Below are 124013 nucleotides of genomic sequence, written 5' to 3' on the forward strand. Positions count from 1 at the left end.
TGGTAAGCATTACTTCTGAGCTTGTCTGTACAGGTAGTTTTTGTAGAACAGAATGGCATGTGAGTCAGTGGACTGAGTGGGGAAGATTGACCCTCGATGTGCGCAGACACCATCGAATTGGCTGGAAGCCTACACAGAACTAAAAGGCAGAGAAAAGGCAATTTTCTCTCTCCTTCTCTCTCTAACTCCCTTCTTTCCTCCCTCTCTCTTGCTCTGTCTCTCTCCTCCCACTTCTCCCCTTCATCTCTCTCTTTATCTCCTCTCTCTCTTCTTCTTCCCCTAAACCTCAGAACTCCAGGAATTACACCAGCAGGCCCCGGGAGCTCAGGCAGTCAGCCTTGGACTGAGAGTTATGCCATCAGGTTCCCTCGTTCTAAGACTTTGGGATGTGGAATCAATCGTGCTACCAGGATTCTCGGAGCTCCAGCTTGAAGACAACCTATTGTGAGACTTCTCATTCTCCACAATCATGAGTCAATCCCTCCAGCAAACCTCCTTTTATGTCTGTATGCTGATATACTACTCACCTCTTGGTTCTGTCTCTCTGGAGAATCCTGACTAAAGCAGCAAGGCTGCAGGATATAAGATCAAAACTTAAAAATTAGTTGTATTTCTATACACTAGCAAAAACAATCTGGACATGAAACTAAAAAAAAAAAAAATCTATTTATAATGGCATCAAAAAAAAAATAGTCAGGAATGAATTAAACTAAAACCAAAGAAGTGTAAGACTTATGTGAAGAAAACTATAAAACACTGTTAGAAGGAAGTAAAGAAAACCTAAGTGGGAAAAATAGCCCATATTCATGGATTGGAAGACTTAATACAAGGTTGGACATTTAAATTAATGAAATCCTACAAAAAGTGCTACCTACCTTATTGCTGACTATCACTACAGTCACTCTGTATTGATGTCAGTGCCTAGTCCACCCTTCAAAGCAATTTTGGAACTCCTTTTCATTGAATGGCCATCAGAATAACAGTCAAAGTCTGGCAATTAAGTTTGCAAATTCATCCTAGAAAAAGTGCTATATACCTCACTGCTGAATATCACTACAGCCACCACAAGATCAATGGAGCACCTTGAAGGTGACCCTAGTGATACTCATCAAGGAAGAATGTGGCACTTTTTCAAGGATGAATTTGTGAACTTAACCATCTGACCTGGTATTACTAGGATAATAATATTACCCTAATTGATCTACATATTTAATAACATCCCTATCAAAATTCCAGCTGCCTTTTTTGCATAAATAGCCTTGCCAATCCTAAAATTCATAGAGAAACACAAGGGACCCAGAGTAGCCAAAACAATCTCAAAAATTAAAAGGAACTCACACTTCCCAATTTCCAAACTTACTATAAAACTATAATCTTCTGTGTGGTTCTGGCACAAGAATAGACAAAGAGATCACTGGAATAGAATTGAGAGTACTGAAATAAACCCATACAGCTATAGTTAACTGATTTTTGAAAACTGTGCCAATACAATTAGATGGGGAAAAGACAGTATTTCCAACAACTGGATATCCACATACAAAAGAATGAAACTGGACTCCTAACTTCGTTTCGTATATAAAAATTAACTCAAAATGGATCAGAGACCTAAGGTAAAAGCTAATACTATAAAATTCTTAAGAGATAACACAGGAGTAAATCTTCATAATTTTGAGTTTCTTAGATATGATGCCAAAAGCACAAAAGACAAGAAAAAATAGACAAACTGAACTAAATCAAAATTTAAAACTTGTGTGCTGGGCAGCGCCTATGGCTCAGTGAGTAGGGCGCCAGACCCATATACCAAGGGTGGCGGGTTCAAACTCGGCCCTGGCCAAACTGCAACCAAAAAATATAGCCGGGCGTTGTGGCGGGTGCCTATAGTCCCAGCTACTCAGGAGGCTGAGGCAAGAGAATCGCATAAGCCCAGGAGTTGGAGGTTGCTGTGAATGTGATGCCACAGCACTCTATCCAGGGCGATAAAGTGAGACTCTGTCTCTACAAAAAAAAAAAAAAAAAAACTTGTGTGCTACAAGTGATACCACTAAGTAAAATTAAAAGACAATCCTCAGAATTAGAGACAATATGGGCGCCTGTGCTCAGTGGTTAGGGCGCCAGCCACACGCTGCGGGGCTGGTGGGTTCGAACCCGGCCTGGGCCTGGTAAACAACACACAAAAAAATGGCCGGGTGTTGTAGTGGGCGCCTGTAGTCCCAGCTACTAGGGAAGCTGAGGCAAGAGGATTGCTTGAGCTCAAAGAGTTTGAGGTTGCTGTGAGCTCTACCAAGGGTGACAAAATTGAGACTCTGTCTCAATCAAAAAAAAAAAAAAAGAATGAGAGACAATATCTGCAAATCATATATCTGATGGGGTCGAGATTTCAGAATATAAACAATGCTTACAATTCAACAGAAAAAGGACAAATAACCCAATTTTTTTGAATGAGCTAAAGATTTAAATAAATAATACCATTTCATACTCACCAGATAGGCTATTATTTTTAAAAAGAAAAGTAAGTATTGGGGAGAACATGAAGATATTCAAACATTGCTGGTGAAAATGTTACATGATTTGGCTGCTTTACAAAAAAGTTTGGCAGCTCCTCAAAAAATTCAAACATTACCATTTGACCTGACAATTCCATTCCTAGCTAAGAAGGAAAAACCCAGTGTCCACCCAATAACTTGTACATGAATGTTCACAGCAGCATTATTCGTAACAGCCAAAAAGTGGAAACAGCCCAAATGTCCATCAACTGATGAACGGGCAAACAAAATGTGCTCCATCCACACAATGAAGTCTTAGCCCTAGAATGGAACAGTGTGTTGATGCATGCTGCAACATGGATGAATCTTGAAAACATGACCATATTTTGCCATGTATAATGTGCACTTTTTTGCTCAAATTTTTGAGGGAAAAATAAGGATGTACATTATACATGGGAGTGGGGGAGCCCAGTGGGCCTCCTGGGCTGCCACACTGTACCACCTGGGCCTGCTAGGTGCACAGGGTTCCAGTCCACAGTATCCAAGATCCAGTGGGAGTGGGTCAGAGTGGCCCCCTTGAGCACTGTGATGGTGGGGCAGGGTGGTGAGACAGGCTACAGCTGTGTGGGGTCAGGACTAAGGTTCAAGGCCTGGCTATGTGGAGGGGACTCACCTAGATGCCACGGGCTGAGCTCCCTCAGAAGCTCCCACTCTGCTGGCCACACACATGGCCAGCAGAAGCCCCCAAAGTAGTGGGGAGAGAAGAAAAGGGGCAGCCTGCACAGAGCAGGTGGCTGTAGGAGGGTGGTGTGATCTGCACGTTTACCAGGGAGCCTTGCCCTCCCCAGATGTGTCTCTCCCAGCCAAGAGTGGGCCGCTTTCTCCAAGCTTTCTCTTTCCTGAAAGCTTGGGCCCAAAACCTGGGTGCACAGTATATACAGGTGCGCATTTTATACAGCTGAAAAAAGTCAGACACAAATACCACACACTGTACGATTCCATTTTTTTTGAGACAGTCTCACTCAGTGGCCCTTGGTAGAGTGCTGGGGCATCACAGCTCACAGCAATCTCAAACTCTTGGGCTCAGGCGGCGCCTGTGGCTCAGTGAGTAGGGCGCCGGCCCCATATGCCCAGGGTGGCGGGTTCAAACCCAGCCCCAGCCAAACTGCAACAAAAAAAATAGCTGGGCGTTGTGGCGGGCGCCTGTAGTCCCAGCTACTCGGGAGGCTGAGGCAAGAGAATCGCGTAAGCCCAAGAGTAAGAGGTTGCTGTGAGCTGTGTGACGCCACGGCACTCTACCAAGGGTGGTACAGTGAGACTCTGTCTCTACAAAAAAAAAAAAAAAAACTCTTGGGCTCAGACGAGTCTATTGCCTCAGCCTCCCCAGTGGCTGGGACTATAGGCACCTGCCACAACGCCCAGTTATTTTCACTCTGGCTCAGACTGTTCTCGAACCTGTGAGCTAAGGCAATCCACTGACCTCAGCCTCCCAGAGTGCTAGGATTACAGGCATGAGCCACTGTGCCTGGCCTATGAGGACTTGTTTAATCCCCACTTTGGGGGGATTAAACAGAATAGAATGTGAGCTGCTGAAGTGAGAAAGGGCAATGCAATAAGGATGTGGAACATTAATAAATAGAAAAAAGGTATCTTTCCCAGCTACCCCTTAGGAGACTTTTGTGGAGACCAGAAAACCACCATTTAGTTGACGAAAATCCTCATTTTTAAGTCATATGTTATTCTTTTTCTTTTCTTTTCTTTTTTTTTTTTTGAGACAGAGACTCAAGCTGTTGCCCTGGGTAGAGTGCTGTGGCATCACAGCTCACAGCAACCTCTAACTCCTGAGCTCAAGCAATTCTCCTGCCTCCACCTCCCAAGTAGCTGGGACTACAGGCGCCCGCCACAACGCCCGGTTATTTTTTGGTTGCAGCCGTCGTTGTTTGGCGGGCCCGGGCTGAGTTCAAACCTGGCAGCTCAGGTGTATGTGGCTGGAGCCTTAGCTGCTTGAGCCACAGGTGCCAATCCTAAGTCATATGTTATTCTAATTCCTCAAATCTGATTTCACACATGCCAGCCGTTGAATAATTTGATGTAGTTTTGACCCCCTATGCAAGTATGCCCTTCTCAAGATACTTCATTCTTATATACATGTATAAAAACCAAAATCTAGAAGGTATCTACTTCAGGGAATGATAGCACAAAACACAACAAAGTTCCGGTACACATCCATCATCAGGTATATAAAATATAAAAAGACTGCCCCAGACAAATGTCTGGAGATTTATTTATTACATAAATTGGGATGCACCTAATTATTTCTTACATGCTATAGTATTCCTACTGTTGCCTTGTAATGCAGCACAAAAAAGATGCATAAATACAAAATGTATTTAAGAAAAAGACACACAGGCTCAGGGCCTGTAGCACAGTGGTTATGGCGCCAGCCACATACACCAAGAGTGGTGGGTTCGAACACGGCCTGGGCCAGCTAAACAATTACAACTGCAACAAAAACTAGCTGGGTGTTGAGGCTGGTGCCTGTAGCTACTTGGGAGGCTGAGGCAAGAGGATAGCTTGAGCCCAAAAGTCTGAGGTTGGTGTGAGCTATGACTCCATGGCACTCTACCCAGGGCAACAGAGTGAGACTCTGTCTCAAAAACTAAATTAATTAATTAATTAAATAAAATAAATATATGTATCACTATGACCACAAAATAAGTTCTTTACTTTTATCAGAGTTCAGGATTTGTAACTACAAATATTACTAGCCACTAAGGAAGTAAAGTCTCTGGCCCTTTGTATTGAAGAGAAAAAAAGTGTGGAATTCCATTAGAGTTATAAGATTGAGCTTGCAAAATGCAGTTTAAAAGTGTGGCGAGGTTGGGCGGCACCTGTGGCTCAGTGAGTAGGGCGCTGGCCCCATATACAGAGGGTGGGTTCAAACCAGGCCCCAGCCAAACTGTAACAAAAAAATAGCCAGGCGTTGTGGCGGGCGCCTGTAGTCCCAGCTACTCCAGAGGCTGAGGCAAGATCATCACCTAAGCCCAAGAGCTGGAGGTTGCTGTGAGCTGTGACACTACAGCACTCTACCCGGGGTGACAAAGTGAGACTCTGTCTCTTAAAAAAAAAGAAGAAAGAGGGCGGCGCCTGTGGCTCAAAGGAGTAGGGCACCGGCCCCACATGCTGGAGGTGGTGGGTTCAAACCCAGCCCCGACCAAAAACTGAAAAAAAAAAAGAAGAAGAAAGAAAAGAAAAGCGTGGCCGGGGCTGGGCACGGTGGCTCACCCCTGTAATCCTAGCAGGCCAAGGCCTAATACTAGAAGGCCAAGGCAGATGGATTGCCTGAACTCAGGAGTTCAAGACCGGCCTGAGCAAGAGCAACACCCTGTCCCTGCTAAAAATAGAAAAATGATTCAGGTGTTATGGCAGGAGCCTGTAGTCCCAGCTACTTGAGAGGCTGGGAATCATCTTGAAACAAGATGATCTCTTGAAACCAAGAGTTTAAGGTTGTTGTGAGCTATGACACCACAGCACCCTACTCAGGGTGACAGAGTGAGACTCTGTCTCAAATAATAAAAATAGCCGGGCATTGTGGTAGGGGCCTGTAGTCCCAGCTACTTGGGAGGATGAGGCAAGAGAATCACCTAAGCCCACGAGTTTGAGGTTGCTGTGAGCTATGATGCCATGGTACTCTACCAAGGGCAATAAAGTGAGACTTTGTCTCTAAAAAAAAGTAAACCAAATAAATAAAATAAAAGTGTGGTGGGACACAGTAGCTCGTGTCTATACTCCTTGCACTTTGAGAGGCCATGGTGGGAGGATTGCCTGATGCAAGGAGTTTGAGAATAGTCTGGGCAATAGCAAGACTCCATCTCTACAAAAAAAAAAAAAAAAAGACAGAGCCTCAAGCTCTTGCCTTGGGTAGAGTGCTGTGGGTCACGGCTCATGGCAACCTCCAACTCTTCGGCTTAAATGATTCTCCTGCCTCAGCCTCCCAAGTAGCTGGGATTGCAGGTGCCCGCCACAATGCCTGGCTATTTTTTGGTTGTAGTTGTCGTTGTTTGGCGGGCCCGGGTTGGATTCAAACCTGCCAGCTCCGGTGTACATGGCTGGCACCTTAGTCACTTGAGCTACAGGCACCGAGCCACTACAAAAATTTTTTAAAACTTAACTGGGCATGGCAGTGTGGACCTGCATACTGGCCCTAGCTACTCAGAAGGCTGAGTCAGGAGGATGACTTGAGCTCAGGAATTCGAGGTTGCAGCAAAGGATCTATAATCACTCCACTGCCCTCCAGCCTGGATAACAGAGGATCCTGTCTCAAAACCCAAACAAAACAAACCCTAGCAATGTGTAAGTTGAACAAATCGATTCTATATTATGTAGCAAAAAACATCTGCCATTACTTAGGCAAAACAAACACTGTAATAATACAAACTACAAATGGTCTCCACTCTGTCAAAAGTAAAATTATAAAATTATTTCAAAACAATAGAAATCACTGAAGTCTGGGGTAGAAGATCCTACCTAATAAAAAATTAAGGGAAATTTCAGATTCAGTTGTAATACAATGCCACATAAATAAGTACACCAGAGCGTTAATTTGGATTCAAATGACATAGGCTCACTTACTCCTGGCAGGTGAAGACCAAGCAACATTCCCTCTGGTTTTTACTAAGTGCCATTCATATTTAGGCAAGAGAATCACTTAAGCCCAAGAGTTGGAGGTTGCTGTGAGCTGTGACACAATGGCACTCTACCAAGGGCAACATAGTGAGACTCTGTCTCAAATTAAAAAAAAGAAAGAAAGAAAGCATAATGCTTTATGCTTTGATTTTACTTGATATAGTGTTGTCGATTTATTTATTTATTTATTTATTTATTTATTTATTTATTTTTTGAGGCAGAGTCTTAAGCTGTCGCCTTGGATAGAGTGCCGTGTTATCACAGCTCACCGCAACCTCAAACTCTTGGGCTTAAGCAATTCTCTTGCCTCAGCCTCCCAAGTAGCTGGGAGGCTACAATGCCCGGCTATGTTGTTTTTTTTTTTTGGTTGTAATTGTCATTGTTGTTCAAACCGGCCAGCTCCGGTGTATGTCTGGCACCCTAGTAGCTAGGACCAGTATGCTTGAGCTACAGGCACCAAGCCTATTTATTTTATTTATTAATTAATTAATTAATTATTTTTTTTGTAGAGACAGAGTCTCACTTTATGGCCCTCGGTAGAGTGCCGTGGCATCACACAGCTCACAGCAACCTCCAACTCCTAGGCTGAAGCGATTCTCTTGCCTCAGCCTCCCGAGTAGCTGAGACTACAGGCGAATTAATTTATTTTTTGAGACAGAGTCTCACTCAGTAGAGTGTCGGGGCGTCATAGCTCACAGCAACCTTAAACTCTTGGGCTGAAGCGATTCTCTTGCCTCAGCCTCCAAAGTAGCTGGGACTATCAGTGCCTACCACAACGTCCAGCTATTTTTAGAGATGAAGTCTCGCTCTGGCTCAGGCTGGTCTCGAATCTGTGAGCTCAGGCAATTCACCTGCCTCGGCCTCCCAGAGTGCTAAGATTACAGGTGTGACACACCATGCCCGGCCTTACATTTTAAAATATAAATCAAAGAATTCCCATAAAACCTATTTAAAAAATTAACTTATTTAAATTACAGCATAAATAACAGGTTATCAAGTTCAATTCTCTAAGCAAATAATAATAAACTGATCATTGAGCTTCCATTAGTGGTCAAAAGCATCCAAAAATCTAAAAGTCTGGGCACAAGTTAATCACAGAATGAGACAATATAATCTTGTTTGCAGATAACATTGTACCAGTCTATGAAAGGCTCCACAGGCTCAGCGTCTGTAGCTAAGTGGTTAGGGTGCTGGCCACATAAACCAGGGCTGGGGGGTTCGAATCCGGCCCAGGCCTACTAAACAACAATGACAACTACAACAACAACAAAATAGCTGGGCACTGGAGCGGGCGCCTGTAGCCCCAGCTACTTGAGAGGTTGAGGCAAGAGACTCGCTTAAGCCCAAGAGTTTGAGGTTGCTGTGAGCTGTGACACAAAAGCACTCTACTGAGGGCAATGTAGTGACACTCTGTCTCAAAGGGAAAAAAAAGAAAAGAAAAGAAAGAATGCTGAGCAGAAGTGTACGCAACCTTCCCTGACCAAAATGGATCTTTTCCAGAATATTCCATTAAAGTTTCAACTCATGTCACTTTCTATTCAATTATGACATTACTTAGCCTGGTTCTTCAAAATAATGCAAGGATAACTGTGAAATACCTGTACTTATTTGCATAATATATGAATAGGTACACAACTGTTTTGTAATTTTTAAAATTCTATTGAAAATCTGAATTCCCTAAATGCACTGGTCCCAAGCCCTCCTTCCTGACAACTAAGGCTTCTAAAAGCAACATATGCTTTTTATTTTTATTATCTTTATTTCACTCTGTCACCCTAGGTAGAGTGCCATGGCATCACAGCTCACAGCAACCTCAAATTCTTGGGCTGAAGCAATCCTCTTCCCTCAGCCTCTCAAGTAGCTGGGCTTACAGACACCCGCCACAATGCCCAGCTAGTTTTTCTATTTTTAGGAGAGATGAGGTCTTGCTCTTGCTCAGGCTGGTCTCGAACTCCTGAGTTCAAGTGATCCTCCCTCCTCAACCTCCCAGAGTGCTAGGATTATAGGTGTGAGCTGGCAACATTTACTTTTCAATTTAACCTTTAAGACAAAAAAAAAAAAAGGACTCTAAAGACCTGAAAAAAATTAATTTCAAAAGAAATCCTCCATACCTTCTGACAATGCAAAATTTCAAAAAACAGAGTATATCCACAGAGTACTGAACCAAAAGTCTATAAATCAGGTTTCTGGGGTCTAACTTAACTCTAGATTGACCACAGACAGCTAAATCACACTTATGGGAGCAGAGTTATCTGGTTGCTAACATTTGGATGGGACAAAGGGCATAGGATTGGGGGTAAGGTAGACCAGAAGGTCTCCAGGACCCATTTGGTTCCAACTTCATATGATTGTATAAAATACTTAGACTATGTCTGATGAAATTGCCCTCCATAATGAAATGTACATTTATGTAGGGTCAGAGGGCTCTGGAAATATTCTGTGAAGCTATGCTTAAAATTGGAATTGGAATTCCAATTTTAAAATTGGAATTATAAGTTAATAGTAAAACATAGCTAGGAATTTTCGGTGTTTTATTTTTTATTTCTACACAAAACAGGCAAAATAAGCTGCTTCCAAAAAATACCAAACCAACCATCTCCACCTCTTCTGGATCATACGACCTCTGGACAAAAGTTTAAAAATAGGAAATAGTATTGTTACTTACTGATGGCCATTGTGAAAGTATGTGTTTTAATGCATGTAAGAAAGTAAGAACTGGGTGGCACCTGTGGCTCAAAGGACTAGGGCGCCGGCCCCATATTCCGAAGGTGGTGGGTTCAAACCCGGCCCTGGCCAAAAACTGCAAAAAAAAAAAAAAAAAGAAAGTAAGAACTTATAAATGTGTGCTTACAAGTAACAACTAAACCTAAGAGCAGGCTCAGCGCCAATAGCTCAGCAGCTAGGGTGACGGCCACATACACCAGGGCTGGTGGATTCAAACCTGGCCCGGGCCAGCTAAAACAACAACGACCACTGCAACAACAACAACAAAAAAAATAGCCGCGCATAGTGGCAGGTGCCTGTAGTGCCAGCTACTTGGGAGGCTGAGGCAAGAGAATTGCTTAAGCCCAAGAGTTGGAGGTTGCTGTGAGCTGTGATGCCACAGCACTCTACTGAGGGCGACATACTGAGACTCTGTCTTCAAAAAAATAAAAAACACCTAAGAGCAAATGCAACTGTTTCAACTAGCAACCTAACAGCCACAATGAAGTCATAAAAGAAAAAAACAAAGTCTTGCATGGTTGCAGTATGTTCACTTTCAAATATATTCCCTAATTTTGGTTTTCTAATGCTGACATATCGGGCGGCGCCTGTGGCTCAGTCGGTAAGGCGCCAGCCCCATATGCTGAGGGTGGCGGGTTCAAACCCGGCCCCGGCCAAACTACAAGCAAAATATAGCCGGGCGTTGTGGCGGGCGCCTGTAGTCCCAGCTACTCGGGAGGCTGAGGCAAGAGAATCGCGTAAGCCCAAGAGTTAGAGGTTGCTGTGAGCTGTGTGACACCATGGCACTCTACCCAAGGGCGGTACAGTGAGACTCTGTCTCTACAAAAAAAAAAAAAAAAATGCTGACATATCCCATTTTAGAGAGTACAAAACAAGTGACCTACGAGATTAAGTCACGTAAAAAAAAATAAAAATTAAAAAATTAAAAAAAAAGACTGAGTCACGTAACACATTAAGTCTGGTGTGGTCAGATCAGAATAGAGATTCAGGTTTCCTCTTTCTTCTTTGTGTATTTTAATTCAGGGTAACATCTGACTTAATGGTACTAACATAAATCCCAATGATAACATTTTCACCATGAAAACTGAGTTCTGAGAAATGTTTCAAAGTACAGCTAAGACAGAAACGCTACTTAGTGATTTGGTTTTTACAGAAGCAACGCTCAGGGAAAGTACAAGAAAATGCTCTGTTCCTAAAAAACTATACTATCCACAAAGACAAAACTCTAATATATTTTTTCACTTGTGAACGCACTACTCTATCATGTCTCATCATCTCCTTAATAAAGAGATAGCTGAACTGCCATTAGCATTTATCTAACATGCTTCTTTATGAAAACTGGTCCTATGAAAAATACAGCATCACCAACAACGGACGCACAAAGTCTGTGTGCTCGCGCATGTGGCGATATACACGTACAGGGATATGCCTCTCCTTGCCTCCTCACACACAAGTTTCTTCCCCCCATGCCAGTCAATAGTTTGTGCCCAAGTCTGTAAAAGCCACTGTGGGGATATAAAGGATGTGCATAAAATAGGGTCTCAGCTTTCAAGATAGTTATAATTTACTTGGGAAGAGAAGACATGTTCACATGAAGAATTCACCACCAATGGAGAGATAACCACCAATAAAATTGATGGCTATCATATTTTTATTGAGAACATGGAGGTGCTACCATCTGCACATTATTTGCATGAATCACAAAGCTTTAAACCAAATAGGTAAGAAAAAATAAATCATGCCATTTATTTCAGCTATATTAAAATACAATAAATATACAATAAATAATAGAATGTATTCTGAGTATGCAAAGAAGGAGCATCCCAATAGTAGTATGGAAGATAGGGCAAGATCTTTATCACAAAATATCACATAAACTCAGGAAAGGTAATCAGGGAAGACCAAAGGGCTTTGCTATTATATCTTGGGCCTGACAATGACAAGGAAGTGTGATTTCTCAAGCTTTTCCTCAACACCCAGAGGTGTGCGAAGAATAAATTTCTGGGCTGGGTTTCCGGAAATCCAGATTTTTTTTTTTTTTTTTGGTAGAGACAGAGTCTTACTGTACTGCCCTCGGTAGAGTGCCGTGGCATCACACGGCTCACAGCAACCTCTACTCTTGGGCTTAGAGCGATTCTCTTGCCTCAGCCTCCCGAGCAGCTGGGACTACAGGCACCCGCCACAATGCCCAGCTATTTTTTTTGTTGTTGTTGTTGCAGTTTGGCCGGGGCTGGGTTTGAACCCGCCACGCTTGGCATATGGGGCCGGCGCCCTACTCACTGAGCCACAGGCGCCACCCCGGAAATCCAGATTTTAAGCCCCAACTCCTTCATAATCAATCCTCTCTTACTTTGGTTTTCTACCTATAATAGTCAAGGTTTGAACTAGAGATGATGGCTAATATTCCTTTAATGAAACTTATGGTAAGTAACCCTTTTCTTTGATAAATATATCCAGGTCCCATGTCTTACCCACCACTTTCCAACCTGTGTCTCTTTTATCCCTGATAAATTACAGTGTACAACACTAAATTATTCATGAATCCACAACTTTAATTTTTTATGTTTATACACTGACATTTTTATGGCAACCTGAATGAAAAAGTAAAATTCTAATTCCTGTTGCTAAAATTTAGTACTAAACAATCATCACTTTTATATTACCTAGTCTAAAAATCTCACCAGATTAATATGGCATATTATTCAGTATTCTTACAAAAAGTATTTTGGTGTAGCTTTGATTTACAATGGTGAAGATCAGATCAAATAATTATCTATTCATTGCTTTTACCTCGCTTAAAATTGACTTAGCTACACAGCAACTAAGAGTATAGTAATACCTAATTTCTTCTTTTAATGATAGTCCAGTCACAACACATAAGTGTAACTTTGGCACTTAAAAAGCTACATAAATACACTTCTCTATAAAAGTCATGGAAAAAGAAAAAAGGCTACTTAAATAGCCTTTCATCTGGTAAGTCTTACTGAAGCCACAGCATTTCGGGGGGAAGTTAAGAGAAGAAGATAAATATAGGTTGAAATATTGAGTTTTACCAAACTATTTCTTTTCTCTTTTTTTTTTTTGAGACAGAGTCTCACTATATTACCCACAGTAGAGTGCTGTAGAATCACAGCTCACAGCAAAGTCAAACTCTTGAGCTCAAGCGATTCTCTTACCTCAGCCTCCCAAGTAGGTGGGACTACAGGCGCCAGCCACAATGCCCAGATATTTTTTCTTTTTTTGTTATTGTTGTCATTGTTGTTTAGCAGGCCCAGGCTGGGCTTGAACCTGCCAGCCTTGGTGCATGTGGCTGGTGCCCTAACCATTGAGCTACAGGTGCTGAGCTATATCAAACTATTTCTATTATCATTTTTATGTTGGAAATATTCTTGTTTGGACATTTGAATGTGAAGACAATTATCACCAAGTAACAGCAATGAATTCAAATATTATTCAATTAAATTCTAAACAATATAAGCTCTCTTTAATTCTTAAATACTTTTCTGAGTATCTCAGTAAAGAGAGTTAAAAAATCCAAAATGGAAAAGGTGGCCAGGCATGGTAGTTCACACTTGTGATCCCACCACTTTGGGCGGCCAACACAAGAGAATCACTTGAGACCAGGAGTTCAAGACCAGCCTAGGCAACATAGCGAGCCCTCATCTCTACAAAATGAATAAAAAGAAAAAAGAAAAGGAAAAACACATTCAAGCGTCCATGAAGCTATGTGATAAGGTGAATCACAGGCATAAAAATTAAGCAGAGAATTGTGAAGTATGCTGGGAAAGTTTTTCAAATACTATTCTTGCTTTGTATCTAGCTCTATTACACAATTTAAGTTTTGGCCAATTTTTTAAAGTATTTGTTAAACAGTTCCTGCATGTGACATATGTTTCCAGGATACTTGTGACATTGATATGAGAAATTATAAAACATTTAGAAATGAAAATGTTACTTTCAAACAAAAAACAACACTGTAAGTTCCAAGCTTCTTCTGAATTCCTAAAATGGGAAAACATTTGGAAAATAGTACCTTTCTGTTTTAAAATGATCAAATAATGTACTTAAACATGATGTGTAATTGTGCAAGGTAAGGAGGAAACAAATCTAAATAAAATAAAGTCCTAGAAACCAGGCCCAGTGGATGGCACACGCCTGTAGTCCCTACTCAGGAGGCTGAGGCAGGAGGACCACTTGAGCCCAGCTTGGGTGATACAGCGAAACCTCATCTTAGTAAAAAAAAAATAAGGTCCTAAAGTTTATTCTAGGCGTCTTTATTCTCCCTTTGCAGTCTCAATTCTATTTACTCCATAAGAAGTAAATTGTTTTCTCCTTTCAGCTGGGAAGGATGATTTTTACCCACCAAGCTGATGACAATGCCGCTGCAGTGGTCACCCAGCAAGAAACATACGCAGATGAAGCAGCATCAACTCTCTATGGGGTGTGTGCAAGAACTGGTTTGCAATGCACTAATTGAGGAACTCAGCAGAGAGGCTCTTACTACATCTAGCGGATCTAAACTTGAGCTCATGATAACACTGCACAAAGCTATGGTAGATAAAAGTGATCGGTAATGCCAGTAAAACGATGCCACTAACAACACAAACTCCTCCAAGGATTCTTCCAGGCACTGTGATAGGATACATGTCTCCATAGCCAACTGTAGTCATAGAGATAATCACCCACCAGCAGGCAGCAGGGATGCTGGCGAAGTCCTTGTTGGATGTTTCCAGGTCCAACCCATGTTCAAGAAGCTGAGAAAGTGCACTAAAGATTGCCATGGCAACACAAATGAAGACAAGTAACATAACCATCTCTCGGTAACAACGTTTAAGAGTCAAACCAAGTGTCTGAAGACCAATGAAGTGACGGGCAAGCTTAATCACCCAAAAAATCCTCATCATTCTAAGCACCCTCAAGGTGACTCCAGCCCTCTGGAGTTGAGAGTTCTCGCCTGTAAATACTGTCATCAACACGGAGATGTAATACGGTGTGATTGCCAGTAAATCAATGATGTTCAGGGGTCTCTTGACAAACTCACACTTGTTTTTGGAGACGATGAACCTCACGATGCACTCTGCAGTGAACCAACCTATGCAGATAGCTTCAATTATCCTGGCAAGAGAACAAAAGAACAATTGATCATTTTATTTTTAAGCATTTTAATAGCTCTTGGATTTCTTCAGATAGTACTACACTGACATACTAATCAGTTACTTTTCCAGAAAACATCAAGAACAGACAGTATTACTCACATCGCAAGCACACCAGGACGTAACAGAACAACACATCAGTTCATACAAAAATTAACTTCAAAGAGTTCTTATTTATAATTGCATGTGATACCCTTTAAATGACATTTTCTTTTACTCGTCACTAATACTTTTAAAAAATGTCTCTCTTATTTGATGGTTTGAAGTTAGTTCATACTCAGCTAGCCACAATATAAAGTTTCACTTAACTCTTGGAGGACAGTGATTCTCAACTGCTATGTAAGGTATGAGGTGGGCCAGAAAGGTTTTGTTCCTACATACAGTGAACATACTCAAATTTTCTGATGATTTACTTCTGGGTAACAGAGTAAGTGCAAGACCATTTCCTAAAATGAGCCTCTTTTGTCTTTTCCAACAGACCTGTGTGGGGGACACTGACGACGAGCCAGCATTTTGGGCCCTGCACGAGTGTCCTCACCAGGAGGGCGCCTGGTCATAACCATCCTCGCCAGGAGCTTCCCAGGGGAAAACAACTCCCACACTGCAGCAAAACCACCACTGGGATTTTCCCAGAGACAACTCCTTTGTTTTCTGTGATTCTTTTTACACAGCATGTATTTTTTAAATATAAGACCACATTTTAAAATGTAGAATGTAAATGTCTTAACACAATAACTAAGAAAATGCCAGGAAGGCTATGTTAACCAGTGTGATGAAAATGTGTCAAATGGTCTATAAAACCAGTGCCTGGTGCCCCATGATCGTATTAATGTACACAGCTATGATTTAATAAAAAAAAAGACCACATTTTACCTAGAGTAGTATTTATGAATTTTTTCCACATCACAGCACACATGGAAAATAATATTTACACAGTATACTGGAGTCAAGGGGTAGGATTCTTGAAGGAGCCATCATCCTGGGGGTTCTAGCACCCCTGGGCCCTTGCCCCAAATAATCCAGAGTTGAAGATATCAAATTTCAATGCACCAGTTAGGAAACGCAGACCTGGAGTGTGAAGCAATTCAAAGGTAACTGTAGATTAGTTTAAAATGTTTAATTCCAAATTAAAAGTTTTAATCATTATACCATCATTCATTGTTCTCCACATAATTGTTTCTCACCAGAGACCTAAACCCAAATATCAGAAATACAATGCAGAGAGAAGAAATCAGAGTGGGTGGGATGGGAGCAGGTGGGACAGCATTTTGCGAAGCCTGACTGCAAGCGCAGCCCACAGAAGGCAGGTTGTACTGGATAGCACGCAGGGAAGTAAGCAAATACAATTAACCGTGTTCCCTACTAGAATGCTGTGTAGGGCTTAAAGGTTAACTTTGTTTATTTTATTTATTAACCTGTCTTTATTCTTTAAATAGGCATTGAATAATGCACTACTGAATTCACATGGTTTAAACCTAAAAAGTTAAATATATATATGTGTGTGTATATGTGTGTGTATGCAGCCACCCCATTTCCCTCCTTAGAGGCAACAAATATTTATTATCAGTTTCTTTTTATATTTTTTGAGACAGTCTCTCACTATGTCACCCTGGGTAGAGTGCCATGGTGTCACAGCTCACAGCAACCTCAAACTTTTGGGCTCAAGAGATTCTCTTGCCTCAGCCACGCTTGTAGCTGGGACCACAGGCGCCCACCACAATGCCCGGATATTTTTTGTTTGTTTAGCAGGCTCTGGCTGGGTTCGAACCCACCAGCCTCCCTGCTTGTGGCTGGTGCCCCAACTGCTGAGCTACGGGCACCGAGCCTATTATCAGTTTCTTAGGCATCCTCCCAGAGTTATTTAATGCACATACAAACAAAAAATGTTTACATGTATGTGTATAAGTACACATCTGTGTATGTATATACACAGGTGTATGTATATATAATATATCTCCTTTTACACAAACAGAAATATATTATTTTAATTTTACTGCCTCCTGTTTGGTTATTATATCCTGGAGATTGTTCCAGATCAGTAAACAGAGAGCTTCCTCACTTCTTAAACATGGTGATACACGTATTCCATCAATGTTTGTACTCGATGAACATTTAAGGGTGTCCAATCTTTTTTTCTCTGCTGCGCATTAATTAGCAAAAAAAAAAAGTCTGTGTATTCTTTTCATGATACCCTACACCACAGATAAGCAAAAAAAGTCCTCACAAAATCAGCATGTAGCACATGGGCCACAGGTAGAATACCCTAAAGGTAGTTTTCCATCTTTATCAAAAAGAATGATGCAATCGGTATTGTTATTTCTACATCATTTCACATGTGTGCAAACATATCTAAAAGATAAATCCCAGACACGAATTCCTGGGTCAAGAAGACATGTGCATTAATACATGAAGGTTGTCCAGAAAGTATCCAGCTATTATTAATCTATTGTCCCTGTTACATGGCTGGATACTTGCTGAACTGCCTACATGTGGGGAGAAGATATTTTTTACCATATGTATTTTTTTTTTTTTTTTTGTAGAGACAGAGTCTCACTTTATGGCCCTCGGTAGAGTGCCATGGCATCACACAGCTCACAGCAACCTCCAACTCCTGGGCTTAAGCGATTCTCTTGCCTCAGCCTCCCAAGTAGCTGGGACTACAGGCACCCGCCAAAACGCCCGGCTACTTTTTTGGTTGCAGTTTGGCCGGGGCCGGGTTTGAACCCGCCACCCTCGGTATATGGGGCCGGCGCCCTACTCACTGAGCCACAGGCGCCGCCCCATATGTATTTTTAATATCTGTAATTCTGATAGATCTTGCCAAACTACCCCCACCGGGGCTGTACTAAATTATCCTCCCGCCAGCAATATATGGCAGTGTTTATTCCTCACAGCCTCACTCATGCAAAGTGCTATTGAACTTGAAGATCTTTGCTGTTCTGATAGATGAAAAGCCCTATCTTATTGTGAAAGATGTTGACTACCTCTTCAGACATGTTTAAGGGCCTGCTCTGCAAACTGTGTTCTTTGTTCACAAGGCCTTTAATTTGCTCTAATACATTATGAATCCTTCAGGCTCTGCAGAGTGTCAGATTTGGGAAACTGTTCCCAGAGCCTTTGCCTATAAATGTGTTTGCAATAAGGTTCAATAAACTATAGCCTATGGTCTAAATCCTTCCCACAGCTCCATTTATTTATTTATTTTTTTGGTATGGTATGCAACCTAAGGATAGTTTTTGTGGGGTTTTTTGTTTGTTTTTTTCATCATTTCACACTGGTTTGAAATACTGTCCTTTGTCATAGGTAAAATCACCAAACATACTTGAATGAAGTTTTATTTGTTTTTGAGGTTTTGAGCTGGGGCTGAGTTTGAATCCACCACATCCGGCATATGGGGCCGGCGCCTTGAATGAAGTGTTGGATTTTCCACATTTCCAAAGTAGAAAGTTCAGCGCTACACTCAGGTATCATCTGATTAATCCATTTTGTCTTGTACTTCCCATGCTGCTCCCTATTCTAATTACAGCTGTGTACGATTGGCCCTTGAACAGGCCCTTGAAGTGTCTAGGTCCACTTACCTGAGGATTTCTTCAACCAAATGCAAATGCTAAGTATAGTATTGGTGAGATGAAAAAACTCCACATACAGAGGCTGACTTATTGTACGGCCCAGTGCAGGACTTCAGTTTGCAGGACCCATGTATGCATGGAACTTGGTATACATGGAGGTCCTGGGACCCATCCCCAAGTATACAGAAGGATGACTATATTTTGCATATATTACTTGACTATTTTCCTCTTCAAGATTTTCCTGGTTATTCTTAAGCATTTGCTTTTCTATATTAATTTTTTTCACATTTTTTTAATGGTTGGGGGAAAAATAAACAAAAAAGAAGAATTACATTTCATGACACGTGAAAATTATATTAAATTAGAATTTCAGTGGTCGTAAGTGAAGTTGTATTATCATGTCCAATCTAGGTCAGGGTGGAAAGTGTCTTTGCTCTACTCCGCATAATCACTCAGGGACTTAGACTGATAGAGAACCCGCCACCTTGCAGCCAGCCATTAAGAACACATGACTCTGGTTCAGTGCCTGTGGCTCAAGCGGCTCAGGCGCCAGCCACATAACACCTGAGCTGGTGGGTTCGAATCCAGCCCAGGCCCACCAAACAACAATGACGGTTGCAACCAAAAAATAGCCGGGTATTGCGGCAGGTGCCTATAGTTCCAGCTACTTGGGAGGTGGAAGCAGGGGTATGGCTTGAGCCCAGGAGTTGGAGGTTGCTGTGAGCTGTGATACCACAGCACTCTACCCAGGGCGACTCTGTCTCAAAAAAAAAAAAAAAAAAAGAAAAGAAAAGAAAACATGACTTCCAGGTTGCCATGGCAGGGAAAAAAATTTGCACTCACTATTCTATACTTCTACCTAGAATGTTTTGCACCCTGACCTAGATTGGACATTATATGTGAGCAACAAATAAATCCTGATTGTGTTAAGCCACTGCAAGTTCTAAGTTCTTTGCCTCTTTGCCATTCTAAATAACAGACTGATAAATAAAGTAGCAAGTAACATGTGCCCTGAAAGGAACACACTATAGTAATAATAATATTTTTCTTAGATTGGTTTGTGGATAAAACGTATCAGTTCTCCAGCTAACGAACTGTCTCCTCTCCAGCCAGATGTGAGCAAGGGCACTGGACTTGATGTCAAAGGCCCTGTGATCTTTCCACTCCCCAGGACGAGCCTTACCCATCAAGTGGCAGAGTTGCGTGGATCTTCCAAGGACACTTCCAGCTCTAAAATCCCAAGATTTGATTAATTTCAGAAGAGTAGAAAAATTAACTGTGCCAAAAATACCAGAACATTTTCTGTCTAATTATTTCCATCAGCAGCCAAAGTTGTTCAGATTAAAAAGGAAGAAATCCAAATGGTGTGGAATAATCTCTCAGTAAGGGAATTTCAAAGAAGTAAGCTCATCCGTAATGAGGTCCTCAGGGCTCTTCCTGCCCACTCCCCAAGGCAGTCAGAGGCAGTTTATTCAGAATTCCACATGAAAGAGATGAATCAGTGAGAAACCCCAGGCATCACTTTCACCTACAAGTATGCCAAGGCAGTCTCCAACAACAAACACCACCACGCCTGCCAAAATCCCCCATGTTTCCAACTGGCACTCTTGTCAATGCCACCACAGGCAACTGCTGGAAAACTGAGTACTGTTTACTGAGCACTATACAAACAATGGGACTCACAAAGGTTACTTCTATAAAACACAAACAGGAAAAAGAACTGAAGAGGATATTGACAGAGAGGGACACGATATTCCTTTGAAGTCTATTCTGATTTTTCTTTTCTTTTTTTTTTTTTTTTTTGAGACAGTCTCACTGCATCGCCCCAGACTAGAGTGCTGTGGTGTCACAGCTCCCAGCAACCTCAAATTCCTGGGCTCAGTTGTTCTTGTCTCAGCCTCCTGAGTAGCTGAGACCACAGGTGCCCGCCACAATGCCTGGCTAGTTTTTCTATTTTTAGTAGAGATGAGGTCTCAGTCTAGCTCAGGCTGGTCTCAAACTCCTGAGCTCAAGCAATCCACCTGTCTCAGTCTCCCAGAATGCTAGGAGGCATGAGCCACCACGTCCGGCCTCTGATTTCTTTTAAGTCCATGGATGCAGAACTAGTAAAAATGTTTACTACTTCTTAAGGCCTTTCAGTTGGGCCATATGCTAAGTTCTTTGCACTCATTACCTCCTTTAATTCTTTTCAAGAACTCTGTGAAGTATGTATTTCCCCTAACATTTCCATTTACAGATGATAACACTGAGACTAAAAAGTTAAACATCGACTCGGCACCTGTGGCTCAAGTGGCTAGGGCACCAGCCACATATACCTGAGCTGGCGGGTTCGAATCCAGCCCCAGCCTGCCAAACAACAATGACGGCTGCAACCAAAACAAAATAGCCGGGCATTGTGGCAGGTGCCCGTAATCCCAGCTACTTGGGAGGTGGAGGCAGGAGAATCGCTTGAGCCCAGGAGTTGGAGGTTGCCATGAGCTGTGATGCCACAGCACTCTACCCAGGGCGACAGCTTGAGGCTCTGTCTCAAAAAAAAAAAGTTAAACATCTTTCCAAGGTCACACATCAAGAAATTGCAACGGCCCAGGTAACAAAATCCAGATTTATAGGATTTTAAAGCTAGAAGGAACATTTTAAAATGCTAAGGATTTTTTTTTTTTATTGTTGGGGATTCATTGAGGGTACAATAAGCCAGGTTACACTGATTGCAATTGTTAGGTAAAGTCCCTCTTGCAAAATGCTAAGGATTTTTATGACAATGTCCATTGTTAACATTAAATGGTCTCCACGTTTACGTTAGAAAATCATTAGTCGGAGGCACCTGTGGCTCAGTGAGTAGGGCGCCGGCCCCATATACTGAGGGTGGCGGGTTCAAACCCAGCCCCGGCCAAACTGCATCCAAAAAATAGCCGGGTGTTGTGGCGGGCGCCTGTAGTCCCAGCTGCTTGGGAGGCTGAGGCAGGAGAATCGCGTAAGCCCAAGAGTTAGAGGTTGCTGTGAGCCGTGTGACGCCACGGCACTCTACCCGAGGGTGGTACAGTGAGACTCTGTCTCTACAAAAAAAAAAAAAAAGAAAGAAAAGAAAATCATTAGTCGATTGAAACTAACTTTTTTCAGAAACAGAATAGAAAATATCAGAGTGCATCAAAGTATAGTTTTACAAAACTTTTGTCTCAGTTATATATAATTGTATCCTGGGTTATGGTATAAAAAGTATTTGTTTTGTAGGTACTGAAGGATCACAACAATTGTTTGCAATCATCAGTCATTGCTAACTACTGGCTGATCCCTTATGATAGAAGGCACTTCTGGGCTTGGCACATGTGGCTCAAGCAGCTAGGGCGCCAGCCACATACACCTGAGCTGGGGGATTCGAATCCAGACAGGGCCCGCCAAACAACAATGACGGCTGCAACCAAAAAATAGCCCGGTGTTGTGTGGCAGGTGCCTGTAGTTCAGCTACTTGGGAGGCGGAGGCAGGAGAATTGCTTGAGCTCAGGAGTTGGAGGTTGCTATGAGCTGTGATGTTACAGCACTCTACCCAGGGCGACAGCTTGAGGCTCTGTCTCAAAAAAAAAAAGCACTTCTGGGAATTACTCAGAGGTTTAGAAATAGGCTACCAGGCTACAAAGGGCAGAAAATGCTTTTAGTGTTAACTAGTATCTTGTCCCATGCTCTGTCACCCCACTCTACCCATCTCCCCCAAAACTAGGACAGGACACAAGACGTCACTAACTAAGCTGTGGGAGGTAAATATCAGTACCTTTTGAGCACCCTCTTCTCATGTGTTCTACCACCATTTTATTATAATAACTTTCAAAGATGGAACAGGTTCATGCATATTTGAATACATTTGCTTGGCCGGAACAGTGGCTCACACTTGTAATCCTAGCACTCTGGGAAGCCGAGGTAGGTGGATTGCTTGAGCTCAGGAGTTCAAGACCAGCTTGAGCAAGAGCCAGACCCCTTCTCTACTAAAAATAGAAAACTAGCTGGGCATTGTGTTAAGCCCCTGTGGTCCCAGCTACTCCGGAGGCTAATGCAAGAGGATCACTTGAGCCCAGGAATTTGAGGTTGCTCTGAGCTACTATGCCATGGCACTCTACCCAGGGCAACAGAGTGACACTCCGTCTCTAGATAGATAGATTTGCTTATCACCTATTTATTCCTTTATCCATCCACTATTCTCTCTTTTTTAATGCATTTTAAAATAAGTTACACATCAGTGCCCTTCTGTCTAAAACTTCAGTGCGTATATCATAAACAATAATTTAATATGTTTAGTTTTTCTTTTAATGTAAACCTTATATACAATGAAATGTCCAAATCTGACATGTACATTTACATGTATAACCCAAATTGCTATCAAGGTAGAGAGGATTCGTGTTTGTATATTTCACCCTTATTTCCTAAGCCCATCAGATATTTAGCAATTGCTCTGTAGATAGCTGTCCCATACAATACGAGTGATTTTGACAGGATGCAAAGGCCTGGGATAGAAACTCCATAGCCACAGAAAGCCTCTGAAGACTGCCATCAAAAACAGTTCTGTGGGCTGGGCTCCATGGCTCATGCCTGCAATCCCAGCACTTTGAGAGGCTGAGAAGGGAGGACTCTTGACCAGGAGCTCCAGGCAAGACTGGGCATCATAGCAAGACCCTATTCTTCTATAAAAACAGAAAAATTAGCCAGGCCTGGTAGTGCGCATGATGCAGTCCTAGTACTTGGGAGGCTGAGGCAGGGGGATCGCTTGAGCTCAGGAGTTTGAGACTGCAGTAATATATGATTATGTTACTGGACTCTAGCCTCAGCAAAAGCAGGACCCTGTCTAAAAAGAAAAAGAGAAGAAAAGGAAAGGGAGAGAGAAGGGGAGTGAGGAGGGGAGGAAAGGAAGATAGAAGAGAGACAAGAACTCCTACCACTCAACAACAACAACAAAAACCAGATAACACAACTAAAAAGTGGGCAATAGCAGGGGAAGATGCCAGTGTTCAGGTGGAGGTCTTGAGGAAGCCAGAGTTTCCTGGTTGACTTCAGGCGGCTCTGCCTTGGGGGCCATGGAGCCCTGAGATGCTGCAGGGTATAGGAGTGCGTGTGCTCCCCGCGGAAGCCCAAGTCTCCTCCCCTACACAGGGTATACAGATCCCTGCACTGGAGCCTACTCCTTACACTAGGAGATGCTGCCAGGGTATAGGAATGCATGTGCTCCCCGCGGAAGCCCAAGTCTCCTCCCCTACACAGGGTATACAGATCCCTGCACTGGAGCCTACCCCTTACACTAGGAAGATGCATTTCATGCCCCGGTTTGCATGACCAATCCTTCCCTGTCACCTCAGCTGGAAGCCCCAAAATTCCACTGCTTGCCCCCGATTCACAAGCATCTCCTGTATAAAAACCAGGCCTGCTACATCTTCCACCAGCACTGAGCCTTGTGGCTTACAACAGCCAAGTTAATAGAAGGCTTTCCTGAGAAAATGCTTAGCCTTGATGATCCAAGGACCACACAGGGAACCAAGATGAGCCTGTTCTGGACCTGATCTCTCATGCCCGTCTCAAGCATAGCACTGAGGACATCACCAAGAGAGCACCAACTACCAGCTTCTGTGGACAGTATGATGCCGCTGTGTAAATCCCAGAGATCCTTCTCTGGCCAGGTGGATCTGTGTCAACAACTACACATTATCCATCACCTGGAATCAAGAGTCTGTTCTTCAGATCCATGGTTCTAGTGGAGCCTGATTCATGCCAAGGATCCTTTCTCCCGCTTTGCATCCAGAGAGGAGGCAGGGTAGTTAGACCCTATTCTTCAGGAATGCAGCATTTGTTTTTTTGTTTGTTTTTTTTGAGACAGAGTCTCACTCAGTCGCCCTGGGTAGAGTGCTGTAACGTCACCGCTCACAGCAACCTCAAATTCTTGGACTCAAGTGATCCTCTTGCCTCAGCCTCCTGAGTAGCTGGGACTACAGACGCCCACCACAACGCCTGGCTATTTTTAGACAGGAGGTTGCATTCTGGCTCAGGCAGGTTTCTAACTCCTGAGCTCAGGCAATCCACCTGCCTCGGCCTCCCAGAGCGCTAGGATTACAGGAGTAAGCCAACAAGCCCAGTCAGGAATGCAGCGTTTATGATGGGAGGGATGGGAAACAGGACTCTGGGAGGGTCATCCTTCCCCCTATCCCCACACCCCGTACTTCCTGGAGGGAACTCTTATACTACCAACCACTTTCAGCCAGATCAGCTGCAGTCCAGGATGATCATGGGGGGGGTTTTGACTCAGGCCTGGCTCCTCTATGGGAATGAACCCAAGGTCTTGGAGCACCCCGTGGTTGTGCAGGGTGTGGGCACAGACGGATATGTATTCTAGTTCCCAGTGTTACAACTGAACACCATAGATCTGGCTGGCCTCTGGTGAAGGTGTCAAGAATTTTGTCTGAGGCGGTGCCCATAGCTCAGTGGGGAGGGTGTCAACCACATACACCCAAGTTGGCAGGTTCGAACGCAGCCTGGGCCTGCTAAACAACAATGACAACTACCAACAAAAAAACAGCCAGGCGTTGTGGCGGGTGCCTGTAGTCCCAACTACTTGGGAGGCTGAGACAAGAGGAGCTCTTGAGCCCCAGAGTTTGAGGTTGCTGTGAGCGAAAATGCCAGGAAGGCTATGTTAACCAGTGTGATGAAAATATGTCAAATGGTCTATAAAACCAGTGTATGGTGCCCCATAATTGCATTAATGTACACAGCTATGATTTAATAATAAAAAAAAGAAAAAAAATGAACCTTGACAACATTATGCTAAGTGAAATAAGCCAATCACAAAAGGACAAATACTGTCATTCTACTTAAATGAGGTATGTTCATTTTTGTTTTTTTTTTTTTTTTTTTGAGACAGAATCTCACTGCTATCCTTGGTACAGTGCTGTGAAGTCACAGCTCATAGAAACCTCAAACTCTTGGGCTCAGCCTCCCAAGTGGCTAGGACTATAGGCACCCAACACATGCCCAGCTATTTTTAGAGACGAGGTCTCTCTCTGGCTCAGCTGCTCTCAAACTCGTGAGCTCAAGCAATCCACCCACCTCGGCCTCCCAGAATGCTAGGATTACAGGCATGAGCCACCACACCCAGCTCCTTAAATGACGTATCTTAAGTCATCAAATTCCCGAAACAGAAAGTAGAATGGTGGCTGAAGGGGGAGAATTACCAGGGGCTGAAGAGTGGAGAATTTTTTTTTTTTTTTTTTTGTGGAGACAGAGTCTCACTTTATGGCCCTCAGTAGAGTGCCGTGGCCTCACACAGCTCACAGCAACCTCCAACTCCTGGGCTTAAGCAATTCTCTTGCCTCAGCCTCCTGAGTAGCTGGGACTACAGGCGCCCGCCACAACGCCCAGCTATTTTTTGGTTGCAGTTCAGCCGGGGCCGGGTTTGAACCCGCCACCCTCGGAATATGGGGCCAGCGCCTTACGGACTAAGCCACAGGCGCCGCCCGAGAATTTTTTTTTTAATGAGTATAGAGCTTCAAGTGCAAGATGAAAAAAAGATCTGTTTCATAACAATGCAAATATACAGTATCCACACTGAGTACAGTGAGCTGGACACTGTAATACTATTACCATATAATAGTAATACTATTGAACTATATACTTAAAAGTGATCAAGATGGTAAATTTCATATTATGTGTATTTTGCCACAATTTAAAAAAGCAAACAAATGTATGGACAGTGCTGAGAGAGGTTGCACATTCACAAAGAGGTTGCAGCTTTAATCTAGAACGTTGGACTGCTCAGCCACACTAACCACTGGATCACTGAAAAAAAAAAAATGGTGTTCATCTTTGCCAGTAACTAATTTTTGTCTTGTATTTTGCTTTACCTCAAAATAATTTAAAATTATTGTTCCTGTCATTAACACCAAGCAGAACCTGATTAAAATTCAGTATTACAGAGACAGTTAAGAAATATAAGTTACTGGGCGGCGCCTGTGGCTCAGCGGGTAGGGCGCCGGTCCCATATGCCGGAGGTGGCGGGTTCAAACCCAGCCCCGGCCAAAAATAAAAAAAAAAACACACACACATACAAAAAAAAAAAAAAGAAATATAAGTTACTAAAGGGCAGAATAAATAAAATACTATAATACCAAAAACAAAGAAAGAAAGAAAATGAACATAAAAACAGCTGAAAGCTGAATATTTTTACTTAGTAGCTGACTTGAAAATGCTAAATGAGTTACACAAACATAGGACAGCCCAGAAAACCATCTGAAAGTTATTATACACATATGTTATTATATACTTATATACATTTTTAATTGCAATATATTTAAAAGCAAGTACTATATCACAATGGGTAAGAATCCACCATAAGGAAACATTACATTAATCCAAACCCCAACAACTATTGCAATCATTTTTTACTCAACAAAGGATATATCCTTCATTTAAACATCAAACACACTCAATATTAACTTGAAACTTGTAGATTAACAACAACGTGGTCACATGAGAGAAAAGCTCAATTAAATTCTAGAAGGCTTGCGGGGTGGGGGGGTGGGAGTGGAGAAGGTATTTGTGGTCAGGTTCCTACCCAGAGGGAAAAGCGTGCAGGTGTACGGCAGACACAACTACAACTGGATCTTTACCTTACAAGTGCAAACAATGTAACCTAATTGTATGTACCCTGGTATCAATCTGAAATTAAAAAAAAAAAAAAAAATGTAAAATAAAAAAATAAACTTCAGGGTGGCACCTGTGGCTCAAGGAGTAGGGTGCCGGCCCCATATACTGGGGGGGTGGGTTCAAGCCTTGCCCCGGCCAAAGCTGCAAAAAAAATAAAATAAACATCAAACAAAGAGAACAAGGAAGACAGCAGAATCTCAAGGCAGGCAATTCATATCCACTCATAACTTCCTGCAGCATTCTGTCTTACCGAATTTTCCTCATTGATTAAATGGTGATAATAATACAATGTATTGGGCGGGCACAGTGGCACACCCCAGTAATCCTAGCACTCTGGGAGGCTGAGGAGAGTGGATTGACTGAGCTCACACATTCGAGACCAGCCTGAACAAGTGCGAGACCCCCATCTCTAAAAAATAGTCAGGTGTTGTGGTAGTCCCAGCTACTTGGGAGGCTGAGGCAAAAGAGTCGCTTGAGCCCAAGAATTTGAGGTTGCTGTGAGCTGTGACGCCACAGCACCCTTCCAAGGGCAACAAAGAAAGACTGTCTCTGGGGAAAAAAAGAAAAAATACAACCTATTTCTCAGGTTGTCTTAAGAATTAAATGAAACGATATCTATATAGAACTTAGAATACTGTGTGGCATGTGGTAAGTGCTCAATACATTGTGCCTGTTGTTATTATTATTACTACAAACCATCTCTGGGCTCAAAGTCTTCCCCTTCCACTCAAAAGGTCAGTTCAAGGCCTTCCTGAGTACAAAGAGAAGGCAGGAATGAATGCTCCCATCCTTTCATTCTTACTTCTCTCAAAAAAATCTTAGATTCTTAAGACACTGCTGGCTGCAGCATAAATTTTGAAACACAGTCTCACTATGTCGCCCTCAGTAGAGTGCAGTGGCATCGCAGCTCACAGCAACCTCAAACTCTTGGCTTAAGCACAGAGTCCCACCTATGCTGGGACTACAGGTGCCCAACACAACGCCCGGCTGTTTTATTGTTGCAGTTGTCATTGTTGTTTAGCAGGCCTGGGCCAGGTTAGAACCCACCTGCCTTGATGTTTGTGGCCCTCTACGGGTGCCGAACCAGCATAAATTGTTAAAACCACTTTTTGAAAGCAATTGCCAGGCTCTATCAAGCTTACTACCACACAGGAGATGAAGCCATCACCCACTCTGGGAATGCATCCTGTTGGGCACCTTCACATTCACACAGGAACATGTACCACAAAATCCACTGTTTGCATTATCCAAGAATAAAAACAAGAATGCCTATGCATAGGAGATTGATTATATAAAAGTATTTCCCAATACATTTATGTAATCAATCCAAAGTTATTAATTGGATTGAATCATATGAAATTGCCAAACATTCAAATATCAGCAATTTTATATGATTCAACTTTATGCAGCTATGAACAGGAATGAGATATATTACTTGCTTTGATATGGAACCGTCTTCAGGATGTATGGTTAAGTGAGGTACAGAACAGGGCACACAGTGCACCTTGACTCTGTATGTGTGTGTGTGCGTGTGCATACATGCGTGCACCCTAGAAGGCTACTCAAGCAACTGTTCACACTGGTTGTCTTTAGGTAGGGACCCCTGGAGCCTGGTGCAGCATGGAAACTCACTTTTCCCTTTACTCCCCTTTGTACTGTTTAATGCTTTGCCATGGCACATATTATTTTTCCCATTTGAAAACATTTTTAAAGAAAAACTGAAAAGCACATCCAACTAGAAGAGCTATCACCAAGATTGAGTTGTCAGCAGCTTGAATCAGCCCTAGACAATCCCAGGAGTGCCACAAAAGGAAAAGTCACACCCCTCCTACCCCACACTTTATATTTAAACATGCCAGCATTTCCAATCCCATTTCTAAGAAGCACATAGAGTGATAACATGGGTATAATAAAATCTCCAGCAAACTGCACATCAACATCCACCAAGTTACCTAGAGTCTCCTACAAGTCCTTATAAGAGTTTTGTCGACAATAAAAGAGGAAAAGGGAGGATTTTTTTACAAGGATTTTTTTTTTTTTTGGTAGAGACAGAGTCTCACTGTACCACCCTCGGGTAGAGTGCCGTGGCGTCACACAGCTCACAGCAACCTCCAACTCTTGGGCCTACGCAATTCTCCTGCCTCAGCCTCCCGAGCAGCTGGGACTACAGGCGCCCGCCACAACACCCTGCTATTTTTTGGATGCAGTTTGGCCGGGGCTGGGTTTGAACCCGCCACCCTCGGCATATGGGGCCGGCACCTTACCAACTGAGCCACAGGCGCCGCCCAAGGGAGGATTTTTTAAAATCAGTTTATTTTTCTTATACACTTTAATTATCTCACAGGAAAAAAAACTACTCCATTCATATCTTTCCATCTTCCAACCTAGATCAATGATAATAAATACACATATTGAACCCTTATTCAAGTGCCAAGCATCTTTCTATGAATGTATATATATTAATTCATTTTATTCTCACAACTGTCCAGGTTTTTTGTTGTTTTTTTTTTTTTGAGATAGAGTCTCTCTATGTTGCCCTTGGTAGAGTGCTGTAGTGTCATAGCTCACAGCAACCTCAGACTCTCGGGCTTAAGCAATTCTCTTGCCTCAGCCTCCCAAGTAGCTGGGACTACAGGCGCCTGCCACAACGCCCGACTATTTTTTTGTTGCAGTTGTTTAGCTGCAGGGCCAGGGCAGGTGGGGCCAGGTTCAAACCCTGCACTCTTGTTGTTTGTGGCTGGTGCCATAACCACTGCGGTACGGGCACCGAGCCATGTCCACAAGGTTTTATTATCCTCACCTATAAATGAGGAAACGGAGGTAAAGAGAAGTAACTAGGTGTCTGGCTCCAGCTCTCACAGCCACTGCAGTACATTGAGCTCCACAGAGACAGCGCCAGGGCAGGTGAGAGCCAGACGGGCACTGGGCGACTCTGTGCCTCGCTGAGAAAAAATAACTACATATGGGCAAAGGAGATCCTAAGAAGCCGAGAGGCAAAATGTCATTATATGCATTCTTTATGCAAACTTGTCGGGAGGAGCACAAGAAGCAGCACCCAGATGCTTCAGTCAACTTCTCAGAATTTTCTAAGTGCTCAGAGAGGTGGAAGACCATGTCTGCTAAAGAGAAAGGAAAATCTGAAGATAAGGCAAAGGCAGACAAGGCCCGTTATGAAAGAGAAATGAAAACCTATATCCCTCCTAAAGGGGAAACCAAAAAAGAAGTTCAAGGATCCCAATGCACCCAAGAGGCCTCCTTCAGCCTTTTTCTTGTTCTGTTCTGAGTATCACCCAAAAATCAAAGGAGAACATCCTGGCCTATCCATTGGTGATGTTGCAAAGAAGCTGGGGGAGATGTGGATTGACACTGCTGCGGAGGACAAGCAGCCTGGTGAAAAGAAGGCTGCAAAGCTGAAGGAAAAATACGAAAAGGATATTGCTGCAGACCGAGCTCAAGGAAAGCCTGATGCAGTGAAAAAGGGAGTCATCAAGGCTGAAAAAAGAAAAAGAAGGAGGGCGGCGCCTGTGGCTCAGTCGGTAAGGCGCCGGCCCCATATACCGAGGGTGGCAGGTTCAAACCCGGCCTCGGCTGAACTGCAACCAAAAAATAGCCGGGCGTTGTGGCGGGCGCCTGTAGTCCCAGCTGCTCGGGAGGCTGAGGCAAGAGAATCGCTTAAGCCCAGGAGTTGGAGGTTGCTGTGAGCTGCGTGAGGCCACGGCACTCTACTGAGGGCCATAAAGTGAGACTCTGTCTCTACAAACAAAAAAAAAAAAAAAGAAAAAGAAGGAAGAGGAGGAAGATGAGGAGGACAAAGAGGATGAAGAGGTGGAAGATGAGGAGGACGAAGAGGATGAAGAGGTGGAAGATGAAGATGAAGAAGAAGTTGGTTCTAGCGCAGTTTTTTTCTTGTCTATAAAGCATTTAACCCCCCTGTACACAACTCACTCCTTTTAAAGAAAAAAATTGAAATGTAAGGCTGTGTAAGATTTGTTTTTAAAAAAAAAAAAGAAGTAACTAGCTCATGGCACACAGCTAATAAATAGCAGATTAATAAATGCACACATTAAGTCACACATTGAATCCCAGCTGGGATTTATGTATTTTCTTATAGCTATAATCAGTTATGTACTTGTTATTTTATATATCTCACCTGATATTATTTAGCTTCCTCATGCCCGTTTGGGGGGCCATTTCTTTAAGATATGTGGCAGAATAAGGTTAATGATAAACAGAAATGTCAGTCTTCCAACGGGTGGCGTCGGGCTTGGCTGGAGGGCTCCAGGCTCCTCCCACGGTTTGTAAGGGCTGCTGTTATTAGTATTCCACTAGGTCCCATCTTCCTATCATCACCCCCTCTGCACTGCCTTTGCCTTCTTCGCTTCCCCCTTACAAGAACACCCTGCTCTGTCCCTTGCTGGAGGAAGCTGAGGCTCTACCTCCTCAACTGCACAGCTTTCTCCGTTGTTCCTCTGTCCTCTGTTTTGGCAACATAATCATCAGACTCACACTCTCTCTTTGTTGGTAAACAGGGACTATTGACCCTCTGCAAAAAGCAACCAAGTTCGTGAGTGCGCATCCCAAGACTACAACACCTGCCCTGCTAACACAGGGCCTACCATCACATACAAATCTCCATCAGACACAGTGGCTCATGCCTGTAATCCCAGAATTTGGAGAGGACTAGGCCAGAAGATCATTTGAGACCAGGAGTTTGAGACTAACCAGGCAACATAGCGAGACCCAATTCTTTACAAAGAAATTTAAAAATTAGCTAGAGGCAGGAGGAATGCATAAGGTCAGGTATTAGAGGCTGCAGTGAGTTATGATCACACCACTGCATACTAGCCGGAGTGATAGAGTGAGACTTTGTCTCAAGAAAAAAAAAAGGAAAAAGAAATCTCCTTCAAAGATCAGAGTGTGTTTCTCTGAAATCTCATAGGCAATTACTACAAATAATTCTTGTCTTCTCTGACTCCTTTGGCATAATTTATTCCATTTTCAACCCAAATATATGACTTAAGGACGTTCTGGTGGAAGCCTGAGGTAGTATCTTGCTAGGAACTCTGTCCTGCCAGTGTGACTTAGTAGAGATAGACTTAAACCTCACAAAGAAATGGTTTTGATACTGTCAATATAATAGGCTTTTGTTTTTTAAAATTTTGAGACAGAGACTTGAGACCATTCAACATAGAAAAGAAGACAGAAGCTCAGCGCCTATAGCTCAAGTGGCTAAGGCACCGCTACATACATCAGAGCCTGCCAAACAACAATGACAACTACAACAACAACAAAAAAAAACAACCAGGCATTGTGGCGGGTGCCTGTAGTCTCAGCTACTTGGGAGGCACAGGCAAGAGAATCACTTAAGCCCAGGAGTTGGAGGTTGCTGTGAGCAATGATGCCTTGACACCCTACCCAAGGTGACAGCTTAAGGCTCTATCTTACAAAAAAAAAAAAAAAAAAAGATAGAATGATGCTCAGGAGGCTGAGGCAAGAGAATCACCTAAGCCCAGGAGTTGGAGGTTGCTGTGAGCTGTGTGATGCCACAGCACTCTACAGAGGGCGACAAAGTGAGACTCTGTCACTACAAAAAAAAAAAAGACAGAATGCTATGATTCCCCCACCCAGTCCCATCAACCATCAGCCCGCAGCCAATTCTGCCCCCTCCGCACCCTATCCACTTCCTTCCTCATGTATTACTTTGAAATAAATTCCAGAGTGTGGGCATTTATCACAGAAAAGGAGGCAGGAAATGTCCATGGCTTTGTCTGAGTCTCTTGAGATAGGTTAATTGCAGCCAGGATAATGTCTTAGAGTAAGGATGGGATGACAATATAACAACTTGGAGCACATTAATTTATTCAGCATGCAATAAAACCCCTAAAGGAGTGCCCACTGTAAGCCTGGCTCTACAGAGCCATGGAGAAGTGTATAAGAAAAATTAAAGATAGAACTTAACTACAGGTATGGGCAAAATGCCGGGCTATGTGCTGGGACAGAGACTTGCCCTCTTTCTTAACTATAGTTATGTAAGATATTATCATTATAGAAACTAGATGAGGTACACAAGAACTCTCTATATTATTTTTCATATATTTTAATTTAATTTAATTAATTAATTAATTAATTTTTTGAGATAGAATCTCACTTTGTCACCCTTGGTAGAGTGCCATGGTCATAACTCACAGCAACCTCAACCTCTTGGGCTCAGGCGATTCTTTTGCCTCAGCCTCCCGAGTAGCTGGGACTACAGGCGTCCACCACAACACCCAGCTTAGAGATGGGGGTCTTCCTTTTGCTTAGGCTGGTCTCGAACTCCTGAGCTCAAGCAATCCACCCACCTCAGCCTCCCAGAGTGCTAGGATTACAGGCGTGAGCCACCACACCTGGCACTCATATTTTTTTTTAAAGAGACAAGGTCTCGCTATGTTGCTCAGATTGGAGGGCAGAGGTTATTCCCAGGCCCAATCCCACTACTGACGAGCACTGGGGAACTCAGTGCAGACACCCCATCAGCATAGTGCACTATATCCCAGAACTAGGCTTTAGCTTCCCAAGTACCTGGGATTATAGGGGAATCCCACCACACCAGGCTCTGTACTGTTTTCATAACTTCTTATAAGTATAAGATTATTTCAAAATAAGAAGGTTAAAATCAAAAAGATAAAACTTATACTAAAAGAGTTTACAACCTGGCTCAGTGCCCATACCTCAGTGAGTAGGGCGCCGGCCACATACACCCAGGCTGGCAGGTTCGAGCCCAGCCCAGGCCTGCTAAACAACGATGACAAGCAACCAAAAAATAGCCAGGTGTTGTGGCGGGCTCCTGTAGTCCCAGTTACTTGGGAGGCTGAGGCAAGAGAATCACTTAAGCCCAAGAGTTTGAGGTTGTTGTAAGCTGTGATGCAACGGCACTCTACTGAGGGTGACATAGTGAGACTTTGTCTCAAAAAAAAAAAGTTTACTACCTAGTGAAAGACAAGATATACCCTCCTCAACAACTATCCTATCTCTATAAATTCAAAAATAAAATGTAGAAGTGATAAATGCTGTAATTAACACATATTAAGTTCAGAAGGAAATAAATTTTCTTTCATCTGGAGGTTTACAAAAGGCTTCTTTGAGAAAGTGCCAATTTAATTTACTATTGAAAGACCAGCACAAGCAAAATCAGTTAAAAACAAACAAACAAAAAGAAACTATGAATAAGCTGGGTATGGAGGCACATGCCTATAGTCCCAGCTACTCAGGAAGCTGAAGCGAAGAATCACAGAAGTTTGAGTCCGCCCTGGGCAATATAGCAAAACTCCATCTCTACATATGTATAAAATAAAAGAATCTACAAATAGCTGAATTTTTTTCACAAATGAAATATATTCAAGTATTAACTACATGATTTTTTAAATAACTTTTAAGTAAGGCCGAGCACTGTGGCTCCCGCTATAATCCTAACACTCTGGGAACCCGAGGCAGGTGGATTGCCTGAGCTCAGGAGTTCAAGACCAGCCTGAGCAAGAGCGAGACCCCATCTCTACTAAGAATAGAAAAAGTATTGGCCAGGCACAGTGGCTCATGCCTGTAATCCTAGCACTCTGGGAGGCCAAGGCAGGTGGATTCCCTGAGCTCACAGTTTCAAAACCAGCCTGCAAGAGCAAGATCCTGCCTCTAAAAATAGCGGGGCATGTGGTGGGTACCTGTAGTCCCAGCTACTCAGGAGTTGAGGCAAGAGAATCGCTTAAGCCCAAGAGTTTGAGGTTGCTGTGAGCTATGCCCCCATGGCACTCTACCGAGGGCAACACAGTGAGACTCCATCTCAACAACAACAACAACAAATAGAAAAATTAGCCAGGTGTTGGGCAGCGCCTGTGGCTCAAAGGGGTAGGGCGCTGGTCCCATATGCCGGAGGTGGCGGGTTCAAACCCAGCCCCGGCCAAAAACCACAAAAATAAATAAATAAATAAATAAATAAATAAATAAAATAGAATTTGCATGTCCTTTAAAAAAAAAAGAAAAATTAGCCAGGTGTTATATCAGGCACCTGTAATCCCAACTACTCAGGAGTCTGAGGCAGGAGAAACTCTTAAGCCCAAGAGACTGAGTTTGCTGCGAGCTATGATGCCACAGCATTCTACCCAGAGCAACAGAGTGAGACACTCTCTCAAAAAAAAAAAAAAAAATAGGGCGGCGCCTGTGGCTCAAGGAGTAGGGCGCCAGTCCCATATGCCAGAGGTGGCAGGTTCAAACCTAGCCCCGGCCAAAAACAAAACAAAACAAAAAGGGCGGCGCCTGTGGCTCAGTGAGTAGGGCGCCGGCCCCATATACCGAGGGTGGTGGGTTCGGACCCAGCCCTGGCCAAACTGCAACAGAAAAATAGCCGGGCGTTGTGGCAAGCACCTGTAGTCCCAGCTGCTCGGGAGGCTGAGGCAAGGGAATCGCATAAGCCCAAGAGTTAGAGGTTGCTGTGAGCCGTGTGACACCACGGCACTCTACCCGAGGGCGGTACAGTGAGACTCTGTCTCTACAAAAAAAAAAAAAAAACGCCTCCCTCCCCAATTAAAAGCCAGATAGGTTTGGTGGCTCAAGCCTTAAAAAAAAAAAAAAAATAGTAACTTTAAAATATGTATTATTATGACCCTTCAGGTTCCAGAAATTGGTCATAACTATTGTACTGTCCTTATTCTATAGATGAGGAAACAAGTTCCAGGTTAAATCCCTGGCACATCTGGGGAGCTGGTTCTATAGCATGGACATTGCTTTTCAGAGAGACAATAAAAGCAGGTCTAGTTAGGGGACTACTAAAATATGCAAAAACCAAAATAAAAGCCAGAAACCAAGCAGTGATAATGGAAAATCGAGAGGAGGGATGTCAGAAAAAGCACAGGAGCGGAAAAGCACCGTGGTGCTCAAGGAACAGTGAACCCTGCTAAGATGCAAAGACAGGTGTGTAGCAGAAAGAAGAGACTGTAGAAATTACAGTGGGTTGCCTACACTGAAGCTTGATGGCAAAGGTTTTGAAAGTCAAGTTACAGCTTTAAAGGCAAAGGGATCTGATTGACGATTTAGCGAGAGGAGTCATTCATTCAGTGAGCATTTCTTGAGCAGTTGCTATGTGCCAGAGCTGGGGAGAAGCCAGGCGTGCTGTGGCATACGCATGGGACAGCTGGAGAGTGCAGCTATGACCCAAGCATGAGAAATGGAAGGCCCAACTGGCAGCAGTTTATGGGAATAAAATGAAACATAATGAAATGACGCCAGAAGCCTTCGATAAGCCACTGTGACTGGGGGGCTGTGTGGAGCACACAGTCACAGCTACAAGGATGTAAGCAGATGCCCAGCACGACACTCTCAGACATTCATCCACTGTCCCAGACCTCCAGTAGGCAGAGGCTCTGTGGCTTTGCCTAACCAGAAAAGCTAGTGAAGAAAACAAAAACCACCCAGAAATACCTTATGACAAGAGACGGCCACTTTGACTATTCCCTTGATTTTCTTTCTTTTTTTTTTTTTTTGTAGAGACAGAGTCTCACTGTACCGCCCTCGGGTAGAGTGCCGTGGCGTCACACGGCTCACAGCAACCTCTAACTCTTGGGCTTACGCGATTCTCTTGCCTCAGCCTCCCGAGCAGCTGGGACTACAGGCGCCCGCCACAATGCCTGGCTATTTTTTGGTTGCAGTTTGGCGGGGGCTGGGTCTGAACCCGCCACCCTCGGCATATGGGGCCGGCGCCCTACTCACTGAGCCACAGGCGCCGCCCTCCCTTGATTTTCTTAACAGATGATAAGACAGAAATCATCTTTTAGGAGCTAAATTACATAAAGGATTTCACCCATGCTTCAGTGACCATGTTCATTGCCCTCTAATAGAGGGCTCTGGTTGTCTTGTCCTTGGCTCTGAACTGGCTCTGTGGACAAACCATCTGTGTTTTGGTATGTACCTCACCTGAGGCTCTCCACAGTCAGAGACATCGTCTATCTTTGACTGACCTGGAAATCACAGTGCACTGCTCTTCAACAGAGCTTGTGATGCAAAAGAAGCGATAAGGGGCTGGAGCCGGAACAGGTCAAGAAGATCTGTGTACAAAACTTCCTTTCAGGTGAGTTTATACGCACCATCAAGCAATGAGCCTCTCATCAACTGGGGTTAGGAAACCAAGGCTCAATTCTAAGGAATGTGTTTCCAAAAGACTACCTTGTTATAGGTGGGAACATACAAGTGGTTCTGATTCTCACTACTAACGAACTTCCCAGAGGTGAGAGAGACAGAAACCCGTATGGTGAACCAGCATCTGCCCTCCCAGGCCTCATGTTCTCCACTCCAGGGGGGTCCCTTTGGTCTTCGGGTGCAGCTGATCTCTCACTATACTTTCATTACCACCCCAGGATACTACACACATTTGCCAAAAAAAATACTGTGAGAAAACCAATCTCATCACAAGACTTAATCTGTTCCTGTTCCATATATAACTACCAGATAGGTTCTACTCTTTTTATTTAATTGGCAATTCATTAGTAAAAGAATTGAGACCAGAAGGGACATCAAGAGATCCACCTCTTCAAACAAGTTCATCTCATAAAACTGATACCAATTCTTTTCTTTAATAGTATTTTATCCTTTTGACTTCAAAATAGTTTTTAATCTATAGAACTTGGGAAAATTAATTTCCTTTTTGTATTTTTTTATTTTTAGAGATAGGGTCTCATTCTGTCACTCAGGCTTGAGTGCTGGGCAAGATCATAGCTCACTATTGCATTGAACTCCTGGACCAGGCTTGGCGCCTGTGGCTCAAGAGGCTAAGGTGCCAGGCACATACACCAGAGTGGCAGGTTTGAATCCAGCCCAGGCCTGCCAAACAACAACTGCAACCAAAAAATAGCCAGCTGTCGTAACTACTTGGGAGGTGGAGGCAAGAGAATTGCTTAAGCCCAGGAGTTGAAGGTTGCTGTGAGCTGTGATGCCACAGCACTCTACCCAGGGCGACAGCTTGAGGCTCTACCTCAAAACAAAAACAAACAAACAAAAAACTCCTGGACCACTGCTGAGCCTCCCAAGTTGTTGGGATTACAAACATGAGCCACCACATTTGGCCTGGGAAAATGAATTTCAACAAATGATATTTTTAATTTTGTTTTGAGGTTTCAATATTTTATTCAAGTTTTATTTTAAGTGATGTTAATTACAGCATTTGAAGGGGAGGATCTAATTCCACATAAAATGGAAGACTCTAAAATGTACCCACTAAACTGCTAAAAAGTAAATTGAGTGGTGAGAATGCAACAGAAGTCCAATTTAGATTCTGAGTGTTGTCACCATGTGACTACAATCACACAGACTCTTCCCAGCTTATAGCTGGAGCTCCTGGAAGCTATTTCATACTCTGGTGCAAGGACAAAACACCACGATACAAACTGGAATTAAGTCCTTGATTACTGGCTTCATCACTCCAAAATGGCACAAAATAGCTACCATAGCCTGAAAACCTTGTGATGCAAAAGAAGTGATAAAGAACTGGAGTGGGAACAGGTCATGAAAATCTGTCCACAAAAGCCCCTTTCAGCTGAGTTTATACACACCATCAAGCAATGAGCCATTTATCAATTGGAGTTAGGAAACTGAGGCTCAATTTTCAGAAAGTCAAAATTCTATTCATTTACTCAATACGAATTTACAAAGTGCCTGCACATTATCAGCTTCCACTTGCAGTCATTTCTAGATTTAAAAAGGAAGAAAGAACCCCAGCATCTTAGAAGAGCCACCAAGTTCCAAAATCTACAGCTACATGGATCTTTTTTGTAATTAAGTTGCTTCTGTACCTCTAACATCTTCAATCTGAACCATCTTTAACTTGGAGGTCTAACATGGTATTTAATTAGCAGTACTTGCACCCCAGACATAGAACATTAAAAGATGCATTTCAGCTTGAGCAACATAACAAGATCCCATCTCTACAGAAAACCTTTTGGGTGGATGTGGTGGCTCACACCCAGAGGTGGGTGGATTTCTTGAGCTCAGGAGTTCGAGACCAGCCTGAGGAAGAGCGAGACCCTGTCTCTACTAAAAATAGAAAAATTAGCTGGCTAATTTGGCTATTTGGCTAATATTGTGGGTGCCTGTAATCCCAGCTACTTGGAAGGCTGAGGCAAAAGTATCACTTGAACCCAAGAGTCTGAGGTTGCTGTGAGCTATGATATAATAACACTCTACCCAGGGTGACAGAGTAAGACTCTGTCTCAAAAAAAAAAATTAAAGTTTAAAAAAAATAGAGGCTCCGCGCCTGTGGCTCAAGCGGCTAAGGCGCCAGCCACATACACCTGAGCTGGAGGGTTCAAATCCAGCCAGGGCTTGCCAAACAACAATGATGGCTGCAACAAAAAAAAAAAAAAAAAAATACCTGGGCATTGTGGCGGATGCCTGTAGTCCCAGCTACTTGGGAGGCAGAGGCAGGAGAATCACTTGAACCCAGGAGTTGGAGGTTGCTGTGAGCTGTGATACCACAGCATTCTTACCCAGGGTGATAGCTTTAGGCTCTGTCTCAAAAAAACTAAAATAAAATAAAAAATAAAAAAAATAGAAAATTTTAGGGCAGTGCCTGTGGCTCAGTGGGCAGGGCGCCCGACCCCGTATACCAAGGACGACAGGTTCAAACCCACCCCCAGCCAAACTGCAACAAAAAAATAGCTGGGTGTTGCGGCAGGCGCCAGTAGTCCCAGCTACTTGGGAGGCTGAGGCAAGGGAATCGCCTAAGCCCAGGAGTTGGAGGTTGCTGTGAGCTATGTGATGCCATGGCACTCCACCCAGGGCAACATAGTGAGACTCTGTCTAAAAAAAAAAAAAATTAGCCAAGTGTGGTGGTGCTCACCTATAGCCCCAGCTACTTGGGAGGCTTAGGTGGGAGGATTGCTTGAGTGCTTGAGACCAAGTGTTCTGGGTTACAGGTGTTCTAGGTTCTAGCTAGGATCACACCATCACTATGGGCACCCACAGCCTGGGCAACAGAGAGAGACCCTGTCTCTTAAAAAAAATAAATAATACACTAAATTCTATGCTAGCTATGCTGCAAAATAGTTTAACATTAAACAACTATACAGTATTCAGTTATGCTTGGCATTCCAATCCTAGACCAAGCTCATGGCCACCAGCATTGAAGTTCTTACCATCCAGCACAGCTAACAGCATCAGTCTGGGGTCTGAGTATATTCTAAACCTAACAGGCTGGGGTTGGTCACGTTAGCCAAGAAGCAGGCACCAGTGTTGATCAAATACTTGATTGTTATTCTGAAGTGAGTGTTTTCCTGCTGTCCGGGTGAATCTGACAGTGGTCTCCAACTTCTTGTTCACCTTCTGCTAAACAGAGCCACGAAACTCTGTCCCATAATTCATGGTCATGTGAAACTAGAATCCATCAGCTTTGTAGCCAACCACAAAGTTGCCCTGGGTCACCTGGGGGTCTGTGCGCTCGAAATTCATATGGTAGCCAGCCAGGCAGCTCTCATAACCCAGCATCAGAGCACCCCAAAGTGAAGGCCCAGCAATGCAGAAATGCCCAGCACAGCCCAGGTTGACGTCTTCCCACTTGCACTGTCATGATTTTAGCAACCCCTTTCCCACCCTGTGTCAGGTGGGAAGGATGGATTGAAGGTCAGCTGCAGGCCACACGCAAGCCAATCTTCCACAGTGACTTTGGTGCCCAGCGTATAGTCAGTGTTTCGTTCCTCTGTAAATGTCAGGCCATATTCAGTCCATCTGTGCTTGGTTTACAGGCTGCCTGTCACTTTGGGGGTCTCACTGTTGGCTGAGCCTGAGCTTGCAAATTCCAATCCATTCTCAGATTTTGTTTTCAAATCAAGTTTTATTAAGCCAAATCTGTAGCCCTTGGTGAAGACATCCCTGGTAGATTTGCCAAGATCAGCATACGTGGGAGGCACAGCCATCTTCTGCTCAGAGGTGATAGCAGAGGGCTTGGCAGAGGCTATGGCGGGGGCTGCCTCAACAAATGATATTTTTAAAAGTGAGGCCGTTCATCCGAATGTCATTATTTGCTATTTTCTAACCACAGGCAAATAATAATATGTCCAGAGCTCAACTCTGATCATTTTTACTTAATTACTGTGTACCAAGTACTCACTATAAACATCGAGACATAAATGATACTTCTGCACCAAGTTTCCAACAGGTACATAAAAACAAAAGATTCAATCAATGATAGGGATATTTAAAAGTATCCAGACTATAAGTTCTTTTTGTGATATGGGCTAATCTTACTGGAGTTAAATGATATCTCAAAGTACTTTAAGTATTTTAGTCTACAGTCATGAATATAAGGACGTACACAACACTAAAAGCAGCAACGCTCAACTCTGAGCACTGAGGTATTGTTGACTCCCAACTATCAGCAGATAAAAGCTAAATGCATGATTATGTCATGCAAGGCTTCAGATCTGCCACTCTCCGCCTTGCACCATCTGCTGCAACTAATGGAAAGCAACAGTCCCCAGTCTTCTCACGCCTCTTGCCTTTGCATATGTACCCCGCCTTCTTGGCCAACATCAACCAGGCCTTCAAGTCTGGGCGCAAGCATCACTACTCCTGGGAAGCCTCAGCTCAGGTCCCCACTATGGCTGACTCTCTCTCCTCTGTGTTCCCACAGCAGCCAGCATTCATCTCTAGCATTGCACATATCACGCTGAGCAGTGATTGTACATTTACTGGTCTGTCTCCTCAGCTAGGAAGCAAATAGGGCAGTATTATGTTTAAAAACAAAAATCACTCAAAACTACTTTAAGATGTCATCTAACTCCAGTAAGATTAGCCCATATCACAAAATCCCCAAACCAGAGATGTTGGCGTGGATGTGGAGAAAAGGGAACACTTCTACACTGCTGGTGGGAATGCAAATTAATACATTCCTTTTGGAAAGATGTTTGGAGAACATTTATAGATCTAAAAATAGATCTGCCATTCAAGCCTATAATTCCTCTACTAGTTATATACCCAGAAGACCAAAAATCACATTATAACAAAGATATTTGTACCAGAATGTTTGTTGCAGCCCAATTCATAATTGCTAAGTCATGGGAAAAGCCCAAGTGCCCATCGATCCACGAATGGATTAACAAATTGTGGTATATGTATACCATGGAATATTATGCAGCCTTAAAGAAAGATGGAGACTTTACCTCTTTCATGTTTAATGGATGGAGCTGGAACATATTCTTCTTCGTAAAGTATCTCAAGAATGGAAGAAAAAGTATCCAATGTACTCAATCCTACTATGAAACCTAATTTATGGCTTTCATATGAAAGCTATAACCCAGTTATAACCTAAGAATATGGGAAAGGGGAAGAGGGAAGGGAGGGGAGGGGGCAGAATGGAATGGGCAGAGGGAGGGTGATTGGTGGATCACACCTATGGTGTATCTTACAAGGGTACATGTGAAACTTACTAAATGTAGAATATAAATGTCTTAATACAATAACTAAGAAAATGCCAGGAAGGCTATGTTAACCAGTGTGATGAAAATATGTCAAATGGTCTATAAAACCAGTGTATGGTGCCCCATGGGGAAAAAAAAATCACAGGCTGGGAGCAGCGGCTCACACCTGTAATCCTAGCACTCTGAAAGGCTGAGGCAGGTGGATTGCTTCAGCTAAGGAGATTAAGACCAGCCTGAGCAAAAGCAAGACCCCATCTGTACTAAAAAATAGAAAAACTGAGGAAAGAGGATCTCTTGAGCCCGAGTTGGAGGTTGCTGTGAGCTATGATGCTATGGCACTCTACCCAGGATGATAGGTTGAGACTCAGTCTAAAAAAATAAAAAAAGGAAAAGAAAAATATCAATATTTGTTAAAAAGTACAACTTCTATTCACCAAAAAAACACCATAAAAACCAGCCACAGTCAGCTATACAAAATGAGACAGAGCCTCAAGCTGTAGCCCTGGGTAGAGTGCCACAACATCACAACTCACAGCAACCTCCAACTCCTGGGCTTAAGCAATTCTCTTGCCTCAATCTCCCAAGTAGCTGGGACTACAGGCGCCCGCCACAAGACCTGGCCATTTTTGGTTGTAGCTGTCATTGTTATTTGGAGGGCCCAGCTGTTATCTGGCGGGTTCGAATCCAGCCAGAGCCCACCAAACAACAATGACAGCTGCAACCAAAAAATACCCGGGTGCTATGGTGGGCGCCTGTAGTCCCAGCCACTTGGGAGGTGGAGGCAGGAGAATCGTTTGAGCCCAGGAGTTGGAGGTTGCTGTGAGCTATGATGCTACAGCACTCTACCCAGGGCAATAGCTTGAGGCTCTTTCTCAAAAATAAATAAATAAACAATTAGCCAGGCATGCCAAATACCTATAGTCTGAGCTACTCAGGAGGCTATCTGGGAGGACCACTTGAGCCAGGGTGACTGCAGTGAGCTCTGATCATGCCACTGCCTTTTAGCCTGGGCAACACAGCAAGTCCCTATCTCTTAAAAAAAAAAAAGAAACAGAAGAAGAAAAATAGATAAATGATATGAACATGCAGTCCACAAAGGTAGATGGCTTGAGCTCAGAAATTTGAAATCAGCCTGAGCAACAGCAAGACCCCATCTCTAAAAATAGCCAAGTGCCATAGCAAGTCCCAGCTACTTGGGAGGCTGAGGCAAGAGCTTGAACCCAAGAGTTTGAGGTTGCTGTGGGCTATAACCCCACAGCACTATGAAGGCCAACAAAGTAAGACTCTGTCTCCCGCTCCCCTCCCCCCCCAAAAAAGAAAGAAAGTACGTTCTATACAACTCCCTCATTTTAAATTCTGGAATAAGCAAACTAACCTAAAGTAAAGGAAATCGAAGTAACAAAGATAGGTAGTTGCCTAGGACAATAAAGCAGGGGGATACTTCTTTATGTATCTTGTTGGATATATCTGGTTGGGATGGTAATTGTACAGATTTGCCAAATGTTATCAAACTGTACACTTAAAAGCAGGTACACTGCAGTTTTGTAAATTATATCTCAAAAAAATGATTTAAAAATTCATTAAAAATTCATTTAAAAATTCATGAGGTATTAGTTCATATTTGCCAAATTAACAAAGTGTTAAGGTCTCACAGCATATAGAAATGGCAAAGATATTGAACAACTGGATTCTTGCTCACTACTTTTCTGAGTATAAATCAGTACAACTACTCTGGAGAACTACTTAGCAACATCTAGGAGAAATATGCATACTTTTCAATATAGTAGCTCCAGTCCTAGGTAGACACATTAAAGAAACTCTCCTATGTGTGCACTGAGACATGAACAAAACTATTCATTGCAGCACTACAGTAATAGCAAAAATTCTACAGCCAAAAGAATGACTAAATCAATGCTGACTGCATTACAGTTAAAAGAAAGGACCACAGCTATGGAAATCAACATCAGAACTGAAGTTAAGCTAAAAAGGCAAGGTAAAGCTTCCATTGATGATGCCATTTATATAAATGGTTTTAAGTATGCAGAAGAATACCATATTTTATGTGTAGATACATACATACATATATTATTTTTAAGTGCATGCAAATAAAAACATCAAAGTCAGGAGAGTAGCAATTTCTGTGGTAAACAGAGGGATTTCAAGGGGAAAGTGGCACCCTTTCAGTCTATGCAGACTTCAACTGCATAGAGACGATGTCTCAGTATGTTGTATAAACTAGTCTTGAACTCCTGGCCTCAAGCAATCCTCCTGCTTTGGCCTCCCAAAGTCCTGGGATTACAAGTGTGAGCCACTGGACCTGGCCAATGTTTGATTTCTTAAGTTGGGAAGTTGGTATGTAAGTGTTCATTGTACTACAATCTATACTTGTTTACATGTCTGAAAGATTTCATGATTTTTATGCTTACTTTCCTCTTCTACCTTTGTAAAGGATGTGTTTCTTATATTCTTGTGTTCTATTTCACAGATGGATTTGTTCTGCACTTCCTAAGATCTTGGTAGTTGTATTCAAAGGAAACACACATTGATTCGCATAAGGAATTCTTTATTCTTTTAAAATGATTAAATTTCATCTTCTTTTCCCTTTTTTTTTTTTGTTTTTGTTTTTAGATAGGGTCTTAAGCTGTTGCTCTGAGTAGAGAGTGTCGTGGAATCGTAGTTCACAGCAACCTCCAACTCTTGGGGCTCAAGTGATCTTTTTGCCTCAGTTTTTTTATTTTTAGTAGAGACTAGGTCTTGTTTTGCTCAGGCTGGTCTTGAACTTGTGAGCTCAAGCAATCCATCTGCCTCAGCCTCCCAGAGTGCTAGGATTACAGGCATGAGCTACCACATTTGGACTTCACTTTACATTCAATAGTCTCTCATATTTAAAAAAATTTCTGGCCAGGCGCAGTGACTCATACCTGTAATCCTAACACACTGGGAGGCTGAGGCAGGTGGATTGCCTGAGCTCAGGAGTTTGAGACCAGCCTGACCAAGAGCAAGACCCCATTTCTACTAAAATAGAAAAACTATCCAGGCATGGTGGTGCATGCCTATTTGGGAAGCTGAGGCAGGAGGATTGCTGGAGCCAAAGAGTTGGAGGTTGCTGTGAGTTATGAAGCCATAGCACTCTACCCAGGACAACAGCTTGAGACTCTTTTTTTTTTTATAGTTAGTCACATAAATATATATTTTTAATTTATTTATTTTTATTGTTAAATCATAGCTAATTGCACTAATTGTACATTAGTGCAATCAAGGGGTACAATGTGTGGGTTTCATATACAATCTGAAATATTCTCATCAAACTGTTCACCATAGCCTTCATGGCATTTTGAGACTCTTGTCTCCAAAACAAACAAACAAAAAGGCTCAGCACCTGTAGCTCAGCAGCTAGCTTGAGACTCTGTCTCCAAAAAAAAAGTCCACTGTATAATATATTGTATTCATAGCTAATAAAACAAATTTTTTTTTTTTTTAGAGACAGATTCTTACTTTGTCGCCCTCGGTAGAGTGCTATGATATCACAGCTCACAGCAACCTCAAACTCTTGGGCTTAGGCGATTCTCTTGCCTCAGTCCCCCACGTAGCTGGGACTACAGGTGCCTGCCACAACGCCAGGCTATTTTTTTGTTGCAGTTGTCATTATTGTTTAGCTGGCCTGGGCCAGCTTCAAACCTGCCAGCCTCAGTGTATGTGGCTGGTGCCCTAACCACTGTGCTATGGCTACCGAGCCAACTCACTTCCTTTTTAAAATGTACTTCTGGCCAGATGTGGTGGCTCCCATCTGTAATCCCAGAGCTTTGGGCAGAGGCAGAAGGATTGCTAGAAGACAGGAGTTCAACACGAGTGTGAATAACAAAGGGAGAACCCATCTCTAAAATAATGACAATAATTAGCTGGGTGTGGTGGCATGCCTCTTCCCCCACCCCACCCCCCAACCCCCGTCTTAGCTGCTTCTACTCAGGAGACTGAGATAGGAGGACCACCTGAGCCCACGAGATCAGGGGTGCAGTGAACTATGATTTCACCACTGCACTCCAGCCTGAGTGACAAAGTGAGACCCTGTCTCTTAAAACAAACAAAGTAGCATACTTCCTGCTTTATTTCACATACAATCATAAATTTCTAATATTTTATTAAAATGCCAGTCCCTGACTTAATACAGTGTTAGTATCCCTTATAAGAAATGCTTGGGACCAGAAGTGTTTAAGACTTTGAATGTTTTCAAATTTTGGAATATTTTCATTATACCAGATGAGCATCCCAAATCTGAAAATCCAAAATCCACAATACTCCAATAAGCATTTCCTTTGAGCATCATTGTCTGTGCTCAAAAAGTTTCAGATTTGTTCAAGTGCAGTAAGATAAGGAAAAAATTATAAAAAGAAGTTTCAGATTTGGAGGATTTCAAAATCAGAATTTTCAGACCTGAAGGACCTACCTTATAAAACGGTTTTGACCAGCCACCCCTCTCCCAATCCAATTCAGAGTAAGTGCTGAACTAAAGGATCTCACTCCTACAGACATAAAGGACATATTGCTCACTGGGAACCTGAGGTACCTCCATCTCTTAAACAACTCCACGTAGTGAATCCTGGTGCTCTCCAGGGTGGACTTCAGGTACACATATCATCACAGAGCAGTATTACAAAAGGGTGTTAAGCACTCTGAAAAAAAATTTTTTTTTGCAGTTTTTTGGCCGGGGCCAGGTTTGAACCCGCCACCTCCGGTATATGGGGCTGGCGCACTACTCCTTGAGCCACAGGCGCCACCCAAAGCACTGTGTAGTAACCAGTGCAAGAAGACCCCTAAAGGCCCCTAACTGATTCAACCTGAGTCCCCGTCCGTCTCAAACCCCCCTTATTAGTTTAATTCTGAGAACAGGTTACAAGGAAGTTCTCTCTGAGTTCCCTGGCTCCCTTGCCAAACAATAGTGAAAACTCACTCAAGCAGAGTTTCCCAGGTCTGTAACCCCCCTGAACTTATCCCAACCCCCTAGCAGTGGCTAAACAATGGTGGAATTTCCCAAGCCAAGTTTATCCCCATGCCAGCTGCCACAAACCCCCTAACTCTCTGTAACCGGATCCAAAGCCCCTGACGCTGTAACCCAGCCCTCGTGCCAACCACCACACTGTAGCCCCCCTGAGCCAACTCTGTAACCCCACCCCTAAACTAACCAACCACCACGTTCTACTTCTGTGCTCACCAGCTTGCCTGCCAACACAGCACAAAAAAGGTATAAAAGACAACCTGCTTTTCTCTTCAGGCGGTTTGCCCTTAGGGGCGGCGGCCCACCTGCGCAGGTGTAATAAATCACCATCTGATTTATACCTGAAGTGGGGACCAAGTTTTTCTTCCAGGTGGCAAATGAATTACAACATCTGAAATTAATACAGATAGTCCCAAGCCTCTAAATATTTGATTTCCCACATCAACCATAAATATAAATAAAAGACCCTGCTCCACCAGAACTACTATGATTAAATAATAAATTCTTAGTAAAGTATCGCAAGAATGGAAAAGCTTCTCTACAACTATTAAAAAAGAAAGAAAGAAGGCTCTGCACCCGTAGCTCAGTTGTTAGGGCGCCAGCCACATATACCAAGGCAGGCGGGTTCAAACCCACGCTGGGCCTGCTAAACAATGACAACTGCAACAAAATATGGCCGGGAGTTGTGGCGGGCGCCTATAGTCCCAGCTACTTGGGAGACTAAGGCAAAAGGATGGCTTCAGCCCAAGAGTTTGAGGTTGCTATCAGCTGTGATGTCACAGCACTCTACCGAGGGTGACATAGTGAGACTATCTCCAAAAAAAAAAAGAATTGGAAAAGCAAGAATGCAAGAATCCAATGTACTCAATGGTAATATGAAACCAGCAGATGAATATATAGACGCCCACACAAGAGAAAAACACAGTTAAACACACATGGAAGGGGGAGGGGAGAAAAGGAAGGGGATTGGTGTGCTCTCACCTAACAGGCACAATGTAAGGGTATATGGCACACCTCCTGAGTGAAGGGCACAACTACAACTTGGCCTCTATCGCACAAACAGCAACAGTGTAACCAAATCATCTGTACCCTCATATTAATCTGAAATTTTAAAAACACATTAAAAAAATAGTAATAGGGGCTTGGCACCTGTAGCTCAGTGACTAGGGCACCAGCCACATACACTGGAGCTGGCGGGTTCAAATCCAGCCCGGGCCTGCCAAACAACAACAGCAACAAAATAGCTGGGCATTGTGGTGGGCGCCTGTAGTCCCAGCTACTTGGCAGGTGAGGCAAGAGAATCACGTAAGCCCAGGAGTTTGAGGCTGCTATGAGCTGTGATGCCATAGCACTCTAATAAGGGCAACATAGTGAGACTCTGTCTCAAAAAAAAAAAAAAAACTGTGCATCTTACAAGGTACATGTGAAACTTACTAAATGTAGAATATAAATGTCTTAATACAATAACTAAGAAAATGCCAGGAAGGCTATGTTAACCAGTTTGATGAAAATATTTCAGATCGTGTATAAAACCAGTGCATGGTGCCCCATGATTGCATTAATGTACACAGCTATGATTTAATAAATAAAAAAAACTGAAAAGAAAAAAATTGAAAACAATCAAAATGAAATCCTCTTACTTGGTGCACCTCTATGGCTCTTCAAGATCTACATGCTCCCACCTTTACCCTCAATTCCCCACCATCCTCACATCACTCAGCTTCCTTGCTGCCGCTCCAATAGAACCAAAACACACCCACCTCAGGAGTTTGCACTCTGTGCTCTATGCTTGGAACTCTCTCACCCAGGTATCTTCCCAGCTGCCTCCTGCATCCCTCCAAGTCCTTCTTCAGACATCCCCTTATCAGAGAGGCCTTTCTTGGCCATGGTGCACACTTACTCTATAAAGCTCTGATCCTGCCTTATTTCTTCATAGCACTTATCACCATCTGCTTGAGGAAGAGAGTGTTGGCGGGGGCAAGGGGGATTTCAGATGGGCTCTCAGGCTGGCCTTGAACTGCTGGGTTCAAGCAATCCTTCCACCTCAGCCTCCCAAGCAACTAAGACTACAGCTTTATATACTTATTTATTAGAATAGATGGTTCTTGCAGGCAGGGACTCTGTTTTGTTCACTGCTATATCCCACCACTTAGAACACTATTGGTACTCAACAAATGTTTGTTGAACTTAATGAATAAATGCATGCAGAACCATACAATCAACTAGCAACTGAATTTTGAAAAATATAACCTACTCTGGGCGGCGCCTGTGGCTCAGTGGGTAGGGCGCCAGCCCCATATACGGAGAATGGTGGGTTCAAACCCAGCCCTGGCCAAACTGCAACAAAAAAAATAGCCAGGCGTTGTGGCAGGCATGTAGTCCCAGCTACTCAGGAGGCTGAGGCAAGAGAATCGCCTAAACCCAGGAGTTGGAGGTTGCTGTGAGCTGTGTGACGCCACCGCACTCTACCAAGGGTGATAAAGCAAGACTCTGTCTCTACAAAAAAAAAAATACATATATACATATATATATAACCTATTATATATATAAAACCTATTCAAGACCAGGCGTGGTGGCTCACACCTGTAATCTCAGCACTCTGGGAGACTGAAGACAGTGAATTGCTTGAGCTCAGGAGTTCCAGACCAGCCTCAGTTAAGAGCAAGACCCATTTCTGGGCAGCGCCTGTGGCTCAGTTGGTAAGGCGCCAGCCCCATACACCAAGGGTGGCGGGTTCAAACCTGGCCCCGGCTGAACTGCAACCAAAAAATAGCTGGGCATTGTGGCGGGCGCCTGTAGTCCCAGCTACTCGGGAGGCTGAGGCAAGAGAATCGCTTAAGCCAGAGTTGGAGGTTGCTATGAGCTATGTGATGCCATGGCACTCTACTGAGGGCCATAAAGTGAGACTCTGTCTCTACCAAAAAAAAAAAAAAAAAAAAAAAAAAAAAGAGCAAGACCCATTTCTAAAAACAGCCGTGTGTTGTGGCAGGTGCCTATAGTTTTAGCTACCCGGGAGGCTGAGGCAAGAGAATTGCTTGAGCCCAAGAGTATGAGATTGCTGTGAGCTATGACCCCACAGCACTGTACCAAAGGTGACAAAGTGAGACCCTGTCTCAAAAAAAAAGTAATAATAATAGAAAAAAAGTAGCCATGCCTATAGTCCCAGCTACTTGAGAGGCTGAAATAGGAGGATCTCTTACGCCCAAGAGTTTGAGCTTGCTGGGAGCTAGGCTAATGCCACAGCACTCTACCCAGGATGACAGAGGGAGACTCTGAAAAAAAAAAAAAATATATATATATATATACACACACACACACATAGCCTACTCATAGGTTGAATACAACTTAGAAATACCCACTCTTCTATCAAAAATAAAAATGCTACAACTCCCTCACTGCTAAATTTGTCTGGATCTTAAAAAAATGCTATTATACATGTGTATGGTTCTTTCACATACAACACTCACTTAAAAATATACACTGAGAGTCTTACCCACGAGCAAGGTATATGAACTATGTGTTGTGAAGCTCAGGAGTTTTATTCAAAGAACTTGTAAGACATACTCCCAAACAAACTTAAGACAAACAGTGAGCAGGGACCTAAGACAGAGAAAAATAACTAAGGAAGTTGAGCTTCCAGTTAAGGGTTCAGTCTCTATTCTCTCATTTGACCCTTCAGAGCGATATCCCCACTGAAGAGGTGAGCATAGGCCCAGAGTTGGGTAGTGAATTAACCGTCCCGTACGACAATCATCCCAGGTCTCCTGACCCTAAGTCCTGGTTCTTTCCACCACAGACTTTTTCTTTTTACATTTATTGGCTGAAAAAGTCAGATGATTGCCACATTTATCTACTTCCCTTTGCCAATAGAGTTAAAAGCGAAGGAGTCTCTGCTACTCACAGAGTAAGAAGCTTATTTAAATGGTACATAGGGCAGCGCCTATGACTCGGTGGGTAGGACGCCGGTTCCACATACCAAGGGTGGTGGGTTCTAACCTGGCCCTGGCCAAACTGCAACAACTGCAGTTTTGTTTTTTTTTTTTTGAGACAGAGTCTCACTTTATTGCCCTGGGTAGAGTGCCATGGTGTCACAGCTCACGGCAACCTCAAACTCTTGGACTCAAGCAATTCTTGCCTCAGCCTCCCAAGTAGCTGGGACTACAGGAACCCACCAAAATGCCCAGCTATTTGTTGTTGTTGTTGTTGTTGCCGTTGTCATTGTTGTTTTAGCCAGCACAGGCCATGCACAAACCCGCCAGCCTCGGTGTATGTGGCTGGCACCCTACCCAGTGAGCTACAGGCACTGCCAAAGTTGTTATATTCTTAAAATGTGTTCTTTTCATGGTTGTTAGTAAATTATTTTTATTTTTAATTATTATGGGTATAGCTGTATATCTTTATTGGAACATGTGATGTTTTCCTACAGGCATACAATATGAATTGATCAAATCAGGGTAACTGGGATATCCATCGCCTGAGGTATTGAACACTTCTTTGTGTTAGAACATTCCAATTCAACTCTTTTAGCCATTCTGAAGCATACCCTAACTTGTTGATTATGGTCACTTTGTTGTGCTATCAAATATTGTTCATTCCATCTAACTAACTATATTTTTGCCCCCAATACCCAGCCTCACTTTATCCCTCCCATCCTTCTACCCTTCCCAGCCTCTGGTAGCCATCACTCTACTCTCTGTACCCATGAGAGCAATTGTTTTCAATATTTAGCTCCCACATGTAAGCAAGAACATGTGAAATTTATCTTTCTACACTAGATTTACTTCACTTAGCCTAATGTTCTCCAGTTCCACTCGTTTTGTTGCAAATGGCAGGACTTCATTATTTTTTGTGGTTCTATAATATTCCACTGTGTCTATGTGCCACCATTTCATTACCCATTCATCCACTGATGGACACCTAGGTTGATTCCAAATCTTGCCTATTGTGCAATAAACATAGAAGTGCAGATCTCTTTCCCCTCCTCAGGATATACCCCCAGCAGTGGGAATGCTGAGTCATATGGTAGTTCCGTTTTTTAGTTTTTTGAGGAACCTCCAGACAGTTTGCACTAATTTACATTCCCACCAACAGTACATGAGGCTTCCCCTTTTTCCACATCCTCACCAGCTATTAAAAATTGTTTAAGGTATGATTCTTTTAATTTTCTTCCACTTTGGAATTTAGCCTACATATACACTTATACCAATTTGTAGAGATGAATGAAAAAGACTGTTCTCTGCACCACTATTTGCATTTTTAAAAAACTAGAGTCAAACTAACCATTCCTCAGCAGAGCAGCACAAGGACTCAAGAATCAGAACCTAGGGCACCACTTATCCCCTGTTTGAGTTTGGATACATCAGTTATCTCAGTCATAAGATGGAGACTATAATGAGACTTGGGATGACAAAACACATGTTAACAACTTAACAACTGGCTGAACTCGGTGGCTCATGCCTATATAAACCTCTCTCTGGGAGACACAGGTGGGAGAATCCTTTGAGCTCAGGAGACACCACCCTGAGTAAGAGCGAAGACCCATCTCTACTGAAAATAGAAAAATTAGCTAGGCATTGTGGTAGACACCTGTAGTCCCAGCTATTTGGGAGGCTGAGGCAAAAGGATCATTTGAGCCCAAGAATTTGAGACTGCTGTGAGCTATGACACCATAGTACTCTATCCGGGGTGACAGAGTGAGACAGGATCTCAAAAAAAAAAAAAAAAAAGGGCGGCGCCTGTGGCTCAGTGAGTAGGGCGCCGGCCCCATATGCCGAGGGTGGCGGGTTCATACCAGCCCCCCGCCAAACTGCAACAACAAAAAAAATAGCCGGGCCGTTGTGGTGGGCGCCTGTAGTCCCAGCTGCTCGGGAGGCTGAGGCAAGAGAATAGTGCAAGCCCAAGAGTTAGAGGTTGCTGTGAGCCGTATGACGCCACGGCACTCTACCTGAGGGCGGGACAGTGAGACTCTGTCTCTACAAAAAAAAAAAAAAAAAAATTAACAACTGACTAGCATATATTAAATATTAAATAAATATTGGCTCTTATAGCCATTACTATTATCTGTAGAACGAACGCTTGTTAAATGAATGATGGCTCCCACACAATGGAATACTATAGAAATATTTAAAAGATGGCTTGGTACCTGTGGCTCAAGTGGCTAAGGCACCAGCCACATACACCTGAAGCTGGCGGGTTGGAATCCAGCCCGGGCCCACCAAACAATAATGATGGCTGCAATCAAAAACTAGCCGGGCGTTGTGGTGGGCGCCTGTAGTCCCAGCTACTTGGGAGGCGGAGGCAGAAGACTCACTTGAGCCCAGGAGTTGGAGGTTGCTGTGAGCTGTGATGCCACAGCACTCTAAGGCAACAGCTTGAGGCTCTGTCTCCAAAAAAAAAAGGAAAGAAAGAAAGAAATATTTAAAAGAATAAAGAAGATTGAGTTGGCACCTGTGGCTCAGTGAGTAGGGCGCCAGCCCCATATACCAAGAGTGGTGGGTTCGAACTCGGCCCCAGCCAAAACTAGGAATCTAAAAATATATCTAAAAAAAATAATAATATGCAGCGCCTATGGCTCAGTGAGTAGGGCGCTGGTCCCATATGCCAATGGTGGCAAGTTCAAACTCAGCCCCGGCCAAACTGCAACAACAACAACAAAATAATAATAATAATAATAATAATAGATCTAAAAATATGAAAGTTATAACCCAATTATAGCCCAATATATGGGCTGGGGTCGGGGAGGATGGCTAGAGGGAGGGTAATTGGTGGGACCACACCTACGGTGCATCTTACAAGGGTACATGTAAAATTCATGTAAAATTTACTAAATGTAGAATATAAATATCTTAACACAATAACTAAGAAAATGCCGTGAAGGCTATGTTAACCAGTTTGATGAAAATATTTCAAATTGTATATAAAACCAGCACATTGTACCCCATGATTGCATTAATGTACACAGCTATGATTTAATTAAAAAAACAAACAAAAAAAAAAAAAAAACGCCAGCTCTGGAGTATGTGGCTGGCGCCTCAGCCACTTGAGCTACAGGCACCGAGCCTGTACCCTCATTTTAATGTGAAATTTAAAAACACAATAAAATCTCTATATAGTGTGTGTGCATATATGTATATATGTATGTGTTTATGTATGTGTAGATGGGGAATGTATGTATGTAAAAAAATATATATATTTTTTGAGACAAAGTCTTGCTCTGTCGCCCTGGGTAGAACACCATGGCATTGTCATAGCTCACAGAAACCTCAAACTCTTGTGTTCAAGTGCTCCTCTTGCCTCAGCCTCCCAAGTAGCTGGGACTACAGGCGCCCACCACAATGCCTGGCTAATTTTCCTAATTTTAGTAGAGACGGGGTCTCACTCTTGCTCAGGCTGGTCTCAAATTCCTGAGCTCAGGCAATCCACCTGTCTTGACCTGCCCGTTGAGATTACAGGTGTGAGCCACCGAACCCCAGCAGCCTATATGTATATGTAAAATTTCTGAAAAAACACACCAAGAAACTGAGTAGTGGGGTTGAGGAGAGAGCAGCCTGTTAACTTTTCACATTTTAACAGTTTTTTTCCCAAGAGGAAAGTTTTAATTTAAAAAAAGTAAACGAATAATGTTGAAAATGACTAGCTTACCAAAAGAGAGAAAAAAAGCACTTTGGTTAGAGAAAAGGTATTGACAAGAGAAAGTTTCCACTGAATTCTAAAATTAGAATTCAGCAAAGGAAAAAAAAGAACCATACACATTAAAGGAAACAGTCCACTGTGAAAGAACAGAATTAAACTGAGGTTCTGGGTTGTATTCAATGCTATCAGAGATCTATTAATTACCAGCTTCTGAAAATATCCACCTTATCTGCAAAGTAAAAGCATTAAGACTTTCATCTTCAGTTTCAAATATTGCTTTTTATTTTTAAAGTATTTAAAAACCTATTGGAGTTATATAATATCAAACTAAAAAGCAATAGAAGTAATACGATTGATTTTAAAATTTCTATCACCAATGTTTCATTAAGATTATTTATTTTTTTAAACTTAGGCTTAAATATAACACTATAGGAAATTTACAGATTTTTACATCTCCTCAAATTCTCAATACAAAGCACTACAAATTAAAGATCAAAATCCCAACATGAAGCATCTTTTAGAAAGAATTTCTAAAGAACAGATCAAAATTATATCAAGACTTTGCATGCTAAAGAGATTTAAAACTCAAAAGAGAACACTTTTGCTGAGACTGATGGTAAGGACAAAAAGTCCAGAGGCAAAGAATAAAAGAGAAAACTACTTTATGTCTGACCTGTCTTTCAGAATTCAAAACTTCTCAAAACCAACTACCATAACAGCATCTTTTTATGAAATAGGCAGCAAAGCTTAGTAATTTTTAAAGATGACTTAAGTATATATTTACATGCAAAAAAAGAACATTAATCTCCCTGGCAGTGCCAAAAAAATACTCATGTTACTATAAGACACATTGCCAAAAAAATCTAGTTTATCTTTTTTTTATTTTCTTTTTCTTTTTGAGACACAGGGTCTTATTCTGTCACCCAGGCTGGAGTGCAATGGTATGATCATAGCTTGCTGCAACCTCAAACTCCTGGGCTCAAGCAATCCTGTTGCCTCAGCCTCCAAAGTAGCTGGGACTATAGATGTGTACCACAAAACCTGGCTAATTTATTTATTTATTTTTGTGGAGACAGGTCATGGTGTATTGCCAGGCTATTCTTAAACACCTGGACTCAAGTAATTCTCGAAGTGGTAGGACTACAGATAATTAAGACCTTTGGGCGGCACCTGTGGCTCAAGGAGTAGGGCGCCGGTCCCATATGCCAGAGGTGGTAGGTTCAAACCTAGCCCCGGCCAAAAACCAAAAAAAAAAAAGACCTTCACCATCCTGGGACTCCAGAACCACAGCAGTACCCTGCAACCCTTGTCTTGCTATTTGAATGGAATAGATGCTCAAATCGCATGAAGATTATATGTGATAGCATATAAGGAGGCATCTTCCCAGCAGCAATGGCAATTGCCCCCCTCTCCTCCCCGTAACTGCGTGCAGAGAGGTCCAATAACCTCCCTAAGGCCACAGGGTACTAAATTCAATGAAGAGTGTCCCCCTAAGAAACAGAAATGAACACCCAGAGACACAGAGAAGGCCATGTGGAGGCCCATGTGAAGATGGCAGCAGAAGCTGGAGACCCAAGTCAAGGAATGCCTACCCACCAGAAGCTGGAAGAGAACTTGGCCCAAGTTCTTACTTGATTTCGAACTTCAAAGGTGGTGGTGGGAATGACATCACCATTGCTAGAATTATTTATTTATTTTTTATTTTTAAAATTTTTTTTATTGAGACAGAGTTTCATTTTGTTGCCCTTGGTAGAGTGCTGGGGAGTGGCAGCTCACAGCAACCTCAAACTTCTGGGCTCAAGTGATTCTCTTGCTTCAGCCTATTTTTTTTTTTTTTTTTTTTGAGACAGTCTCACTTTGTTGCCCTTGATAGAGTGCTGTAGCCTCATAGCTCACAGCAAACTCAAACTCTTGGGCTCAGGCTATTCTCTTGCCTCAGCCTCCCGAGTAGCTGGGACTACAGGCTCCTGCCACAATGCTGCCTGTTTTTAGAGATGGGGTCTTGCTCTTGCTTAGGCTGGTCTCAAACCTGTGAGCTCAGGCAATCCACCTGCCTGGGCCTCCCAGAGTGCTGGGATTACAGGCATGAGCCACCACACCCAGCCTCATTGCTAGAATTATTTATCAAGGCGGTTGGGAATTGGTTCACCAAAGATCTTTAACAGATGAGACGGTCCTCTCAATGAGATGGTTTCAGTTTTCAGTAAGTAAAATGGTCTATGATCCCTCTTCCACCAACCCTCTGAAGATCCCTTTTCTAGAGTCTCCTCCCTACAACACCCTAAAATGGGAAGCAGACCCTGTAGAAAGAAGTGGATACACAGCTCACTACGAGTGGGCCACAGCGGTCGGAGCAAGAGGGACCCCAATCCCCATGGGGCCCTGGCATGGCTTCACTCAGTAAATAGTGCCTCACACACTTTCCTAATCCTGACCAATGAGCTAGCATTAACAACAAAAATCCACATAATTCACCTGAATCCACTGCTGCTCCCCTGGAACCAGCCTCACATTCTCTCACCTCCAGGGCTACCCATCTGCCACGGACCTCTCCATCTGCCACCCAAAGGTCAGTGGCATTTTTAAAAACACATCAAATCATATCTTTCCTCTACTTAAAACCTCCCAAAGGCTTCCCTGTCACACTCGGAAGAAAGCTGTACTCCTTCCCATGGCACTTAGGGAAGATACCTGATATGCCCTGCTCCCTTCCAGTCCCATGAACCACATCCTACCCTTGGACTAAATTCTAGTCCACATGGGCTTTCCTCCTGTCCTCTAGAGAAAGCAAGCTCTCAATGGCATCTCTGCAGTTGCTGCTCGCTCTTCCCAAGGCTGGCTCTTTCTCACATTCAGGACTCAACTTGTCACCTTCTTATGCTGTCTCCCCATTCATTGTCACCATAGCTGGCTGGCTCCATCAGATCAGGAACACTTCTTCTGTACCGCCAGGTACAGTGCTTTGCAGGGTCACAGGAGTAACAGCTGATGAATGGTCAGATGTCACGATTTTTTTTTTTTTTTTTTTGTAGAGACAGAGTCTCACTGTACCACCCTCGGGTAGAGTGCCATGGCGTCACACGGCTCACAGCAACCTCTAACTCTTGGGCTTACGCGATTCTCTTGCCTCAGCCTCCAGAGCAGCTGGGACTACAGGCGCCCGCCACAACGCCCGGCTATTTTTTTGTTTTTGTTGCAGTTTGGCCGGGGCTGGGTTTGAACCCGCCACCCTCGGCATATGGGGCCGGCGCCCTACTCACTGAGCCACAGGCGCCGCCACGATTTTTTTTTTTTTTTTTTTTGAGACAGGGTCTCCCTCTGTTGCCCAGGCTAGAGTACAGTGGCATGATTATAGTTCACTAAAGCCTCAAACCCCTGGGCTCAAGCAATCCTACCACACCTGGCTACTTTTTCTATTTTATGTAGAGACCAGCCGGTCTCAAATTCCTGACCTCAAGGAATACTCCCGCCTCAGCCTCCCATGTAGCTGGGACTATAGATGTGCACCCCCACGCCTGGCTAATTTTTCTACATTTTTATACTGACAGGGTCTCACTTTCACTTAGGCTTTCCAAAGTGCTAGGATTACAGGTATGAGCCACTGTGCCCAGAGTCATGATTTTTTTTAGTCATTAAGTACTTTTTCTAAATAAACAGTTAATAAGAGTAAGATAACTATGTTCTAGTTATGGTTTTCTTTTGGTTGTGGTTTTCTTTTAATGTTGTCCTAATTTGGGGGGTGGGGGTAAGAGATAGAATCTTGCTCTGTTGTTCAGATTAGAGTGTACTGGCATGATCACGGCTCACTTTATACTTGAATTCCCAGGCTCAAGTGATCTCTCGCCTCAACCTAAATTAATTGCTTTCCTTTCTTCATGTTAATCTCTGTATCATTCCAATTTTCCATATATGTGCTGCCAAAGCAATCATGGACCTAAATTAGAGAACAAACTACAGTAGACCCTCTATAGTTGACCACCTCTCTACATTGACCACCTCCTTAAGTTCGAATCCAGCCCCATGCATGTCTGGTCTATGAAATTTGGCTAATTTTCATAGACCAGACATGCATCACATGTATGTATCAGTACAGTAGGCCTAATTCCTTATGTTGAGCACCTCTGTATGTTGACCAGTTTGTTACAGTGTCTTGCGTGGTCAACTTACAGAGGTTCTATTGTATTTGTAACTCATATCCTAAACAAAAGGCGAATTTCTTAATTAAAAAAAAAACCTTCAAACTAAGAAACTCACTGACAAAATGAGAAAAAGTATAAATATCTCACAAAAAAATAAGATGAATGACTCCTCAATATATGTAAATATGCAAAATCTTGCTCAAAATCAAATAAAAAAGGCTCGGCACCTGTGGCTAAAGCGGCTAAGGTGCCAGCCACATATACCTGAGCTGGTGGGTTCAAATCCAGCAACAACAATGATGGCTGCAACCAAAAAATAATGGGGCGTTGTGGCAGGTGCCTGTAGTCCCAGCTACTTGGGAGGCGGAGGCGAGAGAATCGCTTGAGCCCAGGAATTGGAGGTTGCTGTGAGCTGTGATGCTACAGCACTCTACCCCGGGTGACAGCTTGAGGCTCTGTCTCAAAAAATAAATTAATTAATTACTTTAATTAAATTTAAAAATTACCAGATACCATTTTTCACCATTCAGCATAATAACGATCATTTGTTGAGCCTGAAGAAAGAGGCTCTGTTTCTTCATGTACAGAAACATGTACAGGTGGTACACTGTTGGTAGAAGTATTAACTGCTACAATTTAATCTGTTTGAAGAGCAGTTTGGAATTATTTATGAAAGTTACAAACATGCACTTTTATTTATCTTTCAGGAATTTATTTTATGCATACTCGTACACAAGAGCAAAATAATATATAAGAACATTCGCTGCAGCCATTTCCTACAGACAATGAAAAAACATAAATGTCCAGCAATTATAGGACATCCATACAGTAGATGTCCTATATGCAGCTGCATAAAAGATCTTTTTTTCGAGACAGAGTGTCAGTCTGTTGCCCAGGCTAGAGTGCATAGCCTCAGTCTACCTCATAGCAACCTCAAACTCCGGGGCTTAAGCAATTCTCACACCTCAGCCCCCTGAGTAACTTAGCTGGGACTACAGATGCCCACCAATACACCCAGTTAATTTTTCTATTTTTTTTTTTTTTTTGTAGAGACAGAGTCTCACCTTATCGCCCTCGATAGAGTGCCGTGGAGTCTCACAGCTCACAGCAACCTCCAAATCCTTGGGCTTAGGCAATTCTCTTGACTCAGCCTCCCAAGTAGCTGGGACTACAGGCGCCCGCCACAACGCCCAGCTATTTTTTGGTTGCAGCCGTCATTGTTGTTTGGCAGGCTGGGGTGGATTCAAACCCTCCAGCTCAGGTGTATGTAGCTGGCGCCTTAGCCTCTTGAGCCACAGGCACCGAGCCAAATTTTTCTATTTTTAGGAGAAAAAGTCTTCCTCTTGCTGAGGCTGGTCTCAAACTCCTAACGTCAAGGAATCCTCCCTGCCTTGTCCTCCCAGAGTGCTAAGATTACAGGGGTGAGTCATCATGTATGGCCTGCATAAAAGATCTTTATAGATTTTTATGCAGTGATCTCCATGACATGTTAGTTAAAAAACAAATTTCAGGAGCCAAGTGTGGTGATGCATGCCTATTGTCCCAGCTACTTAGGAGGCTGAAGCAGGAGGTCGTCTTGAGCCCCAGTTTTCAAGGCTGTAGTGAGCTATGATTGTGCCACTGCACTCTAGCCTGAGAAACAGAGGAAATCCCCATCTATAAAAGAAAACAGTAAAGGAAGGATGGGCAAAAATATAAAAAAGTAGTTTCAGCCTAATAGGTATCACATTATTTTTGCTTTTTTGCTCACAAATACATAAAATGTCTCTAAAATGATAAAAAAAAAAAAACTAAGCAACTAGTTACATCTAGGAAAAAGCAATGAATAGATGGGAAATGAAGAAAGGATTACCTTTGTAGCTTTTGGATTTTGAACTACTATTTATATGATTATTAACTATCCAACACTAATCAATTTAAAAAGATCATCCTTATACACAAAAAGCTTTAAAACTGGCCAGGCGAGGTGGCTCACGCCCATAATCCTAGCACACTGGAAGGCCGAGGTGGGTGGATTGCCTCGGCTCACAAGTTTGAGACCAGCCTGAGCCAGGGCGAGACCCCATCTCTAAAAATAACCAGGCATTGTGGCAGGCTCCTGTAGTCCCATCTACTTGAGAGGCTGAGGCAAGAGAGTCACTTGAGCCCAAGAGTTTGAGGTTGCTATGAGCTAAGATGCCATGGCACTCTACCCAGGGTGACAAAGTGAGAGTCTGTCTCAAAAAATAAAACAAACAAACAAAAGCTTTAAAATTATCTATTTAGAACACTCTTCAAGATTTCTTCCAAACTTTAGATTGTGTGCTAGTCCAAAATTTCAAAAGCTAATGAAAGGAAGCCATACTTCTATTTTCATTCCTTCTGTACAATAAATTCCTAATAAATAATAGTTTGGGTTGGGGGGGTGTTGCAGTTTTGGGCCGGGGCTGGGTTTAAACCCACCACCTCTGGTATATGGGGCCAGCGCCCTACTCCTTTGAGCCACAGGCACCATCCATAGTTTTTTGATTTAATAGATCGTTCTCACCGTCTGTTTCAACTAAGAATTCTGGCACCTGAAGCCCCAAAACCTTACCTCAAACAGCTTTTCAAACTATGCTTAGAAGATGTATTTCTGGAAGGTTATGTTTTAAAATGTAATATAAACAACAGATATTTATTGTGCCTAAATAATAATCTTTTCCTAAAAGATGTTGTGATTATAAATAATATAAAAGAATTTAGCTGCCTTCTAGGGCTTTGCATCAGATCTAGCTTAGGAGCTACGACATATTTATGTGAAAAAATAACTGCCGTGCTAGGAAGAATATTACAGATGCCAAATAAGTAGTACAAATAAGCAATCCCTGAAGAAATTCAGTAGGAAACATCTTATTTGGTAGGCAAGTCACTAAAGGCTACAAAAGAGAACAAAATCTGATGTGGACTTGACGAATGATCCAATTTTAGAACCCTAGGGATTGCACAGTAGGGACAATGGGGTGGTTCAACAAAGTGAGTAGACTAGGCTGGACAAATGAAATCTGCAGGTGGTAGGTAGGACTCTTAGCTCCTGGAAGCCCACGGTAAATCATCCCTAATGTCTGCACCCTTCCAATGCCCTGGATTAATTTTGATTCTTCCTAGTTATTTTCCAGAGTTGTCATTCTTCTACATTTTCACCACCACAAAACAATCTAAATTCTAATCTCTTCCCTCTTCAAAGATCTCCAAACTCATCCTCCTGGGTCTAATCTTTCTCTTCATGGTACACACTCACCGCACTGATTACTTCATACACATAACCCACTCACCCCAACCCCCAAAACCTCCTAAAGCTAGCCACTAGCTACAAAGTAAAACTGTTCTCCCTCATAGTCAAGGCCTTCTATTATATCATCTGCTGTCTATCAACCTCTCACTCCATCACTGGTCTCACACTCCAAAAACATACAAGTTTCATGCCCTGTGCCCATGGTGTTCCTTTTACCTGCAAAAGCCTCCTTATTTTGTTTCCAGGAAGGACATACATGGTTGTGCAGGTTGCATTAACTGTATTTGTATCAGTGATATCCCCTGCCAGTGTTGGGCAATGCACAACCTCTGCAACCTTCCAACCATGGTTTGTTTCCATCCTCTCCCACCTTGAAGGCCTTGTCAGAACAATTCAACTCTCAGAGATCAATTATGCCTCTGGTTCCTACATCATCAACTTAACACCAACTTCTTTACAATAAAAAGTTACCATATTTGGAACATCAGTGTTGCCTTAAATATAGCAGATACTCGAAAGATGCTTACAAATTATGAGTAAATGAACAATGACAAGTTGTAGTTAAATTACAAAGAGCCTTGAAGGCCAAGAAAGAAGTTTTGGCTGTATTTCATAAATAATGAACATGGTCAAAATCAGTGATTCTCAACCTGTACGTCGCGACTCACAGGAACTGTATTTTTTTTTTTTTTGCAGTTTTTGGCCGGGGCTGGGTTTGAACTGGTCACCTCTGGCATATGGGTCCGGTGCCCTACTCCTTTGAGCCACAGGCGCTGTCCAGGAACTGTATTAAAGGGCCGCGGCATTAGGAAGGTTGAGAACCACTGGGTCAAACGATCAGAATGATGTTTTGGAAAGCCTAATTCCAGCAACCCCAAGCTGGCAGAGTGATTATATTTACAGTGCCAGCTTAAGGGCCCTCTCAGAGGAGGCTTCCTCTGTAATGTGCAGCGTCCTCAGTCATTCAGCCATCCTTGAGGTTATCTGTTTGGGATTGCAGATACAGGTTTTCATATACCTACACTCATAGAATAGCTTAAAGACTGGGCCATTAAGCCAAGAAAAACAAACTTTTGCCTAAAATATCTGGGTATCTAGGGAACAGCTCCTACTTGAATAATTATTCACATAAATAAAATATATATACACAAATAAGCATTACTCTTCTTCACTTCTTTTGCAGTGTACCTCTTTCCTATCTCTGTCGCTTCTGGTTTTTTCTGTTCCCCTCTCTCCCTAAAATTACTATTTATGACTATTTACTTTCACATTTACTATTTACATTTCTTCCCAAATGATTTACGTTAATGATTTCCAGACTGCCCTTCCTCTCTCTAAAAACTCCCTCCCCCCAAAATTATATTTCAGGTACTTCATTGTTTTTACTCATATATTGGTATAGTCAACTCCCTCAATATCTGTACTAATAATGTATTACTCTCCACCATAGCAATAATAGTTGTTTTTTGTAGTTTTTGGCTGGGGCCAGGTTTGAATCCGCCACCTCCAGTATATAGGGCCGGCGCCCTACTCCTTTGAGCCACAGGTGCCGCCCTTTTTTTTTTTTTTTGAGACAAAGTCTCACTTTATCGCCCTCAGTAGAGTGCCCTGGCGTCAGCATCACAGCTCACAGCAACCTCCAACTCCTGGGCCTAGGTGATTCTCTTGTTTCAGCCTCCCTAGTAGCTGGGTCTACAGGCGCCGGCTACAACATCCACCTATTTTTTGTTGCAGTTTGGCCAGGGCCGGGTTTGAACGCGCCACCCTCGGTATATGGGGCCGGCACCCTACCCACTGAGCCACAGGAACTGTCCATAGCAATAATAGTTTAAAAAAAAAAACCTCAATTCTCCTATTCTCTTTGTTAATGTTACTCAAGTCTTTACTAACATTAGAATTCTACAGTTACTAGTTAATCATTTCAAAGCCAGTCACTTATGGCTTATTTTCCTACGGCTCTCTTAAACTTAAAAAAAAAAAAAAATCAAAAATAAATCAAGGGCACTTATGTATTTAGTTAAATAAATTAATCTCATTGTATTGTTAGAATATCAAATAAGCAATTTTTATCTATATAAATTCAAAACAGAACCCAATACACTAAAGAAAACGTTTCCTAATTTATTTCCTTTCAAAGCATATATCTTGGAGTTCAAGCCAAGAAGGCATACCAGTAATACACTGAGTGTGGTACTCAACAATTTTATTTACTTCTCAGATTTAAATAAAAATCCTTATTCCCTACAGGAGTAATGTTATGTGGAAGTAATCCACTGCAATATTAAGAAACATAGCTCCATTATGACATGTACATGCCTACCAGGAAAAGACTGCAAGGCACAATCTGAAATTTAAAAAGTGAATGGAACGAGAATCTTAAAAGAGTATCAAACAGATAAAATAAAATATACAATTTAGGTTTTGTCCCTCAAAAGACTGTCCCAACTTTAGTCTGTTTAATTCTACAAGCAAGTATGCTCACTTGTACTAAAAACAGCAAAGTGTTATCACCATTGAAAGGTAACACTATCTTAAGAAAGATTAAAATATTTTCCTTTCATCCTGTTAAAGTGGGGGGAAAAAAACCCCATAAACTATCCCAATACTCCTTCTAGATATAGGACAATTTAGATTTTTGCTCTTCCAGGTAATGATTATTTCCTTCGCTATATTAAGGACCCTCTGAAAGTGATACTGTGAATCTTTGGTACCAAATGGTGGACAGAAGCTAACTCCACACTTTGCAGGAAAAGAAAAAAGACCATAGACATCCATTATTTAGAGTCTGTTGTTAAATTAACCTCCTTTATAACATAACAATTTCATTACAGCACATATTATGCCGGAGGCAGAGTATATGGAATGTGTGGGTAGTGAATAGCAGACCACATTTCACCATAACAAGAATTCATCTTTTCAAACATCATCAAAAAATGGCAAATAATTCAAACTGCATTTAGCTCGAGATTTAATTGCTGAATACTAACAACTTAAGTTTAGAAATTAATCAGCAGATTGCTATTGGCTCAAAAGTAAACTGCGAAGACGGAATGTTTTTTCTATTTCTACCTGCCCCTCCCTATTCCTGGGGATTTCGCGTCCTCAAGATTTCAAGAGGCGCGTCCTAGTGTATGGCCCAGACCCAGGTGGTGCCCGGGGAATAGGGACGGGAGTGGGGACCAACCCGTCCTGTGGTTGGCCGCGCCTGGGGCCTCACTGGATCCCGAATCCAGTCTGGCTCGGCCAGCCGGAGGCAGACAGGACGGAGACGGGACGGACGAACTGGACGCACAGACGCGACAGGACGAACCGGACGGGCAGAGAAGTGTGTCCTACCCGGAGGGCTCCCTCCCAGGGACGGCGGAGTACCTGCTCCGGTCATCCAGGCTGCGGTTGTCTGCGGCCGCGGCGCGCCAGTCCGGCAGCGTGCTGGCGCACAGCACCACCATAGACACGATCACAAACACCACCGACACGCTGGCCAGGATCTGCGCAGCCAGAGACGACGTGGGCTCTTCGAAGGTTCGCCGCATGCGTTCCAGCCAGCGCCTGGAGGGAGCCGCCTCAGCCCCGCCAGGTCGCGCTTCGTCGCGGCCCAGCAAGCCCGGCTCGTCGGCCGAGTAGAAGGTGTAGGTGTCGGACATACGGTCGTCGAGGCGGCGCTGGCAGCAGTACTCGAGGTGCGCGCCCTCCAGGCCCCAGTAGATCATCTCGTTGTAGAAGGACAGCTCGCACATCCGCGGTGCGAAGCGAAGCTTGCCATGGCCGCGCACGTAGAGCAGGATGAAGCCGAAGGCCTCGGAGTGACGGTCGAAAAAGTACTCGTTTCGCTCCCGGTCGTAGTCGTCGCACACCTCCAGCACGTCGCGCTCCGAGCGGCAACCATGCAGCCGACTCACGCGGCGCAGCGGGAAGTCCTTCAGCAGCTCCCGGGACATCGAGTACCGGGCGCCGCCCACATTCAGCACCACTGAGGCCGCCCCGCTGCGCCCGAAGGTCATGGCTAGCCAACCCAGAGACCCTGGCCGCTCCCCAGCCTCCGCGCAGGGCCTGCCTGCCCTTGGCCGGCGGGAGAGCGCGCCGTCGGGGCCCCGCTCTCCCTCGGGAGTCCGCTCCTGCCCTTCGCCAGCCCAGGAGCCCTTCGGCTCTAGCCTCTAAAGCAGCCCACCGTCGCTAGTGGCGACGCGCCTTCTGCTTGGCGGTACCTGAAGATGGCTGGGGAGTCCCCCTTAGCGCCAGCGCTTTTCCCCACTGGCAGGGAACCAAGCTGTGTCAGCGCCGCCGCCCCTAGCGCCCTGGGGATGCCCCCTCCGAAGCTGGGTTGCCCTCTCTAAGGCGGCGGCGCCAACCCCCTGAGGGGTGCAGGCGCCTAGAGGAAGCGCCGGTGCAGGATGTCTTCCCGTCTCCCGCGCTCCCTCCGGCCGCGGATCCGGCAGCCGCCCGCGGCCGTCCAGAGGCGAGAGGCAAAGTGAGCGGGTTCGGAGGCGGTAAGGAGCCGGCTCGGAGAGGCGGGGGCGGGGCCTCTCTCGCCGTCCTCCTCCTCGCCTGCAGGCTCTGCTCGGCTCTGCTCACCTCCCCCTGCACACCGCCCTCCTCTTCCCGCCCGCGCCCGCACCTCCCCGACTCGCTCGGGCTGGGATTCCCCGGCGCCCCGCCCTGGACCTCGGGGTCCCCGCCTCGCGACGCGGTCTCCTCTCTCCTATCGCCGGCAGAGTCCAGGAGGGGTCCGCAGGGCCGCGAAGCGAGAAGCGGGGAGCCCCGCGGCCGGGGTTCCTGCTCCTGCGTTTTGGCCCGGGCCATCGGGGTGACTTGGGCAGCCCCGGAGGCCCTTTACCCTTGTTAAAAGCCCAGTGAGAACGAACATGCGGGGTTTGAGGGGCGGGGACAGACGGTGTTTGGAGAGCCTTTTACAGAAACTCTCCCAGCTTAGCTCCGTTTCTAAAACATCCCTAAAGGATTTCTTAGAGAAGGTGCTTTTGCTGGCGACTTTGGTTTTCCTCTCCCAGCGCGGGGCGACTCAAGTACCGCGTGTTCCGAAGGCGGCCACACTCCCCAGCCCCCGCTTTCTGGGGCCCGGGTCCTGGAAGGCGCCCACGTGTAGCGCGCCTGGACCCTCACGTGACGTTTCCCATAGTGTGGGGTGAGAGTCTGGGGATAATCGCTTTGCCGCTAGCAAAAGCAGAATTTCTGGTTGCCTTCGTCTGCACCCTCCTTTTCAAAATGTCTTGATTTCTCCTATGCACCCCGACCTGGCTGCAGCATCGACCTTTGGAACATGAAGAGACCCTTAAGGCTCCGCAGAGCGAACCTACCCCATGCACTCGCGGGTGCCCTAGTAATGGGTTCCATTTAGCTGGGATTATTTAAAACTGCTAGAGCATCCGGCACCGGCAGCTCAGCCCGCCGGAGGCGAAACTGGTAAGTTATAAAGCAAACTAAATTAGATGCAAAACAAATACTGGGGAAAAATATATTAAAGGTGGGCTGGGGTGTGGTGGAATGGTATGCGGTCGTCAGACTGCAGAGTAACCTAGCTGGGTTTAGGGAAGGGTTTTACTTTGCCCTCTACTTTTCATAATTTTGTAGGATTATCTCGTGCCCGCTAGAGGTCACCACAAAGAGTTATTTTGCTCTGGTTGTAGTGTGGATTCCCAGAGAAAAGGCAGACAGCTAAAAATTGGGAGTGCTCTCACCCAAAAATCACTCTGCGTGGTTTCTTAAAGAATGAAAATCTCTGTAAATTGTTTACCCCAGACTTGGATAATTTATCTTGAAAGCACTTAATGTGATTAAAAGCTCAAAAACAGGATTTGTATATTTGCTAAGTACCTATTAAACAAGGAAAACCTCCGGAAGGAAGTGAATTTCAAGATGGACTTGAAAGAGGTGATGCCCTGAGTTGGCAGAGAAAAAGACAATGCATTCCAAGTAGCCAATTCTCAGATGTGGAGGATTAAAGTCTGTAAAGAAAAAACTAATGTATTTGCCAGGCTGAAACTGTGGGGACCCCAACTGCACTCTTTATAGATTTTATCTTAGAAGCAGTAGGATCCCTGAAGTTTTTAAGAACAGAACTGTTTTTATTTATTTTATTATATAGATAGATAGATAGATTTGAGACAGAGACTCACTATGTCACCCAGGGTAGAGTGCTGTGCCGTCACAGCTCACAGCAACCTCAAACTCTTGTGTTCTAGTGATCCTCTTGCCTCAGCCTCCAACTTAAGCTGGTACCACAGGTGCCCGGCACAACGCCTGGGTATTTTTTGGTTGTAGGTGTCATTGTTGTTTGGAAGGCACAACACCTGGGTATTTTTTGGTTGTAGGTGTCATTGTTGTTTGGTAGGCCCAGGCTGGATTTGAACCCACCAGCCTCGGTATCATGAGGCTGGCACCCTAGCCACTGAGCTACAGGCGCAGAGCCAAAATTGTTTTGATAAAAGCTTTTTTTCCAGAAGTCTTTGCCCTGTGGGTCACTCTAAAGAGAAACCCTAAACCTGTGTCTGTGAGGATGAAAATGGATCAGTTCTGAGAAATACTAAAACCAAGAACTCAGGAGTCTTGGAGATGGATTTTGTTGTAGGACATGAGGATGGAGAAAAGTTTGCAGATGTGAGCCATCTATGAGCCTGAGCCAGTTTATCAGGAAGTCATTAAAAATACTTTATAGGCTGGTGCAGTGGCTTATACCTGTAATCCTAGCACTCTGGGAGGCAAAAGAGGGTGGATTACCTGAACTCAAAGGTGTAGATGAACCTGAGCCTCATCTCTAAAAACAGCCAGGCATTATAGCCAGCGCCTGTAGTCCCAGCTACTCAGAAGGCTAAGGCAGGAGGATGGCTTAAGCCCAAGAGTTTGAAGGTTGTTGTGAGCTGTGATTCCAGGGCATTCTACTCAGGGCTACAAAGTGAGACTCTCTCAAAAAAATAAATAAACAGGCTCGGCACCCATAGCACAGTGGTTATGGTGTCAGTCACAAACACTCAGGCTGGTGTGTTCAAACGCAGCCCTGGCCAGCTGAACAACAATGACAACTGCAACAAAAAAAAATAGCCGGGCGTTGTGGCAGGCGCCCTGGGAGACTGAGGCAAGAGAAACGCTTAAGCCAAAGAATTTGAGGTTGCTGTGAGCTATGATGCCACGGTAGCATCAAGGACGGCATAGTGAGACTCTGTCTAAAAATAAATAAATAAAAATACTTTCTAGAAGCATCGCAAACAACAGAAAGCAGAACTATGTGTCCTTTATTTGCACCAACATTAGATAAAGTGTGTTCTCTAAAATCCCTTTGCAGTCTGTTGATTGAACTAGTTGAAGAAATATCTCTTTTTAAATTAAATTTGAGCTGAGGAAACAAATTAATTTGATGACAATATAATGTGCACCTCCTAGGTATATTTTCATAAAATTTCTTAGAGAGAGAGGTTTAAATCATTTCATTTTTGTTTCAAGAATAATATTTGATTTTAATATCATCAGCCACTGCTGCAGTAGCAATGCCCAAATCGTTTTCTTAAACAATGAAAACAATATGATGTAGCAATGATTGGCTTATCTCAATATAATCTTGTTTAGAAAGCCTTCTTAAAACCAATTACGGTCGTTTGTACTTTGAGAAGAAGATGATGTGTAGAATTATTACATCTGAATTCTCTTCTGCATTTAGGATAATAGTAGGTCTTCATATCTAAATCTTTAGAATACATTAAAATTTAAAGGAAGCAGGAAGAATTTTTAAAGAACCTAGAGGTTTTCTAGACTCAATTTATCAACCCATTTTAAGGAAGAGTAGCGCAGCTTCAGTGATGTGGCTGTCACTTGCCTGAGATTCCCCAGCAGCAGCAGCAAGGCAGAAACAAGGCTAGAACCAGGTTTTCTACTTCCAACCTCTGGTCACTCATCTCCAGTCCCTGGATTGTCGCCACAACTTTCTACCCCATCTCACTACCCTCCAGTTCTTTCTTACCTCTGTGAATCCTATATAATGCTGACAGCTCTTTCTTTGATCCATTTCATGAAGGTATTCCCCAGTTCAGAAAACTGAAAGCACTATGTAGATCTACAGAATTAGAAATTGTCTGTGCAGTAATGTCCCAACTGGCTAAAAGGGCCGTCCTTTCATTCAAGTCCTGGCCACACAACTTATTTGCTAAGTGACCTGGAGCAAGTTCCCTAACCTATTTAAGCCTCAGTTTTCTCCATTGTAGAATAAAGATAATGATCAAGGGAGTAAAGTAAGGGTTCAGTGAGATGTAAACACTCACTTCATGTGTGCTTCTATTAGCCCTAAGAGACCATGCTCATTTCTTATTCCTGGGTTCTAAGTAAATACAAGTTGGGTAAGTGAATTGACGTATCTAAAAATGTGATGAATGACAAAGTAACCTGAAACATAAAAAATTCAGTGAAAAGTTGTGGCCCTTAACACTGCTGACTCTAGGTAGAAAACAGATTCGTCCAGCACTTTGCATTGCATAACTGGGTATGTTCAGGGACTCTGAACACCCTGCCTGCTCCAAGCTTTAGAAATCGAAATGCCCCATGGGCACTACTATTCCTTGCAACTTATCAACTCTCTCTGCTTTCAAAAGCCCTTGCTCTGCTGTTAATTCATATTTTCAGTGTTTTTGTTTACATCAGTTTATTTCTCAGCCCCTGCAAAATCAGTTGGTGCTCTATAAAGTCAGCTTTTTGAATAGAAATGTAGCCTTCCAACTAATCTAATTTTATATAAATGAAAGGCTAATGACTTAGCCCACTATGCACAATTACCCCTGTAGAAGGTAAAGCTATAACTTTTATGCGCTGGTTTCTCTTCAGAATGAATAAATCTTTTGCCTTTTACTAAAGATTTCTATGGAGAGCAACAATTGTGAATTGGTAACCAAATTTGTTTTAGTACTAAAACAAAGATTTTAAAAAGGACTGTGACTTCCAATAGGACTAGGAGGTTATCCCCTGTCCAGACAGTATTCATATTTGAAGAGCTCTAATATGGGGAGGTATTAAAAAGGATACAAAATTTCAGTTATACAAAATTATAAGTCCTAGAGATCTGCTGTGTAGCATAGTACCTATATTAATAATACCATGTTGTAGGGCTGCAACAAAAAAATAGCCGGGCGTTGTGGCTGGCGCCTGTAGTCCCAGCTACTCGGGAGGCTGAAGCAACAGAATCACCTAAGCCCAAGAGCTGGGGGTTGCTGTGAGCTGTGATAGCACAGCACTCTACCGAGGGCTATGAAGTGAAACTCTGTCTCTTAAAAAAAAAAAAGTAGGGCGCCGGCCCATATGCCCAAGGTGGCGGGTTCAAACCCAGCCCTGGCCAAACTGCAACAAAAAAATAGCCGGGCGTTGTGACGGGTGCCTGTAGTCCCAGCTACTCGGGAGGCTGAGGCAGGACGATCACTTAAGCCCAGAAGTTGGAGATTGCAGTGAGCCATGTGACGTCATGGCACTCTACCTGAGGGTGCTACAGTGAGACTCTGTCTCTACAAAAAAAAAAAAAAAAACAGTATTGTAGACTTAAAATTTTACTAAGAGGACAGAGTATAATGGCTCACACCTTGTAAGCAATGGCTCACATCCCAGCATTTTGGGATGAGGTGGGAAAATCACTTCAGGCCAGAAGTTCAAAATCAGCCTGAGGACCCTGTGCAGTGGCTGACACCTGTAATCCCAGCACCTTGGAAGCTGAGGTGGATGTATAATTTGCGCTCACCAGTTGGAGACCAGCCTGAGCAAGAATGAGACCCCATCTCTAAAAATACCCAGGTGTTGTGGCCGGTGCCTCTAGTCTCAGCTACTTGGGAGGCTGAGACATTCACTTGAGCCCAAGAGTTGGAGGTTGTTGTGAGCTATGATGCAACTCTACTGAGGATGACAAAGTGAAACTCTGTCTCAAAAAAAAAAAAAAAAAAGAATCAGCCTGAGTGAGACCCCCATCTCTATATTTAAAAAAAAAAAGGCTGGCACAGCTTCTCAGACCTATAATTCTAGCACTCTAGGTGGCAGAGACAGGAGAATCACTTGAGGTCAGGAATTCTAGACCAACCTGAGCAAGAAGACTTGTCACTACAAAAAATACAAAAATCATCTGAATGTGGTGGTGTGTGCCTATAGTCTCAGCTACTCAGGTGGCTGAGGCAGGAGGACAGCTGGAACCCAGGAGTTTGAAGTTGCAGTGAGCTGTGATGATACCACGGCACACTAGCCCAGGCAACAGAATGAGACAAACTCTCTCCAAAAAAGTAAAAAAAATTTAAAACTGGCTCGGTGCCTGTGGCTCAAGCTGCTAAGGTGCCAGTCACATACATCTGAGCTGACGGGTTCGAATCCAACCCGGGCCCACCAAACAATGACAGCTGCAACCAAAAAAAAAAAAGCAGGCGTTGTTTTTAAATTTTTAAGTTTAAAAATTTACCCTTAGCGGGGCGGCGCCTGTGGCTCAGTGGGTAGGGCGCCAGCCCCATATGCCGAGGGTGGCGCGTTCAAACCCAGCCTCGGCCAAACTGCAACAAAAAAATAGCCGGGCGTTGTGGCGTGCGCCTATAGTCCCAGCTGCTTGGGAGGCTGAGGCAAGAGAATCGCGTAAGCCCAAGAGCTAGAGGTTGCTGTGAGCCTTGTGACGCCACGGCACTCTACCCGAGGGCGGTACAGTGAGACTCTGTCTCTACAAAAAAAATAAATAAATAAATAAAATAAAAATTTACCCTTGGTAAGTTTAAAAAAAATTTAAACTTACTAAGAGGGTAGATCTCATATCAAGTGTTCTTAGCATTCCATTATCATTGTCATAAATAAAGATGGTGGGAAGCTTTTGGAAGTGATATAAAAGTTTATGGTGTAGATTTGGTGATGTTTCATGGATGTCTGCTTATCTCTAAACTCATCAGGTTGTACAAATTAATTATGTACAGCCTTTTATATGTCAATCATATCTCAGTAAAGGTTTTTTTTTTGTTGTTGTTGTTGTTGTTTTTTGAGACAGAGCCTCAAGCTGTTGCCCTGGGTAGAGTGCTGTGGCATCACAGCTCACAGCAATCTCCAACTCCTGGGCTCAAGTGATTCTCCTGCCTCCACCTCCCAAGTAGCTGGGACTACAGGCATCCGCCACAACACCTGGCTATTTTTTGGTTGCAGCTGTGGTTGTTTGGCGGGCCCCGGGTGGATTTGAACCCTCCAGCTCAGGTGTATGTGGCTGGCGCTCTAGCCGCTTGAGCTACAGGCACAGAGCCGAGTAAAGTGGTTTTTTAAAAAAAAGAGAGAGATATAAGGAAAAAAGAATTCTCAAATATCTAAGGCTGAAGCAGGAAATACATATGGGGAGGGGAAAACACTTTTTCTTCTGCCTCTTAGGTTCTAGACCTACATCCTGCAAATGAGACTGACAAAATACAGATTAACAAAAGAAAAACATAATTTATGGCTCAGCGCCCATAGTTCAGCGGTTAGGGCACTAGCCATATACACCAAGGCTGTCAGGTTCGAACCAGGCCAAGGCCTGCCAAAAGCAATGACAACTGCAGCAAAAAAAAAAAAAAAAAATAGCCTGGCGCTGTGGTGGGCGCCTATAGTCCCAGCTATTTGGGAGGCTGAGGCAAGAGAATCACTTAAGCCCGAGAGTTTGAGGTTGCTGTGAGCTGTGACGTCACGGCACTCTACTAAGGGCAACATAGTAAGACTGTCTCAAAAAAAAAAAAAATACAGCACAGCACACTGGAGAAAATCAAAGGGTGGAGAGAACTTGCAATTTAAGGCTGACTGTGGTGGCTCACCAGTGTGGTAGCTCACGCCTGTAATCCTAGCACTCTGGGAGGCTGAGGCAGGTGGATCACTTGAGCTTGGGAGTTCAAGATCAGCCTGAGCCAGAGTGAGATTCCAAAAATGAAAAACTTGAGGGCAAGGCTTGTGGCTCAGTGGGTAGGGCGCTGGCCCCATATACCAAGGGTGGCAGGTTTGAATGGGCCCCAGCCAGACTGCAACAAAAAATAGCTGGGCTTTGTGGCATGTGCCTGTAGTCCCAGCTACTTGGGAGGCTGAAACAAGATAATCGCCTAAGCCCAAGAGCTGGAGTTTGCTGTGAGCTGTGACACCACAGCACTCAACTGAGAGCCACGAAGTGAAACACTGTCTCTAAAAAAAAAAAAAAAAATCAACGCACATACTCCTACCAGATTACCCCATCCTCTTTTTTTTGCACTTTTGGCCAGGGCTGGCCCCCTACTCCTTGAGCCACAGGCACCACCCCAGATCACCCCTTTTTTACTTAGGTTGGTTCCTCCTGGGTCCTGCCTGCCCTCTTCTGGGCTACACCTGGGGCCTTGGTACTTACCCCTTCCTCTAGCTAGAACATTTTGCCCCAGAGCATCATGCTGCTGATTCCTTCCTGTCAGTCAAGTCTCAATTCAAATGTTGCTTCCTCAGAGAGACACTTTCCCCAGCCACCCATTTTAGCATTTCAACCTATTTTTTTTTCCATTCCTTTATCCCTGTTGAAAAATCTAACTCGTCCAAACCTGTGGAATCAAAGCCTGGTGCAGTGACTCATGTCTGTAATCCTGGCACTCTGGGAGGCTGAGGAAGGTGGATTGCCTGCATTTACAGGTTTGAGACTAGCCTGAGCCAGAGCAAGACCCTGTCATAGCTAACAGTAACCTCAAACTCTTGGGCTCAGATGATCCTCTTGCCTAAGCCTCTTGAGGAGCTAGAACTACAGCACTCCTCACAACACCAGCTAATTTTTGTATTTTTAGTAGAGATGGGATCTTGCTCTTACTCAGGTTGGTCTGAAACCCCTGAGCTCAGGTGATCCACGTGCCTCAACCTCCCAAACCTCCTAAAGTGCTAGGATCATAGACATGAGCCACCGCACCTGGCTGGAAAGTGTATTTTGTAAACAAAAACATTTTGCTCGTTCACTTTTTGTCATCTGTCTTCGCCACCAGATTCCACTCACTTCCTTTGAGATCAGGGACTCACCAATACCCCTCAGTTCTTAGAAGAGTGCCTGGCTCCTTCTGGACGCTCAGTAACTATTTGTTGAGTGAGGGAATAAATGGGCTATTACTGATGATTTACTTATTTTCTCTCTCTTTTTAAAATACCCTCCAAATTCAGTATTCTTAATCACTGTTGATTTAAATACTGTTCTTTGAGAGCTGAACTGGCAATTGTATTGTATATATCACATTAATATATAGCAAGGCTGGAACTGACCAACTCAAAAACTCTAGGCTCTTTCTGAAAAACCACTTCAGTTTTGTGAAATGGTTGGCATACTGGTGGGGAATATCTTGGCACTGCTTTCCCCCTGTACCTACAGTGTCTGCCAGCTTCCTGGCATTTGAAAGCCAGGAAGAAGGCCTCGTTTGGCAGTCCCCAACCCTGGGTCAGTGAGCACCCCTCTTATTCCTTACTAGCAGATGCTCTAGTCAGAGAAGTCCATGGGCTTCACCTCCAGTTATGTTTGTGTCCCCTCATTTACCCATTCTGTCCCTGAAGGAAGGAGATAATGTGCAAGCAGACCAGGAGGTACAAGTAAATCAGAGCTGTCCACTATTGAATTGAACACTTAAAATGGGCCAACTGTGAAATGTATCTCAATAAAGCTGTTATAGAAAAAAAGAGAAAGAGGGAGCTATCCAAAAGGATTGGATATGGATCCAGGAGGTTTTATAGTGTCTCAGCTCAAGAACTGTCTTAGAGAAAACACAGATAAAAAATTAGAAGGCTGTTACCCTGCTGGTAGGTTGACATCTCTGTGACCCAACTGCCTGATCAGGTGCAAAAGGTGAGGGAGCTTGCTTTCCAGCAGTGTGGGCCTTGAGCCCAGACAGGAAGGAAGTGGGAGAACCAAGCAGGGGGGTGGAGGGTTGCCCCCATTCTGCCCCTTCTCATATCACAGGGCACATTCAAACAGCCAAATGAGGATTCTGCTCAGCGGAAAAATCAAAGACATTTTCAAAATGAAAGTTCCCCACCATTTTCTAGCCATACTGCAGAAAAGAAGGCTGCCTTTACTAATGTTAACAAACCAGAATTAACTAGTTTAGTAGTCAGCTTTCAAAAACACCTGTTCTTGCAGGGCACAGTGGCTCATGCCTGTAATCCTAGCATTTGGGAGGCTGAGGTGGCTAGATTGCCTAAGCTTGCAGGTTCGAGACCAGCCTGAGCCAGAGAGATGCCTCATCTCTTAAAAAAAAAAAAAATAGCTGGGCATTGTGGTGGGCACCTGTAGTCCCAGCTACTCGAGAGGCTGAGGTGAGAAAATTGCTTGAGCCAAAGAATTTGAGGTTGCTGTGAGCTATGACATTACAGCACTCTACTGAGGGCGACAAAGTGAGACTCTGTCAAAAAAAAAAAAAACACCTGGGCCCGGTGCCTGTAGCTCAAGCAGCTAAGGCGCCAGCCACATACACCATAGCTGGCGCATTCAAATCCAGCCCGGGCCTGCCAAACAACGACAGCTACAACCAAAAAATAGCTGGGCATTGTGGCAGGCGCCTGTAGTCTCAGCTACTTGGGAGGCAGAGGCAGGAGAATCACTTGAGCCCAGGAGTTGGAAAGTTGCTGTGAGCTGTGATGCCAGAGCACTCTACCCAGGGTGACAGCTTGAGGCTCTGTCTCAAAAAAAAAATCACCTGTTCTTCCTACCCTCCTGTAATCTATCCCAGCCCCATATTCCAGCCCTCTTCCCACTATGCCCAGTGCTGCTGTTTCTGCCTTATAGCGGAGATGGGGGTGGAGGTTGACAGAGGTGAAGTGTATTGCATCCCTGGAAATGTTCTCAATGTAGATGCAACCAAATAGCATTGGCTCCACACTTAATAATTGATACATTCTTCAACAGCGACTGCTTTTTTTTTTTTTTTTTTTGAGACAGTCTCATTTTGTCGCCCATGGTACAATGCCGCGCTGTCACAAACTCTTAGGTTCAAGCGATTCTCTTTTCTCAGCCTCCCAAGTAGCTGGGACTATAGGCGCCCGCCACATTTTAGAGACGGGGGTATTGCACTTGTTCAGCTGGTCTCGAACCTGTGAGCTCAGGCAATCCACCCAATCCAGCCTCTCAAGAGTGCTAGGATTAGTCATGAGCTACCGCGCCTGGCCAGCGATTGCATTTTTTCCCAAGTTGCAGGATTTTAAAATACTGGCTATTTTTCCTCTAGTCCTTAAATGGAGATAAAATGATCCAATTCTGGTGTGTATGATCCCATTCCTCTTCTATGTCAAAAAGCCTCAGGCATTTGCCTTAGTTTCCTCTGGCACGCATGTTCTCCCAGGTTAGCAGAAAATAATACACTCAGTGGAACGCTGAGCAATATGGCAGTCTGGAAAACTTGCATTTTTTAAGGCAGTTTGGAGAAACTGCAATTAGGTTGATATAAGCCTATTTCAGGCCATAGTCTGAGAACAGAGCTGATGGCTCAGCAAAAAATGATTAAATGAGGGCCTGTTGTGGTTCTCCCAGCATTTCACACTTCCTTTTCCAGGGCTCTGACTCCACATAGGCCCCTGGTTGAGGAACATCAGTTCTATCCCCAGAGGCATGAGCCTTGCCCTCTGCCGAATGTTTGCTAGTGCTTTAAGTCTTCTGAGTAGAACTTTTCCTTTCCATAGGAAAGCAATCACAAACAAAAATCCTTGTAGAAAAGGACGCTGAGAAGCTTTTTAATTTCAATTGTAATGGATGAAATTTCCAGAACAATTAGAGCACATGTGTAAATCTCCAAAGAAATAAATAAACAGGCTTATCACGTTTTATTTAATGATGCCAATGCATTCTCTCTTCTAGATACAGTGTGTATTTAACTTAGTGTTAAGGGATTAGCAAACACTCAATGACTGTACCAGTGGTCTATCTCAATAGCAACAGATTCTTAGGGAAAGAGAGAAATTATACATATAGGCCAGCACTGTGGCTCATGCCTATAATTCTGCACTCTGGGAAATCAAGGCAAGATTGCTTGAGCTCAGAAGGTTGAGGTCAGGCTGAGTAAGAAAGAGACCCTATCTCTATAAAGAATAGAAAAATGAGGCGGCACCTGTGCCTCAGTGTGTAGGGCACGGGCCCCATATACCAAGGGTGGCAGGTTTGAACCCAGCCCCGGCCAGTTAAAACAGCAGTGGCAGGCGACGCCTGTGGCTCAGTGGGTAGGGCGCTGGCCCCATATACTGAGGGTGACAGGCACCTGTAGTCCCAGCTACTTAGGAGGCGGAGGCAGGAGAATCGCTTGAGCCCAGGAGTTGGAGGTTGCTGTGAGCTGTGATGCCATGGCACTCTACCCAGGGTGACAGCTTGAGGCTCTGTCTCAAAAAAAAAAAAAGAAGAAAGAAAGAAAAGAAATAGTCTGGGCCAAGCAAAGTAGCTCACACCTATAATCCTAGAATTCTGGGAGACCAAAAACAGAGGGTCTCGAGGTCAGAAGTCAAAGACTAGGCTGAGGAAGAGCAAGACCCTGTCTCTACGAAAAAACAGAAAAAAGTATCGAGGTGTAGTAGCATACACCTGTAGTCCCAGCTATTCATGAAACTGACATAGGAGGATCACTTGAACCCTGGAGTTTGAGGATGCAGTGAGCTATGATCAGGTCTCTACAGATGCCAGAGTGAGACACTATCTGAAAAGAAGGAACGAAATGATAAAGGGAAGGAATGAAAGGGAAAAAAGGTTCAATTTTTCTAAAAGAGAAAGGGGCTGGGTGTGGTGGCTCACTACTAACACTCCAGGAGGTTGAAACGGGTGGATTGCCTGAACTCCAGAGTTTGGGACCAGCCTGAGCAAGAGCGAGACCCAATCTCTAAAAACACCGCTGGGTATTGTGAAGGGCACTTGTAGTCCCAGCTACTTGGGAGGCTAAGGCAAGAGAATCACTTGAGCCCAAGAGTTTGGGTGTAGTGGCATCATCATTGAGTTTGCTGTGAGCTGTGATGGCACAGCACTAAACCCCAGAACCACAGGGCGACTGAGTGAGACTTTGTCTCAAAAAAAAAAAAGTGGGGGTGGCACCTGTGGCTCAACAGAGTGGGGCGCCGACCCCATATGCCGGATGTGGCAGGCTCAAACCCAGCCCCGGCCAAAAACTGCAAAAAAAAAAAAAAAAAGAGGGGCGGTGCCTGTGGCTCAGTGGGTAAGGCACTGGCCCCATATACCGAGGGTGGCGGGTTCAAACCCGGCCCCGGCTGAACTGCAACCAAAAAATAGCTGGGCGTTGTGGCGGGCGCCTGTAGTCCCAGCTGCTCGGGAGGCTGAGGCAAGAGAATCACTTAAGCCCAGGAGTTGGAGGTTGCTGTGAGCTGTGTGAGGCCACGGCACTCTAGTGAGGGCCATAAAGTGAGACTCTGTCTCTACAAAAAAAAAAAAAAAAGATATTTCTGTTGTGTTTAATGCTTTTCTGTTTCTGTCTCTTGGTGGCTCCTTGAGGGCTTTGATAATGAGAGCAGAAGCAGAAGGTACCACTTCAATCTGGGCCTGTCTCTTCTGGATAGTCAGTTTCACTATAATCCTCAGACTCTTTTTCCAGTCACTGGTTGCCCCAGTGATGTTATCACCAACCTTTTTTGGAGATTTACCTAGAGGCCGATCTTGGGTGCCAGGGCAGAAGCGTCACCGACTTTGCCACAGGTGCACCTCAGGTACACAACTTTGATCTCAGTGGGGCTGAACGTAGGTGTCATGGTGGAGGCGGCTGGTGTTGGATGAACCCGGATTTGGGATGACTGAAGAAAGAGTGCCTTGGCCTCCTCCAAGCCGAAAGCCTGTGTTTATTTTTAAAAACTCTTTCTGTTAAAGCTTAGTCTGTGTTTGTTAAACTAAAAGAAGAGGGATTTTTGGCCACACTTGGGTTTTAAGGTAGCAGAAGATGAGATAAATTATAAAAAGCACCAGAAATACTACTTCCTTTTCCTTTTCCTTGCATCCAGGCTTTTATTAAGCCTAGAAAATGAACCTATCTTCATGAAACCTCTTCTGATGAGTGTAGGGTCCTAATCCAAGTCAGTTCCCCAGGTGTCCAGAGCATGATGCCCTCTCTCCTTCCCTAACAACGATTTACAGAATTCTAAAGTTTATAACCTTACAAACTCAAGGCAAATGTTATAGTTTTATTGGCTCGGCGCCTGTGGCTCAAGCAGCTAAGGTACCAGCCACATATACCTGAGCTGGCAGGTTCGAATCCAGCCCGGGCCACCAAACAACAACGACGGCTGCAACCAAAAAATAGCTGGGCGTTGTGGTGGGCCCTTATAGTCCCAGCTACTTGGGAGGTGGAGGCAGGAGACTTGCTTGAGCCCAGAAGTTGGATGTTGCTGTGAGCTGTGATGTCACTGCACTCTACCCAGGGAGACAGATTGAGGCTCTGTCTCAAAAAAAAAAAAAGTTATAGTTTTATTTTACAAAATGTCAATACCCTTATTTTAGGAAAGGAGGAAATGGCTGCACAAGCTTAAGTCTACACTTTAAAAGAAAAATACTATCAAGAAACCTGCAGTGCTAACCCATGGACATCAGTTCAGCCATACCTCTCTAAGCAGCTTTAAATGTAGAGAGACAGGCTTGGCGCCCATAGTTTAGTGGTTAGGGCGCCAGCCACATGCACCAGGGCTGATGGGTTCAAACCTGGCCCGGGCCTGCTAAACAACAATGGCAATAATAACAAAAAAATAGCCAGATGTTGTGGTGGGCTCCTGTAGTCCCAGCTACTTGGAAAGCTGAAGCAAGAGAATCACTTAAGCTCAAGAGTGTGAGGTTGCTGTGAGCAGTGACGCCACGGCAATCTACCCAGGGCAACATAATGAGACTCCGTCTCAAAAAAAAAAGTAGAAAGCAAAGGAAAGAATGACAAAGTATACAAAGAAATTAGGAAGGGCCCAGTGAGGTGGCTTACTCCTGTAATCTTAGCACTCTGGGGGCAGCGCCTGTGGCTCAGTGAGTAGGGCGCCGGCCCCATATACCAAGGGTGGAGGGTTCAAACCCGGCCCCATTCAAACTGCAACAAAAAAATAGCCCGGCAATGAAGTGATATTCTGTCTCTACAAAAAAAAAAAAAAAAGCACTGTGGGAGGCCAAGGCAGATGGATTGCCTGAGCTCACAGGTTCAAGAACAGTCTGAGCAAGAGTAAGACTCCTGTGTCTACTAAAAACAGAAAAACTAGCCAGGCATTGTAGCTGGTTCCTGTAGTCCCAGCTACTTGGGAGGCTGAGGCTGGAGGATCACTTGAGCCCAAGAGTTTGAGTTTCTTGTGAACTATGATGCCATGGTACTCCACCCAGGGCAATAGAGTGACTCTTGTTTCAAAAAAATAAAATAGAAATTAGGGAAGCCAAAATAGAAACAAAAGTAGGCCTATGCAAAAGCATAGTACATGTTACTTTAGGTCAGAAAAGAACAGGATAAAAATATAGCTGAGTTGAGCATACCACACCCATATCTTAGATTTAATACTTTCCTCCTATAAAAGGAGGGCTCCTCATAGAAATAACTAGTTCTAGGACTGAGGAAGAAAATATATATAAGATGAACCTGGAGTATCTTAAAGTTGCAGAAAGTAAAAATGTACTAAGACAAACAAAACAATGATTGGGGTATATCTAAGATACAGAGAAGCCAACTGAAAAAGCTTCCAGGGCCCAAAGATAAAACAATTTGAATAATAAAACAGTATTGAATTATAACACAAAGTACGAAATAAATGTCTAGGGCTGGGGCAGCGCCTGTGGCTCAAGGAGTAGGGCACCGGTCCCATATGCCGGAGGTGGAGGGTTCAAACTCAGCCCCGGCCAAAAACCACAAAAAAAAAAAAAAAAAAAGTTTAGGGCTGGCCGAGGTGGCTGGCACCTGTAATCCCAGCCCTCCAAGAGGCCAACGCAGGTGAATTGCTTGAGCTCAGAAGTTCTAGACCAGCCTGAGCAAGAGTGAGACCCCATCTCTAAAAATAGCTGGGTGTTGTGGTGGGTGCCTGTAGTCCCAACTACTCAGGAGGCTGAGGCAAGAAAGTTGCTTGAGCCCAGGAGTTTGAGGTTTCTGTGAGCTATGAGGCCATGGCACTCTACTGAGGGTGAAAATGAGACTCTGCCTAAAAAAAAAAAGTCCAGCAGTTTATAGTTATATAAATAAATGATTAAATAAATAAACAGGAAGAAAACACAAATCTCCCATGCAAAATAATTCTAAATAATTAATATAGATATTATACCCTCAAGAAATTAGAGCATAACTCTCCACTCCTTTTTTTTTTTTTTTTTTTTTTGTAGAGACAGAGTCTCACTGTACTGCCCTCGGGTAGAGTGCCGTGGCGTCACACGGCTCACAGCAACCTCCAACTCTTGGGCTTACGCAATTCTCTTGCCTCAGCCTCCCGAGCAGCTGGGACTACAGGCGCCCGCCACAACACCCGGCTATTTTTTTTTTTTTTTTTTTTTGTTGCAGTTTGGCCGGGGCTGGGTTTGAACCCGCCACCCTCGGCATATGGGGCCGGCGCCCTACTCACTGAGCCACAGGCGCCGCCCAACTCCCCACTCCTTAAGTGTAGGTTGCTTATACTGACTTTGTTCCCGCTCGGCGCCTGTGACTCAAGCAGCTAGGGTGCCAGCCACATACACCGGAGCTGGCAGGTTTAAATCCAGCCCAGGCCTGCCAAACAACAATGACAACTACAACCAAAAAAAAATAGCTGGGCATTGTGGCAGGCGCCTGTAGTCCCAGCTACTTGGGAGGCTGAGGCAAGAAAATCGCTTAAGCCCTAGAGTCTGAAGTTGCTGTGAGTTGTGACACCACAGCACTCTACCAAGGGTGACGTAGTGGGACTCTGTTTCAAAAAATAATAATAATAAAATAAAAAATACTGGGCGGCGCCTGTGGCTCAGTGAGTAGGGCGCCGGCCCCATATACCGAGGGTGGCAGGTTCAAACCCAGCCCCAGCCAAACTGCAACAACAACAAAAAAAATAGTCGGGCGTTGTGGCGGGCGCCTGTAATACCAGCTGCTTGGGAGGCTGAGGCAAGAGAATCACATAAGCCCAAGAGCTGGAGGTTGCTGTGAGCCACATGTGACGCCACGGCACTCTACCGAGGGCGGTGCAGTGAGACTCTGTCTCTATAAAAAGAAAAAAGAAAAAAAAATACTGACTTTCTTCCAAAGAATATGGTACAGAAAGGTGGGGGGAAAGTAGCTTGTTTTTTTTGAGACCGGGGTCTTGCTCTTGCTCAAGTTAGTCTCTAATCGCCCACATCGCTCTTGCTCAGGCTGGGGCTTACCTTAAATAGCCTCCTCTTTGGCTGCTGCATCTCTCTGCTGGTCTCTAGCACCTAATAAACTGAAGCTTGTAAGGCTTCCTGGAAGGGCTGTGATCAGGTGTTTGGAGAATAATTTACATGACAGTTTTCTCTGGAAGCAGGTCCAATACACTGAGATGACACTCAAGGGTCTTGTCTGTGTTTTTTTCTCACTGCTCAGGATTGGGGTGACTGATTGGAGTTGACAGCTGGCCTGGTCTGGGATAACAGCTTTCTCCTGCCTAAAAATATTGAGCATTAATGAATCAATATAGAACCTGAGGGTTTGGGGAATAGAATCCAGAGTATTGCCCTAGAGAAAGTGTCCATGAATCTTAACTTCTGAGGTCCTTGTAGCTGTGCAGTCCTTTTTTTTTTTGAGACAGAGCCTCAAGCTGTCGCCCTGGGTAGAGTACCGTGGCATCACAGCTCACAGCAACCTCCAACTCCCAGGGCTCAAGCGATTGTTCTACCTCTGCCTCCTAAGTAGCTGGGATTATAGGTGCCCGCCACAACGCCCAGCTATTTTTTGGTTGCAACCATCATTGTTTGGAAGGCCAAGGCTGGATTCGAACCCACCAGCTCAGGTGTAAGTGGCTGGCACCTTAGCTGCTTGAGCCACAGGTGCCGAGCCAACTGTGTAGTTCTTATTCTTTCTTAGACTTGATTGCTTAGCTCTTTTTTAAAATTTTTTTTTTTTTTTTTTTTTGTAGAGACAGAGTCTCACCTTATCGCCCTGGGTAGAGTGCCGTAGCATCACACAGCTCACAGCAACCTCCAAATCCTTGGGCTTAGGCGATTCTCTTGCCTCAGCCTCCCAAGTAGCTGGGACTACAGGCGCCTGCCACCACGCCTGGCTATTTTTTTTTGTTGTTGTTGCAGTTTGACCGGGGCTGGGTTTGAACCCGCCACCCTCGGCATATGGGGCCGGCGCCCTACCCACTGAGCCACAGGCACCACCCTTTTTAAAAAAATTTTAATAGGGCGGTGCCTGTGGCTCAAGGAGTAGGGCGCCGGTCCCATATGTCAGAGGTGGAGGGTTCAAACCCAGCCCCGGCCAAAAACCACAAAAAAAAAAAAAAAATTTAATAAACTCCTTTTTTTAATTCTAAGAACCTCCCAGAAGACTTCCACTAAACTCCCTATATTACTTCCCTGCAACCAAAAGAATCTTTCTCTTTTTTTTTTTTCAGAGACAGAGTCTCACTTTGTCACCCTCAGTAGAGTGCCATGGTGTCACAGCTCACAGCAACCTCCAGCTCTTGGTTTTAGGTGATTCTCTTGCCTCAGCCTCCCGAGTAGCTGGGACTACAGGCACCCACCACAATACCCAGCTATTTTTTTGTTGCAGTTTGGCTGGGGCCGAACCTACCACCCTTGGTATATGGGGCCGGCACCCTACTCACTGAGCCACAGGTACCACCCAGAATCTTTTTCTTTTTTAAAGACAGTGTCTAACTCTGTCGCCTTGTGTAGAGTACTGTGGTGTCATCATAGCTCACAGCACCCTCAAACTCCTGGGCTCAAGCAATCGTCTTGCTGCAGCCTCTGGAGTAGGTGGGACTATAGGCGTCACCTGAATACCTGGCTAATTTTTTCGTTTTTAGTAGAGATGAGGTGTCAATTTTGCTCAGGCTGATTTCAAACTCTTGAACTCAAGCAATCCGCCTGCCTTGGCCTCCCAAAGGGCTAGGATAACAGGTATGAACCACCACACCCAGCCAACCAAAAGAATCATAATGGTCACAGACTTCAATATCTATTTATTAAGCACCTTTTACACATATTCATTAGGTAGGCAGTTAGACACGAGGAGGGTAGACGGTGGATGCTATTTTGGACTGGCTCGAGTCAGGCTGACCTGAGGGGTCATGCACATTTGTCATAGGAATGGAGCTAATCGAGACCTTACAGATGTGGGACCTTGCAGGTGAGTTGCCTTGCGATAGCAGCTAATCAATGTCACGGAGACTTTCTGATATGGACAGACAGATGTGGACATACTGACTTAGGTTGTTTGGGAACATTTTGATTAGGACCCTGGGAGGGGGCTCCCAAGAAAGAACTGATGACATGTCAAGGGTGACCCCAAAGACTGACCAGATGTTTGGTGTACAACACAGGGTCTCCAAGGACTGACCAATCAGAGACAGAGAAACCACAAAGTAGAAAGATTGTCAAGGCCTCGATAGGAGGTCTTTAGAGCATGCACAGTTGAGGTAACAGTGTCCCTAAATGAACAACCCTCCTTAACACTGTAAAAATCACACCCAATCCTAGCACTTTGCGAGGCTTGAGCTCAGGAGTTTAAGACCAGCCTGAGCAAGAGCAAGACTCTGTCTCTACTAAAAATAGAAAAACTAGCTGGGCCTTGTGGTGGGTGCCTATGCAGTCCCAGCTACTCAGGAAGCTGAGGCAAGAGGATGGCTTCAGCCCAAGAGATTGAGGTTGCTGTGAGCTATGATGACCCCTTGGCACACTACCCCAGAGTGACAGAGCGAGATTCAGTCTCAAAAACAAAAAGAAAAATCACACCCACCAGTGCCATGGCAATTTACAAATACCATGGCAACCTGGGGGGCATTGCTTTAAAGGGGAGGACTACCAATTGCAGGAATTCTCCACCCTTTCCCAAGAAACCATGAATATTCCACCTGCCACTTAAAAAATTAGGGAGGCAGCATAAAGGGAGAAATCTTACTTAACTCAGTGTCTCCTCCACTCTCAGGGGCTGACCCATTCCTTCCTTGGAATGTACTATGGTATAGTCTTTAATAAAACCTCAGCACTTTGCCTGCTTACACCTACTTGCTCTGCTCATTCATTCTGTGGACTTGGTACCAGTAACTATTTTTTGGAACTGGGAACACGGGGACCTGACATCCAGTTCCTCCACGGCTCACGAAATCATTTTGCTAGGTTCTGGAGATTTGGAGATGCAAAGATGAATTTTAATCATTCTTTATTCCGAAGGGGTTTATAGTTCAATCTTCAATCCTTGGACTTAGTCTCACAGTTTAAATGTGGATTGACTTCATCACCACTACAGAGTTGGATAAGTACATGTCTCCCAAATCCATTCTTCGTTTCTTCCTGAGTAAGGAAGGGAATATGGTGAGCTACATATCCTGGGCAATCTTTTCCTGAAGTGTGGCCTCATGCTAAGTTCTCACCAATGGCAAAAGAGCAGCAACAAATTGAGGCCCTGAAGTCAGCAATGTCTCCACTGCAGGTTCTCTTTCTCACTGCTGCTGGAACCTGCACAGGCAACTCCACCTCATCCAGGGAGATAAAATGAGGAAAAAACATAAGAGGTAGGAACCCGACTCCTAAGTGACTTTAAGAAACAGAGTTACCTGCTGACTTAGAAACTCATCTTGTGCTATATGAGGGAGAAATCACCTTTTATTCTCTAAGCCACTGAATTTTAGGATTCTTTTTGAAATAGTAACTTAGAAACCCTGTCTTCCCACAGTGAATATAATCGCCTGTCCAGGAACAGAAACACTTGTGTTGCCACAGCCTGGGTGGCCATCCTAGGAAAGACCTTCAACCAGGGGATACTGACTTTACCAGAGGTGACTAGGGTTCGGTGTTTTTTATTTTTTATTTTTTGAGATAGACTCTCATTTTTTTGCCCTTGGTAGAGTGCTATGGCATCATAGCTCATAGAAACCTAAAATTCTTGGCGGCGCCTGTGGCTTAAAGGAGTAGGGCGCCGGCCCCATATGCCGGAGGTGGCGGGTTCGAACCCAGCCCTGGCCAAACAAAGAAACCTCAAATTCTTGGGATCAAGTGATTCTCTTGCCACAGCCTCCCAAGTAGCTGGAACTACAGGCACCTGCCACAACACCAGGCTATGTTTTTAGAGGCGGGGTTTCACTTTTGCTCAGGCTGGTCTTGGACTCTTGAGCTCAGGCAGTCCCCCTGCTTCGACCTCCCAGAGTGCTAGGATTAAGGCTTGAGCCACTGTGCCCAGCTCTGTGACTATGGTTCTAGACTGGAAACTTACCAAGCCATCAAAGACACAGATTTTTATAGGCTTATTCCCTGGTCTTGGTCCTCTCGTTCTCACAACACTCCTTTGATTTGCCTCCTGAAAAAGAGCCTCATGTTCACCTGGAATGGGTGCAACCATGGTATCAGGGAAGTTTAAGACACTCTTCATCCCGTGTCATTATTCACACAGCTTGGTCCTAAATTCATACTAAAGACAGATGCCTCCAATCTTGGGGTAGTGCTGCTTTGTTTCAGAATCTGGAAGCACTAAAGCCCTAAAACCTTAACGTTTTGGCACTGGTGGAATAGGAAAAAATTTTTTTTATATATATATGTGTATATATATGCACACACATACATATATACACACACATATATGCAAATATTTTACATATATATGTGTGTGAAATAAAAAAAAAAAAAGAGGCATCTGCAGTAAGGCCACTCTTTCAGGCCTGAAGGCCAACCTGGCAAGGACTCAGTACTCCGATACTCTACTCCATCACTCTACAGTTGAATTACCAATGCCAGAAGTACCCGGGGGTCTCTTGAGGGTTGAGGCATGGCCTCTGCAGCAAGTTTGACTCCTTAAGCACTTCAATGTTAACCTCTCCTTTGCTACAGAGAAATAACTGCCACACCTGTGCCTTCCTGAGTACACAGGAACTTTAAATGCCACCTGAAGGCTGGACATGGTGGCTCATACCTATAATCCTAGCGCTTGGGAGGCCAAGGTGGTGGATTACCTCAATTCACAGATTAAAGACCAGCCTGAGCCAGAGTGAGACCTTGTCTCTAAAAATAGATGGGTGTTGTGGCTGGTGCCTGTACTCCCAGCTACTCAGGAGGCTGAGGCAAGAGAATTGCTTAAGCCCAGGAGTTTGAGGTTGCTGTGAGCTGTAACGCCACGGCACCCTACCCAAGGCCATAGCTTGAGGCTCTGTCTCAAAAAAAAAAAGAAAGAAAGAAAGAAAGAAAAACTAGCCAGGTGTTGTGGTGGTGGGCAATTGTAGTACCAGCTATTTGGGATGCTGATGCGGGAGGATCACTAGAGCCCAAGAGTTTGGGTTTGCTGTGACCTACGATGCCATGGCACTCTACCCAGGGCAACAGAGTGACTCTGTGTCTCAAGAAAACAAAAACATCAATGTCAATTTTAAAAAATTTTTATACTATGGGTACTAGAAAATTTTTAATTATATACATGGTTCACATTATTAGACATTGGTATTCTGGACTCTGGGTCCTAGAGGGGTTTCCTCAAGTGGAAAAATAGAGAAGCAGAGATACCCTCATAAATATCTTGAAGCTTTTCCCTTGGATGAGGAGGAAGAGGTTAAAAACACCCCTCTCAAAAATAAATAAATAAATAAAAATTAAAAATATAAATATCCCTCACACCCTTCTTCCTCTGAGAAGTAGCTGAGATACAGTGTCTCACCCTAATGTGTTTAGGGGGATTCTGAAGGTGGGACCCGATCCCCATGGAGCAGTAACCTTCACTACAGTCTGCCCGGAACTGTTCATATCATTGCCTCCTCCAGAACAGCCCAGTGCACACCCTAGGCTCCCTGATGGATGGTTACATTCAGCTGCTTAAAGTAGACAAAGCCCGAAATAACAATGGCATAAACAGGACAGAACTTTATTTCTCTCTTAAGGGGAAAGAAAAAAAGTTTTGAGAGAAATAAACTTCTGTCTTGTTTATGCTACTGTTATTTTGGGCTTTGCCTATTATGTCTCTTGAACCTAACTAAAAATGCTGCTTGGATTCCTAACAGCCATCCTGGACTGAGACAATGAGTGAGTGAAGGATGAAGGAACCCAGCTCCTGGCTGACAGCAGAGCCATCATGAACTCACTACTATTAGAACCTCCACATAACAGGCAGTGGAAGGATGAAAGGGAAGGAATGAGACCCCTTTCTTCCTTTTAAGGAGACGCCCCAAGACTACCATATGATACTTCTCACATCTCATTGGCCAGAACTTAGATATGTAGCTTCAAGAGAGGATGAAAAATGCCTTTTGGCTAGTTACCTTGCTGCCTTAAATAAAATCAGGGCTATGCCACTTAAGATAGAGGAGGAAAGCTTGGCGCCTCTGGCTCAGTGGCTGGAGCGCTAGCCACATACACCGAAGCTGGCAGGTTCAACTCCAGCCTGGGCCTGCCAAACAACAATGACAACTACAACCAAAAAATAGCCAGGTGTTGTGGTGGGCGCTTGTGGTCCCAGCTACTTGGGAAACTGAGGCAAGAGAATTGCTTAAGGCCAAGAGTTGGAGGTTGCTGTGAGCTGTGATGCCATAGCACTCTACCCAGGACAACAGCTTGAGGCTCTGTCTCAAAAAAAATAAAATAATAATAATAATAGCCGTGTGTTGTGGTGGGCGCCTGTAGTCCCAGCTACTCAAGAGGCTGAGGCAAGAGAATCACGTAAGCCCAGGAGTTCGAGGTTGCTGTGAGCTGTGACGCAACCGCACTCTACTGAGTGCAATAAAGTGAGACTCTTTTTACCAAAAAAAAAAAAAAAACAGGCATTGTGGCAGGCACCTGTAGTCCCAGCTACGCAGGAGGTTGAGGCAAGAGGAGTGCTGGAGCCCAAGAGGCTAAAGTTGCTGTGAGCTATGACACTACAGTACTCTACCAAGGGCAACAAAGTAAAACTCTCCCTCCCCTAAAAAATTAATAAAAATAAAATAACATAAAAAAATAAATAAAGGGGGCGGCACCTGTGGCTCAGTCAGTAAGGCACCAGCCCCATATACCGAGGGTGGCGGGTTCAAACCCGGCCCCAGCCAAACTGCAACAAAAAAATAGCCAGGCGTTGTGGCGGGCGCCTGTAGTCCCAGCTACTCGGGAGGCTGAGGCAGGAGAATTGCTTAAGCCCAGGAGTTGGAGGTTGCTGTGAGCTGTGTGATGCCATGGCACTCTACCTAGGGCCATAAAGTGAAACTCTGTCTCTACAAAAAAATAAATAAATAAATAAATAAAGGGCAGCGCCTGTGGCTCAGTTGGTAAGGCGCTGGCCCCATATACCAAGGGTGGCGGGTTCAAACCTGGCCCCGGCCAAACTGCAACCAAAAAATAGCCGGGCGTTGTGGTGGGCGCCTGTAGTCCCAGCTACTCGGGAGGCTGCGGCAAGAGAATCGCTGAAGCCCAGGAGTTGGAGGTTGCTGTGAGCTGTGTGAGGCCAAGGCACTCTACCGAGGGCCATAAAGTGAGACTCTGTCTCTACAAAAAAAAACAAATAAATAAATAAAATGGCTGCACTTATGCTAAGTGCATATCTAAGGTTTGAGTCATTAATCACTTACCCTGCAATGATAACCCCTGGGTGATTGGAGGGTGGTCTTAGCATAGGGTCAGGGGGAAGACCAGCTCCAAGGCAATCTTGCCTCAGTGGCAATTGAGTGTTTAGGAGCATGTATCAGTCCCTCATGCCCCACACTTGACTGCAGCACAGGTGTCCCAACTGGTGGCTTGCCTTAGTGTCAGATCGATCACCTGGGTACAAGGGGAAAAGTTTTCTTTTTTGTTGTTGTAGTTGAGACCGAGTCTTATTCTATTGTCCTGAGTAAAGTGCAGAAGTGTCATCATAGCTCACTACAACTTCAGACTCCTGGGCCAGCAATACTCCTGCCTCTACTTCCTGAGTAGCTGGGATTACAGCCATCCACCACAACACCTGGCTAGGTTTCTTTTTTTTTTTTTTTTTTTGTAGAGACAGAGTCTCACTTTATGGCCCTCTGTAGAGTGCCGTGGCCTCACACAGCTCACAGCAACCTCCAACTCCTGGGCTTGAGCGATTCTCTTGCCTCAGCCTCCCAAGTAGCTGGGACTATAGGCGCCTGCCACAACGCCCGGCTATTTTTTGGTTGCAGTTTGGCCGGGGCCAGGTTTGAACCCGCCACCCTCGGTATATGGGGCCAGCGCCTTACCGACTGAGCCACAGGCGCCACCCGGGTTTCTTTATTTTTTGTGGAGGATGAGGTCTCACTCTTTTCTTTTCTTTCTTTTTTTTTTTTTTTTTTTGCAGTTTTTGGCTGGGCTGCGTTGGAACCTGCCACCTCCGGCATATGGGGCCAGTGCCCAACTCCTTTGAGCCACAGGCACTGCCTTTTTTTTTTTTTTTAGAGAGTCTCATTTCATTGCCTTTAGTAGAGTGCTATGGCATCACAACTCACAGCAACGTCCAACTCCCGGGCTTAGGCAATTAATTCTCTTGTCTCAGCCTCCCAAGTAGCTGGGACTGACTACAGGCGCCCACCACAACGCCCAGCTATTTTTTGTTGCATTTTGGCTGGGGCCAAGTTCAAACCTGCCACCCTTGGTATAAGGGGCCAGTGCCCTACCCACTGAGCCACAGGCACCGCCTTTTTTTTTTTTTTTTCGTAGAGACAGAATTTCACTCTGTCGTCCTCAGTAGAGTACTGTGGTGTCATGTAGCTCACAACAACCTCCAGCTCCCAGGCTTAGGCAATTCTCTTGCCTCAGCCTCCTGAGTAGCTAGGACTACAGGTGCCTGCCACCATTTTTTTTTTTTTTTTTTTTTGAGACAATCTCACTTTGTTGCCTTTGGTACAGTGCTGTGGCATCATAGCTCACAGCAACTTCAGACTGTTGGGCTCAAGTGATTGTCTTGCCTCAACCTCCCAAGTAGCTGGGACTATAGGCACCAGCCACAATTCCTGGCTATTTTTAGAGATGGGGTCTAGAGCTCAGGCTGGTCTCAAACTCCTAAGCTTAGGCGATCCGCCTACCTTGGCCTCCCAGAGTGCAGATATTTCTCTTTTTAGCTTTAGAACCTCTTATCCTCCATCAAAAAGGAGCTGCACTTCTTCCCCCTCTTTGGCTGGAAAGGGCTCTGAGCGGCCCAATCTGCATCACAAACTCTGCAATTGCCAGGGAATGAGGGGGTTAAGGAGGAGGGGTCTTACTTTGGGTGCACAAAATAATGCCCATAGTAGGCATTAGCTTTGTCAAAATCTTTGAAAGGTAAAAACATGATATATTTAGAAAAAGTCTTCGGCCTTTGTTGTAAATATTTTTTCCCAATTTGATATTTGCCTATTAATTCGGTAAACACTTCAAAGTGCCCATTTTGTACTATAGACAGTCCCTGACTTATAATGGTTTGACTTAAGATTTTTCACTTTGGGCGGCGCCTGTGCCTTAGTCGGTAAGGCGCCGGCCCCATATACTGAGGGTGGTGGGTTCAAACCTGGCCCCGGCCAAACTGCAACCAAAAAAATAGCCGGGCGTTGTGGCGGGTGCCTGTAGTCCCAGCTACTCGGGAGGCTGAGGCAGGAGAATCGCCTAAGCCCAGGAGTTGGAGGTTGCTGTGAGCTGTGTGAGGCCACGGCACTCTACCGAGGGCCATAAAGTGAGACTCTGTCTCTACAAAAAAAAAAAAGATTTTTCACTTTATGTCAGTGTAAGAGCCATACATATTCAGTAGAAACCATACATTCAATTTTTAACTTGTTTTTTTTTTTTTTTTTTGAGACAGAGCCTCAAGCTGTCACCCTGGGTAGAGTACTGTGGCATCACAGCTCACAGCAATCTCTAACTCCTGGGCTCAGGCGATTCTCTTGCCTCCACCTCCCAAGTAGCTGGGACTACAGACGCCCGCCACAATGCCCGGCTATTTTTTTTTTTTAGTTGCAGCTGTCATTGTTTGGTGGGCCCAGGCTGGATTCGAACCTGCCAACTCAGGTGTATGTGGCTGGTGCCTTAGCCGCTTGAGCCACAGGCGCCAAGCCTCAATTTAGAACTTTATTTTTGGAGACACGCTCAAGTTGTTGCCCAGGGTAGAGTGCCATGTGGCGCCAATACAGCTCACAGCAACCTCAAATTCTTGGGCTCAGGTGATTCTCAGCATCCCAAGTCGCTGGGACTACAGGTGCCTGTCACAACACCTGGCTATAATTTATTTATTTATCTTTTAGAGACAGAATCTCACTTTATCACCCCTGGTAGAGTGCTGTGGCATCACAACTCACAGAAACCTCCAACTCCTGAGTTTAGGAGATTCTCTTGCCTCAACCTCCCCAGTAGCTGGGACTACAGGTGCCCGCCACAATGCCCCAATATTTTTTGTTGCAGTTTGGCCGGGGCCATGTTTGAACCCGCCACCCTCCATATATGGGGCCGGCGCCCTATCCACTGAGCCACAGCGCTGCCCAGCCTGGCTCTTTTTTTATTGCAGTTATTGTTGTTTTAGCTGGCCAGGGTGGAGTTCGAACCCACCAGCCTCGGTGCCACCTCAATTTTGAACTTAGACATTTTCCTGGACTATTGATATGCAATATGATATTCACTCATGTTGCTGTTGGCACTGTAAGAGCAGTTCCTTGTCAGCCTTGAGGATCGCGAGGTAAACAACTGGTATTTACTTTACAGTGTACTCGATGCAATAAAGTACATAATATATCTAACATCTTACATAAAATAGTCTTTGTATCAGGTGATTTTGCCCAACTATAGACTAATGTAAAACGTCAGACAATTAAGTTTATGAACTCATAAACTGGGTGCAGTGGCCTGTAATCCTAGCACCTGGCAAGTCCAGGGAGGTAGATCACTTGAGCTTAGGAGTTAGACACCAGCCTGAGCAAGAGTTAAGACCCCTTCTCTGGGGCGGCGCCTGTGGCTCAGTCGGTAGGGCGCCGGCCCCATATACCGAGGGTGGCGGGTTCAAACGCGGCCCCGGCCAAACTGCAACCAAAAAATAGCCGGGCGTTGTGGCGGGCGCCTGTAGTCCCAGCTACTTGGGAGGCTGAGGCAAGAGAATCGCTGAAGCCCAGGAGTTGGAGGTTGCTGTGAGCTGGGTGAGGCCACAGCACTCTACCAAGGGCCATAAAGTGAGACTCTGTCTCTACAAAAAAAAAAAAAAAGACCCCTTCTCTGCTAAAAATAGAAAAACTAGCGGGGTGTTGTGGGTGCCTGTAGTTCCCGCTACTTGGGAGACTGAGGCAAGAGGATCTCTTGAGCCTAAGTTTGAGGTTTCTGTGATCTATGACGCCACAGGGGATACTACCCAAAGTGACAAGAGATTCTGTCTGAAAAAAAGAAAAAAAAAGAAAACAGTTTATAACTCATCCTAGAAAAAGTACTGCATGCCTCATTGCTGAATATTACTATTACTGTTAGATGAGGAAAGGCAGAAGGGTGTCAGAAAGAATCAGGCCGAGTAGAGGTAATTGCAGAGATTTATTAAGAACATCTGCAAGCAGATGGGCTGCCACTGAAAATGGAAAATGGCAACAGTGCTGAACTAGGGAGGGAGCCTCTTTTATGCAAGTCAGGGTATGGCATAAGTGTACCTCTGGAGGTGGTAGGCACAGAGATCAAAAGTCATCTGCTGAAGGCCTTGTAAAGGTGGGAGGGCCACCTGCTGGAAATTGCCTATAACCTAGAAGGACTGCTTTAACAGAACCAGAAGAGCAAGGAGAGTTCTATTCTTTGCCTAATCAATGTTTACACCCACAGTAGCGAGAATGACCAACATTTCAGCCTGTTGGACTTCAGGACAGGACTCAGGGCGGTGCCTGGGGTCGGACCTCCCCACACTTTCTCCACAAATTGTCTACAAGAAAGCCCAGAAAAAGTATCCCAGAGCCTTTAAAACTCCCAAGGGGCCACTAGCCAGGATGGAAAGTCCACACTCGGCAACATTCCAGAACTAATTGTCCTTCAATATTCGGAGATGTGGGGCTTTAACCATTGTTTTGCGTTCAACCTCTGGACGTCTGGCTTGGCCCTTGTTCTTCGATTTGACCTTTGGCTTAATTCATTAGACTTTTTGGCCCATTTCCCCTAAATGTCTACCTCACCAAAATAGCTACACTTGGGCCAGGCGAGGTGGCTCATGTCTGTAATCCCAGTACTTGGAAGGCCAAGGCGGGTGAATTGCCTGAGCATACAGGTTCAAGTCCAGTCTGAGCCAGAGTGAGATCGCTTCTCTAAAAATAGCTGGGTGTTGTGGTGGGTGCCACCACTCTGTATCAAAAATTTTTTAAATTTATAATAAATAAATAATTGATTAATTAAAAATGGCTGCACTTATGCTAAGTGGGTATCTAAGGTTTGAGGATCACTTTTCTGCAATTACTATGATCACCTTGTAATCACTCCCTTAGGCCATCTGTTGACCCACTGTAGTGATCTTCAGCAATGAGGTATGCAGCACTGTTTCTAGGATTGAGAGAGGATAATATCCGGAAAAAGTATGGTCTAAGAGATCAGAGGTCTTCTCAAGGAGACCCAAGGATACACCTGCGAGATCCTCCCCATGGTGACTCAGCTCTTAGGAATTTGTAGACTTAACTTCCTAGGACCTGGAAGCTTCTGCTTCTATAAAAGCCAGAGCCACTTCTGCAGGTTGGTTCAAACTGAACAAGGAGAAAGGTACTTGTGGGCTGGGCGCGGTGGCTCACGCCTGTAATCCTAGCACTCTGGGAGGCCAAGGCCAGTGGATTGCTTAAGCTCACACGTTCAAGAACAGCCTGAGCAAAAGTGAGACCCCTCTCTACTAAAAATAAAAAAACTGGAGCGGTGCCTGTGGCTCAGTGGGCAGGGCCCCGGCCCCATATACTGAGGGTAGCGGGTTCAAACCCGGCCCTGGCCAAACTGCAACAAAAAAATAGCCGGGCGTTGCGGTGGGCGCCTGTAGTCCCAGCTACTCCGGAGGCTGAGGCAAGGGAATCGCCTAAGCCCAGGAGTTAGAGGTTGCTGTGAGCTGTGATGCCACAGCACTCTACCAAAGGCGATAAAGTGAGACTCTGTCTCTACAAAAAAAAAAAAAACAAAACTGAAAGCAAGAGGATCACTTGAGCCCAAGATTTGGAGGTTGTTGTGAGCTATGTGCCACAGCACTCTACCCGGGACAGAAACTCTGTCAAAAAAAAAAAAAAAGAAAGGAAGGAAAGAAAGGTACTCGTGAGCCAGAACTTTTTGACTGGGGATAAAAAGAAGACTGAGCCACTTGGGGACTGTGGCCATTTTTTTTTTTTTTTCTTTTTTGAGACAGAGCTCAAGCTGTTGCCCTGGGTAGAGTACTGTGGTGTCATAGCTCACAGCAACCTCCAATTCAGGCTCAAGTGATCCTCTTGCCTCAGTTTTTCCACTTTTAGTAGAGATGGGGTCTAGCTTTTTTCAGGCTACTCTCAAAGCCCTGAGTTCAGGTAATCCACCCACCTCAGCCTCCCAGAGTGTTAGGATTACAGGCGTGAGCCAATTAATCCGGCCTGCAAGGCTGTTTTGAATCCTTCTGTGCCATTCTGCCAGCTGAAATAAAGCCCTTCCTCTTTTAAACATTGTGTTTGAGTGCTTTTTCTCTCCCTTGGGCCTCATCTTCTGCAACAGGATGAGTTCATGAACTTGATTGTCAGACCCTGTAAGTGTTCTGAGCACCATTTTGGTAAGGTAGGTTAAGTTCTGATATTCGGTAGATCAGGTGTATTAAGTGCATTTTTGACTTACAAGGGGTTTATCCAGCCATACCCTATCATAAATCGGGGAGCATCTATGGACCCTGTATTCTTTAATACTTTCTTCAGTCACAGTAACGGTTGATTAGATTATAGCTTTCACTAAATCCTTTTCAATCCTCAGGATTTACTCCAGCCTCTTGATAGGATTTAGGTATTTCCAAGTCTTCTCAGTAATCAAACCATTTCTCTCCATGGGGTCCTTACCCAGATGACCACTGTCAATTAATGAGAGCTCCTTGGTTGTAAATAACAGAAGCCTGCTCAGACCAGCTTAGGTAAAAAGGAGCGAAGACAACAGGGGCCCAACAAACAAGTCTTGGGCGGGGCTGAAATCTAGAAATGGAGGTCTGCGAGGAGCCAAGGCAGCCGATTTCCTCAGTTTCCAGGTGTGTGTGTTCCTTCTTTCTGGAATGACACTGAAGCTCCTTTTATTCTGCTTTCTCTGCAGACAGGCTTGCTCTGTGCTCAACTTGTCCTGCCCCGCAGAGTCTTCAGTGACTTACCCACATGAGTCAGGGGTCAACTTCCGCTACAGATAGCTATGGGGCAGGTGGGGGGGAGAAGCCCGCATGATAAACATGGCCATAGGCCTAACTCTCTGCAGGGTGAGAGTGGGGGAAAGTTCTCTGGCAGTGCAAGCTGTGGGCTTTTTGTTCTGTTAGGATCTTACTAAGAACTTCCTGTTTTAGCCGGCTGCTGTGGTGGGCACCTGTAGTCCCAGCTACTCGGGAGGCTGAGGCAAGAGAATCACCTAAGCCCAGGAGTTGGAGGTTGCTTTGAGCTGTGATGCCATTGCACTCTACCGAGGGCAATAAAGTGAGACTCTGTCTCTACAAAAAAAGAACTTCCTGTTTGAGATCCCCAAAGGCAAAAAAAAACAGTGTTGCTGAATACCAACTGTCCATTCCTTGATTGGCAACTTGGCGACAGCTGCCAATTGATAGATTGATATCATACTAATACCAGCCCATTCTTGGATCGACATAAGGGTTTGTTTAGGTCTACAAAGAGTAGCTGCTTGCGCACTCTAAGTCCACATGATGAGAGCAGTAGAAAACAGCTTGGTCATGTGGCCAGCAAAATTTCGAATCCCAAAGAATCCTGTCCTCAAAGTGAATCCTCAAGTGGATTAACAAATGTGACTTGGAGTGGCGCCCGTAGCTCAGTGAGTAGGGCGCCAGCCACATATACCAAGGCTGGCGTGTTCAACCTCAGCCTGGCCAGCTAAAACAATAATGACAACTGCAACAAAAAAAATAGCCAGGCGTTGTGGTGGGCACCTGTAGTCCCAGCTACTTGGGAGGCGGAGGCAAGAGAATTGCTTAAGCCAAAGAGTTTGAGGTTGCTGCAAGCTGTGATGCCACAGCACTCTACCCAGGGTGACTGCTTGAGACTGTCTCAAAAAAACAAAACAAAACAGTAATGTCACTTGATTTATGAATTTGTAATATTATAACAAGAAAAGACAAGAAAAAATGCTAGGTTCTTACCCCTTTCTACATTTTTTCCCCTCAGTGATCCTCACTTTAGGATTGTAACTGTCATCTCTATAGGAAGAACTCATAAATCTTTATCATAGCCCAGGTATATATTTCCAACTGCACTGTATATGATTATGATATTTCAAATTAATTATGACCCAAACTAAACTCACTATCTTCCCCTTCTTGTGTTCTTTCCACATATCACAAAACAAGCCCTCAAATCAAGGACATTCCCCTATTAGGACTGCCAGTGAGAGCCTCCCCAGCATCCCCACTTCCTCCTCTTTATCTGTCCCCTTTCTCAACTCCCACGAGGGCTCTTTGGTTGAGCACTTTTTTTTTTTCAGACAGAGTCTCACTATGTCACCCTCTGTAGAATACTGTAGCATCACAGCTCACAGCAATCTCCAACTCCTGGGCTCAAGCGATTCTCTTGCCTCAGCCTCCCGAGTAGGTGGGACTACAGGCGCCCACCACAACGCCTATTTTTTGTTGCAGTTTGGCTGGGGCCAGGTTCGAACCCACCACCCTTGGTATATGAGGCTGGCGCCACCCAATGGTTGAGCACTCACCTCCTCACTAACTTCCCCATTTTTTCTATCTGTCCTCCAATCCTTTTTTTTTTTTTTTTTTTAGAGACAGAGTCTCACTTTATGGCCCTTGGTAGAGTGCCATGGCGTCACACAGCCCACAGCAACCTCCAACTCCTGGGCTTAAGCGATTCTCTTGCCTCAGCCTCCCGAGTAGCTGGGACTACAGGCGCCTGCCACAACGCCCAGCTATTTTTTTTTGGTTGCAGTTCAGCCGGGGCCGGGTTTGAACCCGCCACCCTCAGTATATGGGGCCGGCGCCTTACCAACTGAGCCACAGGCGCCGCCCTGTCCTCCAATCCTTTTTCCATGCGAGACGATCCCATTAAAAGCAGAAGTTTAGTGTTGCTCTCAGCTTAAAAACTGCCTAATCACCTACTGAGTCAAACCCAAAGCTTCTTAGCAATCAAAGCTCTTAAGATTTTCTAGCTTTGCTTGTCCAGCTTCATCTCCCATTATGTGCCAGGAATTATCCCTCACCTCCTAACACCCTATTAATGTCAATTTCTCACCCTTTCAGAAACAAGATTTCTGAACCTAGGTGCCATAATTTATATTCTAGAGCAACAAACAAAAATGTAATGTGCCATAATGGAGATAGGCAGATGTGCTCTGGGAGCCAGGGTCGGGAGTAACCATCAGCCTAGCATGGGAAGTACCTCTAATCATCCAGCAAGGTAAATAGCAGGGAGGGGATCTGTAGATAAAGGCCTGGAGATTGAAGAGAAGGGCAGCAGCTAGGGCGACTTTCAGAGTGTTTGGCATCTCAGTGGATTGCTAAACCCATGTAGTCGGGGAGGGAGGCCAGGGCCCACTAAGCTGAGAAGCAGTTAGGGGAGTGGCTTCACGAGATCTGCAGGACAAAGAGATCCCTCAGCAGTGCCGTTAGAACCTAAGAAAAAGCGAGGCTTTGTCTGGGTAGAAATGCTCTGGGCTAGAATTGGGGCAAAAAGGCTATGCTTACCGTATGGAAGGGAGAATGGGAGGTCCTGTGACAGAATTGCTGGGTTAGAGTTAAAAAAAAAAAAAAAAAGTTGTGTGTGTTTCCAGGATGGGGGTGTGTGTCAAGCAGGGATCTTGTTTTTTAATGTGCATAATACGGGTGTAAGGCCTATCTGTTGAATTAAGATTTGTAAAGTATTTAGTTTAGTTCCTGAACATGGCAGGTTCTCAAGAGGTTTTAAAGCTGACAAATCATTTTCAATAAATTGTATGATATGATCCCCAGAAGAAGTCTGGGATACAAAAGCAAATAGAGTCCACGGTGGACAATGAGCCCTTTCAGACTGGGATTCAGGCTGAGAATCAGGACCAGGCCCGAGACCTCCACACCTATCACTATGTTATGCTACAGTGGAAGACCTTCGACTAGAAATTCTGGTTACTGAAAGTCATCTTTTTTTGGAGACAGAGTCTCAAGCTGCTGTCCTGGGTAGAGTGCCATGACATCACAGTTCACGGCAACCTCAAACTCTTGGGCTTAAGTGATTCTCTTGCCTCAGCCTCCCAGGTAGCTGGAACTACAGGCGCCCGGCTATTTTTTGTTGCACTTGCCGTTGTTTAGCTGGCCCAGGCTGTGAAAGTCTTTTAGGATGGGTATCTTGGACTTGCCTTCCCCAAATAGATTCCAAGAAATAAAGTACCATAGTGATAATGGTACTTTATTTATTTATTTATTTTTTGTAGAGACAGAGTCTCACTTTATGGCCCTCGGTAGAGTGCCGTGGCCTCACACAGCTCACAGCAACCTCCAACTCCTGGGCTTAAGCGATTCTCCTGCCTCAGCCTCCTGAGTAGCTGGGACTACAGGCGCCCGCCACAACGCCCGGCTATTTTTTGGTTGCAGTTTGGCCGGGGCCGGGTTTGAACCCGCCACCCTCGGTATATGGGGCCGGCACCCTACCGACTGAGCCATAGGCGTCGCCCAATGATAATGGTACTTTAAAAGCAGCCTCCCTGACCCACTCCTGAAAGTACAATTGTCTGGTTCCAGAATTCACTCTTTAGATAACCTGGTAGGGGAGAAAGGGAGAGAGGGAGGACCTTGGAGTTTTAATAAGAAAACCATTAACTGCAGCTAATAGCAATAACAATGGAGGCCCCTGGTGACTTTGGGCACTTAAATTGTAAATGGAAAACATAGGGGCACCTTGGATTTCTCCATTGTTTGTGCTAATGAAATGGCTTCAGTCAAGCAAAGGCCGCTGGGGAAATTAGTCAAGGGTGTGGCCTGGGCCCACACTGGGTAAGAAGTCTGTGGATGAAGCTGGCAGTTTGGGGCCCAGAATTAGAATGTCCTCTTCTACCCTACTTGGCTTTGTGACCCTGAGCATCCCTGGACCTGTTTCTTTCAGTAAAATATGTATAATCAAATTCAGGGGTGCCCATCACCTACCAACCAACCTGGAAACCAGATAGTTGGTCATCATTTTTCCTAGTCAAACTGAAAAGAACTGAAAAAAATTACTGGTTTCCTACATGCACACTAGGCTTTTCCTGGTTTCACTCCTTATGCGTGTTGCAAGGGTTGAAGTACATATAGTCTGTGATGGTACCTGATGGGGTCTCTGTCCTCCATGGCTCACATTTGGGTAAGAATAGAAACTATGCCTGTAATCCTAGCACTCTGGGAGAGTAAGGCAGTGGATTGCCTGAGCTCACAGGTTTAAGACCAGATTGAGCCATCTCTAAAAATAGCCAGTCCTTCTGGTGGAGGCCTGTAGTTCCAGCTACTGGGGAGGCTGAGGCATGAGAATCGCTTAAGCCCAAGAGTTTGAGGTTGCTGTGAGCTGTGATGCCACAGCACTCTACCAGGGGCGACAAAGTAAGACTCTGTCTCTAAAACAAAAAACGAACAGGGCAGCGCCTGTGGCTCAAAGGAGTAGGGCACCAGGCCCATATACCGAAGGTGGTGGGTTCAAACCCAGCCCCAGCCAAAAAATGCAAAAACAAACAAAAATCATATGCTGAGGTAATAAGATCTATGGTAAAAATAAATCCTCTGTGAAATTGTGAAGGAAAAAGAAATTTCTGCTAGTTTTGCTGTCACACTTTAAACTGCAAAAGTTATGGCCATAGTTCATGGTAAGTGCTTAGTTAAGATGCCAAAGGCATAAATTTGTGGGTGGAAGTTGTGAACAAAGACTTGTTCCCACAGATGCCAATCACTTTCAGGCTTCAGTGGGGGAACTTGGGCCATATTTCCTCCTACTGTACAAAGGAGTAGTGTGATAAGGGTGTTAGTGCTCTGGGGTGGAGGTTTTGTATAAATTGAGGGTATCATCCAATGGAGCAGCAGATGAGCAAAGGCCAGGTTGTGGAAATGTGAGTACAGAGGGGCAGGCTCACAAAATCCCAGATGAGTAAAGGCCAGGTTGTGGAAATGTGAGTACAGAGGGGCAGGCTCGAGGAGTCAAGGATGGCTCCAATATGGTAGAAAAGGGTGGTGGACATGAGACTGACAAGGGCAAATTGGGGAGAGATTATAGAGAGCTATCCTAGCCAAGGTTGTAGTCTCGGGGACTTAAGAGGTTGAGGCAGAACCATTGTTTGAGCCCAGGAATTGGAGGGCAGCCTGGGTAACTTAGCTGCTAAGAGATATGGATTTGCTGGTGGAAAGTAATGGTGAACCAATGAAGGGTTTCTTTTTCTTGAAACAGAATTTCACTTTGTCACCCTTGATAGAGTGCCATAGCGTGTTAGCTCACAGCAACCTCAAACTCGTGGGCTCAAGCGATTCTCTTGCCTCAGCCTCCGCAGTAGCTGGGGCTACAGGCACCTGCCACAACGCCCAGCTTTTTTTTTGTTGTAATTGTCATTATTATTTTTAGCAGACCTGAGCCAGGTTCAAAGCCACCAGCCCTGGTGTATGTAGCTGGCGCCCTAACTACTGACCGCAGGCGCCAAGCAACAGAGTGCTAGGATTACAAGTGTGAGCCACTGCCGCTTGGCCCTAGTTTTTTTTTTTTTTTTTAATGCATACGAAACCTTGATCGAATAGATTAGAAAGACTCCCTCCAAAGCAGCTTTGAGTTTGGTTCACTAATAAAAGAATATTATAAAGGACACAGGTGAATAGCCAGTTTAAAAGATTCATAGGGCAAGTTCTGAGGGGAAGGGCTGTAGAGCTTCCATGTCCTCTCCAAGGCATTCCACCCTCCCCACAACTGCACATGTTTAGGGCAGCACCTGTGGCTCAAAGGAGTAGGGTGCCAGCCCCATAGGCCAGAGGTGGCGGGTTCAAACCTAGCCCCGGCCAAAAACTGCAAAAAAAAAAAAAAAAACTGCACCTGTTTAGCAAACCAGGTCTTTTTTTTTTTTTTTTGCAATTTTTGACCTGGGCTGGGTTTGAACCCACATCTCTGGTATATGGGCCAGCGCCCTAGCGCTGGGTCTTCTTATAGTTTTAGGTTTGGGGTTTTTTTGTTTGTTTTTTGTTTTTTTGTTTTGTTTTGTTTTGAGACAAGAGTCTCACTCTGTTGCCCTTGGTAGAGTACTATGGTGTCACAGCTCACAGCAACCTCCAGCTCTTGGGCTTAGGTGATTGTCTTACCTCAGCCTCCCAAGTAGCTGGGACTACAGGTACCAGCCACAACGCCCGGTTATTTTTTTTTGTTATTGTTGTTGCAGTTCGGCCAGGGCCAGGTTTGAACCTGCCACCCTCAGTATGTGGGGCCGGTGCCCTACTCACTGAGCCACAGGTGCCACCCTTTTTTTTTTTTTTTTTGAGACAGAGCCTCAAGCTGTCAACCTGGGTAGAGTGCTGTGGCATCACTGCTCACAGCAACCTCCAACTCCTGGGCTCAAGTGAGTCTCCTGCCTCCCTCCGGAGGCCTCCCAAATAGCTGGGACTACAGGTGCCCACCACAACACCTGGCTATTTTTTGGTTGCAGCCATCATTGTTGTTTGGCAGACCCGGCCTGGATTGGAATCATCCACCTCAGGGGTATGTGGCTGGCGCCTTAGCCGTTTGAGCCACAGGCGCCAAGCCTTGTTTTTTGTTTTTGAAACAGAATCTCACTCTGTTGCTGTGGGTAGAGTGACATAGCATCATCATAGCTCACAGCAACCAGAAACTCTTGAGCTCAAGTAATCCTCTTGCCTCAGCCTCCCAAGTAGCTGAGACTATAGGCATCCACCTTCATGCCCAGTGGGTTTATTCTGGTTTTTATATTTTCAGTAGACATGGGATCTTGCTCTTGCTTAGACTGGTGTCGAATTCCTGAGCTCAAGCAATTCACCCACCTCAGCTTCTCAGGGTGCTAAGATTATAGGCTTGAGCCATCATGCCTGGCCTCTTTTTTTTTTTTTTTAAGACACAGTCTCACTTTAATATCCTCAGTAGAGTACCATGGTGACATAACTCATAGCATCTCAAACTCTTGCCTGAGCCTCCCGAGTAGCTGGGACTATAGGTGCCCACCATAACGCCCGGCTATTTTTTTAGAGGTGGGGTCTAGCTCTTGCTTAGGCTGATCTCGGACTCCTGAGCTCCAGCAATCCATCCACCTCGACCTCCAGATTTGAGGAGAGATGAGATTTTAAAAGGAAATTTTTTTTTCCTTTGAGATTCTTGTCTAATCTGGAGAGTTTTGGATATTCTAAATAGATTGCTAGGATTATGGATGTGAGCCACCGCTCCTGATGTACAGAGTTTTCATCACCTTTACCTTCCCAGAGGTTGGTGTGTGGGGCTGAAATTCCAGTCTTTCTGGGAGGCGCCTGTGGCTCAGTGAGTAGGGCGCCGGCCCCATATGCCGAGGGTGGCGGGTTCAAACCCAGCCCCGGCCAAAACTGCAACAAAAAAATAGCTGGGTGCTGTGGCGGGCACCTGTAGTCCCAGCTACTTGGGAGGCTGAGGCAAGAGAATCGCTTAAGCCCAGGAGCTGGAGGTTGCTGTGAGCTGTGTGAGGCCATGGCACTCTACCAGGGCCATAAAGTGAGACTCTGTCTCTACAAAAAAAAAAAAAAAAGAAATTCCAATCTTTCTGGCAAGCAGCCCCTTCCTAAGAGTATCTGGGGCCCAGATCCTAAATCACCTCAGTGTCATAACTCCAGTGTGAAACAGGGTCTTTATGAATAAAAAAAAAGAAAAACATTCCTATCACTCAGAATATTCCAAACATTTTAGGAGCTCTGTGCCAGGAACCTGGGACAAACACTAAATATATTTCTTATTATATCATTTGGGCATTCAATGTCTGACCTTGAACCTTGGCTCTCATATGTCATGTTTATACTTCCTATAGGCTGTTCCTTCTATCTGAAATGTCATTTTTCTGCCACTTTACCGGGTAAGGCACTTATTTTAATTGAAGGTCAGGTCAAATATCACCTTCTCTCAAAACCTTCTCTGACCAAGGCAGGTGGATTGCCAGAACTCATGGGTTTGAGACCAGCCTGAACAAGAGCAAGAGTCTGTCTCTAAAAATAGCCAGAAGTGGGCGGCGCCTGTGGCTCAGTGAGTAGGGCGCCAGCCCCATATGCCGAGGGTGGTGGGTTCAAACCCAGCCCCAGCCAAACTGCAACAACAAAAAAATAGCTGGGTGTTGTGGCGGGCGCCTATAGTCCCAGCTGCTCGGAAGGCTGAGGCAAGAGAATCACATAAACCCAAGAGCTGGAGGTTGCTGTGAGCCGTGTGACGCCACGGCACTCTACCGAGGGCAGTAAAGTGAGACTCTGTCTCTACAAAAAAAAAAAAAAAACTAGCCAGAAGGTTGGCTAGGTGGCTCACGCCTATACTTGGGAGGCTGAGGCGGGTGGATTGCCTAAGCTTTTGAGTTCAAGATCAGCCTGAGCAAGAGCGAGACCCTGTCTAAAAAATAGCTGGGTGCTATGGTGGGTGCCTGTAGTCCCAGCTACTTGGGAGGCTGAGGCATGAGAATTGCTTAAGCCCAAGAGTTTGAGGTTGCTATGAGCTGTGATGCTGTAGCACTCTATGATAAAACAAAAAAGTAAATAAATAAATAAATAAATAAAATTAAAAAATAAAAATAGCCAGGCATTGTGGCAGGCGCCTGTAGTCATAGCTACCCAGGAAGCTGAGGCAAGAGAATCACTTAAGTGCCGAGTTTGACGTTGGTGTAAGCTATGATGCCACAGTACTCTACTGAGAGCAACAAAGTGAGACTCTATCTAAAAAAACACACAAAAAAACAAAAAACAAAACAAAAAAAACCTTCTCTGACTAGCTCTGTCAGTATAGCACAACCAGTCCTAGGCTCCTATGGATCAAAACCACCATATGTCACTCCTGTGATCCTAGCGCTCAGGGAGGCCGAAGAGGGCGATGAGCTCACGAGTTTGAGACTAGCTGGCCTGAGCAACAGTTAGACACACACCACCATCCTCCACACCCTCCACCCCTTCTCCAAAAACAGCCAGGTGTTGTGGCAGGTACCTACAGTCCCAGCTGCTCGCTGGGGAGGCTGAGACAAGAGGATTGCTTGAGCCAGGAGTTTGAGGTTGCTGTGAGCAATAACACTACAGCACTCAACTCCAGAGCAACTGAGTGAGACTCTGTCTCAAAAAAAAAGCCATATGTGTATACTCATGACTGCCTCTTCCATTGGATGGTAAGCTCCTGGAGTTCCAGAACTCTATTTCATCAAAGTAACCCCGACTATGGCACTGAACATAAGAATCTCAATAAATGTTGAACTAAATTGAACTTACGCATCTTTATTTTCTGCAATTATTTCCTTTTCTTTCCTAAGCTCTCATAAAAGTTAATTTGGAAAATGTCAGCCTGTCTCAGCTGTCCTTAGAGGAAAGGAGGAAAAGGGCACTCTTTCATGCAGGGACTGAGAAAAAACATATCCCTGCGTGCCAGGGATGGTGACTGCTGTGGAAATGCAAGTGAGAGGCCCCAGAGGGAAGAAAAAAAGCACAGGAAAAGCCAGCCCAAGTGACAGCTGTTTATTTCTACCTAAAAATCTCTTTTGAGATCTCCTCTCCTCAAATCTGGAGAGTCTTGGCTATTCTAAATAGAGCAGGGATGCCCTGCTCCCTGGCATCCTCTGTGTGTGTGTGTGCAGTGGGTGGAGGTTGGCTTCCTAACTGCGACCTGTCTCAGGTGGGATAGGAAAAATCAACACAAGAGGATTGGTTCACGTTCATGGCTGCCTGATATCGCAATACCCTCCTTCTGGCTATCAAATGCAATAGCTGTGATCTTTAGAAACAGGGAGATGGAGGCCTCTGGGGAAAGAAAAAGCAGCGGAAGGCAGGAATCCGGCCTGTATTTGTTCTGGTGTCTCCCCCTGTCCCTCCTCTGCTTCTCTATCTCCCCTGTCTTCTCCTTCTGAAAGAGGAGACCCCTGAAACCCTACAGCTTCCTCCAGGGAGGAAGCTGGGAGCTAACAGTGAAGGAGTACCACAGACCAGGGCCTCCAGCCCTCCCCAATGGTCTGGATTGTGTTTACCAAGTCCCCAGCCTTGAAGTCATTTGTGGCACTCTCTGCATTACTGAAGAAAAATGGATTTTGCCTCAATTCCTGATTCCTGTTTAAATATTTAGTTTAATCAGCGCTGGCCTGAGTGCCTTTTCCATTTCCCCTGGTGCCTGGGAGCCATGCTGACACCAGCATCATAAATAATGCATCTGATCCCAGCAACATGCCACTGGTTGGATGGGAGTCACTGCATCCCTCCAGTCTGCAGGCCTGCCCTCTGCTACAAATGCTTCTACTGAAGGTGGGCCAGGCTGGAGAAGTCAGTTCTGATTCCTGAAGTCTTTGGCCTTACAGCTACTTCTGGAGAGTCACTGTGACAAAGCAAACAGTCGCCAATCCATCCCAGATCTGAGGGCCTTTGAGGGCATGTACTGGTGTGAGGAATGGGAGGAAGTAGGAACATCAGGGTCTCATGGTGTTCAAACTGCCTTTGAGATTGCTCAACCTGCTGGGGAGACTCCAGGGCTCCTTACTAAAGATCCAACTTAGGCTCTGTGTGAGTTTGGGGTAGAGGATGATGATAGGAGACTCAAGGAGGCAGCTGGGTTCAAGGGCAGAAAGGAAGGAGTCTCCATGAAATGCTGGAACTTTCTCTCCTCCCTTTGCTTCCAGAATTCTAGCTCCTAACATGTGCTCTATCCTCCATTCTAAAAACACAGTCCAGATTTTGTCCCATTATCTTAGAAGCCGGGGTGAGCAGTTAGGGCTTCCAGATGATAGATACAATCTCCTTTCTTTTTTTTTTTTGGCCGGGGCTGGGTTTGAACCCGCCACCTCCAGCATATGGGACTGGCGCCCTACTCCTTGAGCCACAGGCGCCGCCCCTTTCTTTTTTTTTTTTGCAATTTTTGGCCGGGGCTGGGTTTGAACCCACCACCTCTGGTATATGGGGCTAGCGCCCTACTCCTTTGAGCCACAGGCGCCGCCCCACACCATCTCATCTTAACAGAAAGGACAAAAGTCATGGGATTTGGCTGGGCAGGTCCTGGATATTCTTTACCAAAACCTCAAAAAGGCTAATTTGCCTTCAGGTACACTGTCTTTGGAGCTGGCTTCTCTGTTCTCTGATCTGTGCAATTAAACATGAAACATTGCATTAGTTGCCACTAATGATATAGTCCTGACCTGGCTTTGTAAAAGCAGCTTCTTGGAGCAGCTTTATAATAGTTGCTCTTTTTTTCCTCCAAAACTTTGCAGAGATAAAAGGAGACATAAACAATGATTTATTTATCCAGTTCAAAGTTTAGCTTCAAGCTCTCCAACATTTTGGGTTCTTTTTGAAATCAAGAGTGCAAATAAACTTCCCTCTGTCTCTTATAGAAAGGGCATCTGCTACAAACCTGCAGATAAGGATAAAAGGAGCAAATTCTAGGCTCCATCCCTCAGTCTGGCAGGAGGTGGGGGATTCATGAGCTCCCCATCCCTGCCTTTGGAGTCCTCTACACCACTGGATGTCTAGGGCCAGACCCTGCCAATTCATTTCCAGCTGCCTCGGACCTGGAGCTCCAAAAACTCCACAGGGAAGATGGCAGGGGAGTTGGTAGTTGGTCAATGATAGCCACCCCCTTGCCAAACCTGAGGTTGATTTGGTACTCTGGCTTGGGAGAGTCAGACCATTCCCTTTCCCCTTATCTTCTAGGCCTTGTCCTCTGAAGCTCTCTTCCTTCTGATCACTAGTTCTTAATCTCGGCTGCACATTAGAATTACTTGAGGATTTTTTTTTTTTTTTTTTACTGATTAGCAAGGTCCCCTCCATCTAATTAAATCAGGGTCCTGAGGATGGGGCACAGCATTGTCTTAGCAGTTCCTGTGGTACAGTGGAACCAATCGCTGTTCTCAATGTTGGCCTGCATTGGGGCTCAGGTCTTTGCCCTCCTGTCCACCCACATTCCCTCAAAGGATCTCACCGGTTCCCAGCTTCATTCACTGTCCATGCAGTGGTGACTCCCAGCTTTGCGTCTCTAACACGATCTCTCTGCTAAGCGCCAAAGCCCAGATCTAGTTGTCTATTTAATGCTTCCAAACACCTACAGGTTTTTGTTTTTTTTTTTTTTTTTGCACTTTCTGGCTTGGGCTGGGTTTGAACCTGCCACGTCCGGCATATAGGGCCAGCGCCCTACCCCTTTGAGCCAGAGGCGCCACCCCACTTACAGGTTTTGAACACAGAGGTATGTGTAAGTCCCTGGAAGAAGTAACATCCATTTATTTTGTCTCTGATCCTCTACATTCAATCCTTCAGTAAGAACTGTTGGCTCGAGTGGTGCCTGTGGCTCAGTCAGTAGGGCGCTGGCCCCATATACCAAGGGTGGTGGGTTCAAACCCAGCCCCGGCCAAACTGCAACAAAAAAAATAGCCAGATGTGTGATGGGCACCTGTCGTTCCAGCTACTTGGGAGGCTGAGGCAAGAGAATCACCTAAGCCCAGGAGTTGGAGGTTGCTGTGAGCTGTGACACCATGGCATTCTACCAAGGGTGACTTAGTAAGACTGTCTCAAAAAAAAAGAAAAGAAGGCGGTGCCTGTGGCTCAAGGAGTAGGGCGCCGGTCCCATATGCCGGAGGTGGCAGGTTCAAACCTAGCACCGGCCAAAAAAAAGAAAAAGAAAAAAAGGACTATTGGCTCTATCTTAAAAGTATATATGTACTAGCACCTGTAGTCCCAGCTACTCGGGAGGCTGAGGCAAGAGAATCGCCTAAGCTCAGGAGTTGGAGGTTGCTGTGAGCTGTGTGACGACACGGCACTCTACCAAGGGCAAATAGAGTAAAACTCTGTCTCTAAAAAAATATAAAAATAAAAAAATATATATATCTTCACTAGTCATGACAGCTTCCATTCTTTTTTAATTTTTTGCTCTTTCTTTTTCTTTTTTTTCCAGAAAAAGGATCTTGCTCTATCATCCAGGCTAAAGTGCTCTGGCACAATCATTGCTCACTGTGACTTCAAGGGATCCTTCCTCTTTGGCCTCCCAAAGTCACGGTCCGACTGCTACGGGTACCATTCTACTCCAAGCCTTTGTTATCTCTCTTCCTTGAACTATGTCAGGGTCCTAGATAGTGTCCGTTTCCATTCCCCATCGTCCATCCTCGGCACAGCAACCCAACCACTCTTTAAAAAACATAAATCAGGCCTCCATTATGCCATGTTTAAAATGTTCTGCGTCCCCTTATGCTTAGAATACAATCTAAACTCTTTCCTATGGACTACCAAGCTCTACATGATATGGACCCTACTTACTTCCCTGACCTACTACCCACATTGACTTTCGTGTTCAGGTAAAGCTGCTTCTTTTTGTCAGGGATTTGCACTTTTTTTTTTTGAGACAGAGTCTCACTTTGTTACTTTCAGTAGAGTGCCATGGTGTCATAGGTCACAGCAACCTCAAACTCCTGGGCTCAAGTGATTCTCTTGCCTCTGTCTCCCAGGTAGCTGGGACTATAGGCACCGGCCACAACGCCCAGCTATTTTTTTGTTGTTGTTATTGTTGTCACCCTTGGTAGAGTGCTGTGGCACCATTGCTCACAGCCGCCTCAAACGCCTCAGCCTCCCAAGCAGGTGGGACTACAGCAATCCACTTGCCTCAGCCTCCCGGGGTGCTAGGATTCCAAATGTGAGCCACCACATCCTGGCAAATGTGTACATGTTATTTTCTGTCTGGAATGCTCCTCCCCAGATGTCCCAAGGGTCACTCCCTCCCCTCATTTAGGTCTCCTTTCAGTTCTTGGCATATCCAAGAGGCCTTCCCTGATCATCATCACTTCTTGTTTTCTTATCCAGATTTAGTCTCTCTATAAAGTTTATCATTCTATTCTACCATATCTCTTTTTTTTTTTTGGCCGGGGCTGGGTTTGAACCTGCCACCTCTGGCATATGGGACTGGCGCCCTACTCCTTGAGCCACAGGCGCCGCCCTCTACCATATCTCTTTATTTTCTGTCTTCCCTCCTAGAACACAAGCTCCAGGAGGGCAGGTACATTGTCCATCTTGTTCATTTGTATATCCTTAATGCTCAGTACCTATTTGTTGAATTAAAAGGGAATTTTTTTTTTTTTTTGCAGTCTTATATTCCTGGTAGCCCTATTCCTCACCATTCAAGCATGGACCCAGAGTGCTTCCTGACAAAAGGACCCAATTAAGGGCTTAATTGGTGCATCACCATATTGGTAATCCACAACTGCTCATGGGATGTGTGCTACTTCTCAAAACAGCAGGAAAAAAATGTTGGAATGCTTTCATTGGTCCTTAGCTGAAATATGTAGTATCCAGCTATTCTTTCATCTTAGTACTAAGCCAAGCATTTCAGCTATGAAGAGAAACAAACTAAGGCTAAATAAACAAATTGACCCGTTTCAAAGGGTTGAATAAGACTTAGATGAAAGGCTCGGCGCCTGTAGCTCAAGCAGCTAAGGTGCCAGCCACATACACCAGAGCTGGTGGGTTTGAATCCAGTCTGGGCCTGCCAAACAACAATGATGGCTGGAACAAAAAATAGCAGGGCATGTGGCAGGCACCTGTAGTCCCAGCACTTGGGAGTCTGAAACAAGAGACTCGCTTGAGCCCAGGAGTTGGAGGTTGCTGTGAGGTATGAATGCCACAGCACTCTACCCAGGGCAACACCTTGAGTCTCTGTCAGAAAAAAAAAAAGAAAGAAAAGACTTAGATGAAGTGGTATTGGGCCTCCGTTTTTTGTTTTGTTTTTTTTCTTTTTTTTTTTTTGAGACAGAGTCTCTCTATGTCACCCTCAGTAGAGTACAGTGATGTCATAGCTCACAGCAACCTCCAACTCTTGGGCCAAAGCGATTCTCTTGGCCTCAGCCTCCCAAGTAGCTGGGACTATAGGCGCCTGCCACAATGCCCGGCGGTCTTCCTTCTTTCTCTGTGTATTTCTTCTTATTCTCTCATTCTGTTTCTATGTCCCTTAGCCTCTGCATATTATATAATGCTTTCAGTGTTTTCTAGCTGAATCTATGTTTACTTAAACTTGTGTGGTAGATACCATCTGTAGTAGTTTCCTTGGGCTGCTATAACAAATTACTACAAACTAGATGGCTTCAAACAACAGAAATTTATTCTCTCACAGTTCTGTAGGCTAGAAGCTTGAAAGCAAGGTATCAGCAGGGTTGATTCTTTTCAGAGACTCTTGTTACAGGACGAAGAGGGTCCAGTGGCTTGTTACTGTCAGCCCATATGTAGAGATGGGGATAGGTCCACCAAACTTTGTCAGAAGGCTGGAATTTTGGAGAACAGTGAGAGTAGCCTCTGTAAGTCTGTTTTGTTCTTCCATTTTTAACATTATAATTTTATATTTTTGAGTTTAAAGTGAAGACCACGTTAACCCTTATACTTTAACAATAATCGGCTGAACCTATGATCTGTAATAAACAATACAATAATCAGTACAATTTATTATCTAAAATAACATTCCAGGGCGGCACCTGTGGCTCAGTGAGTAGGGCACCAGCTCCATATGTCAAGGGTGGCAGGTTCGGACCCAGCCCCAGCCAAACTGCAACAGAAAAATAGCCGGGCGTTGTGGCGCGCATCTGTAGTCCCAGCTGCTCGGGAGGCTGAGGCAAGAGAATTGCGTAAGCCCAAGAGTTAGAGGTTGCTGTGAGCCGTGTGACGCCACAGCACTCTACCCGAGGGCGGTACAGTGAGACTCTGTCTCTACAAAAAAAAAATAAAATAAAATAACATTCCAATTCATGGCTCGGCATCTGTAGCTCCAGCAGCTAAGGCAGCAGCCATATACACCAGAGCTGGTGGGTTTGAATCCAGCCTGGGCCTGCCAAACAATGACAACTGCAACCAAAAAATAGCCAGGCGTTGTGGCGAGTGCCTGTAGTCTCAGCTACTTGGGAGGCTGAGGCAAGAGAATCGCTTAAGCCCAGGAGTTGGAGGTTGCTGTGAGCTATGATGCCACAGCACTCTACCCAGGGTGACAGCTTGAGGCTCTGTCTCAAAAAAATAAGTAAATAAAATGCCGTTCCAATTCAAAAGTTAATCTCTGGCTCAGCGCCCATAGCACAGTGGTTACAGCGCCAGCCACATACACTGAGAGTGGCAGGTTCGAACCCCATCCAGGCCAGCTAAACAACTGCAACAACAACAACAACAAAATAGCCGGGCGTTTCAGGTTCTTCATCAAATTTGTAATAATCCACAGTTTCTGCTATCAAAAAAACAACTGAGGGCGGCGCCTGTGGCTCAAGGAGTAGGGCGCTGGTCCCATATGCCGGAGGTGGTGGGTTCAAACCTAGCCCCGGCCAAAAAAAAAAAAAAAAAAAACAACTGAAAAGAAAGAAAAAAAAAATAGCCGGGCGTTGTGGCGAGCGCCTGTAATCCCAGCTACTTGGGAGGCTGAGGCAAGAGAATCGCTTAAGCCCAAGAGTTGAGGTTGCTGTGAGCTGTGACGCTACAGCACTCTACCAAGGGTGACATAATGAGATTCTGTCTCAACAACAACAAAACAAAAAACCCCCAGAAATTAATCTCCTAAATCTATCCAACTAAACTACTCATGATAGCCATCTTTAGGGTGGGAGGTAAATTTGGAAAACAGTAAGAATAGGAGACAATGGGTGAAGGTCAGGCAGGACCTAAACTGACCAGACCAGCTGCCTCCCCTCTGCCTTGACAGACTCCATCTTATTTTTGCTATATGTGCTTTCACTCTGAGGGAGAATCCATTCCATGACTCTCCCCAATACCTGGTGGTTGCTGGTCATCCTTGGCTGGTAGCTACGTCCTATCTCTGCTTTCTTCACATAGTTGCCTCCTTTTCTCTGTGTCTTTTCCTCTTCTATCTTCTTTGTTTTGTTTTGTTTTTTGAGACACAGTCTTGCTTTGTTGCTGGTGTTAGAGTGCATGGCCTCAGCCTAGCTCACAGCAACCTCAAACTCCTGGGCTCAAGTTTAGTCTCCCACGCATACTCCAACATGCTGGGCTGATTTCTTTTCCCCCTGGTTTTAGTAGACCCTGTTCTTGTTCTTCCTCAGATTGGTCTTTTTTTTTTTTTTTTTTGCAGTTTTTGGCTAAGGCCAGGTTTGAACCCACCACCTCTGGTATATGGGGCCGGCACCCTACTCCTTGAGCCACAGGCGCTGCCCTGTTCAGATTGGTCTTGAACTCCTGACCTCAAGTGATCCTTTCCACCTTGGCCTCCCATAATGCTAGGATTATAGACGTAAGCCACCACACCTAGCTCCTCTTCTGTCTCTCTCTCTCTTTTTTTTTTTAGACATAGTCTCACTTTGTTGCCCTCAGTAGAGTGCTATGGCATCAAAGCCCCAAGCAACCTCAAACTCTGGGGCTTAAGTGATTCTCTTGCCTCAGCCTTCCAAACAGCTGGGACTACAGGTGCCCACCACAATACCCAGCTGGCTATTTTTTTTTGTTGCAGTTGTCATTGTTGTTTGACTAGCCCAGGCTACGTTTGAACCCACCAGCCTTGGTGTATGTGGCTGGCGCTGTAACCACTGTGCTATGGGTGCCGAGTCCTCTTCTGTCTCTTACAAGGACACTTGTCATTGGATTTAGGGCACCCCTTAATCCAAGATGATTGCATCTTGAGATCCTTAATTATAACTGCATACACTCTTTTTCCAAATAAGGTCATATTCAGGGGTTCCCAGTGTACATACCATTTAGTGGGACATCATTCAACCCACATCATCTTTTTTTTTTTTTGGAGAGGAAGTTTCCCTCTTTTGCCCCAGGCTAGAGTGTTTAGGTTTTAGCCTTGTTCACAGCAACCTCAAACTTCTGGGCTCAAGCAATTCTCCTGCCTAAGCCTCCTAAGTAGCTGGGACCCTGCCACAATGTCCAGCTAAATTTTCTACTTTTAGTCGAGACAGGGTCTTGCTCTTGTTCAGGCTGGTCTTAAAGTCCTGAGCTCCAGGGATTCTCCCACCTCGTCTTCCTAAGTACTAGCATTGCAGGTGTGAGCCACCATGCCCAGTCCACACCATCTTAGAAGCAAGAGAGTGGGGTGAGGATTAGATTTGTTTTTTTGGGCTTTGTGTCTTTCCTTCTCTGTCTTTCTTTTCCCATGGTAGCTATCTGCTTTGCAGGGCAGGGAGGAAGGAGTAAGATTTTTTTGGGGGGGTGGCGCCTGTGGCTCAAGGAGTAGGGCGCCGGTCCCATATGCCGTAGGTGGCGGGTTCAAACTCAGCCCCAGCCAAAAACCACAAAAAAAAAAAAAAAAAGATTTTTTTTTTTTTTTGGTTGCAGTTTTTGGCCGGGGCCGGGTTTGAACCCACCACCTCTGGCATATGGGGCCATGCCTGCGCCCTACTCATTGAGCCACAGGCCCCACCCCAGGAGTAAGACTTGAGAGGGAACTCTTTATCAGTTCCTACTGAGACCATCAGTCATGAGCATTCTCTCTTGGCTTCGCCCTCTGTCTTGGGCTGTGACTTGTGTGACTTTGCTTGTGCCCTGCCTGTTTGCACATTTGGACCTGGACTCTGATCTCTGAACCTGACCTGCTAAACCTGTTTCCACCCAAACTGAAGGACTCAGAAAACCTGCTTTTTCCCCTGAGGCCAGGGTTTGGCTTATTCCTTAGACCAGATAAGCTGGGCTCCGGGATTGGGATCACAGTGACACAGAAGAGGATATTTTCAGCTCAGATCTCTCTTCTAAACTCCAAACCTGTTCATCCACCTATTCCCTAAAGAGAAAACATCTACCTGGATATTTGCAAGGGCACATGGATCATAACCCTGCCAAGATTGATCCTGTTCACACTGTCCTGCTCCCACAACTTGCCTCTCCTCATATGTTATCTATATACTGAGCTCTACTTACCTCTCTCCATTCAGCTCCACCTATGCCTTGTCACCACCCTTTTACTCCACATCTCTCCAAAGTCACCAGATCCTGTAGCTTCTAACTCCTGGATCTGTCTGTACCCTCGCCTTCTCACAACCCACTGCCTCTTCCCTTAGGCCAGGTCATTACACATCTCACCAACTTCCCAACAGCTCTCCTGGTTTGTTTTATTTTATTTATTTATTTATTTTGAGACACAGTTTGTTTATTTATTTATTTATTTATTTTGAGACACAGTTTCACTTTGTCGCCCTCAGTAGAGTCCTGTAGCGTCACAGATCACAGCAACCTCCAGCTCTTGGGCTTAGGCGATTCTCTTGCCTCAGCCTCCTGAGGCAGCTGGGACTACAGGTGCCTGCCACAATGCCTGGCTACTTTTTGTTGTTGTTGCATTTTGGCTGGGGCTGGGTTTGAACCCTTTGGTATATGGGGCCGTAATCACTGAGCCACAGGTGCCGCCCCCATACTTTATTTATTTGAGACGAGTCTCACTATATTGCCCTCAATAGAGTGCTGTGGTGTCACAGCTCACAACAACCTCAAACTCTTGGGCTCACGCGATTCTCTTGCCTAAGACTCCCAAGTAGCTGGGACTACAGGTGCCCACAACACCCAACTATTTTTTTGTTGTTGTAGTTATTATTGTTGTTTGGCGGGCCAGGGCTAGGTTCGAATCCACCAGCCTCAGTATATGTGGCTGGTGCCTGAGCTGCTGAGCTATAGGTGCCCAGCCCAGATCTCTTGGTTTGGACTGTCCATCCTCTCTAATATGCTGTCCTTTTTTTTTTTTTTTTTGTAGAGACAGAGTCTCACTGTACCGCCCTCGGGTAGAGTGCCGTGGCGTCACATGGCTCACAGCAACCTCTAACTCTTGGGCTTACGCGATTCTCTTGCCTCAGCCTCCCGAGCAGCTGGGACTACAGGCGTCCGCCACAACGCCCGGCTATTTTTCTGTTGCAGTTTGGCCAGGGCTGGGTTTGAACCCGCCACCCTCGGTATATGGGGCTAATATGCTGTCCTTACGGCAGCCTCAAGTAGCCTACAAATACCATATTTCCTGTTATATCCCTTCAACACTTCCTTTGCTCTGTCCCACTGCCTGTACTGCCCAGTTTCCTATTCAAATACACAGTAGGCTAAAAAAGAAGAAACAGCAGGGACAATGAGGTTAATTACCCGTGGGCCCATCCCTGACCTCATTACGACCGCCAGGCCCTTTTCTGCTTTTACGTAACATAGTCACTAGAGAAGGAATCTCCTTGTGGATGCAACCAAACGGCTAAGCTAGCTCCTCTCTGAGGATATACGGAAAGTACCGGGTTCTAATACATACTTTCAAAAACCAGTATGTGGGATTGGTACTGGATTTCATGGTTTCTTGTTTGTTTGTTTTTGAGGCAGTTTTATTGTATTGCCCTCAGTAGAGTGTGTGTTGTGGTGTCACAGCTCACAGCAACCTCCAGCTCTTGGGCTTAGGCAATTGTCTTGCCACAGCCTCCTAAGTAGCTGGGACTACAGGCAACTGCCACAATGCCTGGCTATTTTTTGTTGCTGGAGTTTGGCTGGGGCCGGGTTTAAACTCGCCACCCTCGGTATATGGGGCCGGAGCAACTGAGCAACAGGTGCTGCCCTAGATTTCATGTTTTTAGTACAAGGTTTTAGGGTTGATGGAAGAAGCAGCTCCTTAACTGGAAAAACTATGGAAATCCCCACTCTGGTTTCCTTTCTCTTAGGGGATCTCCTGCTTTGATTCTCACTGTCCACATGCCCTTCCCTCTCTTAGGATACATTCCTCTGGCTTGGGACAATGGCTCACGCCTGTAATCCCAGCACATGGGAGGCTGAGGTGGGTAGATGACTTGAGCTCACAAGTTTGAGACCAGCCTGAGCCAGAGTGAGACCTCGTCTCTAAAAAAAATAGCTGGTAGAGCTGGGCGTTGTGGCAGGCTCCTATAGTCCCCAGCTACTAAGGAGGCTGAGGCAAGAGAATCACTTGAGCCCAAGAGTTTGAGGTTGCTGTGAGCTATGATGCCACCGCACTCTACTGAGGGTGACAAAGTAAGACTCTGTCTAAAAAAAAGAAAAAGGTATCTTCCCCTGCTTTAAAGCCCAGGACCTCCTTAGAATATATTAGGCTGACCTTTTCCTGAAGAATTTCACTAAATAACAAAATAGGTTAATGAAAGGAAGAAGAAGAGAGAAATGAATAGAAGAAAAGACAAACTATAAGATAATAGCCTCTTGGCATGGCACCTGTGTTCAGTGGTTAGAGCGCCAGCCATATACACCGGGGCTGTGGGTTCGAACCCGGCCCGGCCTGCCAAACAACAATGACAACTGCAGCAAAAAATAGCCGGGTGCTGTGGCAGGCACCTATAGTCTCAGCTACTTGGGAGGCCAAGGCAAGAGAATCGCTTAAGCCCAAGAGTTTGAGGTTGGTATGAGCTGTATGACCAACACCACAGCACCCTACCAAGGGTGAAATAATAAGACTCTGTCTCAAAGAAAAAAAAAAAAAAGACTCCCAGGCTCCTTTCCTGGGTCCAATATCAGATAGCTCCCAGACTGTGGCCAACACAATCTTATTATTTTTTATTCACGTATAAAAACTCCATTCATGGGCGGCGCCTGTGGCTCAGTGAGCAGGGTGCCAGCCCTATATACCGAGGGTGGAGGGTTCAAACCCAGCCCCAGCCAAACTGCAACAAAAAAATAGCCGGGCGTTGTGGTGGGCGCCTGTAGTCCCAGCTACCTGGGAGGCTGAGGCAGGAGAATTGCCTAAGCCCAGGAGTTGGAGGTTGCTGTGAGCTGTGTGACGCCACGGCACTCTACCGAGGGCAATAAAGTGAAACTCTGTCTTTACAAAAAAAAAAAAAAAAAACTCCATTCATGGGACAGTGTCTGGGGCTCAAAGGAGTAGGGTGCTGGCCCTATATGCCAGAGGTGGCGGGTTCAAACCCAGTCCTGGCCAAAAATTGCAAAAAAAAAAAAAAAATAATAGAATAAAAATAAATAAATAAAAACTCCATTCGTAAGTTGAGACAGACCCCTCCATTTAACCTATATCTTTATCTGTGTAACCACTTCTTTTTAGCTGAATGGTGGGATGCTGGAGACTGAGACTGGAGACATCCTTCAGGCAATTCCTTAAATGTGTTGTTTTTTTTTTTTAATTTTTTTCTTGTCACTCTTGGTAGAGTGCTGTGACAGCCTAGCTGACAGCAACCTCCAACTCCTGGGCTCAAGTGATTGTCTTGTCTCAGCCTCCCAAGTAGCTGAAACTATAGGTGCTATATAAAAATATGTGGCTATTTTTATTTTTTATTTTTTGAGACAGAGTCGCAAGCTGTCATCCTGGGTAAAGTGCCATGGAGTCATGATAGCTTATAGCAACCTTAAATCAATTCTTGGGCTCAAAGGATCCTCTTGCCTCAGTTTTTCTTTTTTTTTTGAGATAGAGCCTCAAGCTGTCACCCTGGGTAGAGTGCCGTGGTGTCACAGCTCACAGCAACCTCCAACTCTTGGGCTTAAGCGATTCTCTTGCCTCAGCCTCCCAAGTAGCTGGGACTATAGGTGCCTGCCACAATGCCTGGCTACTTTTTTGTTGCAGTTGTCATTGTTGTTTAGCTGGCTCTGGCTGGGTTGGAACCTGACAGCCTGGTTGTATGTGGCTGACACCCTACCCACTGTGCTATGGGTGCACCCCTATTTTTTTTTTTTGAGACAGAGTCTCACTATGTTGCCCTCAGTACAGTGCTGTGGTATAACAGCTCACAACAACCTCCAACTCCTGGGCTTAAGCAATTCTCTTGCCTCAGCCTCCCAGTAGCTGGGAATACAGGCGCCTGCCACAACACCCAGCTATTTTTTTGTTGCAGTTGGCCCCGTGTCTTGAAGTATGATATTTAATCCTCTATGGCCCTGGCCGGGTTTGAACCTGCCAGCCTGGGTGTATGTGGCTGGTGCCGTAACCACTGTGCTACAGGTGCTAAATCTCCACCCCCCTTTTTAAAGACACAGTCTCACACTGTTGCCCACGCTAGAGCGCTATGGCATCAATCAGCCTTAGCTCACAGCAACCTCAAATTTCTGGGCTTAATTCACAATCCTCCTGTCTCAGCCTCCTGAGTAGCTGGTACTACAAGCACCTGCCACAATGCCTGGGTAGTTTTTCTATTTTTAGTAGAGATGAGCTCTTCCTCTTGCTTAGGTTGGTATTGAATCTCTGACTTCAAGTGATCCTCCCACCTTAGCCTCCCAGAGTGCTAGGATTATAGACGTTAGCCACTTCTCGGCCTTCTGAGGCCTTTCTTAAGGTCTTCTGGATAAGGCTTTTTCTTTTTTTTTTTTTTTTTATTGTTGGGGATTCATTGAGGGTACAATAAGCCAGGTTACACTGATTGCAATTGTTAGGTAAAGTCCCTCTTGCAATCATGTCTTGCCCCCATAAAGTGTGACACACACCAAGGCCCCACCCCCCTCCCTCCAGACATTATTCTTTTTTTTTTTTTTTCTTTGGTTTTTGGCCAGGGCTGGGTTTGAACCCACCACCTCCAGCATATGGGACCAGCGCCCTACTCCTTGAGCCACAGGCGCCACCCCAGACATTATTCTTAGTAAAGCATCACAAGAATGGAGAAGCATGAATTCTATGTACTCAATTTTGATATTAGGACAATTAATCACAATTAAGGTTATGGGGGGGAGCAGAAAGAGGGATAAGGCTTTTTCTTTTTTTTTTTTTTTTTGTGGTTTTTGGCCGGGGCTGGGTTTGAACCCGCCACCTCCGGCATATGGGACCGGCGCCCTACTCACTGAGCCACAGGCGCCGCCCAGATAAGGCTTTTTCTAACGGGAGGAGGAGGTGGGTATGGAGGTACGGAGAGTTATCTCGGTGCTTTTATTGTGGATAGTACAGTTCTTTTTTTTTTTTTTTTGAGACACAGTCTCACTTTGTTGCCCTTGGTAGAGTGCTGTGGCACCATAGCTCACAGCAACCTCAACCTCTTGGGCTCAAGCGATTCTCTTGCCTCAGCCTCCTGAGTAGCTGGGACTACAGGTGCCCACAACACCCGGCTATTTTTAGAGACGGGGTCTCACTCTAGCTCAGGCTGGTCTTGAACCTCTGAGTTCAGGCAATCTACCCGCCTCGGCCTCCCGGAGTGCTAGGAGTATAGGCACGAGCCACCCTGCCCCGGCCAGTACAGTTTCTTTTTTTTTTTTTGAGGCAGAGTCTCAAGCTGTCGCCCTGGGTAGAATGCTATGGTGTCACAGCTCACAGCAACCTCAAACTCTTGGGTTTAAGTGATTCTCTTGGGAGGGGGGTGGGGCCTTGGTGTGTGTCACACTTTATGGGGGCAAGACATGATTGCAAGAGGGACTTAACCTAACAATTGCAATCAGTGTAACCTGGCTTATTGTACCCTCAATGAATCCCCAATAAAAAAAAAAAAAAAAAAGTGATTCTCTTGTCTCAGCCTTCCACGTAGTTGGGACTACAAGCACCTGCCACAACGCCCTGCTATTTTTTTGTTGCAGTTGTCATTGTTGTTTAGCTGGCGGACCTGTGTTCAAACCTACCAGTCTAAGTGTTATGTGGCTGGCGCCCTAGCCACTGAGCTATGGGTGCTGCCAGGATAGTACAGCTATTATCAACACCTGGCAAGGAGCACAAATCTCGGAAAATGAGAAAGGCAGACAAGAAACTAACAAAAGTACAGAAAAATTCTGAAGGAGAGGCTTGGCACCCTTAGGTCAGTGTTTAGGGCACCAGCCATATACACCAAGGCAGGTTCGAACCCAGACTGGGCCTGCTAAACAACAATAACCACAACAGAAAAATAGCCAGGTGTTGTGGTGGGTGCCTGTAGTCCCAGCTATTTGGAAGGCTGAGGCAAGAGAATTGCTTAAGCCCAAGAGTTGGAGGTTGCTATGAGCTGTGATGCCACAGCACTCTACCAAGGGTGACATAGTAAGACTGTCTCAAAAAAAAAAAAAAAGTTTTTTTTTTTTGCAGGAGAACTTACTCATTTATGAAAATGCCCTGAAGCCTGTGACTGTTTCTTTTTTTTTTTTTTTTTTGTAGAGACAGAGTTTCACTTTATTGCCCTCGGTAGAGTGCCATGGCGTCACACAGCTCACAGCAACCTCCAACTCCTGGGCTTAGGCAATTATCCTGCCTCAGCCTTCCGAGTAGCTGGGACTACAGGCGCCCGCCACAATGCCCGGCTATTTTTTTTTTTTTTTTTTTTTTTTAATTGCAGTTTGGCTGGGGCTGGGTTTGAACCCGCCACCCTCCGTATATGGGGCCGGCGCCCTGCTCACTGAGCCACAGGCGCCGCCCGACTGTTTCTTTGGAGTTTATGGTTTCCAATGGCCTTTTGTCTTGGAGAAAGATTTCCTGGTTCAGAGCAGTTCAGGAAAGGGCTGAATTATAACCCTAATGCTACTGCCAGTTAACTGTGTTGATTGTAGGTAAATTATTCAACCTTTTCCTGTGTTAGCTCAGAAACGGAGAGAGTAATATCAGCTACGTTAGAATGTTTTTGGAGGGATGGGGATCTTGGGCCAAAGGATGATGATAAAAGACAGCTATGTAACGTGCATAGCAATGCATTTGGTTTCTTCTCTGGATGAGAAGAATTAGCCTCTAGCTCATAATTTGACACATGACATAAAACCCTTGGGAACGAAAGGTTTTCTGGGGTTAAAAAGATAGCAACAGACACTTGTTATTTGCATAGTGCTCTATGCTCTCTGGTTTACAAAGCATTTTCAGATATGACAAATTATCCTTACCACACCTGTGAAGTGGAATTAGTGTCTGCCATTTTATAGAACAGATAATAGGTCACAGAGTTAATCAATGTAATTCAGGCAATGGTGTTTTAGTTTTCTTTCTTTTTTTATTTTTATTTTTGAGACAGAGCCTCAAGCTGGGACTATAGGTGCCCACCACAAAGCCCAGCTATTTTTTGGTTGCAGCCGTCATTGTTGTTTGGCAGGCCCGGGCTGGATTTGAACCCGCTGGCTCAAGTATATGTGGCTGGCGCCTTAGCTGCTTGAGCCACAGGCGCTGAAACTCATTCTTTTTTTTTTTTTTGGCTGGGGCTGGGTTTGAACCCTCCACCTCTGGCATATGGGGCCGGTGCC

At 44.8% G+C, this 124013-nt stretch overlaps 1 protein-coding gene, 1 non-coding gene and 1 pseudogene across 3 annotated transcripts; 1 reads left to right on the forward strand and 2 right to left on the reverse strand.

The window, feature by feature from the left end:
• Positions 1-11737: 11737 nt before the first annotated feature.
• KCNG3 (potassium voltage-gated channel modifier subfamily G member 3) lies at positions 11738-67315 on the reverse strand. 2 transcript variants are annotated; one of them, XM_053588469.1, is made up of 2 exons: positions 66070-67315; positions 11738-15008 (listed from the first exon to the last, which is right to left on the reverse strand). In XM_053588469.1, exons 1-2 carry the CDS (start codon positions 66732-66734, stop codon positions 14363-14365), a joined length of 1311 nt encoding a protein of 436 aa, XP_053444444.1. In that variant the 5' UTR covers positions 66735-67315; the 3' UTR covers positions 11738-14362. The 2 variants fall into 2 exon arrangements, with proteins under 2 accessions (XP_053444444.1, XP_053444446.1); XM_053588471.1 differs by having other exon boundaries at positions 66103-67211.
• On the reverse strand, positions 40378-41261 carry LOC128583846 (voltage-dependent anion-selective channel protein 1-like; annotated as a pseudogene).
• A 4218-nt stretch (positions 67316-71533) lies between the features above and the next one.
• On the forward strand, positions 71534-71653 carry LOC128585046 (U5 spliceosomal RNA). Its single transcript, XR_008379796.1, has one exon. It is a non-coding gene; the product is annotated as a U5 spliceosomal RNA (small nuclear RNA).
• Positions 71654-124013: the final 52360 nt, after the last annotated feature.

This window comes from Nycticebus coucang, chromosome 4 (assembly GCF_027406575.1).
Source record: "Nycticebus coucang isolate mNycCou1 chromosome 4, mNycCou1.pri, whole genome shotgun sequence".
Lineage (NCBI taxonomy): Eukaryota > Metazoa > Chordata > Mammalia > Primates > Lorisidae > Nycticebus > Nycticebus coucang.

Bases quoted from the DNA above. Each gene is read 5' to 3' on its own strand.
- KCNG3 (XM_053588469.1), bottom strand. From the start codon at position 66,734: ATGACCTTCGGGCGCAGCGGGGCGGCCTCAGTGGTGCTGAATGTGGGC. The intron at 15,009-66,069 runs GTAGGACACACT...TTCTCTTGCCAG, and splicing joins CCTGGGAGGGAGCCCTCCGG to GATAATTGAAGCTATCTGCA.